The sequence below is a fragment of the Aptenodytes patagonicus genome, chromosome 1, assembly GCF_965638725.1.
Source record: "Aptenodytes patagonicus chromosome 1, bAptPat1.pri.cur, whole genome shotgun sequence".
NCBI lineage: Eukaryota > Metazoa > Chordata > Aves > Sphenisciformes > Spheniscidae > Aptenodytes > Aptenodytes patagonicus.
Window position 1 is genome coordinate 183796542 of NC_134949.1, and position 144179 is coordinate 183940720.

The 144179-nt window shown below is 39.3% G+C and overlaps 1 pseudogene; it reads right to left on the reverse strand.

Annotated features, from left to right (window-relative positions):
• Window positions 1-12216: 12216 nt before the first annotated feature.
• Window positions 12217-103202, reverse strand: LOC143160596 (uncharacterized; annotated as a pseudogene).
• Between the last annotated feature and the right edge of the window lie 40977 nt (window positions 103203-144179).

Sequence of the window (144179 nt, forward strand, 5' to 3'; positions counted from 1 at the left end):
CGAAGTCACTTCTGGGGCACATCTAGGGCATACCACCACCAACGTAGGTGCAAGGTCCTCCAGCGCTCAGCTCGCTTGGATATATCAGTCGTTCCTGGTAATGATACAACTGACACACACTACATCACTGGTAAACAGGGACATGAATGTATGGTCCTAGAACTATAATAGATGATGTCAGATGAAGTACTGGTCCTTTCCATTTGGCAATGTAGCAGTTAGTTATGTAAGTGTTGTAAAAGAGAAGCCAAGAGAGGTAAGGAGTAGAAAACCTCTTAATCCTGTTTGGTAACCAGAAGAATCACCAAAGTATTGGATATGAGGTGCAATATAAATAAAAACTAAAAGCATTTACAGGAAGCATATCTAAGGACATGTGAAGCAATGAGTTCCTTGCTTCTAATTATCCTGGCTGAAGGGTCATTAAGTCATTTTAGTCTTCTTACAGTGAGAAGTGTTTTTGTAATAATTGGTAGGAATTTGTTTATGAGCAATGTATATCCACAGATTCTGTACTTAAATAGATCTCCTTCCCTTGTATTTTCCACTCACATGAATCATGTTTTTCAACACTGTCCTGGTTTCGGCAGGGATAGAGTTAATTTCCTTCCTAGTAGCTGGTACAGTGCTGTGTTTTGGATTTAGGGTGAGAACAAAGTTGATAACACACCGATGTTTTAGTTGTTGCTAGTTAATGCTTACACCAGCCAAGGACTTTTCAGTTTCCCATGCTCTACTGACTGAGAAGGCTGGAGGTGCACAAGAAGCTGGGAGGGGGCACAGCCAAACTGGCCAAAGGGACATTCCATACCATGTGACGTCATGCTCAGTACATAAACTGGGGAAAGCTGGCCGGGGGGGCTGCTTCTCGGGGACTGGCTGGGCATCGGTCGGTAGGTGGTGAGCAATTGTACTGTGCATCACTTGCTTTGTGTATTATTATTATTATCATGTTATTATTATTATTATTATTTTATTTCAATTATTAAACTGTTTTTATCTCAACCCACGAGTTTTTCTAACTTGTGCTCTTCCAATTCTCTCCCCCATCCCACCGGGGGGTGGCGGGGAGTGAGTGAGCGGCTGCGTGGTGCTTAGTTGCCAACTGAGATTAAACCACGACAAACACTTATTTTGCTAGACTAAGCTAGCCATAGGTTTTTACTCTCATACTGTAGAATAGATTCTCCATTCATCTTTACTTCTTCCAGTTCAAACTTGTGTTTCCTGAGTGTAGGTGACCAGAACTGGATGCAACTACACATAGACTAACAATGCCTTCTGCAAAGATATTACTAAGACTTCCATGCTTTTTCTTCTTTTTTTTTTTTACCTGAAGTTCTAGAACTTCACTGAGAAATTTGTACTACATGGGCAGCTTGTTGTCATCACAGTTTCTTTTCTTCTGTCATGGCTTCTAGAAAATAAGCCCCTGGTTTACAGTGATCTTATGTACTTTAAATTACATCCCAATTTCTGTTATATCAATTTTCAGCTTAATTTGTTTCTTCCAGAGTCATGATCTGCTCTCCACAGTATTGGTCAAACTCTTCAACCTTGTGTTTTACATGGACTTCATGACCCGTGCCTGGCAAGACAGCCAATTATGAAAATATTAAATATTTATTGCAAGACTGAACCTAAGGAACACTGCAATCTCCCTTTCATTTCAGTAATCTGCATTTAATACCCACCAAAAAGTCTCTTTATCCATTTTATAATTATTTTATTAACCCATGGAAGATCTCCAACTTGAATAATTTTTTTTTTAACTAGTATCATAGTGTTTAGATCTCAAGTCTTTTGTATTAACCTTATCTCAGAAATTATCTTATTAGGAAAGATATTTAATAACTCTAATGTGATATATCTTTAATAAACCCATTTGTGTTTTATATCATTGTCCATTTCCTTCTGTCTCTGATAATACTGATGTCTGATACAAACTCTGTCAAAAAAAATTCATGATCCTTAGAATAATGTAACAGACTTATACTTGTCCTATTCTGCTTAATTTTTTTTTTTTTTCTGAGTAAATTTTTTTTCTTCTGTTCCACTATACTGCTGGGGTCTGTTAATGTGTTAGTTCTTTTAGTAGTCTGGAGGTAGATTTTTCAGACATCCAATATAGTCATTGCAAGCAGCCCAAAGTTTACTCACAGCTCACGTATGATATTCTTATACCCTTTTCTCATTGTCTTTAAAGTACTTTTCCATTGGTGTTACGTGCATCATCATCCTTATTGAAAACAGAAGCAAAGCATGTATTTAGTATGTTGGCAACACCTATATAATTCCTGCTCTGTATCTTTCCCTGCACCAACTCTGGTTTATTTGGCTTTTCATCTTCTTTCCATATATGTCTGTGGAGAACCTTTTTACCATTCATTTTATTTTCTTCAGTTCTTCCTTTAAATTTTTCTTTTTGAACTTCTGAGATACAGCTGTCTTGATTATAGCCTCATGGAATCACAGAATCACAGAATGATTGAGGTTGGAAGAGACCTCTGGAGGTCATCTTGTCCAACCATCCTACTCAAGCAGGGACACCTAAAGCAAGTTACCCAGGACTGTGTCCAGGTGGCTTTTGAATATCTCCAAGGATGGAGACTCCACAACCTTGCTGAGCAACCTGTGCCAGTGCTCGGTCACCCTCATGGTAAAATAGTGTTTACCCATGTTCAGAGGGAACCTCCTGTGTTTCAGTTTGTGTCCATTGCCTCTTGTCCTGTCACTGGAGACCACTGGAAAGAGCCTGGCCCCGTCTTCTTCACAACCTTCCCTTCAGGTATTTATATACATTGATAAGATCCTCCTAAGGTAAACTCCTTCTCTAGGATAAGCAGTCCCAACTCTCTCTGTCTTTCTTCGTAGGAGAGACGCTCCAGTCCCTGTGTCATCTTCATGGTCCTTTGCTGGACTCTCTCCAGTATGGCCAGTTCTGTCTCGTACTGGGGACCTCAGAACTGAAGAGAGTATGGATAATCTGGATAATCTCTGTCTTTTGTATTTTCATTGAAGATTATCTATTTTAATTCTTTTTTTGAGTTGTTTCTTCCTCCTAGTAATCCTATAAACAGTAAATTCTGTATAGATTTAGTGATCTCTATGAAGACTGTTACACATACTAATAAAATAAACCTAAGTTAAATGCATCTTGAAACCCTGAACAACATACTACAAGGAGGTCCCAGGTATTATTTTTTTTCACACTGGGTTGGCTGAGAATGGACCTAATTCCTGACTCTGAAAGAACCCTGCGAAAGCTTGGATGCAGACTGAGTTGTAAACCAGGTGAGAGAAGCCCATAATTTCTAAATGCAGTTATGTTTTCTAAACTATTGAGCACCCATGACTCTTAATAACTTTTTCTTAATGATTGGATATTAGCTTTTTCTTTCATTTAACTTAATAATGAGTTAAAAAATGAACCAAAACCCAGAAAGACCTGTTCCTGATGGCTAGCTTTTTCCTGTAATTTTAAATTGACAATTATTTAGTATAGTACATATCTGAGTGACTGACAAATTTTATGAGACTCAAGCTTTGATATTTCCACAATTTTCATTAGGAGAAAAATTCTCTAGACATATCCTAATTTGGAAAGTTTCCTGGGTTTCTCAGCTTCTGTTTCCCACTACTCAGTTTTATGCTATTATTCTCAGTCTAATGTCCTTGAACCAGCTTACTAAAAACTCTAGGATAAATATCATTAACCTGCTGTATACAAATATAACAATTCAGCATTTGTCTGGTGGCTCATGATTATTCTCTTGATCAGCACATTGGGGAATGAACTGGATACCTTTAGCATGAATTTTCTGATCTCAGTAGTGAAGACAAAAAAGACAACAGACCATATACTCTGTTGATCAAATATTGAGGGAAAATCAATATGCACTGAATACTGGATTAAACTGCAGCTTACTGTGAAAATGACTTTCAAGCAAGTGGTACAGAGACACAATCTGGAAGAAATCTCTGATCACTGTAATCTAGAATGTTCTATCACCTAAAATTTACTCCAGACTGATCTGTTAGTCATATTTCACTCTGGACAATTTTACTCCATCTTAGAATCTGTGTAAACACTGATACCTTCTGTGAGAACAGTATTAGGAGTATCATAATTTTTGCTGCAGTCCGCCATTCTGAGGAATCTGATCATGCATGTTATTGGTTAACGTTTTTTCTCTTCTTGTTCCATCCTCAAACAGTTCATTATATAAGTAGAGAGACTGGATGTCCTGGGTCTGTTAGATATTTTTCTCATCAACCTACCTCTTCTTGTGCAAGAGAATTGTACTTTTAAAATTTTCTGCTCTCGCACAGGAGATCTAAAAGTCTTTCACCCTATGGGCAGCCTTAAACCAAAGCACTCTTTTTTCTTTTTTCTTTTTTTTTTTTTTTTTTTTCCTCAAGCAATATGAACTGCATGAGACTAAACACTTTTTTTCTTTTTTCTTTTTTTTTTTGTTCCCCATTTTTGTTTTTACTTTGGCTTGCTTCTAAACAGCTTTCCTCACTCAGAGATGTTGTTAATATTATGCTTCAGGTAAAGTAACCAGTAAGTGGAAATCCAGTGAAAACTACACCAGTCTATTTTGCCATCTTCCTAAAATTCTGCCTAAGTTATAAAAGCATGCCTTTAATTCATGTCTATGTCTACAAACTCCTGGCTACACTGAGATGAAGCATATCTAATGTCTGTAACTGTAGGGGAGAAACAGAAGAGCATAAGCCTCTGGCTCAGAGCATTTTTGAAGCTGTACTACTATGCCAACCAAGATGTTCATTCCCTAGTACAAAGACTTTGTATATTAGATTTATACATCAATAGTCTTCATTTTATTGACTTTCAATATTTTGAGTATTTTAATAAGCATAAAAACCTTATTTTAACAGCTAGCTCTGCCTCCTGGACCTCCTGATGATTTTATATTTTATTTTATATTATATTTAATATTCCAAATCAATGGCATGAGGAGGTTTGAATGAGATATCTACTTAGTTGAAAAAATTCCCTGGAGCAACCCAAAATGTAGTATTTTCAAAGGTTAGAAATATTTTTTCCACACAATTAACACAAAGCCATATTTTCATAGATTTGCCTTAAGCTGGCACAAACTTTCTTAAAAGACCTCTTTGTAGGAGCTAAATGTAGAGCTAAACACATTTCTGCTATGGTAACTTCAACTTTCCCTAACATCTGACAAGAATAGAGGATCTCTTTTGCAGGGTGATGAAAGGCATATAATTTTTAGCCAGAATAAAGTGTTCCTGCTTACCAGCTGATATTTATTCCAGACTCTTCTAGCAATTATTTTTCACTTTTGGAAGATTCTGACTTTTATTAGATTCACTACTGCATGGCAAACACTTGACAGAGCTAAATCCATCCATAGTGGGTAGCATGCTGAGGATTCTGTTTGCTCTTCTGCTGTTGGAACCAAGAGGGTATTGACACTGAGTAGCATGAGGCTAAAACTCACTAATGTGCATAGATATGGCTTTTAGGTAGAGCCCTACTGAGACTGAGGACTTCCTCCCTACAGCCTTATCTTCTGCATCATCTTAGTGATGTACTTTTCCTGTAAACTTCTTGCAAGGCGCCTACAAGTCTTCCTCTTCAGTGCTGTACTTTCATCTTCTTTGGCATGTTTGCTCCTTCAGTAAAGTCCCAGGGATGTGCATTCATCTCTCTGCATCTTTGCTATGATTCTGCTAGTAGCTGTATGCTTTCCTGGGACCTAAAAGCCCTCTTACTTTCCTGTTATGTCTCAAGGGGTTCTTCTGGAGAGTGACATAATTTCTGAGCTGCTAAGACTGCTTCAGGATGTAGAACATTTTGTTGATATTTGAAATTTGGTCTACCCTTCTTCTCATTATAATGATTTTCTTCACAATACAATCCTCAAATCTGATGTTTTTGATGCTACAGAAATGTTCCGCATCTGGAAGCATTCTCTGAAGATGTATTTCATGATGAAAATGAATCCAAAGTACAAACACATCTATTTGAACATTCATAAATAAGACATTCAGCTTACACTTCACTTTTACCTCCAGTGTTAGCATTTGATACTGACCCTTTTTTGTCCTATATCCACAGCATCTCTACCTCTGTTTCATGTGCCTGCAGTCTCTACAGCTAGCATCCTTCTTTACACAGGTCATGCAATGTGTAACCAAAAAAATATCCCTCCTGTATGTTAAAAGTGTCTATGCAGATAACTCCAAATATTCATGATCACATACTCATGAGTCATTTACATGCACATTAAAAGCTTAGAGAGATTGGGGGAAAGAAACTGAGAAAGACATTGAACTTACCTCCCTGAAAAGGGAAATTGCAACACTATTACTCTGCAGTTACTTTCCCCGTAACTGCTCTTTTCTGTCATTGTGGCAATGGAAATATGTAACCTATGTTGTTTACTTTAGGTTTGGAGATTCCCCAAATTTTAAAAGTATCTATTATAAGGCAGATTCAATTTATGCTAGTTACTTGCTGTCTTACACTTTTAACCATGTTTAAAGGATAATACAGAAAGGGATGAGAGAGATAGAAGGATAAGGGATAAAGGATAAAAGGATAATATGGAAAAGGATTGTATTAAAGGGTTTGTATTTTCAAGAGGTCTTAAGTTTGAACATCTTACTTACACATTATAATTGCATTCATAGACTTTTAGTAGTATTTTTTCTTTCTTCTTTTTTTTTTTTTTATTTTAAGGTTTGCAATTTAGTCAGATCCCATTTGGTTAGATAGATGCTAAGTGCTCAAAGGAAATGATCTTCAGAAAAAGTTGTTTGGGATTTTTTCCTAATCTTGATCTGAATGGAATGATGATGATGATGATGACGATGATGATAGTAATAGTAATAATAATAATAACACCCTCTTTTCTCTAAATATATTGTCTATACTTCACTGTAAAACTTCTGTGTTTGATGTTCCTGAGACTCTTCTGCTTGGCTTCTTACAGAAGATTTAAAGAAACCCTACAGAAGAAAAAGAAACCCTGATGTAAGGTTAGAAGTGAAAGGTACTTAGTATTCGTCAATGGACTTGATGTCTGGTACAGTAAATCAAAGAATCACAGAATGGTTGAGGTTGGAAGGGACCTCTGGAGATCGTCTAGTCCAACCTCCCTGCTCAAAGAAGGATCAGCTACAGCAGATTGCCCAGGACAATGTCCTGTCAGGTTTTGAATATCTCCAAGGATGGAGACTCCACAACCTCACTGGACAACTTATTCTAAAGTTTGACAACCCTCACAATAAAAAGTTGGTTTTTTTTTAATTCTTATGTTTAACTGGAATTTCCTGTATTTTAATTTCTGTCCATTGCCTCTTGTCTTTTTACTGGATAACACAGAGAACAGTCTGGTTCCAAATTCCTTACTGCCCTCCTCCCTCCCCAGATCAGGTATTTATACACATGGATAAAATCCCCCTGAACCTTCTCTTCTCCAGACTGAACGGTCCCAGCTCTCTCAGTCCCTCCTCATGTGAGACATGCTCCAGTGACTTAAACATCTTAGAGGCCCTGTGCTGGACCCACTCCAGTAAGTCCATGTCTCTCTTGTACTGCGGTGCCCAGAGCTGAATACAACACTTTAGTTGTGGCCTCACCCTCAGTGAGGGAAGGTTTGCCTCCCTCGACCTGCTGGCAATACTTTTCCTAATGCAGCCCAGGATACCCTTAACCTTCTATGCCGCAAGGGCACACTGACATCTCCTGTTCAACTTGGTATCCGCCAGTGCCCCCAGGTCCTTTTCTACAAAGCTGCTTTCCAGATGGTCAGCAACAAACATTTATTGGTACATGAGGTTATTTCTCCACAGGAATTTCCCCGGGGAAATGTGCATTTCATTTTGCTGAACTTCATTAGATTCCTGTCTGCCCAAGTCTCCAGCCTGTCCCTCTGAATGGCAGGACACCCATTGGGTGTATCAGCCACTCCTGGTTTTATGTCACCTGCAAACTTGTTGAGAGTGCATGCCCTCCCATTCTCTGGCTCATTAATGAAGATGTTAAACAGTATTGGCCCCAATATCGATCCCTGGTGCACACTGCTGGTGACTGGCCTGCAACAGGACTTCATTCTGCTGATCACAGCCCAAGACCTTTAGCACCACACAATAGTCAGCGTATGGCTGCTTATATACATTTAGCTGAAGATTTATCTTCATTCCTAATGCCACAGTGGTGTTTAATTTTTCACAAGAAATAAGCAGCTAATTTAAAATACTTCGAAACACTGTTAATCATACTTGAAGTATCTAATTACACACAATAATTTTGTAATGTTTTAAACATAATGTATTTATGGAATAATTAATTTATTTGTGTATTAAATTTAATCATATTAATGATAAATTTAATCATATTAATGTTATAAAGACAAATTAAAGCACCATATTTCTTCATTATATAAATATCCAAACCCAGAATTGAAATAACCCCTAATGTAATTAGAAGTAAATGCAACATTTTCCAAAAGGAATATTACCATCACTAGCACATAATCTTGCCATGTTATTATCATAGTTCCTAATTCTGAGTAAACACATCATAAAATTCTGAGGGAACCAAGGGAAGAAAAAGATTAGAGAAAGCAGCTCTAGGAGAGCAGCCTCATATAACTCCACAGAAGTTGGAATATATCAGAATATCAGACTATCAGAACATATGAAGAACTCCTTTCTCTTCACAGATATGGGGAGCCATGAGTTTAGGCACAAGTTCTGTGTGAGTGTCTCATAGTGCACACAGCAAGGTGTAACAGGTTACCATGGGGGAAAGTGGTGGTTCTCCATCAGCTGGTCACCACACAAGTGATAAAGAACAAAGGTAGAGACTTTCTCCTGCATGACAGCAAACTGTCTTATGTCTGCGTGAGGGTTCTCTCCTTACATGTCCTGTCTGACAGCCAAAGCATAGGCTATCACATAAATTATATGTGAACCAGGGCTGCCTAACTTGGACGAGTCTGACGTTTGACTCAGAATGCATGTCTTAACTACCCTGACTTACTGCCCTGATTTCTTGTCCAGAAAACAATTTTTGGCTCGGCATGAAAATTTTAAAATTCTTTCCACTGCAGTCACAAACTCCTCTGTCTACTGTGGGAATCAGCCCTTAGGATTTCCTACTGCAGTGCAGACAAAACTGCAAGTTGTTGAGATTTGCAAATCAGGGTTAGAAGCATTGTTCAAGGAACCAGTTGCACTTCAACTCTGAGTGGGCAGAGTAGGAGAAAAAGGAAGGTGGAAAATGGTAGCTGGAAGTTGAATGGCACAGAAACACTAATTGTATATCCAGTATGGAAAAAACATAATTGAAATGTACCCATGTGTCTATTTTATACCTAGCTGCATGAGTTATCTGACACAAGGTCCAGGCTCAGGGACAGAACCATTCACTCATACTGGTGATGTAACAAAGCGGCTACAGGAACACTGTACTGGGTGTAACTGGTAGGCTGGCTGGGTAGCCGGTGACTGCAGGATGCCCTCTGTGGAGGAGGCTCTGAACTGCTTTGGGCCAGTCACAGCCAGCTTTGGTGGGCTCTGACACTGCTGTAAACACCCCATCTTGCACCAAAACTGCAGCAGGGCAGGGGAGCCCCCAGTGCTCTGATTCATACCTGTGTTGGAAAGAGCAGCAGTTACTGGAGGCATAAGAAAATGAAGAAGAAAACACCTCCAGAGAAATGGAAGGGACACATGGAAGGATACATCGCTGGGGACACAGCTGGAGCTGCACTACTGAAGAGAGGCACTCCATGCCAGAGGAGGTACCTCTGAGGGACTGCAGACTGCAGGCAACCCACATCAGGGCAGAGACACCGCCAAGGGACTACAGCCGTGAGTGATCCATGCATACAAATGGGGAATAAGCAAGGACTAGCAGAAAGAAAACATTGCTCACTGACCCCACCCTCCCGCATGGCCAGAAGGATTAGAGAGGGACAAGTGCAATGTGAGATGAGAACAATGGAGGTTGAGATGTGGAAGGTGGAGGACTCAAGTTGAGCACAAGGAGGAAAGTTATTTCCTTGTTAGTTTATGTTCTCTTTTTTTTTCTCAATATGCAAATCAATAATTAAAATTTTGTATTAATTAACAATAAAGTAAATTAAGTAAATTCCCTAAGTTGAGAGTATTTTGCCCACAACAGCTACCACGCCATACCTGAGGTGCCTGGCCTACGATGGACACTGCAGAAGAGGAGACAAATCTGGAAAGAGCTACAAGATTATTGTTGAAAGGACACCTAAACTGGTAGAAAGACAAACTGTTTTGTTCAGTAACGGGAAACTTTCCAGTTTCCTTTGTGTCCTGAATATTCTTTACCAGTGAGGCAAGACCAGTCATAGGTGGAACCAGAAATTAGCAATATGAACCATCAGGTGGCAGAATCATTCAAGAAGATGTGAAGGAACATGAGGCTGTAGAAAATAAGGCACAACAGACCTACATGGGTTCGTGATCTGGTAACATCTGACTTGTCCAACACTGGACGGATGAACCAAGCAGGGGAACCAGGCACATACAACACAGAGATGTTGTCTTTCCCCCATTCTAATGTAACCTTCCCTAATATTTCCTCTTATCTAAGGTAACTTGAAATCTGTCCTTGCTTTCAGTAAGTGACCAGTTGACCTCTAGAGGTCACATCCCACCTAAATCATTCTATGGTTATACAGTTTTTTTAATTTTTTTGGCTCACATCATATTGAACAATTATTATATGATATTTACCTGGGCAGTCACATCATTTAGCCTGCATCTAGAAAAAAGTTCACGTACTGAACTGTAGTCCACTGTTCATCTCTTCCTAGCTCTCTCTGAGTGACCATAAAACAAGATCTGTATGATAGACATCTGACAAGAATGCTTCCAACATGAGAAATATCTGAATCTAAAGGGTCTGAATCCAAACCTCTAAACTGAAGACAAGGTATATCAGGGTTCTCATCGGGAAATCATCTATATAAGAAAAAACTCTTAATGTTTCTCCAGGACAATATGCCTTCCAAATTGCATCAGTTTTCTCAGGCTAGATGTCCACTAGTACACCACTCTGCTCAACGTTCCAAAACCTCTCTGGCCTTTAAGGAAAGGAAATCTCTTCCAGAGACCTGGACCCAAGGTCACATGTCAAATATTCGCTTGTGTCAGTCTGCTTATGGCTAGATGGAGCTAGAGCAGACTGGCCACATCCACACAGTGAGTTCTTGTCCCTGGTTTCCTATGCACACCAGGTAGTCTTAATGTGCTGGTTTTATTCTGGTGTGGTTTTCCAGTTCCAAGCTATTGAAATAATATCTTTGCACACCACAAGGGTGGCGTTTTTATCATACAACAGTAAAATTTCGTTTTATGGGTACTGGAATGTGATACAAATGCATGTGCAGGTGTCCAAGGGTACAAAGCCTACAAGGCTGACATTGGAGGAATGTATAAGATTAAAGACAAACCCTGGCTCATCTGACCATTGTTTTTGGGAGTAATCGTGCATACCTATTCCCTTTGAAATTGTCTGTTGGAGCTGCACAAAGCAGAAATAGAGAAAAGTAGCACTGTGGATGGTCCAGGAAGACAGCATTCAAGCTTGCTTCCTGATCTTCTTTCTTTAGTAGCATAAACGTACTGAATTTTTTTCTCAAAACTCATGTTAAAACTGGATCTTTGAAGGAAAATCTCTGAGGCAAAGGATTCATTAACATATTCTGAAAGCGTTTCATACCAACTATTTTCAGAAACATTTTTTTTACATTTGTAGATGTAAAAAGTGGAAGTCTGATGCAGTATCACTTGTATATGACTTTAGTGTTTATTACATCAGAATCCATTTTCTATTAATATACTCCAATATTCTATAGTAAAAACATTGTTAATCTAAACTTTGAAATACTATAATAAGAAACTTGTTTTCTGTGGTATTGAATATCTCAATAAAGCAGACATCTGCAGATATTTGATATATTGCCAGCAGTAATTTATTGGGCTTCAGGGATCCAAGATATCAACACCCATGTTTCAGCACTTTCAAACTTCCTAGGCTTTTGCACTAGCCTAACAGACTATTTTATGCCTGGTTTTATCCATTAGTTGCTGCTGATGTTCTGTTATGAAGACTAGACCGTAATATCTGGTTAACAATAGTCTTTGTAAACTCTTTACTTCTTCTGTTAAATCTCCCTAAGCATCTGATTCTTTACCTATATTGCTTTATTCCTCCTCTTGAAGTATCTTATTCCATTCATGGAGGACTTTGTGCTTTTCTTGGAGAGCTTTCTCCTGACTTTGTAGGGCCTTTTTCTCATCTTGAAGGGCCCTGTTCTCCTCTTGGAGGGCAAATTTCTCCTCACTGAGGGCTTTTTTTTCCTCACAAAGAGCTTTCTCCTCTTCCTGAATGGCTTTGTTGTCCTTTTTAAGAGCCTTGAGCTGCATCTTGAAGGCCTTGTCTTCCTCCCATAAAGCTAAAATCTCTTGCTGAAGAGCTTTTTCCTCCATTGCAAGTGCTCTTTCTTGTCCTTTGAGAGCCTTAATCTCTTCTCTGAGGGCTTTATTTTGCTGTTGGAAGGCCTTTTGCTCTTTCTCAAGGTGCTTTGTTTCCTCTGAAGAGTCCCTATGCTTCTCTTGAGGGATTTTATTCTCTTCCCAAAGGACTTTGTTCTGTCTTTGGATACTTTGATTCTCCCGATAATAGGCTTTGTTCTCCATACAAAAAGCTCTGTTCTGTTGCTGAAGGTTTTGATTCTCTTCTCGAAGGGCCCGATTCTCCTTCCAGTGTTTGGTTAAATTGTGTCATGTGAGAGGAGATGGCAGATGGGGGCAACAGAGATAAATTGCTGATCTTCCTTAAAGAGTTTTCATCCTTTGAGTCAGACTTTTTGTCACTTAGCGGCACCACTAAGGGACTGTTCTATGGTCCAGATGGGTGATTCCATCTTTCGTATTCAGTAGTCATGGAACTGAGAATAGAGGTTAAGTGTCCATAAGACCCTACTCAGAATAACATATAAATAAGTAAATAAATAAATATAGCACTAAATGTGAAATAAAAATAATGGTAAAACAATACTGATATTTGACAAATATTGTATATTTTTGTATGTGCTGAAGTATACAACAAATTAAATTTCACAAGGCTGAGTTAATTATAATGAAGAAAAAAGAAGGGATATTTCCTTTCAGAGTCTTAAAACTTTGGCAATCTTTCTCATGGACATATAGCAAGGTGATATGCATTCATGGAGGAATCCAGATTGTTAATATATATCTTTAGTTGTAATTTTCTTTGCTTTTCTTTTTTACCTTTTTTCTTTCTTTTTTTTTTTTTTTTTTTTTACTGTGTGATTAAGTATTTAGTTTTCTAGAACTGTCACCTTACTTATACTTGAATTTACTGTTAATGCTGTTTCTATTATAACTATCTTGATCCAGACCAGGGACGGTCTTGAATTTGAGCTTACCTTATCTTTCAGAGAAACAAAGACCAATAATATGTGTATATAAAGTGACAAAAAATATCTATAACCCTTTCAAAGGTAGAGCTGATGAACTCCTCTCTTCAGATTCTATTATATAACTGAGATAAGGTGCAATTAAACACTTTTTATTGTTTATTCCTTATTCTACCCTGCTGGGAGAATGTTACATTGTTTAAATTGGAGTAAAAGTACAGGCTAAGTAGGATTTTTAGGAGCTTAATTTCTATACATAGGACAATATTGTAATATCAGACTTGTTTTGGATATATGCCTGGTGTTTGCTAGGAAGCATTAAACAATTAGCCACTATGCCATTTAATCATATAATTCATATATTCAGCTAAATACATATACATGTATATGTATATAACAAAGAAACTCCCCTGTGTTCAGAGAAACTGTATTATATCTGTGGAGTATCCAGCAGGAAAACTATGATAAATTAAGGAAATCACACAGTACTTACTGTTGTGTTATCCTTGAATCAGTCTGCCATCTGGCAGCTCATGGCAGAACTGTCAGGTGAGGCTATTCTCAATGATGTAATTTCAAAACGCATAGCATCAGTGACACAACAATGAATGGCACTGGTGATCATGAAAGTTGTGACCATCTGAGTGTAAGCATAAATATTTGTAGGGTTAGGATTGTCTAGAAAGACTGTCTTTGTATTTCTCAATATTTTTTCATGTTTCTTCATCCATTATATTCGTTCAAAACATTATTGTCCAGCTAGCTGAATAGTTCTTGCCGCTTGTATTGATGGCTGCCATGAAATATTTTCTTACAAAGACTCTGAAAGTGAGCTTTTATTCCTAGCTACCTTGGCACAAATTTGGGGTAACTGTATTTGGAGTTATTTCTAAATTACAGAAATTCCATAGATGAAACAATATATGGGGTTTATATTACAAAAATTAAACTAGGATTAGTATTTGGAATTACAAATGTTTGAGTAAATTTAGCAAATGTACATGGAAAGCGTGAATTAAATAATAAAAGAGCATGATGGTAGGCTGCTTGCAATCTTCATTGCCCCACAGACAACATTCCTGTTTTGCAACTCGAACAAAATCCATGCATTCTATGGCAACCATTTTGCTTTGTTGGAATAAGAGGATGAATTACTTAAGACACATGCACATCTTAGATTACACCAGTAACTTGTCCACTCTGTGAATTTTTGGGGGCAGAGGAATACTGTATTCCAACTAAAGTATAAACCTGCTTCCAATATTTGTTATCCGATCGAAGTAACCAATATGGTTTTTTTAGTTATACATTGTGTGCTCAGGATATTAAAAAAAAGAGGTGGGTGAGGCACCTTCAAGTCCAGTGAGCTTAAAATGAGATTTGATAATTTTGTTTAAATCACTGCACACATCACATCATCTCTTTGTGCTGTCTCTCAGCTCTGTTCTGTATGTTAATTAGGTAGGGAACTGAAATATGCCGTGTAAAATGCTCAGTAATCCCAGAAGATGAATATACACAACTCCCACTGAAAATTTTGCAGGATGATCAGCCCTCTGAATCCTTTTCTCCAGGATATTTGATTCTCTTGCCTGCTCACGCAAATTAAATAGGCAAAGCACATGAGTAATACTGAAACTTATAATATCAAACAAGATCAGTATCTTGGGTTCATGTATCTTTCCCAGTCCTTTTCCTCACTTTAGTTCCCCAGGTACAATTTAAATCTTATTTCTTCCACGCTTATCACCAATATAAGTCTGAACATTATAGCTCAGTTAATTTTCTCTTCTGCTCCCTTAAAAATGTCATTGTGATTAAGCAAAAATAGTTCAGGTAAGTCAGTACCTGTTGCAGGTGTTTTTGTGTTAAAATGTGAAGTTAAAGTAACACTGGTCACTTTGACATGGAGGCCACTTCCTTTTATAATTTAGGAATATAAGTAGTAGGAAAAAGCTGTCAATTTCAACAAGTGACAAAGAATAAGGCAATATTTCCTCCTCAAGATCTCCTGGGTTTTACACCCCTGATTTCTCAGAACCCTGCATAGGAAAAGAAAGGATAATCTGAGCTTAAAAAAGAGGGAATTTTATGAACCCAGTTCATAGTTGGAGTAAAACAATACAGCTATAATTACACCAATAACGATTTACTCCACTAGAAATTCTTAACATTATTTTCCCATTAATGAAACAAAATTACTAAAATATTAGGTATACCACGAATTAACAATATTTATTGGAAAATATAGAAATTAAGGCTAGCTTGAAACATTTTTTAAAACTTAAAAAAGGGGGTTTAAAACCTTTTTTAAAGGTTTTTCTTGAACATTCTTGTATGATACCTGTATGATCACACTGTTGTTTGTTAATCATAGGAGATATGAAATACAACAGAATTCTAAGATAACTCAAATAAAAATATTAAAACCAGTTTTTATAATCTTTCAGACACTATATTTTACTATCATAAATAATCCTTGTAGTGAGCACTGTGAGTGAAGGCAATGGGAGTATATCACTGCGATGTAAGGTGCAAATGCTGATTTCAAGGGGACAATGTATGTAAGACCTAATATAATAGTGAAAATAATGGCCTAAGCAAACTATGATTTCAATTTACCAGTTCTTAGTTCTGGTTGTTCTGACCAGAAAGTAAAAATTACTTTTTTCAAAATAAAGGTTTAGTCTAGAAATTTTACATTACAGTGAAATGCAACAATCCAGACTTTTTTATGAAACCCACTCTGAGTGGATGTATAGCACAACAGCATACATGGCATGCACGAAAGATGCAGAAAAAAGTTTTGAGTTCCTGCTGTAAGCCAGGCAAAAACGCAAATACAAACCAGTTTCACTTACATCCTTTTTGAATGCCCCCACCACCCACATTTAGCTGTACTGCTCAGTGGAAATGAGTAGCCCAGCAGGTGTATTCTTAACTTTTCAGGTGACACTAGCTAACAATTCTGATCAATCTCTGACCACTACCTCAGAATAGCTAGACCTACAAATAAATCAAGTATGTGCAAAGAAAGACAGCATAGTTCAAAAAAGTAAGCTTCTAAAATTGAAATCGCACACATTTCATAGCTTCTATTACATATGTCATTTGCTGTTGGATAAACCTAAAAACTCAGTCTGGAACCAAAAAACCTAACTAGCATATTTGGCCCATCTGGCACTTTTACTATTCTGACAATTTTATGCTGATGTGGCCTCTTTTTTAGGTCGTTCAAACTCATGATTTTCTCCCCCAAGTGGAAGCTGTTACTTCCAAGAGACTGAAAACCTGGACTAAGACAGATCTTTGCTCTACCTGCCAGAGATTAGCACAGTACCGCAGAGAGCAAAAGTTGATGGTGCTGTACATCTGTGCATTCAACATTCAGTGGCACTAAGCCACTAGTCTCTTTTCTGCATGACCAACTGACTAATTACTGTACTTGGCCTTTTTGAGTGCCTTCAATTAATGCAATATGCAGTCGCACACAGTGATGGAGTCACCCATACAGAACAGAATCTGGGCCAGAATTAGGCTCTAAGTCCCAGAAACACCTGTTACAAATACAAAGTGTCCAGATGGTCTGGTCTTTGTGGGAAAGTGTCAATAATTGACTTATCTGTCTCTCTTACTTTTGTTTTAAGGTCATAAACATGATTCTTTTGAAGCAGAAAGCCAATCACACTTGGGGGGGGGGGGGAAGAAAGAAAGAAAGGAACCCTAGGATAAATGCAAAATGCGCTCCATTTGTAAATCTTAATAACCCAATGGAGCTCGTTGTTATCATGTTCTGGGCAGGCAAATGGGATTAGCCTGTGATTACAATGCAGCCTTCAATATAATTAGATGGATTTATTTAAACACAGCTGTAAACCATAAAAACGTTAAATATTTAGTGACCGTAAATTCCACAGTTTGTAAATTCAAACGTAAATCTCCAGTCAGCTGTTTTGCTTTGGTTTTGTTTAGAAACACTAGAAAACACTGCTCTTCTTTCACTTTCTTTTTTATGGATATCCGTTATTTGAGTTTATAGCAGTGAGGAATGTTCCTGAATGCTGATTCACTTTCTAAGAGTGCATTGCTTCATTCATGAGTGTTTTTCCTCCTTTGAAACATGACATTTGAGATCAGTGATTCCATTGGCAATAACCATGCAAACCATGGAGTTTGCATCCCATGCCTTCTCAGCTGTATAAGACGGAGGAAGAAATACGGAGTTTAATGTCAGATCCTGAAAGCAGTTAGGATATCTCAGACAATAACCAGGAACCACGGCAGTCATGGCTTCCTAATAAGACTGTTTTAAAAGAACGAATCATGGACAATATTAACAGCAGTAAAAGTAGTATCTGTCTGTTTCATGCATTGCTGAAAGCCCTTCTTTTCCTACTTTGTCTCTCTCCTCCCTCCCTCCCTCTTTCTGCCTTTATATAGCCACTCAATATGAGAGAGAAAAGAGTGAGAGGGGTAAGAGAGAAAGAACGAGAAAGAATGAGTTGAGGAAGGGAGAGAGGAAGCTATTTCAGTAGAAGGAAAAAGTGAGAGGGTAATACAACGTATTTTCTGCCCACCAATCATTTGGCTTCTATCAAATATTTATTCTTCTATTTAGTGTCTGTAAACTTTAAAGGCCTTAAACCCAGACTGCTATATCCCTGCATGTCCACTTAACACAAAAAGAAACACATCATAGTTAGTTTTCTGAGTTCCTAACTTGAATTTGAACAACAGTAGTAATTGAATTAATGTCAGTTACATTGGAATCATGCCTATTTTTATTATTCATAAGTACTGAGATAATATTAGAATCATAGAATCATTGAGGTTGGAAAAGACCTCTAAGATCATCGAGTCCAACCGTCAACCCAACACCACCATGCCCACTAAACCATGTCCCTAAGTGCCGCATCTACACGTCTTTTAAATACCTCCAGGGATGGGGACTCCACCACTTCCCTGGGCAGCCTCTTCCAATGTTTAACCACTCTTTCAGTAAAGACATTTTTCCTCACGTCCAATCTAAACCTCCCCTGGCACAACTTGAGGCCATTTCTTGAGGCGCAACTTGAGGCCAACATGTGGAAACACAATACAGGGCAATGTTGTTAATATGTCAGAAAGGCTGAGTCATGCTTCATTATGCTTCATTCTCGCTTTATTTACCTAGAAAACTGAAGAAATGCTGCATACCCTAAGTTCTAAGAAAGAACAGTCGATCCACCAGTGAAGGGCTACAGCTGTGGATGTTTACCTGGGCATTTCTTCTAATAGCATTCCTGTGCTTTCACCTGGTTGTATCTGAGCAGTCAGATGTGGGGCAGAGCTGGACTTCAGAGCCACATATGTAGGCAAGTGTGTATTGTAAGGGAAAAATACTGGGCCAGATCCAATGACCTGACAGAGGTGAGGCTGCTGCAGCTCCATGCTCCCAGGTGCAACTTGTAGCGAGGCTAAGCATGTATGTAGAGGCATGCGAGGCACATGCATGTAGAGCACACATGTTCACCACATATATATATATATATATATGGCTGACTGCACAGATCAAGACAGACAGACACATTCAGCACTCATACAAACACAGACACCACCAGCAGCCTCATCTTGCTCCCTTCCTTGGCTGAGCAGGATGGTCTGCTAGTGAGAATATATCTATCTATACACATATGCACAAGGTGGTTGCCTCCAGCAGCTGGGCTGAAACACAGTCATCTCAGTAGCTGCCCCTGGATCCCAGTCTCACTGGTTGCTGGCATTTGGACATATGAACCCCTGAGGCCATAGTCCCACTCGAGTTGCTAGTACAGACACCCCCCCCCCCCCCCCCCCCCCCCGGTCAGGACTCTGCTGGTCCCCCACTAGTCAGTCTCACATGGTCTTGCTCTTGGAGATACACACACCCCCCGTCTCCCAGGCCACTTTACCTACTTGCTGGCTAGTACAGCATGATGTTGGCTAACGATCACACGCTCACTTGCACGCCCATGTTCTGTATAGGTGCTGGCATCATTAACACAGGGGCTTTATGACCCGAGGTCCTGCTCCAGTGGCTGACAGTTAAGTCTACTCAGTCCAGCCTCTCTAGTCACTGGTACTATGGATACATGGGCTCTCCAACCTCTAGTCTTACTCCATTTGCTACACTAAGACCCCCCATACCCCATTTCTGTTAGAAAGGAATTTAATAAATAAATAGGGCAGGCTGTGCTGACCAGGTGCAGGGTGTGGTCAGACATGTGTACTGACGAGCAAACTATTGACACATGATTTGGCCCTTTTTACCCCCTTATGCATTTATTTTCCCACCTTTGTTCCTCCCCAAGTCACCTAAATCCATTTTCCTTCCTTTGGTTCCTCCTCAAAACATCCCATAATAAGTCCTGTGCACTCCTGAAATGCTCTCCCCCTGCAGCCATAATGTGTCCCACACCCCCGGGCAGTAACCCACCTCAGTCCAAAAGGAGCTCCAACATTGTCTTATCTTAGTAGGTTTCACACATGAACATGGGGCCTGAGGCTCTCCTAGGACAGCCTTGGGACAGGGCCAGACAAGGTGTTCCTTCCTCTGAGTCCTTAAATTGGGTTCCTGCCTGCCACAGTGCCCCTGCAGTCTGTGGAGATGGGCCTTTGATGGGCTGATGGCTCCCGTGATGGGCCAGACAGTAGCCAGAGCAGAGTATTATTTGGCTCTCCCTCCCGCTATTGTCTTTCTGTGCTCTGTTGTGGGTGTGCAGACAAGCTCTTACCACATAACCTAACATGTATATCTGCTAGCACACCTGTACAGTCTGCTCAGTAGAGTCTGCTTCTAAAAGCCAGCTTTCTCCATTGAAAAACACAAACTGACTGAGCGTAACTGTGAGTAATCACAGCTGTGAAAAATATGTATTTTAAAGCCACTGGTTGTATTGGACAGGTGTTATTCTGTTGGAAATTCATATTCATGTCATCACCCATAGAGTTGTTTTAGAGCAAGGAATATTAAAAGAATTTAGCTGTACTATAACGTGATTAATTATGGAAAAGACATCTATTTATCTTCCTAAATAATAACAGATAATAAATTTATCTTCCTAGTTGCTAACTGCAAACTATATATGTCATATATACATGTCTATATGTTCTTATATATACTATTTTATATATATACACAATGTAATATATATAAATATGATTATAAATGACAAATTAGGTGGTTTCATGTCGATTTTTTTTATTTTCATCTCACACAGAGTGAAATTCATCCCACCTAAATTCTGATGTCTCCTGTACACATCATGCAACTGATGCTACATGGAGTAAGTGGGTCGCACTAATCACACAACGGGCTCAAATAGGAAACCCCAGTCGCCCAGGAATCCTGGAAGTGATCATGGATTGGCCAGAGGGCAAAGATTTTGGAATATCGCAAGAGGAGGAGGTAACGCGTGCTGAAGAGGCCCCAATGTACAATGAACTACCAGAAAATGAGAAGCAATATGCCCTGTTCACTGATGGGTCCTGTCGTCTTGTGGGAAAGCATCGGAGGTGGAAAGCTGCTGTATGGAGTCCTATGCGACAAGCTGTAGAAACGGCTGAAGGAGAAGGTGAATCGAGCCAATTTGCAGAAGTAAAGGCCATCCAGCTGGCTTTAGACATTGCTGATCGAGAAAAGTGGCCAGTGCTCTATCTCTATACTGACTCATGGATGGTGGCAAATGCCCTGTGGGGGTGGTTGCAGCAATGGAAGCAGAGCAACTGGCAGCGCAGAGGCAAACCCATCTGGGCTGCCGCATTGTGGCAAGATATTGCTGCCCGGGTGGAGAACCTGGTTGTAAAAGTCCGTCACGTTGATGCTCACGTACCCAAGAGTCGGGCCACTGAAGAACATCCAAACAACCAGCAGGTGGATCAGGCTGCTAAGATTGAAGTGGCTCAGGTGGATCTGGACTGGCAACATCAGGGTGAATTATTTCTAGCTCGGTGGGCCCATGACACCTCAGGTCACCAAGGAAGAGATGCAACATACAGATGGGCTCGTGATCGACGGGTGGACTTGACCATGGACACTATTGCGCAGGTTATCCATGAATGCGAAACATGCGCTGCAATCAAGCAAGCCAAGCGGTTAAAGCCTCTTTGGTATGGAGGATGATGGTTGAAATATAAATATGGGGGGGCCTGGCAGATCAATTATATCACACTCCCACAAACCCGCCAAGGCAAGCGCCACGTGCTTACAATGGTGGAGGCAACCACCGGATGGCTGGAAACATATCCCGTGTCCCATGCCACTGCCCGGAACACTATCCTGGGCCTTGAAAAGCAAGTCCTATGGCAACATGGCACCCCAGAAAGAATTGAGTCAGACAATGGGACTCATTTCCGAAACAACCTCATAGACACCTGGGCCAAAGAGCACGGCATTGAGTGGGTGTATCACATCCCCTATCATGCACCAGCCTCTGGGAAAATTGAACGATACAATGGACTGTTAAAGACTACGCTGAGAGCAATGGGTGGCGGGACATTCAAACATTGGGATACGCATTTAGCAAAGGCCACCTGGTTAGTCAACACTAGGGGATCTGCCAATCGAGCAGGCCCTGCCCAGTCAGAACTTTTACGTACTGTAGATGGGAATAAAGTCCCTGTAGTGCACATAAAAAATATGCTGGGGAAGACAGTCTGGGTTATTCCTGCCTCGGGCAGAGGCAGACCCATCTGTGGGATTGCTTTTGCTCAAGGACCTGGGTGCACTTGGTGGATAATGCGGAAGGATGGGGAGGTCCGATGTGTGCCTCAAGGGGATTTGATTTTGGGTGAGAATAGCCAATGATCTGAATTATGTGATGTTAAGTACTAATTATAGTTATAATAGTTATACTAATAATACACAGATATACTAATAATACTAATAATATTATATGCCATACTAATGTTATTACAATAAGAATCACCCAGACTAATGAAGAATAACTTCAGTGAAACCAAGCAAAGCACAGTGATGATGGTACCAGAACTGACTTCAACATGGAACAATCCAACACCACATACCATCTCCATTTTTCCTGCCCTGAAAGATTATTATGACAGATGGAGCCTGAAGTCATGGACTAAATGAACTCACCGAACATTTTAGAGGGATGGCCCACAGATGAAGGAAATGATATCTGTGTATGTGTGTATATATATATATAAAAGGGGGTGGTGATTAATGAAAATGTACTGGAAAATGTGAGACTTGAGCATGATGCAGATGGTATAGAATAAGGGGTGGATATTGTCCTGGTTTCGGCAGGGATAGAGTTAATTTCCTTCCTAGTAGCTGGTACAGTGTTTTGGATTTAGGATGAGAACAAAGTTGATAACGCACCGATGTTTTAGTTGTTGCTAGGTAATGCTTACACTAGCCAAGGACTTTTCAGCTTCCCATGCTCTACCGACTGAGAAGGCTGGAGGTGCACAAGAAGCTGGGAGGGGGCACAGCCAAACTGGCCAAAGGGAAATTCCACACCATGTGACGTCATGCTCAGTACATAAACTGGGTAAGCTGGCCGGGGGGGCCGCTGCTCGGGGACTGGCTGGGCATCGGTCAGCGGGTGGTGAGCAATTGTACTGTGCATCACTTGTTTTGTGTATTATTATTATTATTATTATCATATTATTATTATAATTTTATTTCAATTATTAAACTGTTTTTATCTCAACCCACGAGTCTTTCTAACTTGTGCTCTTCCAATTCTCTCCCCCATCCCACCGGGGGGGGGGGGGGAGTGAGCGAGCGGCTGCGTGGTGCTTAATTGCTGACTGAGATTAAACCACGACATAGATAAACATTTAAATCCAAATAAGTCACTTTAAACTTTCTTCATAGTGGCTTCAGAGAAATACATACCTCCAGGGGGAGATATATCTCCTATTAACATAGGCATCTAAGAGAAGTAAAATGAATCACTACTATCATCTAGATGTGCTTACTTTTGTTCATTAATCTAAGCTGACTAACTAAGACTTAGATATCTATATTTCAGGTAAATAAAGTAGTTTGAATCCAGCATCATGTAAGACAAAGGTAGAAAGCAGCTGTCAGAGAATATCTCCATATCCATCTCAAATGTGAACATTTCTTTTATTACATCTTTTCTATAAGACAAAATGTAATAAAAGATCAAGAAATTAAACGTTGATAGCATTTTTCATTTCCTTTGAAAATGACTTTGTGAAATTCATAGTCATGGGCACACAGGCCATTTAAGAGAAAAAGAAATAATTTACTGGAACATACCAAGTCAGTATCTGACAGAGAAAAGACATTTATACAGCCTCTTCCTAACTTGATATAATATAAATATGAAGGAAGAATTAACATCCTGAAGCATGTCATGTCTCCACTCCTACCTGTTCCATCAGTGACAGGCTGAAACTGTAGCTCTCCTCATCATTCTTAGTAATAGCATAAGATCCTTTGCTCAAATGCAAAATGCAATCCTTTGCTCAAAATGCACCTGAAATAAAAATCCTCATTTAATAATACTTCCTTAAAAAGACACATAACTTTTCTAGGAATCATTAACAGTTTGCTACACTCAAAGCAGATAGTAGCTCTTCATTTGCTTCTGCCTTTCCAAATAAACACCATGACAGAACTTGAAGTCAGATAAATACCCTACATTTGGATTAGTTGCATAGAACCCTTTCACAGTAAAATGGGTACTTACAAGATGTAATTCATCTCATCCTAAATTTGGCATCTAAAGTAGACTGTATCAATTGTTCCTTATTAATTGTTCACCTTTGAATACAGAAGCCTAAACTGACTTGCTCAGTTGTAAGTATATGCTTGGAATCTCACCCTAACTGTCCTGAATATTTTTCTCTACTTGGTATAAAAATCAGTATCAGACTTTCTGTTTGCTGAAATCAGTATTTCACTGAACATTTCTTCAGATGACACTCAGTCATGGGACCAAGAAAATACAGGCTTGGTTGTATACAGCAGACCAAATTTATATGCTGTATGCAGACAGTAAAAAAATATAACTAAACTTTATTAAGAAAGTTTGTGGATGAAGGTTTTCTACAAAAAATATTTGAAAGAAGTTTCAAATTTGATGAAACATAAGGGAAACTGCTGGCAGACAATTCAAGGTCACTTCTAAAAACCTTAACGAAGGATGAAACTTACTGGATTTGTAAAGGTGATTCCATGTTTTGAACTCTTCTGGTTTATACTGGATTGATATTATTAAAACAAACTCATATACCTAAACCCAGGGTAATTATGTTCAAATCCAATCTGTACTACTTATTGCATTGCTTTTATATCCATATTCCAGTTTTCCAGTGCTTTTTGTTGCTCACATCTAAGAGAAAACACAAAGGAGCATTATTTAGCTTTAGAAAAAACTATGAAATCTGTACACATGGAGTCATATATATAATTAATTTGCCTGCAACTGCTGCCTTAATTCATGTATATATTTTTCTCATACCAAGCTGTTTAAAGTAAGGAAAGTTTAGCTCTGAAACTGGCCCTTTCAATTCATCAATACTTCAATTAAAATTATGGGGAAAAGTAGTATTGAATTCCATAAAGTAAGCTGTTTTATACTAAAACCAGTAACAATTTATAAGCTGTCACTATTTTGCAAAATCTTTTAGTACCATTGACTTTCTACAACTTGTGCATTTTGAAAGGACTTTCAGACATTGAAATCATTGAAATGGACCTTCTCTATTCCTGTTTCCGTCCTCAATAAACAAACAAAACCAAACAAAAACAAGCAACCCCCCTTTCCTTTAGTTAAGGCTCTCTTCTTCCATAACTCTCTTTTGGGGGGGGGGGGGGGAATCTAGTTCCTATTTACTCTTTATTATAAAGGACTTACTTTTTACAGAATTTTTTTCTGTACTGAATTTTTTTTTTCAGGTCTGCAACTGTAAACTTAGAGAAATCAGAGCTGTACATCTAAATCATTTAATAGCTAACGTGTCACCTTTATTCTCCTGAGTCCTTTATATTTTTTTCTACAGTTTATTTTTATTGCTGCTGAAGAGAAGGCAACCCATAGCAAGTGTTGCATTCTAGAGCACCTCTTTAGTTGTCCTAATGTGTTAAGGGCTGTAGGCATTGAATAAGTCATCTACTCCTGCATAAACAACACACTTCCAACATAATAACAAACACTGAGAAAGACTTTAGGTCATTTCTGAAAAGTTTTTTTAAGTGGTTAATAACAACACAGATACATTCTTAAATTTGTAGTTTGTACCGGAAATTTTAGAAACATACAGATACTGTATACAAAAAACCTTCTGAAGTGTGAGGATATTATTAAAGCAACTTGGTTTCCAGAAGAATTGTTTAGATTGTTTTTTAAAGGTTCAGAACAAGTATCTATGTATGTGTTCAGAGGCCTGACATCAGTCATTTCTGTCTGGCTGGGGATGTGATTTGTCTCTAGGAGGAAGTACAATGAAATAAATACAAAGGTGTAAAGGAAAAGACTGTGAAAATTCTGCTTCTGTTCCTGCTGAGCCATCAGGCTCAGAACTTGCAGCAGACAGTTCCCTCTGTTTCTGGGGTGCTCAAGTATATTCAGTGGAATATTTCTGAGGATATTGACAGCCAGCCAGTGTGTCTCACAGGAGAGGAAGATGAAATAGATAACATGAAAACTTGGAATTTTTTTCTTACACAGCTTTTTTTTTAATTTTACCATACTGGAAACCACATCTACATTTAAAATGTTCCCACGTGTTTCCTCAGTCCACTCCTGCAGGCTTAATATGTTTGTGACCCTTTCCTGTGAAGGATCAGGTAGCATCTCATGTACCATCCTGAGTGCCACATCCACTAGCGCATCGCCGTGTGTACTGCAGCTGAGGGAACTGGTGTTTACAACTGCACTGGGTGCAGGTGCCCAGGCGCTGGCAGCGGGGTGCTGCAGGGGCGGCCTCTGTGAGGAGAGGCTGGGGCTGCCCCGTGCCGGACACAGCCGGTTCCAGACGGCTCCAACCGACCCACCGCAGGGAACGGCTGAGCCCCTCAGTCAAGGCAGTTTGGCTGGGGTAAAATGCTATATATATATGCTTATATATAAATGATATCTGTGATACTTCTGATGTCCTTTTCACTGGAGATGTAGTCGAGACTGTAATTTTGACTATGAAACAAGGTTTTCTGCACCAGGGTGGGGCTGTGGTGTGAGAGACAGTGCAGGACTCATCCTGGATCTCAGAAAGAGATCGGGAAAGGCCCAACAACAAGTGACTTAATAAATTAGTCACTTTAATAAGGTAGACTAAAAATAGGAACGCAGATAGTGAGTAAACCTTATGTAGAGAGCGAGTAAACGTTATGACCCTTCAGATGCTGGGAACCCTGCGTTCATGCAGCTTCAGACAGGCCCCAGGTGGATTTACCCACGGCATGCTGAGCAGATCCCATCCGTGGAGAGAAGCTCCTCCTTTTTGGTATTTTGAGCTGGTTTTAGATTTTCTTACAATAAAACAACTCCATTTATCATTCCTGCTGTCAAATAGGATGTTTACATGAGAACTTCTTGTTGGACTTTTAGACAAAGGCAAAGCCTCGCAGGTGGCATAATTGCTGGTACAGTGCAGCACAGCACAGCCCTGGACTTATTCAGGTTAACTGCTACGTGGTCACTACTCTTCGATACACAATGGTCTTGTGATCAGGATCACTACACCTGGTATCTATGCTCATACACGCTGAACACTAGGTAAAGTAAGATCAATCATTACAATGTGAGAAAGGACTGAAAGACTCATGATGTCTAATTCCAGAACAGGATTCATTGTTATAGGAGTTCAGACTATACTTACAATTACCTGGTATCGAAATTAAAAGCACTGAAATTTAGTATTTTAGTAGAATCATAGAATCATAGAATCATTGAGGTTGGAAAAGACCTCTAAGATCATCGAGTCCAACCATCGACCCAACACCACCATGCCCACTAAACCATGTCCCTAAGTGCCTCATCTACACGTCTTTTAAATACTTCCAGGGATGGGGACTCAACCACTTCCCTGGGCAGCCTCTTCCAATGTTTAACCACTCTTTCAGTAAAGACATTTTTCCTTACATCCAATCTAAACCTCCCCTGGAGCAACTTGAGGCCATTTCCTCTCATCCTGTCGCTTGTTACTTGGGAGAAGAGACCAACACCCACCTCGCTACAACCTCCTTTCAGGGAGTTGTAGAGAGCGATGAGGTCTCCCCTCAGCCTCCTTTTCTCCAGGCTAAACAGTCCCAGTTCCCTCAGCCGCTCTTCATAAGACTTCTTCTCCAGACCCCTCACCAGCCTCGTTGCCCTTCTCTGGACACGCTCTAACACCTCAACGTCCTTCTTGTAGTGAGGGGCACAAAACTGAACACAGAATTCGAGGTGCAGCCTCACCAGTGCCGAGTACGGGGGCACGATTACTTCCCTACTCCTGCTGGCCACACTCTTTCTGATCCAGGCCAGGATGCCATTGGCCTTCTTGGCCGCCTGGGCACACTGCCGGCTCATGTTCAGCTGGCTGTCAACCAGCACCCCCAGGTCCTTTTCCGCCAGGCAGCTTTCCAGCCACTCTTCCCCAAGCCTGTAGCGCTGCTAGTAACTAAGATACTTCTAAACTCATGAATTAAACAATGGCAGGGAATCTTCTCAGGCACTGAAATTTGATCATCTATCCTCCTGTGCTTTTATAAGGGTCTTTGACATGGGTTTTGATTATGGGCATAATTCAGAAGTAGGCATGGGCCATGGAGCAACTTCAGCATTAGTTCTTGTTTTGGAAATTCAGAGAGTTTAAGACTATCGGCATAGGCTGTTCTATGTTACTTTGCCTTGGTGCTAGCTTAGTTTGCTAGCACAGATGCAGCCCACACAGTTTCCCTGAATATTGGCTTATGTTCATTTGAGGATGAGTGTTTAAAACATTCTCTGTGTTTTATTTTGGTTTCAAATTCATCAAGGTAGACTTTGTGGATTACAATAATAGGTATCAAAATCTTTCCTTGTGTTTTACAGGGATCCAAAGTGAATGACCCAGGTTTGTAAATTCAACTCTGTGCCAAAGTCTCTTTGTGAATAGGAGTCATAGACAGCTAAGCAAAAGTTAAGTTATGACAAGGAATAGTATAAAATTCTAGTGAATAATTTTTTCCTTTACTCTTTCAGACTGAAGTCGTGCTGTTAAAGATGTTTTCCTTATGGTTTACTAAATGGGGACTGTATGTTAATTTTGAGATTGGTCCTGGCTTAGGTTAGCGCAAATAACACACCTCCAGAAAGATATTAATAACATTAGAATCATAGAAACATAGAATCATAGAATAGTTTGGGTTGGAAGGGAACTTTAAAGGTCACCTAGTCCAACCCCCGTGCCATGGGCAGGGACATCTTCAACTAGACCAGGTTGCTCAGAGCCCCATCCAACCTGACCTTGAATGTTTCCAGGGATGGGGCATCCACCACCTCTCTGGGCAACCTTTTCCACTGTTTCACCATCCTTATTGTAAAAAATGTCTTCCTTATATCTAGTCTAAATCTACCCCCCTTTAGTTTAAAGCCATTCCCCCCTGTCCTGTTGCAACAGGCCCTGATAAAAAGTTTGCCGCCCCTTTTTATAAGCCCCCTTTAAGTACTGATAGGCTCCAGTAAGGTCTCCCCAAAGCCTTCTCTTCTCCAGGCTGAACAACCCCAACTCTCTCAGCTTTTCTTCATAAGGAGAGGTGTTCCATCCCCCTGATCATTTTACTGGCCCTCCTCTGGACCCGCTCCAACAGGTCCATGTCTTTCTTCTGCTGAGGGCTCCAGAGCTGGACACAGTACTCCAGGTGGGGTCTCACCAGAGCAGAGGAGAGGGGCAGAATCACCTCCCTCCACCTGCTGGCCATGCTTCTTTGGATGCAGCCCAGGATACGGTTGGCCTTCTGGGCTGCGAGCGCACATTGCTGGCTCATGTCCAGCTTTTCATCCACCAGTACCCCCAAGTCCTTCTCGGCAGGGCTGCTCTCAATCCCTTCATCCCCCAGCCTGTAGTGATACCAGGGGTTGCTGTGAGCCAGGTGCAGGATCTTGCACTTGGCCTTGTTAAACCTCATGAGGTTCACACGGGCCCACTTCTCCAGCTTGTCTGGGTCCCTCTGGATGGCATCCCATCCCTCTGGAGTGTCGACCACACCACTCAGCTTGGTGTCATTTGCAAACTTGCTGAGGGTGCACTCGATCCCACTGTCTATGTCACTGATGAAGATATTAAACAGTACCGGTCCCAATAGAGACCCCTGCGGGACACCACTCGTCACCAATCTCCATCTGGACATTGAGCCAGTGACCACTACCGTCTGGATGCGACCATCTAACCAATTCCTCACCCTTTACCGGACAGTCCACCCATCAAATCCATACCTCTCCAGTTTAGAGAGAAGGATGTTGTGGGGGACCGTGTCAAAGGCCTTACAGAGGTCCAGATAGACAACATCTGTAGCCCTTCCTGTGTCCACTGATGTAGTCACTCCATCCTAGAAGGCCACTAGGTTAGTCAGGCAGGACTTGCCCTTGCTGAAGCCATGCTGGCTGTCTCAAATCACCTCCCTGTCCTCCATGTGCCTTAGCATAGCTTCCAGGAGGATCTGTTCCATGATCTTCCCAGGAACAGGTGTGAGGCTGACTGGCCTGTAGTTCCCCGGGTCTTCCTTTTTTCCCTTTTAAAAATGGGCGTTATGTTTCCCCTTTTCCAGTCAGTGGAACTTCACCAGACTGCCACGACTTCTCAAATACAATGGATAGTGGCTTAGCAACTTCATCTGCCAGTTCTTTCAGGACCTGTGGATGGATCTCATCGGGTCCCATGGACTTGTGCACCTTCAGGTGCCTTAGATGGTCTTGAACCTGATGTTCTCCCACAATGGGCATCTCTTCATTCTCCCAGTCCCTGCCTTTGCCTTCTGCGGCTTGGGCGGTGAGGCTCAAGCACTTGCCGGTGAAGATGGAAGAACATTAACTCATCTAGTGTAGATAGAAAGCCTCTTGGCAAACTTCTCTGATTTTCTTTCTGTTCTTCTTGTTATTCTAAACTTTTCAGTCAAATTCAATCTTCAAAGGCATTATTCTAACTCTCCTGGGAAAGCTAGTGTTTTAAAAAGGACATATCAAATTGATGACATTAGTAGCTGGGGCAGAATAGGCTGCATCTGATTATCAAGATTGAATGATAACATTATCTAGATGACATAAAATGCTTGGATCCAAAAATAGATCTATTGCCAGTTGAAAATGTTATACACTGTTGATATGTTATTACTTTCTTCTAGAAGAATATTCATCATCAGAGTGACACAATATATAACTAATTAGTTATTTTGGGGTCATATTTTTCCTTATTATACATAACCTGCTGAATATAGTTCTGAACATGGAAAATTGTTTAGTAATAAATTCATTCCCTCCTCTATTAAAGGGAGTACATGGGAATGCATGCAGAGTCTTGCTGAAATCTTGAACCATGTGCAATTTGTTGAGAAATATTTAACTCAGAAAACAGAGGAACAGCAATTGCAACAGAACTACTGCTTTTACACAACTCAGGCCTGTTTCTTTTTTCTTCTGCCAGTGGCTTGGATCTGTGTGACCTTAATAACTTCTGTGATATCACCCCTAAACTACAGTGCAATGCGGTAAGTCATGCCATCATCAGTACACTATGCCTGTCTGAAAGGTTGCCTTACAGGCTTTAGAGCTGAAGTCCAAACAGCTTTGTAAAGAGACATCTTCTTCCTATGAGGTCCTTGCAGACAGCAAACACCCTGTCTGAGCACAACTTATGGTCTTAGTACTATACTGCAGCATGCTTATCTTCTGGCCCTGCTTGTGCCCACAAAGTACAAACACAGAGCCATCCTAGCATAGCCACTATTTGCATGGATAGAAAATCTAATCCTGAGGGAGATTTTGGGAGTAACTGGGGCTAACATCTGTTATCTACGTGATTCTTACTAAAAGTGAAGTAAGATTCTTAATTCTAGTGCCTGAACATGGTGACATTTTAGATACCATAGTTTAACACACATGGCTGATACCTGCTGCTCACAGATGGCCTGATTCTCCTGCAGGTCCTGCGTCATATCTGCCAGCTCCATGGGTACGTTTAATACATTTTAGTAATTTCAATGGTGCTATATGACTACATGACATCACCCAAATTGTTCCCTTGATTTGCCATGTGAAATAATCTTGAGTTGCAGACACAGAATCAACATAAAAAAGTTTAAAAATATATGGGAAGAAGAGCATTCAAGCAGTGACAGGTAATATTCTAAAGTTTCACAGGCTCCTTTTGGTTTGGAAAAGCCTGCCAAAGTTTGAATAGGTTAACAAATGTTATCTCAGCTCTGTAAGGCAGAAAAGCAGGTTGGAAATCTCAGTGGCAGTCTCCTCTAAAATGGCTTAACATATCAAACTTAGCCTGACTGCTGCCAGCATGGTTGTATTATTTATTTATTTACTGAAACCACTGTACTGACAGTCTCACTTTCCTCTTTCTGCTGTTCTCAGAAACAGAAACAGTGAATGCCTTTATCTTCTTCCATTCCCCTTTAGTCTTCCCAAGTGGCCAGAAGCTGTCTTTTATCAACTGTTTCCTTTACAACATGTTGTCTTTCCTTTGGCTTCTGATTTTTTCTTCTTTCATATATATTTTTTTTTATTTTATTTTAAAATTGTTTGACCTATTGGAACTTTCAGTGGCAGTCCTTGTCAGCTATCACTCTTTTTAGCAGCTAAAATTTGTTTTGTAATGCTATCCTCATTGTGTCAGTTGTCTCCTCCTTGAACCTATAAAAATGTGTGATGTAAGCACAAGATTTTTCCTATTATCACACTGAACAAAGGAGTGCTGTTTAAATTGGTACTGCAATAGAAAAGGCACATACGTGCAAAATATTAGTGGATCTCGGTACTCTGAATCTATACAGTTGTAAATGAAGCAACATAGAATAATGTGAATCTGCTCTCCTCTTCAAACTATTATACTTATCTCCAGCAGCCTAGCATTTCATAGCTTCTTAAGAATGAAAATGTATTAAACAACAATGCATGTTCAGTAAAAATAAATGCATTTTTTTCTAGTTAGTGTTTTTAAGACTCTGTTATAGCACAAAAAATATAAGGATCAATTTGTCTCTGGGCAATGGTATTAAAGGAATTAGATATACAACAAATCCCATAAAATCTGCTAGGCCATCAGGATCTGGCTTGACTTCATTTGCAGTCTGTACTGGACATGGATTCTGGGCTGCTAGTGCCCTAACACCCAAACACCGCACATGTGGCTGCAATTATGACTGAAACACACACAGACATCTGGGTAACTTATGAACATCTGAATACTTGATGCAAGCCTAAAAGTTTAAGAGACTTTTATGAAGAGTTTGGTTTTTTTTTTTCATAATAACAATAGATGTGCTACATATATTGTAAAATGTAATTATGACACAGGTTAACTGGGTGTGACGGTGTGCTCCCCCGCCCAACCTGACCTTTATCTCCTGTAACCCTGCTCAAACGACAACTACTAGGGGTGGTCGTTAATGGATGCCGATAGTGATAGCTGTGTCCATTAAGAGTGGATTCGGGAGCCAGATAACAACACAATAGCCAAGGGCTATTGTGAGAAATACGCCCACCTAACCACAGTTATCGGTATGCAAATATGACTATAAGTCAATCATCTTACTCTATAAATAGTGGACAGGCCAGGGCCAATTGGGCTCTCCTGCATGGCAGCGTGCTGCACGGTGGGATCTCCCCTTGAGTAGGGACACCTCTCAAGGTTTCTCCTCGAGGCTGAGAGATTCCTTGCCGCAACAGATCCTCGGTAAGTGACTAATAGCATACTAAACTTTGAAATCTTAGCTAAGTGATATAAAGGATTGATTGCGCATATATAATCCTTTAGACATAAACCGTTTTCCAAGTCTGGGACTAGGATTGGATCCAGCCGCACCTAGACTCCTCTCTGAGAAGGAGTTTAGAAAGCAAGGGGGTCCTTTCTGAACCTCATGAGTCAACGGGAGGGTGTCCCTGACAGTTTTCTCTGACCCTGTCCTCTATGCAGTAAATAATCAAGTGTACCTTGCCATCAAATCTTGTTAAATCACTGTTGCATTTACCATTGAACTTTGTTAACCCACGCTTATAAAGTGTATTGTTGCTTCTCTCTTATGAGTGAAGTGCAGTCTCACTCCATCTGCGACACTGGGATAATTAAGAAGAGATTTTATTGTATTTTGGTATTGCATTAGGAAGTATTTAAATGTAGCAGAATGCCTCATATTATAAATATAATTTCAAGGTGTAAAAGATGTGGTTTCTGACACTTTCAAAGAAAAATAAAATAATATTTTGCAAAATCTTTCCTTCTTGCTCACAATTGCTGTATAGTAGCACAAAGGTGTAATATTGTATAGCTCTGTGAATGCAGTCAATTCATTGCTTATAAATAGCCCTGCACAACAAATTCTTTTGTTCAAGTGATAGATATTTATACAGCTGCATTTTTTTTTTTTCATTTTACAAAGGACAGGATTTGCAAATTACATAAATAACATACTTTTTAATAGGTTTTTAAAAAATATTTAGATTCCTCCAAACCATGTAATATAGTTTTGAATGGTAGTGTACTGAAACAGTGGTAGCAAAGCAGAGTCACTAATTGATGAGAAATCATTTGTATCCAGAATTTCAAAGTATCCAACTCTGATCTTTAAGGCAGACATAAAATCTTTTTGCAGAAGTATGAATACTCGGTAATATAACTTTCATGTAATGCAAGAAATGTAAAGTTCTATTATCTACAGATTGCAGAATGCATTTATTCTTGTTATTTCTGAGTGATCGAATAAGACATGACCTTCATTCAGGATTTTTAACAAGTATTATTTTCATGATGTTCTTATTTTAATTCCTCAACATACTATTTTGGAGGACTGAGAAAAATGAATAACTAAAATTTGCTAAAAGCTAGAATCTTTTTAAAAATATTTTAAAATATATTACTCTTTAATTCTATTGGCAAATACCAATAAGCAAAAGCTGTTAAACCAAATATTAAGTTCTTATTTTGTTTTCATAAATTGCAGCCCAGATATTCATCTACTTCTCTGTAAAATTAATGCAAAAAGTGAGTGGATCACAATGGTAGACTTTAATATATAACTATGTGTCGTGGTTTAACCTCAGTCGGCAACTGAGCACCACGCAGCCGCTCGCTCACTCCCCCCCACCCGGTGGGATGGGGGAGAGAATTGGAAGAGCACAAGTGAGAAAAAGTCGTGGGTTGAGATAAAAAGTTTAATAATTGAAATAAAATGGTAATAATAATAATATGATAATAATAATAATAATAATACACAAAACAAGTGATGCACAGTGCCATTGCTCACCACCCGCCGACCGATGCCCAGCCAGTCCCCGAGAAGCAGCCCCCCCGGCCAGCTTTCCCCAGTTTATGTACTGCGCATGACGTCACATGGTATGGAATGTCCCTTTGGCCAGTTTGGCTGTGCCCCCTCCCAGCTTCTTGTGCACCTCCAGCCTTCTCAGTCGGTAGAGCATGGGAAGCTGAAAAGTCCTTGGCTAGTGTAAGCATTACCTAGCAACAACTAAAATGTTGGTGTGTTATCAACTTTGTTCTCCTCCTAAATCCAAAACACAGCACTGTACCAGCTACTAGGAAGGAAATTAACTCTGTCCCTGCCGAAACCAGGACAATATCCACCCCTTATTCTATACCATCTGCGTCATGCTCAAGTCTCTCATTTTCCAGTACATTGTCATTAATCACCACCCCTTTTTTTTCTATATATACACACACACAGAGATATCATTCCCTTCGTCTGTGGGCCATCCCTCTAAAATGTTCGGTGAGTTCATTTAGTCCATGACTTTGGGCTCCATCTGTCATAATAATCTTCCAGGGCAGGAGAAATGGAGATGGTATGTGGTGTTGGATTGCTTCATGTTGAAGTCAGTTCTGGTACCACCATCACTGTGCTTTGCTTGGTTTCACTGAAGTTATTCTTCATTAGTCTGGGTGATTCTTATTGTAATAACATTAGTATGGCATATAATATGATTAGTAAGATTAGTATATCTGTGTATTATTAGTATAACTATTATAACTATAATTAGTACTTAACATCACATAATTCAGATCATTGGCTATTCTCACCCAAAATCAAATCCCCTTGAGGTACACATCGGACTTCTCCATCCTCCCGCATTATCCACCAAGTGCACCCAGGTCCTTGAGCAAAAGCAATCCCACAGATGGGTCTGCCTCTGCCCGAGGCAGGAAGAACCCAAACTGTTTTCCCCAGCATATTTTTTATGTGCACTACAGGGACTTTGTTCCCATCTACAGTACGTAAAAGTTCTGACTGGGCAGGGCCAGCTCGATTGGCAGATCCCCGAGTGTTGACTAACCAGGTGGCCTTTGCTAAATGCGTATCCCAATGTTTGAATGTCCTGCCACCCATTGCTCTCAGCGTAGTCTTTAACAGTCCATTGTATCGTTCAATTTTCCTGGTGCATGATAGGGGATGTGATACACCCACTCAATGCCGTGCTCTTTGGCCCAGGTGTCTATGAGGTGGTTTCGGAAATGAGTCCCGTTGTCTGACTCCATTCTTTCTGGGGTGCCATGTTGCCATAGGACTTGCTTTTCAAGGCCCAGGATAGTGTTCCGGGCAGTGGCATGGGGCACGGGATGTGTTTCCAGCCATCCGGTGGTTGCCTCCACCATTGTAAGCACGTGGCACTTGCCTTGGCGGGTTTGTGGGAGTGTGATATAATTGATCTGCCAGGCCCCCCCATATTTATATTTCAACCATCGTCCTCCATACCAAAAAGGCTTTAACCGCTTGGCTTGCTTGATTGCAGCGCATGTTTCGCATTCATGGATAACCTGCGCAATAGTGTCCATGGTCAAGTCCACCCGTCGATCACGAGCCCATCTGTATGTTGCATCTCTTCCTTGGTGACCTGAGGTGTCATGGGCCCACCGAGCTAGAAATAATTCACCCTGATGTTGCCAGTCCAGATCCACCTGAGCCACTTCAATCTTAGCAGCCTGATCTACCTGCTGGTTGTTTGGATGTTCTTCAGTGGCCTGACTCTTAGGTATGTGAGCATCTACGTGACAGACTTTTACTGCCAGGTTCTCCACCCGGGCAGCAATATCTTGCCACAATGCGGCAGCCCAGATGGGTTTGCCTCTGCGCTGCCAGTTGCTCTGCTTCCATTGCTGCAACCACCCCCACAGGGCATTTGCCACCATCCATGAGTCAGTATAGAGATAGAGCACTGGCCACTTTTCTCGATCAGCAATGTCTAAAGCCAGCTGGATGGCCTTTACTTCTGCAAATTGGCTCGATTCACCTTCTCCTTCAGCCGTTTCTACAACTTGTCGCATAGGACTCCATACAGCAGCTTTCCACCTCCGATGCTTTCCCACAAGACGACAGGACCCATCAGTGAACAGGGCATATTGCTTCTCATTTTCTGGTAGTTCATTATACATTGGGGCCTCTTCAGCACGTGTCACCTCCTCCTCTGGCGATATTCCAAAATCTTTGCCCTCTGGCCAATCCATGATCACTTCCAGGATTCCTGGGCGACTGGGGTTTCCTATTCGAGCCCGTTGTGTGATTAGTGCGACCCACTTACTCCATGTAGCATCAGTTGCATGATGTGTACAGGGGACCCTCCCTCTGAACATCCAGCCCAGCACCGGCAGTCGGGGTGCCAGGAGGAGCTGCGCTTCAGTACCGATCACTTCTGAAGCAACTCGAACCCCTTCATATGCTGCCAATATCTCTTTTTCAGTTGGAGTATAGTGGGCCTCGGATCCTCTGTATCTCCGACTCCAAAACCCTAGGGGTCAACCTCGAGTCTCCCCAGGTGCTTTCTGCCAGAGGCTCCAGGTAGGGCCATTTTTCCCGGCTGCGGTGTAGAGCACGTTTTTTACATCTTGTCCTGCCCGGACTGGCCCCAGGGCTACTGCGTGAACTATCTCCCGTTTAATTTGTTCAAAAGCTTGTCATTGCTCAGGGCCCCATTTGAAATCGTTCTTCTTCTGGGTCACTTGATAGAGAGGGTTTACAATCAGACTGTAATTTGGAATATGCATTCTCCAAAAACCCACGACGCCTAAGAAAGCTTGTGTTTCCTTTTTGCTAGTTGGTGGAGACATGGCTGTTATTTTGTTGATCACATCCATTGGGATCTGATGACGTCCATCTTGCCATTTTATTCCTTAAAACTGAATCTCCTGTGCAGGTTCCTTGACCTTACTTTGTTTTATGGCAAAACCGGCCTTCAGCAGGATTTGGACTATTTCCTTCCCTTTCTCAAAAACTTCTCCTGCTGTGTTGCCCCACACGATGATGTCATCAATGTATTGCAGGTGTTCTGGAGCTCCACCCTGCTCCAGTGCAGTCTAGATCAGTCCATGGCAAATGGTAGGGCTGTGTTTCCACCCCTGGGGCAGTCGGTTCCAGGTGTACTGAACGCCCCTCCAAGTGAAAGCAAACTGTGGCCTGCACTCCGCTGCCAAAGGGATTGAGAAAAACGCATTAGCAATATCAACTGTGGCATACCACTTGGCTGCCTTTGACTCCAGTTCGTATTGAAGTTCTAGCATGTCTGGCACAGCAGCACTCAGCGGTGGCGTGACTTCATTTAGGCCACGATAGTCTACTGTCAGTCTCCACTCTCCATTAGACTTCCGCACTGGCCATATGGGACTGTTAAAGGGTGAACGAGTCTTGCTGATCACTCCTTGGCTCTCCAGTCGACGAATCAGCTCATGGATGGGAATCAGGGAGTCTTGGTTGGTGCGATATTGCTGACGGTGCACCCTGGTGGTAGCGATTGGCACTTGTTGGTCTTCGACCTTCAGCAACCCCACAACAGAAGGGTCCTCTGAGAGACCAGGCAAGGTGGACAGCTGTTGAATTTTAATTTCCTCCATCTCCAAGGCAGCTATACCAAAAGCCCACCGGTACCCTTTTGGGTCCTTGAAATACCCTCTCCTGAGGTAGTCTATGCCAAGGATGCACGGAGCATCTGGGCCAGTCACAATGGGGTGCTTCTGCCACTCATTCCCAGTTAGACTCACTTCGGCTTCCAATACAGTTAGCTGTTGGGATCCCCCCGTCACCCCAGAAATACAGATGGGTTCTGCCCCTATATAGCTGGATGGCATTAGGGTACACTGTGCACCGGTGTCTACTAGAGCCTTATACTCCTTTGGGTCCAATGTGCCAGGCCACCAAATCCACACAGTCCAGTAAACCCAGTTGTCCCTTTCCTCCCCCTGGCTGGAGGCAGGGCCCCTCTAATCCTCATCACAGTACTCATTCATTTCCCATTTCTTGTACGTACGGGTCAGAAGTTTCTTCATTAAGATCAAGAGTAAGATCAGCCCTTCTACTCTCTCTGGGGAACTGCCCGCTGGAAACTGGAGCAGCAATTTTCCTGGAAGAACCTCTTTCTGTGACTGTTTTCCCTTGCAACTCACGTACCCGTGCCCCTAGGGCTGAGGTAGGTTTTCCATCCCACTTCCTTATGTCCTCTCTGGGATTACACAGGTAAAACCATAGGGCGCCCCGTGGTGTGTACCCCTTATACTCTCTCTCTTGAGCAAAAGAACGCTGACTCCTAATAGCCGAGATACTGGTCTGTACAGGTGAGGAGTAAGACCTATCCTTTCTGAGTTGCTGGATCTCCTGGGACAGTTTCTCCACAGCCGAGATGAGGGAGGAAGAAAGACTTTCCTCGTATTGCCGGAGTTGACTAGCCAATTCATCCACTGTTTGTTCCTCTCCATCTTTCCAGGTTATCACTGCCAATGAATTGGCGTATGACGATGGTGAGCTCCTTATAAACTTCCGCCACATGGGTCGTGTGCACTTGACTTCGTCTGGATCTTTGGATAGCTGTTCTTTGTTCAGGTCACTACAAATCACCTCCAGCACAGCTAATTCCCTCAGGAACTGGATACCCTTCTCCATGGTGGCCCATTTGCCTGGGCGACATATGACATCTTCCTTAAAGGGATACCTTTCCTTCACGCTTGACAAGAGTCGTCTCCAAAGGCTGAGGACTCGTGTCCCTTTTCCAATTACTTTGTCAATGCCCCCTTCCCTAGAAAGGGATCCCAGCTGCTTGGCTTCCCTACCCTCTAATTCTAGGCTACTGGCTCCATTATCCCAGCATCGGAGCAGCCAGGTGACAATATGCTCACCTGGACGGCGGCTGAAATCTTTTCGTATATCTCGCAGCTCACTCAGGGATAGAGATCGGGTGGTCACTGCCTCATTTATGAGTTCTTCTTCTTCTTCCTCCCCAATCAGCGGCCGTCTCTCCTCCCCCTGTTCTCGTGATGGCCCTTCTCCAGGGTCGTCTGTCTCGTACACTTCTTCCTCCAGCCCCCTTTCAGAAGAAGCTTCTTCCTCCCTTACTAAACGAGCTGACTTCCGCTTCCAAGATTTCTTCTTGTGTACAGGGGCGACTGATACAGGCACAGGCTGGTTCTTTGGTTCAGCCACAGGGCGTGTTGCCCGGGTCTGAGTGACCACAGGCGTGTTGTTTTACTGTCAGAGCCAGAGACCTTCTCTTCCCTTTGAGGGTACTGAATGGTGTTGAACAGGGCTCGGTAGGCATGGGCCAGGCCCCAGCACATTGCAATGATCTGCATCTCTCTGGAGTTGCCAGGGTGACAGCATACTTTTTCCAAATATTCTACTAACTTTTCAGGATTCTGCACTTGCTCAGGGGTGAAGTTCCAAAACACTGGGGGTGCCCACTGGCCTAGGTACTTGCCCATCTTGTCCCACACACCCTGCCACTCATAACTATTCGGCTTTGGGGCAGATCTCTGGATGATATTCTTAAATTGCTTATCAACTTTAGACAAAACTGAAACAATATTCCAAAGAAGTACCAATAGAAGTATCTTAACTACCCAAGGATGTTCAAAATACTGAAAAGTTACTGTAATGAAGGAGGAAACATCATAGGAGAAGATAGTGTCACTGCCATTCTGTATTTCCTCTGTAAAAAAACTCTCAGAAAAGTTACTGCAATTGCTAGTTATCTCCATGAAATGGTATCTGTGGTACAGTAACGGCTTCATTGCGAAACCTACATAACACGCTAACGTCAAGGTCAATGTTCTAAAAATAAACCTCACAAGCGAAACATCACTATTCACTGCAGACCACAGCAAACTGCAAAACCCAACACCAGTCTTTAACATGTACAGCAGGAAAAAGAGCACGATGCAGATTATACAAATCAATATTGAGAACAGAGCAACCAACATTGTGACCCACAACTATTAACAGATATAAGTTCCTTAATACACTCTGGTTAATCTGTTATTATCTCAAACCCTTTGTGCCCCACGTTGGGCGCCAAAAAGGACTGTTGTGGTTTAACCTCAGTTGGCAACTTGAGTACCATGCAGCCGCTCGCTCACTCCCCGCCACCCAGTGGGATGGGGGAGAGAATTGGAAGAGCACAAGTGAGAAAAACTCGTGGGTTGAGATAAAAACAGTTTAATAATTGAAATAAAATGGTAATAATAATAATATGATAATAATAATAATAATACACAAAGCAAGTGATGCACAGTGCCATTGCTCACCACCCGCTGACCGATGCCCAGCCAGTCCCCGAGCAGCGGCCCCCCTGGCCAGCTTTCCCCAGTTTATGTACTGAGCATGACGTCACATGGTATGGAATGTCCCTTTGGCCAGTTTGGCTGTGCCCCCTCCCAGCTTCTTGTGCACCTCCAGCCTTCTCAGTCGGTAGAGCATGGGAAGCTGAAAAGTCCTTGGCTAGTGTAAGCATTACCTAGCAACAACTAAAACATCGGTGCGTTATCAACTTTGTTCTCCTCCTAAATCCAAAACACAGCACTGTACCAGCTACTAGGAAGGAAATTAACTCTATCCCTGCCGAAACCAGGACACTATGCAATCTCTGAAATGCTAACCTGTCATATCCTAAGGAGTCTGAATAGATTTTCATCATTTGGGATTGCCATGGAGATCTCCTTGTCTCTGGATATCAGAACAGCTTGTACATGAACAATTAATGCAACACTTATTTACCATGTAGGGTAAACATTAGCAAATAGTAGACTTAAGTCAAGAAAAGTTTATATGTGAAATGCAAAATGCAAAGATCAGATAGTGATTTCATGTACTCTACCATTTCTTTTCTAGCTACCAACTGTTGTTGGAAATCTGTACATCTGGCTTCTTGCATAATAGGGCTGTAATTATGTACAAAACATCAGTAAGCTAGAAGAGAATGATATAATCTTAGCCAACAGGAAAAAACAATCCAGAACATAAGTAGATTTAAAATCCGCATTTTTCTGGGACTTATTATACACAAGAAAGTGACCAAAAATGTAGCCAATACAGCACCAGATGTATGGAAGACTAAGACCTACTAGAGTGGGAGTTGACAGCCAGGTGGGATACCAGGATACCTCAGAATATCTTACATGGCACTAAATACCTACAAATAGGCAACCAAATTGTGTTCACCTTCTCAATACATGTTAGGGGTTCTCTGATGATACTAAATAGAATCACCTTCAAGAGATCAAGTGGAGAAATACCTAGATGGGCTACAGAAGAAGAGAAATGCCAATTATTTGTGACTATATCATTTAGAGCACAATATTTAGATTGTGGTCTAAACAAACATAAGCAGAGGTTTCCTACATAACTAAAGAACTTTTGAGTTAAGTGGGAAGAGGTTGTCACCAAATAGTGGTGGCTACTCAGAAATTACTGGTATTTCAAACCTTGAACTAGATACTTTGCCTGTACACAAGCCTTTCTTTAGTCACTTACAGCTCTTCAGATTGCCTAAACATTGATGTCCAGTGCCATTCGAAGTGCTCTAGAGCTAACCAGACACATTGGCATGGAAGTGGCAGAGAGAACGCAGGGCTCTGGAGAGACCCTTGCCTTACTGGTGTAACTGCTGAAGGTCACGGGAGGTCTACAGGGCAACCTCAAATAAGACTAGACACTGGTGTGTGGGCAGTTGAATTGAGATTCTACTGGCTGTTCAGCTGAAAAGCTAGCTAGGTTCCTCTGGGGACGTTAGCAATAGTGTCACATTGAGATTCAACTGAAGGAGGACAGATGTCTAGTGGTATCTGAAAAGACACAGCAGTATCCTACATGGCCTCCAGAAGCCTTTCCACCCTAATATGTGGTGAAAAATAATCCAAATAAAATGTTACATTTATACCAAAGATAAATCGAAACATCTGTATGTAAGTTTGAAACCTGTATTTTTAATAAAAATTGAATCAATCACATGAAAATAGAAGCCTTTAAAGTGCATTTATTAAATCTCATATAATGCCTTGCTAATATTTAATCAATATCACAGAGTTACAATATTTTAAACAGTATTAATTGTTATATAGCATTGGGGGGGGGGTGTGATTTGAGGCGGTCCAGTCACCCTACATGTTAATAACCTCACCACTTAATAACTTAATTCAACCTACATGGGAAGTAGATATAAACCACCAAAATACCAGAATTACTGTGTTTATTCAGAGCATGTATCTGTGACTTCAAAAAGGTGTAAGGAAATGGAAAACTGGATTTTGAAGGTCAAATTATTCCACGGAATAACTCCATTGATGCCAGTGGAATTATTATGAGCATGCATTTGCTTTCCTGTCATATGTGGTATGAGGAAAAGAGAGAAACAGTTTTACAGAGCTTCTAAATTAGCTCTATCTCATCTGTCCCATCTATTCTGTCCCAAATTAATTCATGCTGTCTTCCTTTGCTGCAAATAGCAAGAAATGAAAAACAACCCAAACTACCACCGCGCTTCCTGAAACGCATTTGTCAGTGGCAATTCTGAATGGAACATTTCCTACTTAAAGAGGTAGTTGATTAATTTGTTCATGTTTAAACAAAAACTCAAGAGGCAGAACCAAAATACATCTTTGTTTTTCAGATTGCACAACCTGGAATAGACACAGTCCTGATCTAACTGGGAAGGCTGAATAGGCGTGCGACCTCACCTGTATCATACGACATTGGCATGCATGCCATAAGAACCACGGGGGAGAGAAAGAGGTGTGAAGAACTCTCAATCATTGTTTTTCCTTGCATCATCTTAATGCAGATTAAGTGAGCTACATCTGTATCTATCCAAGGTATCTCTGTTAAAATTAAATTAAAAGATTAAAGTAGTGTGATTTGAAGCACTCACTGGTATTGGTAAAAGGCAAGCTTGGGCAACGGAGAATTTCTGTTTAAGGCCACCTCTGAAGAGCTAAGTCTAGTCTACCAGCTCTGTAGGTGCTCACACATTGTGATTAGGCATTGGACATGGCAAAATAAAAAGTTTGGTACAGGTTAGGGCATTCCTCTTGCTAAGCTGTTTTGTTTGTTTGTGTCAGTACCTGGCACAAAAAGACACTTGTTGAAACTGCTTTCCCCAGCTCACTCAGTGCTTTTGGACTAAAACTACTTGTTGACAAGAGCCCACACTGCTCCAATGATGATACCTATATTTTTTCCAAATGATCTGATCTGAAATGATTTCTAGTTTCTCTCACTCCTATGGCTTTGCTGATAGATAAAAACAAAATATATATTCTGACAAAAAATACAGATTTTTTTTTTTTTTTTCTGTATTTATCTAATGACCAGTTGTGAAAGTCTACCTATATATAGTGATTTTGGAAGACTGTGAGAATGTTACCAATGAAAATAAACACACATAAAAGGTATTCGGTAAACACTTCCCCAGTAGTATTTTTTTTCCTTAACTGGGAAGAAAATTGCTGTCATATTAGAACTGAAAAGAAATATAAATCATAAATCCAAATATACAGAAACAAATAAAACCTGAAGGAATAATAATTTTCTCAGAGAAAAGCAATGCCATAAGAAGTGAGCCATTATTTAAAATTAAATCTGTGAAGCACAATGCAAGACAAAGCCAAATTGTATACGCAATTATTTTTTATGTGCAATAGAACTAGTTTTAAAGGTTCATTGGCAGTTGTCTGTTCAATTAGGCTTGTAGTACTGCACACCCAAATACCCTGTGTCTAATCCTCACTTGGACTAATAGCTGAAATTGCTCCTGAGGTAGTATTTCCGTGTGTTTGCATTTATGCAATTGCACATTACTGTGGCTTAAAATCCACGCTTTAAATGGAGTATAGCATATCTGTAAGATAGTACTCAGTCAAGAGGACAAAGCAGTCAGCTTGCTTTCTGTTAGGGAAGAGTGAAGATAATCCAGAAGAAAATATAGGAACTAATGTGAAGAAATGTATAACGATATAGAAATTGAGACACTATAATAGCCAGCACAGTCTGGCACAGTCACTGAGTTGGTTTTTTTTTTGATTTTCATTGGAAAATTTTAGAATTTTAGAAAACATTTTTTTATTGAAGAGTTTTGATTGAAAAGTCAATAGATTTTTCCTGGAATAAATGAAGTCAAGATGTCTTACAGATTGTTCATTCAAATATTTTATGTTCACATTCTCCACTAATCTTGACACATGGTTAGAATATGTCCTATACCTTTTTCATGGCAAAAAAAGTAGTGGTAAGGAATCATAGAAACAGTGAGTTAGCAGATGTGGCACATGGAGGAAAGTATAGAAAAAGACAAGAAATTACAACATGCATTACATTCTTTTTAGCAGAATTCACCAAAAAAAAATTTAGAAGTTACTGATGAAAAATATGGATTTTCAATGGACAGCAATATTTGCAGTTTTTAAAAAAGATCTCAATAACAGAAATGTCTCCTGAAAAAGTTATTTGAAAGAAGATATATATAATTTGTCTGTTTTCTCACACTTAAGAAATTCATCTTCTGAAACAAAACGTATTTTAAACAGACTTGAGGTTTCATTTTGGTTTAAGGGCTTTCAGCTGAAGAAAAATAAAGCAAAAATTCAAGTGAAGATAAATTTTATACTGTGAAAATATCACTTCCAATAAACTTTATGGCAAATGAAGAAATGACTTAAAGTGAACACACAAGCACCACAGGTGTTACATTACCCTGATTATTTTCTGCACATTCACGATTAAACTCACCTGAAGTTTAGCTGTTAAATATATAGTTGACCTATACTAACTACTGAGAAAGAGACAGTGAGAAAAAGAAGGAACTAATTCTGAAGAGTGGCTGACTTTGTGCAGTTGAATGCTTCCTTAGATATTAACTGATTACAGTAGGGGAGTGCCTGCCTTTCTCCAACATAGACACCTGCACTTGAGAATTAAATTTATGTGTTTATGATTTGGAGCTGAAACCCACTTAAAATTCCTAGTGTTCAAATTTTAGAATTTAGTTTAGTTGGCTTCTGATTAATACATACTTCTTACCTGACGGTACTAAAAATGTTAAAGTAAAAGCAAACTCTCCATCTGTGGAGGCAGCCTGTATGAAAAAGAGTTCTTGTTTGATTATAGTTTATACTGGTTCTTTGATTTTCTGCATTTAGAAGACTTAAATTTAATGACTGCTGTTAACCATAAATGCCGCAGTAGTTAATCCTATACTCAAGCAGTAAATATATCTAACAGTTGTGGGTACTGAATGAGTAATAGTCTACTCCTTAGGCTCCCAGACTGTATCTATAAAAGAATTTTTGTTAGAAGCCAGATGTGTACATCTGTATTTTATCAGTTAAATACATATACAATATTTTATCAGGGATATAAACACTGTCTATACACAAACACATAAACACACACACACAGACACTCACACACATATTTACACTGTAAATATCTAAATAGTTACTTCCCACTAGGTGATACAGAGCTCAATAAAGTCAAAGTGTTACCTTAAATTTTACAAATACCCTTTTGACGGGCTCAATTTTTAATTTATAAGCTAAAGGATAATCAAGACTAATTTAAGTTGTAATTATTCAGTATAATGTCTGGAATAGATATTAACTTCCCCAAAAGTTATATTTTTAGTAATATAAAGGCTATCTCCTTTCACCCTGTTTAACAAAAACAGCAGGCACACTTTGTACTATGCTATCCAGTAGAAGGTGATACCAAAAATATTATCAAATATCATGGAGATTTATTAAGAGCAATATAGTAAACAGAGAGACTCTGGGTAAAAGGACACTGATCTGATGTCTAGTGGCTTTTCTGCTTTATGTTTATTTTTCTGGGTGCAAAGAGATATAAAAAAAACCTTTAAGATTTCGAATGAGAAAAAATTACCTATCTATGAAAACTAAGAAAATTGTAGGTGTTTGGGTACTGTGTGTGCTGTGAAGATGGGGTATTCATTTTTCCCTCAGGTGTGTTTCAGCTGTAATTTCAGCAGAAGTTTCTTAGGGATTCTTGCTTTCAGTATTTCTTGCAAGTTTTTCTTATACGGGGATAATTATAATAGTAAATCCTGTTTCAGATATCAAAATGTAAACTTATTTAACTGTGTATCAGCCTACTTAAAGCAGGTGGTTCTCATTGTAAATACTAAACACACCAATTACAACTATTTTTAGATTTGGTACAAGTTAATTTCCATAAAACCTATCCGATGCAATACTATTCTTGTGCTGGGAAAGAGATTTTTTTTTTCCCAATTCCCTTTTAAAAGTAAATAAAATATTGAGGGTTGTCTTTTTTTAGCTTAAGGGAAATGTAGCTACATGCATTTTCTTTTACTCAGTTTAAGATGCATCCTGATGGAAATTCTTTCTGCTGAGGAATATGTCATTTTTGTCTGAATTTCAGAAATCATAATGAGATTGGTGTTCAATGAAAAAACATTCTATAAAACCTCTCACCCACAGTAATATTTGTACTCTCCTTAGTAGTGTCTCAGCTGAATAAATCATATTTCTAAGCTGATTTTACTGGTTTCTAATGCTTATAAAATGAAAGTACTGATGGACAGCAGTGTTATTCAGTCTTTCCATGCTCAGTTCAGGAAATGTTGTGGCTAGACAAAAATGATACAACAGAGGAAATAGACACCACATGCCTTTGAAAGGCCTGATGATGGCAATATGTTGTTCGTGAGCTGATGGCAATAGTAATGTATTAAGCATTATTATTATACTTGAGCCAATTTCATTACTATTTTAGTTTTTATTTTACCTTTTTCTTTGGTATAAATTTAAGAAAAGAGGTGAGATTATTATCCTCTGAACCCTTTGCTAAAAGTCAATTATACCACACTTCTAGATCTATTTCCTTTACAATAGTGCCTGCAACTAGGTGATACCCAAACAAATTAGAAAAAAACCTTTCATTTTAAAGATTTTTGTTCCTGGCCACTTTCAGTCATACAGTTAATTGGTTATAGAATATGGTAGAGTAGAAAACTTAATATGTATAAGAATGCGAAGAAATATCTTTGTGGAATAGGACCCCTAATTTTACTGAACAGTTTGTTTAGCTCTGGTATTGTACTATAAACATCAAGTAGAGGCCTGTAAAGCTTTGACTTTCCAATTTATTAAGAATTTTCTCTATATATCAAAACTAAATGAAAATATATAAAAGAAAGGAAAACAGTGTAGTATTGCCTTTCTTTTAATATCTCAGATGTAGCTGTCACTGACTTATGTCCTATGTATTTCCATTCTCATCCCTTGAAACCTGATGGCCTAATTCCATCTTAGAGATGAATTTCACGTTCTTCTAGTTCATGGAGTTTATGGCCTCAACAAAGCCCAAACAATTTGCAGCATTTGATGTTCTTCCACATATTATCAACTAATTGTAAATTTTAACTCTGAAACTTAATTTTGTAGTAGAAGTAGATTTAGACATGTACCCTGTAGAGAGGTCATTCTTATTCTTTGAACTTCAGTGTTTACTCCTACATTAGCTTTGTTTATGCCATTTGAGAAAGCAAAAGAAACAACATATTAAATGCTTGGCAGTAGTCATTGCAACATAGTCTGGAAGAAGGTAGCTAATACTTGCTTGTAAATTGAATAGTGTCACCATCATAACACATTTATCAAGGAATTTGAAAAGAAAATCCATATAATTAATACTGATTATTTTCACAGAGTTCGTAGAATAGTAGCAGTATAATTTGCAATGAATATCAAAAACCTATCTTCATGGGAGCATGAAGTTTTAATAAACTACCTGAAATTAGTAATGAAACATTTCAGGTAAAGTATTCCTGTAACTTACAACTGTTGAATTCACAGGTAAGATAGACACAGTTTAAGGAAATCTCTTAAGACATAGTGCCCTCTAAAGTTGGGCTAAGTGAACACTTAATTTCACTTATATAGTAGCCACAGTTATGCGTTCAATTACTGTTTCCTGTGTGTATATTAGAGAAACAAACAAACAAACAAAAGTTGGTTTTATATAGATTGGTACATATTGGTTATAACACCCTTCAGATACCAAAGATGGGGTTCATTTGACAAGACAACTACTGTTCCAGGAGGACACGAATCTCCTTTAATTGAGGTACCATGTCTACCAGTAGTCTCATGCCAATGCCCAAGACGCTCCAGGAACTCTTACAGGGCACCATATGCAATGCCTGGGTAGCTGAGTCATGCCCATAAGACTGCAGGAGATAGCTGTTGCTCTATTTGAACTTCTGTTTCCACATGATCCAGAATATTTTCCTGGAAAACTCTGCCTGAAGTTGCTTGGAAACTGGGTCTGTAAGAAAGAGGATAGCTTAGGCTTGAGAAGGATCTGTTGGGTACCTTTAACAGGCACACAATGAAGAGTATTTGTTACAGACTGCTTGAAGTTATGTCATAAATTTAGGGCAATGCTGTGACCTGTGGACCAGCTGCATCTGACGTATGGAATAAAAGAGTGGTTGTGTCACTTTGGTGTAACCAGGGATCGCACTACTTGGTGAGACAGTCCATCCTGAAAACAGAATCTACCCGAATGAGCACAGAAGTATTATTCGTCCTTCATCATAACATCCCAAATTCAAACACAGGTTAGACATGTTATCTTGTGTTTTGAGAGAAATAAATTTAAAAAGCCGTTGACAGTTGCCTAATGGTGACAGAATCACACCCTTCCATTGTGATTTTATTTGTTTAAATTTGGGGACTGCTAGCAGTGTAATTTTTTGGGGAGGCCATTATATTTAAATGGTTTATTTGTTGGTTTGCTTGTTTTGGAATTTTTTTTTTTTAAATCAATCCTACAATATTTTTCTTCTCCCTGTCCCATACACTCTCCTATCTATTTTGTTCTTTTTCTACTCATGGTGACATACACTGCATCATCTGCTGGTATGAAAATTGGAACAAATAACCTCTGATGACAGAGTCATAGCATAAGTGAAAGTTTTTTGTAATCTTTTAGACTATTTTTCACATTTTACGTTTCTGTCATGACAGCTTCATTTAAAACTTACGCAATCTTAGGGGAAAAGGGAAATAAGTTATCTTTATTTTTTAAATGATGTGACAGGACTAAAATCAAGGAAATACGTTCCCTGACTGCAAAATCATATTTTCAAGAAAACTTTTCTTATTACAGAAATATCAGCTATACGTAAAAAGTTTGAGATGTCATTTCAATTAGATAAATGAAAAATTAAATATAAGACATTCCCTAGCTGTCAGTATTTACTTGAAATTCAAGCTTTCTGTGCAACTTGTCTGTACATTCAACTTCCTATTATAAAATGGACAGAATGATTACAATATTTTTAATACCATGAATGAACAAAGATATATAAATAATAGTATTATACCAATGGGAATGGTAGAAAATATAAGAAAATAAATTAATCCTCACACACTCTCCATACTAATGAATTTCATGGTGTATGTTGGAATATATAACCTGCCATGCTTGGGGTCATATACAAAGAACATAATTTCCTACTAGCATGTTTCCAAGGGGAAAAAAATGGTGTAGGTTAGTTTAATTTAAGTTTCATAGTGCTCTTGGAAATTAGTGTAAATTCAATGTGGAATAGTGCTGACAAATTAAAATTTGGAATTTAAATAAGTTTGAGACTATTCAGTATGAGATATTGCACTGTGGTATTTCATTAGTAAGTGGAAATGTGGTAATATCTGGTAAGGGAGGACAGTGAATGTCTTCTGCATTATGAATCAGATGTCTGCCTACGTGTTAGAATTTCAGCTTGATTAATAGATAAGGCTTGTTTTAATTTGTTTACATGCAGTAACATTTATGGGGAAATACATTTATAGAAAAACTGCAAACTCATCAGAAAATAGCATGATTTGTACTATACTAACTGGAAATACTTTTTTTTCCCTCTTTAATGTTAAAGAGAAATTTCCACCCCAGCCCCATACTGCTTGGACAATATATTTAATGACAGCTTAGTCTCTGAAATTATGAGTGAGAAGAAAGAAATAAAATTATATATTTTAAAGGAAAATTCCTACTGTAATACAAATAATAATAAATGTTGATTAGTTGCTATTACAGGAAAGAAAAAAAAAAATCATATTTTTTCAACTGCTAGTAAACCTTTCGGTCCTCCCTCCAGACCTACATTCTCCAAAGCTGTTAATGAAATTCTATTTTAAATCTGGGTGTCTCCAATGAAGGCAATTGCTTTATTACAGATTTACTCTGTTGCAAGAAGAAAGGACATATTACAGTCTTCTCAGACAAGACTCTAATTTGGCCCTGAAATGATACAATGTCAAAGCAGAAACATGCGATTGTAAAATAAAACAACTGCATTCCAAATCACGTTTTGCCTGTCTCTACCTTGTCAAAGTGGGACAAGAAGGTGTGCTATCAGCAGGTGTAAGCCTACAATTTATACTAACAGCAAACTGTTTCAAATACGATAATATATAGATTCTGGTTGCAAACTGTGATGGGATTTGTCACAGCCCTCTTGGATATGCTTGACTAGAAACTCATTAGATTGCTGTATTCATTGTTCTGGGATAGAAAAGAATAATTTGCTGAATTCAAGCAGGCTTTTTAGGTCTGCACTCAGATCGGAGGTCAGTCTCCCATAATTTTATGGAAGTGGTTCCAATGGGCATGTTTATACTGCTAAATAAAAAAATAAAAAAAAAAAAACCAAAACAACCAAGCAGGAATTGAGCTTAACGACTTGGTTTACTCTTTGGCTCCAATTTGGACGGCACTAACCACTTTCTTTCTGTACAAATTTTGCCCAGGAGCAGATAGTCCTAAGCAGTGTGGATGTGAGTGTCATGGATGAGATAGAGTAAATGACAACCTATAGTGGATCTGGATACTGAGGTTTATTTAAAAACCAACGAGAGTAGAGCTTTTACCCTACCTGATTATCACATGCAATTTCTCAGTCGCTCCCCCCCTCAAAGTCTCATTCACTTGGTCTCAACCTCCCTTCTGTCAGGGAGATCATTGCTGGTCTAGGAAAGTCAGACAGAAAGTCATGCTGGTTTGTGCTGCACAGCTGTTTGAAATTAAGAGTCTGGGACATCACCCACGATGTCCCAGGGTGCTCCACAACGTTCGTCTCCATGGATCTGCCGCCATTTCCAGGGTATTTTCTTTTAGGCCTTTTCTTCTCCATCTAAATAGCCTATATTCAGAGGCACGACGTGTCATCAGCCTCTTAATGGTGGTCTCTTTATTAATTGGAGGTCTCAGTATGTGCCATTTCTGCATAGTTTAGGTGTTATCAAAATTTGCAGCCAGGCCTTCCTGGTTGCAGGTAGCAAGTGGCAGGCTCATGCTTGAGTTCAAAACTTCAGTTTCCAACATTCACCCACACCCACAATTATCTGCTGTCTGTCAGTGTTCACGATCTAAGCTATTTCTCGTCTACCAAAGTGAGTCAGTCAGAGGCTGGTCCATGATTCTCCCTTTTTTGACTATGGAGACATGGCCTTGTCTTTATCTCTATATTGACTCTGACTTTTTCTAGTACTACAAACTTCCAGGTGCTCTGTTCTTACAGACCAACTGTTCTGTTAAGTGAATCATTGACCTCTTTGCCATTGGAGAAGTTTCTTTCACTATTACAGCAGTATGAAAAAGAAGCATAGTCAGACACAAGCCATCTAACTTCTATATTTCTCCCTGCCTCAGTTTCCTCATCTCTTTAAACACTCTCTGGAATTTCTTCAGTCCTCTAATATCCAATATTTTCCTGGGTATAGCCTCTCCTCCGAATAATAAAAGATCTCTCTTCATTGCTATCTTCTAGTCTGCTTCTTTCTCTTTTATGTTTGGAGGAAGACATTGCGTCCTCTTGCTATTAACTCCTTTGTGAGCAGAGCTACTGGTTGGCTTTAGTACTTGATTGAGTCTCCACTGCTTACTCCTTTGCTCTCCGATGATTCATTATTTTGTTATTCCTCTACCCATCTTTTGTATTTCCATGTCACTGGTGGATCATCACAGTTTTACCATCTTTCCTTGTCAGCAAGACATAAGGTTCACATTCCCTAAGTAAGCATCTACAACTTACACACCTAAAGCCAGTTAACTTCTCTCCTGTTTATACATGGAAGAGAGAAAAATCCACCTCCAGAAGGGGATTCATATTAATTTAAGGTGGGCATCTAGATATCTAAATAACAGATTCTGGTGGTGACTCTTTTCCTCCATTGACTGTATATGAAAGTATATTTGGTGAATACTTCAGGCTTAAAACACCAAACTTAAACTGTTTACCAGCTAGGGGCAAGGGGTTCTCTTATGTAAAAACAAAAAGCTGTCCTGGCTTATCGTGACATTTTAAAGCACTAACAGATGGACACTTCATGTCTCATATCCTGTTTGTGACATTATTATCAACAAGTAAATAAATAAGGCTACAGTTAAGCAACGTTTGATTATGTCATACATTTCTAAAATAGTTTCCAGGTTCTTCTCTTATTTTGCCGCTCATTCTGGTGTTCCTTGCTGTTTGATGCTGATCAATGCTGTTAGGTCAGGACCTTTTATTTTTTTCCTCTATTTCCCTATCCCTGTTAGTCAGCCTTTTTTTAGTCTACTAGGGGCTACTTAGAGTTATTTTCTACTGTCCAACCAGATTTCAGATCTGCCATAGACATAGTCAGTCCTCAATTTGCATTTCTATCAACTTATTGCAGTTTTCAAACAGCCCTGATCCAGTTTCTGTCATCATTGAGTACGGGTTCATGAGAGGCAGGTCCTGCTTGACCAACCCGATCTCCTTCTATGACCAAGTGACCCGCAAAGTGGATGAGGGAAAGGCTGTGGATGTGGTCTACCTGGACTTCAGTAAGGCCTTTGACACCATCTCCCACAGCATTCTCCTCGATAAGCTGGCGGCTCACGGCTTAGACAGGTGGACTCTGCGCTGGGTCAAAACCTGGCTGGACGGCCGGGCCCAGAGAGTTGTGGTGAATGGAGTTCAATCCAGTTGGCGGCCGGTCACGAGCGGTGTTCCCCAGGGCTCAGTACTGGGGCCGGTCTTGTTCAAGATCTTTATCAATGATCTGGATGAGGGGATGGAGTGCACCCTCAGTAAGTTTGCAGACAACACCAAGTTGGGTGGGAGTGTTGATCTGCTTGAGGGTAGGAAGGCTCTGCAGAGGGACCTGGACAAGCTGGATCGATGGGCCAAGGCCAACTGTATGAGATTCAACAAGGCCAAGTGCCGGGTCCTGCACTTTGGCCACAACAACCCCATGCAGCGCTCCAGGCTTGGGGAAGAGTGGTTGGAAAGCTGCCTGTCGGAAAAGGACCTGGGGGTGTTGGTCGACAGCTGGCTGAACATGAGCCGGCAGTGTGCCTAGGCGGCCAAGAAGGCCAATGGCATCCTGGCCTGGATCAGAAAGAGTGTGGCCAGCAGGAGTAAGGAAGTGATGGTGCCCCTGTACTCGGCACTGGTGAGGCCGCACCTCGACTACTGTGTTCAGTTTTGGGCCCCTCACTACAAGAAGGACGTTGAGGTGCTGGAGCGTGTCCAAGGAAGGGCAACGAGGCTGGTGAGGGGTCTGGAGAAGAAGTCTTATGAGGAGCGGCTGAGGGAAGTGGGGTTGTTTAGCCTGGAGAAGAGGAGGCTGAGGGGAGACCTTATTGCTCTCTACAACTACCTGAAAGGAGGCTGTAGCGAGGTGGGTGTCGGTCTCTTCTCCCAAGTAACAAGTGATAGGACGAGAGGAAATGGCCTCAAGTTGCGCCAGGGGAGGTTTAGATTGGACATGAGGAAAAATGTCTTTACTGAAAGAGTGGTTAAACATTGGGACAGGCTGCCCAGGGAAGTGGTTGAGTCCCCATCCCTGGAGGTATTTAAAAGACGTGTAGATGTGGTGCTTAGGGACATGGTTTAGTGGGCATGGTGGTGTTGGGTTGACGGTTGGACTCGATGATCTTAGAGGTCTTTTCCAACCTTAATGATTCTATGATTCTATGATTCTATGAAATGTCTTTGTTACAAGGTCAGCTTTTCCTCAGTTCCCTGTGTGGGAACTAGCTGGCTGGTTGTTTTGGGGCATATAGTACTGTCTGAATAACAACAACTTACTGTGATTATGTTAATAGCATTCAGCTTGTAAAACACTGCAAAAGACTTATGAATCTCTGACTACAGGCTAATCAATAGCCATTACCTTCTGGAATTTCAATACAAACCTCCAAAAATCATAGCAAAACCAGATGAATTCAGAAAGCAAATGGATTTTATATTCTAAAGATTGGCATACATACCTGTGCATTATAATAAATACATTATATAAATACTATGCAGAACTCAGATCATCACAAGTGCAATGCTTCACGTAGCTTATAGTACATATAGGCAAATCATCTAAAGTTGGTACAAAATAGACTCTGAATCCAGCCACACCAGAACTATTTTCTGTTATGTTTTTTGTTAATCTTATTCTTTTATTTTAACACAACATACAATGAAATACAGACAAGGTCATTTCATATTAAAAACCCACATGTTTAAGAAGGATACTTAACTGAAGATCAGCTTCAGACACCAGTTGGTGAAATATTGTTCAACTGCAAAGAAATACACAGGGTATATTCAAAATGCAGCTGATGTCTGGAAGGCAAAGGCAACTTTTGTGGATTCCTTTGCATGACTATTTTTTCCTTCTTCCTGTCCTAATGGTTCTAACATGCCTCAGATGGGGCTGTTCCTGGGTTAGCTTTATGTGTCAAGAGTAAGAACCATGAAAACAGAAGTTCTGTCCAGTTCATGGACATAGAGGGGAATTGGTCCCTTTTTCCAAAATGAAGGGTGTGATAAGGGCAAAGAATCAGTCTTATAAATTAGTCTACAAATTACTACAGTTTACTTGACAAACAACAGCTAATTTGCAGTCTTCTTGCATTTCACAACCATAATGTCACCTCTGGAAGAGGCAAGGAGTAGATATTTGAGAAGTGAATGCAATCCACAGCTGTTACAGTTGGACCATTCTACTCTGTTATTAACCATATGTCTCTATGCCAGTTAAGCTTAAATCCTAGTTCAGTGAGTTTCTTTTGGCACATGGGGTCTCAAAATCCCATGGTATTCATTCAACATGAACAGTTAAATAAATGTTCTAAAGTAATGATTCTTAACCTTGTTGCTTATCACATTATTTTCCAGTTTTAAAAAATGAAACAAAAGCAAAATGAACTTGTATGAGAGGGGAAAAAAAATCCATTGTTCTGGAAAAAATCTATTACTAGCAGGGCTTGGAGAGTAAGAATCACAGCAAGATGTTCACTCCTTAAGATCACAGAAACCAGTGGTAGTAATAGGAAATTATTTTCAATGTGAGGTAGCTTTTAGGTAAAAGTAACACCTTTTCACTTATTTATAAAAAAGAATTTGCTTGCTTTTCTTTTTTTTTCATCCATCATTGAATTCAGCTGTTTTTTTGATTCTGAGGGAAATAATCAGTACTTACAGCTGTCATAATTACACATACTTTTGATCTTGTGCTGCCAGCTAGCCTTTTCCATTACCTTTTTCTTAACACTAAACTCTGCCTATGGTAAATTAAACTCCAAAACATTTTGTCTTCCTCACTGCCTGCACTGTCTTCTCCTTTTTTCTCTATTCCTTGCTTACTACCCCCCTTACATTTCATTCAGGATTTTTCATCTTTAAGGTAACTGGCATGATCAGAATGGTAGATGGAGGTATAGGAGAGAAATCCTCACCTGCTTTTCTGTGTCTGGTGTTATTCTCAAAGCAGATATTGTTTGGAAGGAAAATCCTTCTTAGTTCTTTTTGGTCATTAGGCTTGTCTGCTTTTAGTATCCCACACACCCTTTAAACAGCAAATAGGAATTGTGAAGAGTTAACGTATGAGTACTGCAGATACAATCTTTAGGATGTTTATCTGCCAAATCCTGAAGTAAATCACTGAAAACTCAAAAGCTTATCCCAATGTTTTTAATTTGGCCAAAATTACATACGTTAATAGGTAGACTACAGAAAGCATGTCACTGGTAATTGAGTGCACCCTCCTTCCCTGTCACATCAAGCATCAAGATCTTCAGTGAAAATTACTGAAATTCTGCTTACAAATGTTGATAATTTATCCCCCCCTTTTTTTTTTCTTCCTAATAAATTCAGCTGGAGACTTTCATGCAAATTGGAAATTTTCATTCTAAATGGCTTATGCTTAACAAAGTTACATATGAACCTAGCTTTTGTAACAGGAAGAGATCAATAATTTCAATTATAGGTCCAATAACAACTCCACATACAGAATTAGCTTATTTGGGGAAGTTAAAGTCTTTTATTTTCTTTAATTGCTTTAGATGAAAACAGTAACCAAATAACTTATATTGAAAACATTTATTATTCTTCATTGCATTCATTAAAGATAATTTACTAAGGAAAATAAAAAAAAAAAACCTGCAAAAGACTTCCTATTTTATAAAATGCACAAAATATTAGTAAAATTTATGATTGTTACTAGCATCTTTGCTAATTTGTCCACATATATTTTTCTCCATTGCAACCTTGATAAATTTTATGGTTCTGGCCATAAAAGTAAGCTAGCCAATGTTTATATTACTTCTGTGTCTTATTAAGGTGTTCAGTACCCTAAAATATATTATTTTTGTGCAGTTCAGTTTTCCCATTTGTACTACTTTTTTGATCTATCTGGCTTATAGGAAATTGTATGCATATCAGAGGATATACACTTCACAGTCAAGTTCTTGAAGTTTTCTAACATAGTTCTTGAATTAGCAAGGCCAGCGGCAATTACTCCAGTAGACTATTACTAAATTGAACACAGAGGCTGGTAAGAATGTTCTTAGGTTTTGGTTGTTGGGTTTTAGGTTTCAAATTATTTATTACAAAACTGTTGATTACAAAGTTTTTAGCTGAGTGGTGGGAATCATATCTTCGAATAGCAACAGTTTAATATCTTTTTAGAGATCTGTATTTTATTGAACACTTCAGTCTACTTTATTAAGACTGAATACATTAACAAGTACAACATGAGCGCAGAATGGCTTTTGACCTATGCATGCATGCCAGTTTAGTCCTGTTAGCTGGCAAGCCACCTATGGGAAAAAAATATGACACACAGTCTTGCTCCTAAGATATTGCTAACAGTTACTGAAGAAGATGCTTTACTTATGAGCAAATGTAAATGTTGAAACAGGTGGTAACGATCTTGTATCCATAGTGAAATATCTCACAACTATATTGAGCACCTGCTAGATTGCAAGTTTAGCTTTTTGTTTGTTTGTTTCAACTAAAAAACTTTAAGACTAGTAAACATATGAAAAGTTAAACCTAAAGCCAATTAAATCTTTTGTGGCTACTATCTAAGGTTTGGAATCTGAGAAGCAATCTTTCAAAGTTTAGCACATCCTCTCTCTCTTTGTTATTAGTAGATATGTTTTTTCTTGTAAATATTTATACATCATGCAATTCAGAACACTAAGGAATTGCAAAGGGAATAAGGCATCTGAATGTGATTAATACTTAGATTTATATATCTAGCAATTCTGTCCTTGTGTTAAGAACTGGGTACAAACCTTGATCTAACATTGTGAGTTATAGCACATAGTCCCCACATAACTTTGCTGAAGACTAGAAGAAAGGTGGGGAAGAAATATAGGTACATTTGGGAGTTGGTGGATAGACTAGCATATTGAATTGCGTCTTTAATTAAAATACTGTCATGTATCTAACAGTAGCTATCTGATACTCTTCAGATATTTCCTTCAGCTATTGTTTTACTTGGAGCTGAAACAGAGGGTACAATGCATGGGGAAATCCATGACAAATCATAACAAAATGAAAAGACCAACTTCCAGAGTGGAAGACATTTTCCTTCTGTTTCCTTGGCATTTTTTTGCTATTTCCACCAATTTTCTCCTCTTGAAAACAAATTTCATAGAATCATAGAATGGTTTGGATTGGAAGGGGCATTTAAAGATCATCTAGTCCAATTCCCCTGCAATGGTTAGGGATATCTTCCAATAGCTCAGGTTGCTCAAAGCCCTGTCCAACCTTGAACGCTTCCAGGGATGGGGCATAGACAGCTTCACTGGGCAACCTCTTCCAGTAAAGAGTAAAACCACCCTCAACGTAAAGAATTTCTTCCTTATGTCAAATCTAAATCTACCCTCTTTCAGTCTAAAACCATTGCCCCTTGTCCTGTCAATCAAATTTATGTTCCTACTGTGTTTTTAAAATGCCATGCATGTCTTAGTATTTTGTCAGTAAGCAACAAGCAAAAGAGGGCCACTGAAGGATCAGTAATAGCACAATAATCACAATAGTATAATCTGGACTTTGTAAGGTTTTGGAAATTAGGCACATGGCTCCTGTCTGCAATGTGATCATATGTGTTGGTCAGATATAATCAGTATAACTGATACGTGTTGGTCATATACAATTAAAGTAAAAAATAGTACAAAGAAAGTTTATCCTGAGTGGAAACATGACAATTTCTGCTTATGTAAGTTATGAAAACTTCTAAATCAACTTCAGTTAATGTGATCTGTCCCCTTTTATGTCAAATTAAGAATAAGCATAAAGTTCTGGTTCTGTGGTCTGAGACTGAAGTGCTTGCCTTTGTTGTGCTTTAAATTGTTCACCCAAATTGTGCTTGGTTTGAGTTTGCTTAGTCTCAAGAAAAAAGAAAGCAAAGATGTAACTATTGAATTTAGTGTCTTTCTTTGTGCTGAACAGGAAACTTTAAGCAACGCCCCCCCGCTGCCCCATCCTGCAAATGGCCACCTGAACAACTCAATCCCCAAACCACAATATATCCTGGAAAATTCAGTTACCACAATATAATAAATTAGTACTAGTTTTCAGTTTGGTGGGTGACTTTGAGTTTTAATTCAGTGCTGGAGGATCAAAATTCATTCAATACATTCTCTTATTATACTTGGGTTTAAACAAGCTTCCCATAGCTTATAAATGTTGCAAATACTTAAAGGTTCAGTAGTCAACATGGAGAAGGTACATGTGACTCTGGTTGTTTTTAGTGTTTGCTTGCTTTCTAATTTCATTCATATCACTGGATTAGAAAAGACAAATTTATTATAGTTTTTGACACCACGTGTCTTTTTCCTGTCATTTTTTCCATAGTGAATAACCTTCTGTTTAGATGAGATGTATGTGTTGTGTCTTGAAAGCAAAAGAGAAACCAACAGAAAAATTGAATGTTAAAACTTGACTTTGTTTCAGTCTTTAAAACAAACAAAAATCTATTTTGAAAGAAGAAGACCTCCCTGAAGAGCTAATGCATAAGTACTGAAGTATTCCCAACAGTATTTTGTAGCTTGTTGTCAAATGCATAAGAAGTTTATACTCTCCGAACATAGGTAACAGATTCTTATAATTTAAAATTTCCCATGTGACGTGATCATCTGAAAAAAGATCAATTCTCCTAGAAGCTACTTGCTCAATAATCCTGAAGAAGGTTTTCATAACTCACCCTATGGTTACCTGGCTCATAAAATGATTACCTATTTTTAACAACTTTAGACGTGGTGACTAACATTGCTCAGAGATTAGTGCAATTTTGCTAGCACTTTTTTCATTTGACAAGCTTTATTCTACGCTGTATTTTATTCTGTTGTAACTGACAAAAGGGTTTAAGTCTCATTAATGGGTCTTAGATTACTTACGTTAAACATCATAGCTATAAATCTATGGGATGTCATCCCGGGATGTGTATATGGTAAAACCTAGTGGCTATATTCCTTTTCCTTCCTGATTCATACTTTGTTATGCTGTTGGTTGGATAACAGATGGATAGCTGTTTAGGAAAGGGACTTGCTGCTTGAAGTTGCCTACTCCATTGTTGGATTTCTAATTGATTTTACCCTTTTCCATGTTTGTTTTTTTTTTTTTTTTTCACTCGAGGTTATTCCCTTCACAAGCATACAAGCACTATTTTCCCTGAGGTGAGGAGACTGTCAAAATTCATGAATCAATGAGGCAATCTGCCTAATCTCTTGCAGTGCTCTGAAGACCTTTTGGTTTTCTCAAAACACTGCAACTTCCAGATCTATACAGGACAGTATTTTCATAGTGTTGCTGATTGCATGGTTCTGTACAGTAGTATTCTTATGTTTATTACTTTGGTTTACATTTAGGACTTCCAGAACACTTCTTCCAAATACAGAACTTCAGAATTAAAAAACAAAACAAAAAACCAAAAAAACCTGATGATATTTTGAGGCTTTTCACTTTGAAATGAAAAGCAATTCATATAAAATTGCAGTCTGTTTTTTCATTTTCTTGGACTTTACCTTATTCTTTTTTTTTTTTTTTCAGACAGCTCAAATTTAGAAGCTTCTTAAATATTTATCTTTGCCCCATAATATACATCAGTTATATCTGGAGAAAAATGCAAGAATTGGGAATTAAATATTGGAACACAGATATCCTTATTATGGTATACAAGACAATCACTGAACAAATTCTACTGATCTAAGAAAGAAAATAAGACGACAACAAACAATAAACCCAATCTGGGGCCCAATTTGCAATGACGGAGTAGTCTGAAGTAGAAACAAAGATTCATAATAAATCACATAACTGTAATATTTGACCTTGTAAAAATTAATCCTTAATCCTATTGTTACCTATTCACATTACCTTTGAAGGAGATATTTTTAAATGTAAATTTCTCCTGTTCATGTCTTCAGAGCATTTGGAATCTAATCGCTGTATATATTAATTTTTCTCTCACAGTATGCACTGTGAAGGGGGATTCAATTTGGTCTGGGTTTAAATTAGTGAGTTAGAAAATTCATTTAAAAAAAAAAAAAAGGAAGACTGCTGTATATGTTGGAATAATAAAAAAGAAGAGTATTATTCTTGAGTAGGACTGCATGTGAGTTACAATGATATTCAGTAACCAGAATTATTTAGCACCTGAATGAATAAACTAGGCAAACCATACAGTGTAAGAATACCTGGCTCATATCTAGCACTTTTATTATATCCTAAAACACATTAAAACAGGCCAGTGAAACTCCCTGGATTTTATGGAAAGTAAAAGACAGAAAAAGAGACACAAAGCAGTGAATGGATTTTCCCAGGGGCATTGCTGAGAAAACACCTATTGCCTGAGCACTAATGCAGAGTTCTCTGTGAAGAAAATCAGCAAGAAGCTTTTTGCATTATTACTTTGTTAAATAGAAAATGATGGGTTCATTTCATTTTAGATTAACCAGCTGAAAGTTAAATGTCTGTTCTGTTCTTAGATCCTTCTGTAGTTAATAGAGGAGTGGCATCTTCGGTCATATCACCTATATTAGATACATCTCAGGATAGTTGATTTTCAGTCCATTGGCTAAATGAATAACAAACCTTAGATTAAGTGCTTTAATGTCAGGTTATTAAATTTAGTTGTATCCAATATTTGTGTGTGTGTCTCTGCATTGCAGTGTGCCATCAATTGCAGAAATTTTCTATATTCAAAATATATCTAAGTTTTTTTCTAGAATGATCTTCATCAGTGTCAGTGATAACTGGGAAGAGAATAATACATTTTAAATACTTTTATCAGTCAGTTCTTTACTCAGTTTTCATCAGAGATTTATTATCAGACATTCTTATCAGAGATATACTGACTTATAAAGATTAAGTTCAAATAATACAGAAAAGTCAACATAATATTTAGTCCTGAGTCAGCTTCCTTTTTGCCAATGATAACCTCAAATTAACATGTATTAACATATATTTTGTAACTTGAATCTTTCTATATGGAAGAAATTCAGACCTTCCTGGAGTATCCTTTAGGTGATAGCTTCCTATTCCTTCATCTTCAAAACCTAGGACCAAAGCATCTTTGTTCTTTGTGTATGAGTACTTTACCCCTATGGTCATAGCATAAACTAGTACATGTTCCTTAGTATTTAGAAATAGAACAGCAGGGGTCTGTAGATCAATATAATCACTTCTTTTTTTTCTGGAAAATGATCAGAGACATTAAGAAAAAGTGAATGAGTGTCATGGTTTAACCCCAGCCAGCAACTAAGCACTACGCAGCCTCTCGCTCATTCCCCCCCAGTGGGATGGGGAGAGAATCGGAAGATTAAAAGTGAGAAAACTTGTGGGTTGAGATAAAGACAGTTTAATAGGTATTTAAAGCTATGCATGCAAACAAAGCAAAAAAAAAAGAATTCATTCACTACTCCCCATCGGCAGCCATCTCCAGGAAAGCAGGGCTCCATCATGCATGATGGTTACTTGGGAAAACAAACGCCATCACTCTGAACGCCCCCCCTTCCTCTTCTTCCCCCAGCTTTTTATGCTGAGCATGACGTCATATGGTACGGAATATCCCTTTGGTCAGTTGGGGTCAGCTGTCCCAGCTGTGTCCCCTCCCAACTTCTTGTGCACCCCCAGCCTACTTGCTGGTGGGGTGGTGTGAGAAGCAGAAAAGGCCTTGACTCTGTGTCAGCACTGCTCAGCAATAACCAAAACATCCCTGTATTATCAACACTATTTTCAGCACAAATCCAAAACATAGCCCCATGCTAGCTACTATGAAGAAAATTAATTCTACCCCAGCCAAAACCAGCACAATGAGGAAGGAAAGTAACATTGTCAGAATCCTTATTGAAACAAACATATGAAATAAAAATAATAGCAGATAGCAGCAAAGTCTACTAATTTGCTTTAACTGGTTGAAAAATTGGAAGCTAGCTAGGAAAAGATGGTACTCTCCCATTTGGGAGGATTAGAGGAGGTGCCTCACTGAACGCCAGCACCATGCTCAGTGCTCCTTGATAGCCAGTCAAGGAGGGGAAAACACTGGCCATTGCCTGCAGTCTTCACAGCCAATATAAAGGCCTGGGATTCAGCCTTTCTGGAGGTCTTGAGACTGAGCAATGTACTGAGATAGTCATGTATGAAGCAAGTTTACCATTATTTTTCCTTGTGGTGCTGTAGCCCAGCTCTTTGCAGTCAGCTTTGAGACACTGAAGTCTGCTCATATACAATGCACATGTCAGAGTGGCCCTGAGCATTAAGGGCCTAGAGCTAGTTGCCATGGATTCCACTTTTTATTGTGTTTTGCCCATTTAATTCTCCTTTTCGTAACCATGTGGTCTGTGGAGGTTCAGTTAATGTCCTGCATAGGTCAAGGCACAAGCCAGCGATGCAATGGGTCTCCCTAGTCTATCCCTTGTTAGCCAGATTGTATCTTTGAACTGAATCACAGACTTTATGTTCCCTAACTAAACCTCTATGTTACTGTTTGTGGGATTAGCTGGAGGCTGTTTTTTTAACACCTCTAAAATAGCAAAGCATCATTTGGATTTCACAGGCTGTACAGGGACATAGCTGAAACTGGCATTTGGTCTTATCATGATCGTTCCCATTTATAAATATATCAGAATATATAGTATATCTAAATTCTCTCTTTTTATTTTCAAATCAGAAAAAAAAAGTAGGATCTGTAAATAGTTCTAATTAGTGGACTCAGAGCAATATTTTAATTTGCAGTCTATAACTTATTGCAAACATTTTCCAAACACTTTTTTTTCAGGTATGCTATTTTGAAGTTCCACAAATATCAGCACGGACTTCAGTTTCTTTAATCATATGTGCTCTCAGTGGTCTGTGATAACTATGGATATGCAATTGTAACTGAGATGTGTTCTCTAGTTATAAAAAAAAGGGCATTTTCTTTTTAGATGAAGATCAAGTTAAATGTTACAAAACAAACATGAGTTTGTCCAAGCATAACATAGCATGGAAGCATTTTGGTATCAAATGTTTTCACAGATTGCTACTTAATCTCTGTACCCCATTCTGCTGTTCTGAAAATAGAAATAGTCCACTTTCTGGACTCATAGAAATATTAAAGATGTCAAATCTTAATGAAACTCAACCTCAACTGGTTCATATGTTGGCATCTTAGGAATGGAACAGGCAGTTCTTCCTCAACTGTTAGAGAGAAAGCTGACTAACTGCTCTTCTGGACTCTGGGACTTTGAGACTGAACAGTGAAATAGGTGTAGGGAAGATATTAATAGAGGATGTGAAACTGATGTTATCAGTTTGTAGAATAACTTAAGGGGCTGCTACCAAAGATACCATTGCGTATCTTCATTTTAATTATTTTAAAATACATGGTTACTGCTGTTTACTGTTGGTAAAATCAAAGTAATGATGTGTGCCCTATGTTGAACTGGTGCTTCTGAGGCGTGTCCTAGGGGAGACACTGAGTTCATCCCAGATTCCTGCCAGATTTCTGCATTTGTGAAGTGTTAAAAGACATTTCATAATTTTAAGAGAAATGCAACAATCATTCAAACTTAGATTTTGTTATTGTCAATAATGTGCACTTGTGAAATTGTATGTGAAATAGAGAGCTTTGGGTGCAGCTGAAAATAAGAAATTTACCCAATAGTGATCTGCCTGAATACAATGAAAGAGCATGCTACTGTATTGAAACAATATGACGCCAAATGCAAATAATTTATAGTTGACTCAAAGAAAGAAAAAAAAACAAAATAAAAGAATAAATTAAAATAATGAGACTTAAAATTGAATAGGTGTTGGAGTTGTTTTTTTTTATTTGTTATCCAATTCAATTTTAACCAGTTTCCTGAATTTTGTTCAAATAATTTTTGCTTTTTTGTGTCTTTTTAAAGTAATAATGAATATTAGGATGTATTTTTTGAAAACAATTTTCCTTTAGAATCCAAAATTTATAATTCAAGTTGTGTGACTGGACTCCTTCAAAACATGAAGTTTCAGTTTATGCCATAAAGATTAAATTACCCTCATCATCATTTTCTTTTCTTCTTACTGTTAGATTGAGGAGGTTAAAGTATTAAAAATAATAAAAAACCCCAATTTTTTTTTAACTGAATTTACTCAAGATCAATTTTCCTTGTGTATAGTATACAATACCATGTAAAACTACTTTTTTTATAGAAGAAACCTAAATAGACAAATAAAAGGACAAATATTGCACTCCTCCCTCAGACTCCCAATTACCCTTCTAAATAAACCTAGCACATTTCATACTGCATGCACTGCACTATATACATTCACATCCTGCACTATATAGAGAAATATAAAATCAGGGCCTATCTTTAAAATGCCATATATGATCCATAGAACTGAAAACCTGAATATGCAAAGCTGTTACACACAGGTTCATTACAAGATGAGTAACACGTGAGCTTTCAGCACAGGACTGTCATTACTCCATGAATTTTGTTCAGGAGAGCCGTATGCTTGGGCTATGCGTGCTCCAGAGGTCAGGAAGGTGAAGCACCTCCCTGTTGTCATCCCTGCCTCTCTTGATGCTTCAGGCACCCAAAGCTAGGCCTGATTCTGTGGTTACCCACATGACAGAAAATTGGCTCAGCTGCACATTGGTTATCTTCCATTACTCAGCTAAGCTCCCAACAATTTCCTGAGGAATTCAATGGTCAGAAAAGGAAGATGTGAGAGTGAGAGCGTGTGTGTGTGTGCGTGTGTGCACGTGCATGCTTTATTCTGCATACAAGCGTAAAAGCTTGCATCTCAGCCAAACCTGAGTGAACTTTTCTGACACAAATGGCTGCATTTCTTTTAATTTGAAATCTCTTCCTCAAATATCACAAGATCTGTGAAAAGAGCAAAGTGACTCATTATAGAAAATTTCACAGTCTTTTACAAAAGGGATTGATAAGCATTATAAATGTGGGAGTTGCAACTAGCCCACACTAAAATGTGTATTATTGAAAGTGCTGTTGGATAACAAAACACACGTTCATTTCATAACTGAACTAACATAAAATGCCACTGTTCCTGTCCTTTCCAGTGAAAGCTTCAGTAACTGTTGTACTGTTTGTTGTGGTTAGTACATGTTTGACCTCATTAAATATTTTCTTATGTGTCTGTTCCTCAGCCCCAGTTGTCAGCGCTGCCTCCATCTAGACTCTCATGCTCTTGAGAAATCCCTGCAGACCTATGGCCATGCCAAGGAAAGAGACTACAGATGTTGGCTGCCTTTCAGTCTTGAATCACTGTGAGATGTTAACAGTGTAAGGTTGTGGTGTCTCAAGCACTTGTAGTTTCGTATGGCAGAGCATCCTATCTTTTATTAAAAAGGGAGAAGAACATCAGCTGTTCTTCATTCATCATCTTGATTTTCAGCATTGCAATATCTTTTTGTTTATAGATCCATCTTGGAAGGAATGGGTAGCACATCAGACAAAATTTATAACACCAGAAAAGGTGATGGTGAGCCTTGAGCCTTAATACTTTTACAGTGATACTGCAGTACTGACTGAAATAGAGTTATACATCAAGAAGAATTTAGAGAAAATTAGACTTCAGAACTATAAAACTTGATGACAAATATTCTTTCCTGATGAAAATTTTCTCACTTTCCACAGATTTATTCTTGTTCTAATTTAAAATAAGAAAACATTATGCAAATCAGAGCTAATGAGAATTTTTTCCATAAAGGGTTAAATGCAGAGTGTGTTTAACAGAAGTAATATCAAATCTGAAATATTTCATGTTATTTTATGAGCTTCATGAAATAAAGCATGTTTCAAACAAAACAGGAAGCTGTGTGTACAAACACAAAATCTAAAGAATATATTTTACTGACAAAATAATAACTGTCATATGATTGCTATGCTCTGGTTGTTACTCCTCCCTACAAAGTCCATCCTAAATGAATATTAGTGAATAAATACCTTGTCACAGTTTCTCCCTCTTAGTGAATTTAACATTTACATCACAGATTAGTTTAGTCAATCAGAGAAAAAATAATTTATAAATACCTTTAAAATAAAAGAACAATCAAGCATTACCAGCTATTCAGTTTAATTTAATTTCTACATAATGTGTAATTTTAATACATAAGTCAAAACAATAAATTTTGATAAGGAGTTTTTTATCAACCGTGTTGGGCCCCAAGTAAATGATCCTTTGGCATCTTGCTGTAAAGTAACACACCAAAGGATCAGGCACATTATGAATTCAGTAACAAAACTCACTTCATTATAATTTATTGCCTAGCAGATACTATAACCTACTTTGGAAGAAATTTGGAAGGGCAACCAATTATGGAAGACACCATCTGACAGTCTGCATATTATAAACAACATCAGTCAAAATATTATGATTTCAGGGCCTGAAGTCAATTCTTTTTCAGAAACCACAAGTTTGGATCAAAAGATTCCAAAGCTCTATAGAATCCTGTGATATACCAAAAAGTGAATGTTTATATATATATACACACACACATATATTTTGTTTTCCATTAATTATTAATATTATAAGTCACGGAAAATAAAATCTTTTGATTTACATATTGTGAAAAGTACATTCTAATGTAAAAAAGGTGGCTACTTACATATTGTAAGTAATACTTACTATTGTCATTTTCATGATCTGTGATGACCAAAGGATGTAGGGAAACAAAGTTTGTAAGTATGAGTAATAACTTTTATTTGTTCAAGTACTATAGCTGGAGCAAAAACCTTGCGTTCTTGAAATCTTGTCTACTCTTCCAAAATAATAAGGCCGATACTGAAATATTAATTCTTCAGAAGAGAAATTAAAAAGAAATGTGTATGACTTGTTGTGTGCCAGGAGGTAATGAAACTCCAGTCTGTTGTTCTCTTTGTTGAATAATAATGGATTCTTCCCTGAAAACAGTTTCCTTTCTGCCATAACACAGAACAAGCTGATAGATATACTCCAGCAACAGGATTGTTCTGGCTGAACTCAGAGAGCATATAGGGGGCATAATCAAATAGCAGTCATGATTAGTATCATGATCACGATCATTCGTGACAGTGATATTCTATTATTTTTGTAGATTTTTCTCATTCGTGTATATTTCATGATTTGGGAATAATGTAAACCTAGAACACTAGAAAAACTGAAAACAAAGTGAAAATTTCTAAAACAAATCAATATTCTTCTCTGTCAAATTTTAAAGTTTACAGTTTGTCATTACAGTTGCTTATACTGATTTTGAAGAAAATATATTTTTATTATGAACCAAGGATATTTCCAAGGTGATGGTAGTAGTGGTGGTGGTGAGCAACTTATCACTAAAGAAGAGAGAGTAGTATTAATAGCTATGGCCTGTAGGTCTATATTCTCATGATATTTAGAATAGATATATACATACATATGTATATTTATATAAATATTTATATAACATACATATGCATAAACATAAACACATATATAAATATGTCTTCCTTAATTCCTAGCTTCTAGAACGATTTAGTTATAGAAGCATCTCTGCTGTCATGAAAAAACAGTGTGGTTTCTAGTGCTTAGGCTAGAAGAAGTAAACCTTTGAAAATGTAAACCCTGGAGGCTCAAAACCGTTACACAAACACAGAGAATTGAAAATGTATTTTTAAAATGCATGTTGTTGAAAATTCCGATTCCTGTAGTCATATGACCCACATGTCCAGCAGGGCTTTTTCACAGAATCCCATTAAATAGATTCCCCTCTTGGGAGAAAAAAGAACTTTTAAGGCCTTAGGACAGCACTAACTCTAATTTGCAATATAATCTTAGGGCATATTCCACTTCTATCTTTACTGTATAAAATATATTGCTAACACTCAAGAAGTAATAAACCTACCTAAATCACACAGTAAAAGCAACAGGTGTATTATTTAGACTGAATCAAATTTATGCTGAAAAGTGTGGCCATGCAGCTTTTTATAATTAAAAGTTAGATTGTTTAGCTTCTTGGACCAATGGTTTTGGTAAGTAATATATTCTGTGATGTGTCACTGGGTTATATGCTGTGTAAACTGCATACTCTGTGAACATCTACAGTGTAAAAACATGGTTAACCTCTGAGGAAATTATTTCTTAAAATAAATAAATAAATAAATAAATGTGTGTATATATACACACAGAATTAGAGTATGAAGATATATACATAAGAATATATGTTATTCCGTATTTTTTTCTTTAGCACTGATTTTTCTAATAGAATCTGCAGGGTAAGCATTTGTAAAACAATATTTGCACAAGCAAATCTTTTTCAGACAATTGTTTATTCTTCCCTCTCATGTTGTCATATGTAACTTGGACAATCATTAACTGAGCATCTGACTTATTAAAAAAAAATGATTTGGTGTTGCGTAAGGTCCAGGAAAACATCATTTTTTCTACTGAATATAGAAGCTGGTGAGAAAGTACATTGCTGCAATGTGTACCAAGCTGTAGCTTTGTCAGTTCAACATTTTAACTGTTCAGAGGAGTGAGCTGTCTGTTGGTGAACAGTGCAGTTACTTTGAAGATGGATAGCTGCTTGATCTCTCAGCCTCTGAAAACTTTTCTGGTTTTGATAAGCAGAAAAGGAAACAGTAGTTTTGGGATTCTTCAACGCAAAATTGTAACTAGGAACTTATTGCAAGCAGCAGTTTTATGATTAATGCACATGCCAGAAGAGTGTTCAGCCAATTCTTTTTCAGCTACATTAGCCTAGCAGTGCTAAATTGTAGTGAAAATCCAAACACACTGTTATTTCTATTCAGGTCAGGAGATAGTGCAGTGCATATTCAATATTAAGAACCAAAGGTAGAGAAGACTTATAGAAAGATATATAAGAATTAATCCAACATGATGAACAAAGGTACCTCACTCTTTAAACGGACTCCTTGTACAGGTATGTTCAGAAGTTTTCTGGGTCTTTTTGAGACAAAAGAACTGATGCTGCAGGAAATTCAGGCCACTGAATAGAAACTAGGCAGAAGCAGCAGTGGTAGAGTACCACAGTCAGGGCTAACCCAGCAGCCGGACAGGGTCACAGCATGTCCTGTGTTGGCAGGAACAGTAACTTGAGCCAGCACCTGATAGCCCAGCAGGTCACTGAGGGGAATCAGTACAGCAGCAGATGTGTGTTAGGCGAGACCTGGCAGGCTATGTGAGATTCAAAAACTGGCAGGAGAGTTCACCGAGCAGAGCCAGGACTTTGCCTGGGAAACCAGTGAACAGATAAAAAGGAAAGAGGTTATATTCAGACTGTATAGTCAGTTTTGAACTGTTTAGTTTTGTTTTACTCTCTGTGGCCATAATAATTGAACATAATGACTGCTGATAAATTACTAGTGAAAGAGAATTATCCAGCACATACCAGAGAGTCTCTGGCCCTCTTTATTTTGGAAATAAAAGAGGTATGCTGTAGATACAGATGCATACATTTTTAATGCATGGTAGAATTTCTTTACTTGCTGAAGGGATTTCTCACTGTTATGGGGGAAGTGTTTGCTTCCTAGACATTTAGTGTTTGTCACGCTAGAAATAAAACCCGCTTTTGTGAAGAGGAAACACCACTGAACAAACTACTGCACTTCTTCCCCCTTCTTGGCTTACCTAACTACCTGTCCTACAACATCGTTCTCTCTCTTTTATGATTGCTTTTCCTCCTGGGATCTGTGCATATCAGGTATTTACTGTCATACTGACTCAACTTTTATTTCCCAGAAATTTACAAAGCTATCATATTCATAATATTTGCTAAAGAGATCAGAATATGCAAGCCATGCAGAAAGAATGTAGTTAAAAACTGTTTCAGGAAGGTTTTATTGGCACTCCCCCCCCCCCAAAAAAAAAAAAAAAAAAAAAACAAACCACAAACCAAGATTATTTTTTTTTTTACCACAAAGCCTCAACTGATCTTCCTCTAGTTTATATTGTCCTAAAGGAGCACAGAAGTTGAAAGCATCTGTCGAACAAATTTTGATTTGAACATAAATAAAAAAATTGGTCTCCAGGCAGATAATTACATTAATCTTACTCTAAAGGTTGCATACGCCTTATCTCAAGATCAGGATTTAGCCTTTCAATAAGAGAGGATGATTTTTTGCTACTATCCAGTCACACTATAAAATATAAATATCAGTCTATAAAATATAAATCATACACTGTAAATAGAAAGTACTGACTCAGTACCCTATAGAGTTGTGTGGTTTTTTTTTTTTTTCTTCTGTCTATCAGAAATCATTTCAGTTTTGCCTGGAGTCAGCTACTCTTCATTCAGAAACTGACTGTTTGCATCTTGGTAATGAAATTGGTTAACTCATTAGGAAGATATCCTAATTTACAGTTTTTGAAAGTAATCATAGAAAAATCTTGGACACCCTCAGGTATCCAGTTTTCCTCTAACTACTGCTAGAGAGACAGTGTGAATCTTTTGTAGCCCCCATGTCATACCTACCAACAGCATGGAAATGTCTTGAATAGCCTCAGGTGTCTCTAGTAGCATTAGCTTTAAGCAGATAAATCAGTTCCTGTGTGTCTGCCAGAGGATAACTTGATTACTGCATAAGGTCATGTGGCTCAGGGGGGGGAAAAAAAGAAAAAAGAAAAAAAAAATCATCTTTCTTTTCTGCTGAAGTTTATGAAATGGTCCCTCTGCAAACTGAGATCATTTTGGGAAGACTAACTGTAGTTTAAGCGATTATTTTTTTCAGCCCTCATGATGATAATTAATTTCTCAATGTGTTACTCAATAAAATAGGTTTTTTATTATTATTATTATTTATTTTCACTTGACATTTTATGAAACATGTGGGTTTACCTATTTGTTCTTCTCTGCTGAACTCTGGTTAGAGAAAAAACAGGAAACCTACATGTTTTTTCCCTGCTTTATAGATATTTTCTTCAGGAGCATTTATGAAGAGTTTGAGGAAGTTGAATCTTAGAAACATGGATAGTTTAGAGTTGAAACTCTCACTCGCATATGCCTCTTACCCTTGTGGCCATGTGTCAATGATTTATTCCTTTGTTAAGCCTATTTGATATAGCCATTTTTTTTTTTTCTCTTTCCTAAATAGAACCAAACAATTTCACCTTCCTTCTCATGTTAAACAGGTTACTATAAAATCAGCTGTTGTTGTACAACTAATTTGTAAAGATATAGCATGTTCAAATATGGCATTTTTACATATCTGTGTGTTATAGCTTAGTACAGTAATTTCCTCTATGAATTGATCTTGTGTCCTTGAATGTTTTACACAGCTGTTTGCATTTCATGAGAAGAAAGAATTTTATTCCCTCTTTTAGCCAGTTTACTGTACTATCAGATGATAAAACATTGAGAAGTCTTATCAGAGTATAAAAAGGAGACATTAAAAAGGCAAATGTTTCATTTTAAATAATTTAAAAACATTGACAGAAAAGCAAAAATTTAAATAAGAACTGTGTCCGCCTTGATGTACTTAGTGCTAGAATGCTTTTCATGGAAACAATGAGTTGTGATACTGAATTATTCCATAAAGATGGTTATTTGAATCATACTTGTATTTTCAAAGTTAGGCTTGTGCCAGGATCTGCAAAGTCAAATTTGCTTTAAACTCACTAAGTGTTTTTACAGTTATATGTTCTGAACTAGACAGCAATATTGCTTGGGTTTTTCTATTTTTCAAAATCAATCATAAAGATGTACATTCACTTAGAGATATCATCACCATCTCATCTAAATATTTTTAATGTCATAATAATAAAGAGAAAATCATAAACCAATGAGTTGTGTTTGAAAAGAACTTGGACTTACATTGAAGATATGTTCTGGTTTTGTTCTGTAATTTAACTGTATTTTTAAGGTTTTGCTATCGGAATGAAATGCAAAAGTTTACTTACACTAAACTATGTAATATATGTGATGTTCAGACTCATTCAGAACTGTATCTTTAAAGATAAATAGATAGATATGGAATATGTCTATTTCAGTCAGAATAAATTCCAGACTACATTACTTTAAATGATATTTAAAAATTACTGAATAATTTTCTTTTGCTTTTTAAAAGTTTGTATTCTTAAAATCATTGAATCAGTTTAGTTTTGTTGCATTGCAAATCTATTTTATTGCACGTTAAATATCCAATATGCTGAAGGCAGTGTTTCATTAGCTTAGTATTTGAAAATTAATACTAACTATGGAATAAAGCTTTCTTTTTCTCTTAAAATTACAGTGTTTGCCATTCTGTACCTAAAGTCATTATTTCAGATTAAATGTGAGTACTATGTTCTGTAAGTTACTTTGACAATTTTCCAAAGATACAGTTTACAGTTCACAACAGGCAATGTTGTGAACAACAACATTTTACTTGCTTCTGTGACAGAAAGCTCTCTTCTCATTCATGTGTGGTCTACAGGTTACTATGGTCCTGACTTTACAATGATCACTTAAATTGAAAATGGCTTAGGGAACTCAGGAAAAAAATCTGAAGAATATATGTGGACCATATTTCCCATTGACTGCAAAGTGTGCAAACACAAGAGATATTTAGCCAGAATTCTACCATTTACTCTCACCTATTCATACTATAAAACTGCATCCAGGGTTCTATATTGCTGCAAAATTAAGCCCTGTGAAACTAATTGCATGTATAAAATTGTGTCACTAAATGGTCTTTCTCTATACCTGTTTGTCAAACATTGAAAATTGATACCATTACATTTCAAACTGGAAAAATGGTTGTGGCAAAGTAGCCACCTATGAGACATAGAAACATGGAGAACAGCTGGGTCCAGCTATATGATGCTGTCAGGAGTATTTGGACAGAGTAATAATCAGGCTGCAGAATCCCCTGTGGGCTCTTTTAAAAACAATTTATGTGACTCACACAGTAATACTGCAGCATTTCTTTCTTTCTTTCTTTCTTTCTTTCTTTCTTTCTTTCTTTCTTTCTTTCTTTCTTTCTTTCTTTCTTTCTTTCTTTCTTTCTTTCTTTCTTTCTTTCTTTCTTTCTTTCTTTCTTTCTTTCTTTCTTTCTTTCTTTCTTTCTTTCTTTCTTCCATTCATTCAAAAAGTGAAGGGAAAACAGCAAAGAGGAAATATAAATTTGAATTAATATATCATAGAATCATAGAATAGTTTGGGTTGGAAGGGACCTCTAAAGGTCATCTAGTCCAACCCCCTGCTGTGGGCAGGGACATCTTCAACTAGATCAGGTTGCTCAGAGCCCCATCCAACCTGACCTTGAATGTTTCCGGGGATGGGGCATCCACCACCTCTCTGGGCAACCTGTGCCAGTGCTTCACCACCCTCAGAGTAAAAAATTTCTTCTTTATATCTAGTTTAAATCTACCCCTCTTTAATTTAAAGCCATTCCCCCTTGTCCTGTCACAACAGGCCCTGATAAAGTTTGCCTCCATCTTTTTTATAAGCTCCCTTTAAGTACTGATAGGCTGCAGTAAGGTCTCCCCAAAGCCTTCTCTTCTCAAGGCTGAACAACCCCAACTCTCTCAGCCTTTCTTCAGAGGAGAGGTGTTCCATCCCCCTGATCATTTTCGTGGCCCTCTTCTGGACCCGCTCCAACAGGTCCATGTCTTTCTTATGCTGAGGGCTCCAGAGCTGGATGTAGTACTCCAGGTGGGGTCTCACCAGAGCAGAGGAGAGGGGCAGAATCACCTCCCTCCACCTGCTGGCCATGCTTCTTTGGATGCAGCCCAGGAGACGATTGGCCTTCTGGGCTGCGAGCGCACATTGCTGGCTCATGTCCAGCTTTTCATCCACCAGTACCCCCAAGTCCTTCTCGGCAGGGCTGCTCTCAATCCCTTCATCTCCCAGCCTGTATTGATGCCGGGGGTTAAATGTTATGTACATAACATATAATATATATACAGAACAGGTCAAGGAATGACAGAGGAAAGAGATTCTGTGAGAGAGATATTTCTTAAACATAATCAGTCATTTAGTTGAAAAAGTATACTTATTTATTTATTTCCAACAGGATGATCAGTTGGTAACCAGTGGACCAGATCTATCCTCTGAGATATTCTGAATGCCAAAAACTACAAAAGTCCTCCATTATTCAGTTGTTTTATCTGATTCAAGTTGTCAGTATTCAGGTGCTAAGCTATCTGAACTGGTTCTTGTTTTGAGTCAGCCTGGTTTTTATGGTTTTTAATAGTTCAAATATCATAGGAGGGGAAAAAAAAAAACACAAACAAAAAAACCCCGAAGCTATACAGTCTTTTGGCCAAGCTCAGGTTCAGAAGCAGTACAAATGCCATGGCAAAGAACCTGTATCAACAAAGTCTGTCGGAGCGAAGTTAGCCATGTGCAACTTCTTACCTGTACTCTAAACCACACTTCTTCATGTTCCACATCCCAGAGGATTTATCGAGTTGTCACACTGATCCAGAAACACAGAGACATCAGCTATAGTGATGTTCCAGTGTCAATAAGCACTCTTAAAATCCTGAGAGTTGAGAAAGCTATAGAACCCAACTATGGTACACTTAAGCTAGCTATGACAACAATAGCTCACCCAGCTGCTACTAAGCTGATATTTTGGACATTTTGTGTCTTTCTTCCATGCCTCTCAGAACATTTCACAGTAGCCACATTATTCCTGGTTGTGGGGTTTCTTAGGGGAGAAGTTTTATGTGTATTTGGATAATGAAAAGTTGCTCTGTAATCGTCCTCCAAACTGATGGTGGAGAGGAGGTTTCTCCCCAGCACACAGAGTTCATCTGTTTGTGATTTAGTTGTGCACTTCTTGATTTGGCTCATGCATCATCACATGGCTGAAGAAGTTGGAATTTAGGAGGAAAAGATTTTAAATGGAAGATCTGAAGACGAGGCTGTGCACTCAGTGATGACCAGTGTGGAACTGAGACCATTTATATGTGAGGTTCTACCCAGTTCCTGTACTTTTTGATATAGAGTGCAGCTTCTGTTGCATCCTAGAAGAAAAAAGAAAAACAACTATTAATTCAGAGGCTATATTTGCTACTGGTTTTGAAACTCCACTGTTGCTTTATTGAGGATACTGTGAAGCAGTTAGAGGGAAAGCAAGAGGTTGCCATAACAGTATGTATACACAGAAGTATAACAGAAACTAAGAGACTCACATATGTAAAAAATTTGGAAGGAAAGCATAAACAGAATATAAAGATTCTGAAATAAAAAGGAAGAATATGCTGTTCAGATGTTGAATTAATTCTATATAGGGTAATGTGTATGTAACTATATAATACATAGTAATGTAAAATAACATGGACATAATCTTGACTCAATGTACACATAGTATTCTACAATAATGCATATATATTTTTGGCTTAATATATACACAAATAGGTCTGTGAAACTATGAATTTCGAGTATTGTCTCAAAGGTCACTTATCAAGAAATATCAAGATATTCACTGGCAAGGTCTAGCTGAGGGCACCTGGAACTAGTTTTTAATTCCTGCTGTTGGCTGTGTCCTTCAGACATTTCCAGCTTCATAGTAAGGAGACACCCAGGTAGCACTAGCCACACTCACAGTCTCATTTGCATAAAAAGCCCAAGTGCATGGTCAGATAGGCTCAAGTTATGTCCTATCTGAACAATTTTGAGGGTAGGATCATGGGACAAAACACTGTGTGACAGCCTGCTCAATTAACGGAATATTTTCAAAGGTGCTTAAATTCAACTTTTTTGATATGCAGCAGCCCATACCTTAACTGTGAGGTTAAAATGTATTTACTTCTTTTTGTTTCCATGTGAAATGTCCTGAAGACCTACGCCTGTTTTATGCTTCCCCAGGTAAATGAGCTAAGGTGTGGAAAAAAAGGCAAACTTTGAAAAACAACAGCATGTATCAAATATTTTTCAATGGAACTACAGATTCTTTTTTTAGGATCATGGTGCGGGGTGCACCAGTGGCCGCCAGATGTGTTTCCTTTTTTAGTGCTTTTACCTAGCAAGGCTACTTATAGCCAGATGCTGAAAACTGAGGTGGTGTTTCTCCTTGATACTGACTAGAAAGGGAGATGCCTTTGAGTTTCAGTCAGTGCCGGAGGTGAGCTAACTCTCCAAAGAAGTCCACATATGTGGAAATCTTGCCTTTTCTCTGGTAATCTAAATAGAGTTGTACGGAAGTAAGAAATTAACTTTTCTTGAAACCTGCGATTTCTCAGAGGTCTATTCTATTTTCATGAACTATTTGTTTACATACATTACTGAAACCAGAGATCTTGGTTAGATTTATGATACCTAAAACCTTACTTGACCGCTAAGAATAAGTTACCTAAAAGTATACAGCTAGTGCACTCTGAAACATCCCAGGGGGCAGAAAGTCATTCACGTGGAATAATGGATACGGCACAGGACCCATAGCTAATATCCTCTTGAAGCAGCAGATAGAGGCCAGGGGGAATACCTTGTGCCATCCCAGATATTACTAGAAAGCTCTGTGTGGGCATCTGAATAGAGAAATAGGTGTTTTAAGAGTGAGCTGAAGCTCTAAGCTATACTAACTACAATGGATGTATGAAAATCAACATGTAGAAGTAACTGAATCCCTTTTTTTGGGACAGCCTGTTTTACCATTATACAATAATGTTAAGATCAGAAGGGAACCCAAGTCTCTGTATGTTTACTGTTAAAGATAACAAAAGAGTGTTTGCATTAATGATACAGTACTGTGTTACGGGTACTGTTAATCACTTAATACGTACATCTTTTTTTGCCTACAGCTACTCATATTCACCCAGTATGGTGCCTGTAACACTTGTATAGATATTGCAGTGAATAGAAGAAGCCATTCTTCCTTTTTAAAGGACAGTTATGAGAAATCCACAAGAAAAAAGCAACACAGGAGAAAAGATATAAATCAGAAAATCAACCCACAAAACCTGCAAACAAAACAAGGTAATCTGTTGAAACGGGTATTGAAGAGAAAGAAAGATTTTTTTACTTCTGATTTAGTTGAGAATGTGTTTAAACTTAGAATTAGTATGTGTTTCTGTGATCCAGAAATGAGTTTGAGTTAATTTTCCAAAGCATAGAAATCAGAATGTCTGCTGCATTTGTATAAATGTTTATTTTAATGCTTTCTGTTTCGGTTTCATTGCTGAGATTGAGAAACAAAGATGTCCTGTTCATTTTTGTAGGCTTAATTTAGACACATTAAAAATAATTTGACTTGTAATTAACATGTTGTGGTATTTATACACATAGAAATTGTTTTTGCTTTTGCTTTGATTTGCATACCACTGACTCAGAAATGTCTGCATTCTTGTTGCAATTACTAAAAAATATTGTTTTCTTACTCAGAGATAGATTTCCATACCAAACAGACTGAAAACCAGCAGTCTTTCATTTTTCTGATTCCAAACCAGATACATATTAAATATAGTTAAGGTTGGATTTTGGTATTTTTTCTTTCTAAGCAGTATACGGGGTTTATAGTGCATATTAGTAACCCATTATGATTGATTACTATATTAGTTTTCAAAGAGGACCCAAAAATGTGTTGTAGGCATTGATGTGTGGTCGTCAGTTTGCAAGTGTTATATGAACTGTAGTTTTTATTCTGAGAAAAAACTTAATGTTGAACTTCAGCATAGTTATGCCAGGTAGACAAAAATATTTCATGTCCAGCTGGAATGATAATGTTATTACTTTGTTCGAGTGGCTGGGTCATACCCCATTCTGAAATAGTATGTCTTTGGGAACTAACTGCATTCATTAGTTTTGTACTGTAATATACTACACTAATATACAACAGCAACTGGTTATTACAAAACTCTAAACATATTCTAGTTGTACCTTAAAACTGGTTGATGGGTCAAAACTGTATCTTAGGGTTGAATTTTGTTTATTTGTTTACTGAGCAGTAATTTCTATTTGTGGTTTCTTTTATTTATTTAGTTAGTTATTTAGTTAGTTAGTTATTTTTATGTCCTTGGGGCCCCTGGTATCATACTGTGCCTGTGCTCTGCTAAAACCATGTTCTTAAACTATTGGGGTTCCTGCTATAACCCCATTTTTCTTTAAAACGCTTCAGGATATGGCTTGCCAAATATAAGTAATATTTTATAACCATGACCTAGTCATGCATATATCATTGTTCTGGTGTTATTGAGTATTTCACTATACAAAAATAACAGTATATTAGGAGTTATATATCTAGGTATAATATCATGGTAACTACTTATTATTAATGTCTGACAACAATACAACCGACCATATCAACATACCTTACAACAGAGAGGATGAGGCATAAAAACAAGCACACGTAGTTTAAAAGAAATTCTATTCCATAAAAAACACCTAAGGATGTTAGGTTTTTAAGGTTTGTACAACGATAGGCTCATGACTAGCTGAGCGTTAAAGCAGATTATCAGCTAGATAATGAAGGAATCTTGTATCTGATGTAAAATGTAAATTTTTTTGTTTGTTTTACTTAAGTTTTTCTTTTCATCTGCTTTAAAAAAAATGTGTATCTTTTCTTGTTTGTATTTGGATTTTGCATACTTTTCTTTGTTTTTCCCTTAATCTGATACGTGTTGAGGATGATTTCAAAGCATTCTATCTACCTGGATGTGGAGACCCCTAAAACTGGAACTGCTTTACAACACTCAACTGTGCTGTAGATTGCTTCCAGTATTTAAAAAAATATGATGGTCCAACTTGGGTCATACTAGAGTTTTTCTAAAGGTTTTTCCAAAAGTTTTTCAATGTACTGAACAGTACAATATAAAAAGGTTTTAAATATTTAAATAAATAACAAATATTTTGAACAAACTTGCTTATCTCTTTTGCGAAGTCTGGGTCACAGAGGCCTCATGTCAATAGCTGTTCTGTAAATACATGTGTGAAAGCAAAATATTCTCCCTATCACTGATTACATTATGACTTTGGAGTATGAAGTCATATCTTCACAACTACAAACTGATAATGTGAGGTATTTTTTGTTCCAAAAGCTGCACACAATTATTCTAAAACCTATGCATTAACTTTTCATAAAAAAACCGGGGTTTGGCATATATCTCTTGTAAAACCACACAGGGTCACTTGTATTTCTTTCCTCCCTTTGATGAAGTAATCTATTTTTTTCTACCAGATATATTGTTGGGAAAATACTTGGGAAAAAAAGAGCACTTGGAAAAAAAGGCTGTGGATGTGGTCTACCTGGACTTCAGTAAGGCCTTTGACACCGTCTCCCACAGCATTCTCCTCGAGAAGCTGGCGGCTCACGGCTTAGACAGGTGTACTCTGCGCTGGGTCAAAACCTGGCTGGACGGCCGGGCCCAGAGAGTTGTGGTGAATGGAGTTACATCCAGTTGGCGGCCGGTCACGAGTGGTGTTCCCCAGGGCTCAGTTTTGGGGCCAGTCTTGTTCAAGATCCTTATCGATGATCTGGATGAGGGGATGGAGTGCACCCTCAGTAAGTTTGCAGACGACACCAAGTTGGGCGGGAGTGTTGATCTGCTCGAGAGTAGGAAGGCTCTGCAGAGGGACCTGGACAAGCTGGATCGATGGGCCGAGGCCAACTGTGTGAGGTTCAACAAGGCCAAGTGCCGGGTCCTGCACTTTGGCCACAACAACCCCGTGCAGTGCTACAGGCTTGGGGAAGAGTGGCTGGAAAGCTGCCTGTCGGAAAAGGACCTGGGGGTGCTGGTTGACAGCTGGCTGAACATGAGCCGGCAGTGTTCCCAGGCGGCCAAGAAGGCCAATGGCATCCTGGCCTGTATCAGAACTAGTGTGGCCAGCAGGAGTAGGGATGTGATCGTGCCCCTGTACTCGGCCCTGGTGAGGCCGCACCTTGACTACTGTGTTCAGTTTTGAGCCCCTCACTACAAGAAGGACGTTGAGGTGCTGGAGTGTGTGCAGAGAAGGGCAACGAGGCTGGTGAGGGGTCTGGAGAAGAAGTCTTATGAGCAGCGTCTGAGGGAACTGGGGTTGTTTAGCCTGGAGAAAAGGAGGCTGAGGGGAGACCTCATCGTGCTCTACAACTACCTGAAAGGAGGTTGTAGCGAGGTGGGTGTTGGTCTCTTCTCCCAAGTAACTAGCGATAAGACGAGAGGAAACGGCCTCAAGTTGCGGCAGGGGAGGTTTAGATTGGACGTGAGGAAAAATTTCTTTACTGAAAGAGTGGTTAAACATTGGAACAGGCTGCCCATGGAAGTGGTGGAGTCCCCATCCCTGGAGGTATTTAAAAGACGTGTAGATGAGGCACTTAGGGACGTGGTTTAGTGGGTGGTGGTGTTGGGTCGACAGTTGGACTCGATGATCTTAGAGGTCCAACCTCAATGATTCTATGATTCTATGAAAACAGCTTTGATTCAGATATTTTTTAAATATTTCCTTTATTACAGTCATTGCACTGAATTTTCTGCCTGCTCCAAGTATCCATTAGGTGTCTACATTATATTCAACAGCTTTTGATCACCAGCACCAAGATTCTTTTATTCTCCTGCTCCTAATAATAACTTTGATACCAAGAAGATCAAGTGTGGCTTTTCCTCTGGCTAAATTCTTTACCACCTTGTCTACTAAGTAATACAGCACTCTCTTTCATAATTCCTGTTGGCTGCATTTGTTACTGAGTAGGTCATAATTTAAAACATACATGCAGCTAAAATTCAAAAAAGTGCCCTGAGAATTTTTCAGAAATGCATAGGAACATATGTCTGAATATCATACATTTTTTGGGGTATAAATAATTTAAACAACTTTAGCATTCATTCTTTCCTTCTTTTTTTAAGTTTTACCATATGAGGAATGCAATTTCTTCTCCATTTTCTCAAGTTCCAATTCCACTGGCATTTTAAAACTTTAGACAGAAGTGTTTGCCCTAATCTCTAGCTTTCCCCTGTTTTTATCAATTATGTATGCATCTTGCTCTCTGATGATCAAGTGATGCGAAACATCAAACTAAGTTTTTATTGTGCTAATGAGATAGAACTATCTGACATCTAATGACTTCTACGTCTCCTTGAATTATTCTATATCTCACTTCGTGTACAGATAATTTAGCTGATTGATAATAATTCTTCATTATTTTTGCATTACAAAATCCCTTCTCTTCTTTTGTCTTTAAGTATAAGTTGATCATTGAATTTAGTGAAGGTCTCTCCTTTCTTCCTTTTTTTACCTATATTAAGGGATGTATTAACAAACTCAACTTACTTTGATTTCATGTATAGCCTGAGTACCATTCAAATTCTACTTCAGGTATGCTAGCATTGTACAACTGATACCAATGCTCACTATTAAATATATTTAATCACAAATAGAAATATTTGAAAGAATTTAAAATTGAGGGCTAGTTTTCCAAGTTATTTTTCAGGCATATGAATGTCCCTTACACATTGCAATTAATCTCAAATGAGCCAAGAACACAACCTGAGGTGTTTAATCTTGAGTAGTGTGCTTTATTTTGTCCTGGTGATGTGGTAAAATATAAGGTAAATATCATGCTGGAAAAGGGTGGCAGCTGCTGAAAGGTAAAGATGAAAAGATGACAGATTTGAACTAGAGAGAAGAGGAAAGATCAGTTGAGATGCCAAGATTGTTCTAGTCAGAAATAACATCATAACAATAATTGGCAAATGGATCTTGAAGTTTGGGTTCATCTCACCCAACTTTATCTATCTCACAGCTGAAGTTTAAGTTAATTGGTTAGGTCCCTTTTAATACAGAGAAATGACTACTTCCAGAGGCTCTTTACAAAAATATGTTAAGAAGGAAAGAATAGCCCTTTGGAAGTACTTGTCTCCCTTCATTGACTGAAACAAGAGCCCAGACAAATGGATGTCTTTAGGTGACTAATGGTAACCTTAGGATAGATAAGAGAAAATTGAAAAAAGAAGTCTGAGAAGCACAGGCAAAAGAAGAGGGAAGGTTTGCAGTTTTGATTCACTTTTTATATATACATACATATATATATATATATATAAAAAAAAGGTTTCCCAAGCTAATGGCAAGAAACATGAAATTCATGAATGTAAGAAAGTGGAAGTTGTTAAAATGAGAAGATTCTGAGAAATGGGAAAAGAGGTAGCAATGATAGTGTCAGTATTTCATTCTCTGACATCTTCATTCTCGTTAAACAAAGCTATTTTGCATAACAGCACAACTTCTCTCAAATGGAATAGGAATATAAATATGGGCCATGCTCTTTTCAAACAACTACTGCAGAAGTAAGAAATTCCGCCAAGCGCCATCCACTTTACCACTATTTGCATTAACATGACAATGATGATACTTCAATGCAATCTTTTGTTCTTCTTATCAAACCATTCTGTGAATTGCTTGTTAGGAAGGTTTACAGCTGTTAATGGAGGGGAACGAGTTTGTTTAAGAGTTAAGTGTAGGATTTCCTGAATGCCTATCATCCTCTTTAGGCAGTCACAACAGACAATGATTTTTTGGGGTTTTTTTGTTGGTCTTTCACTATTAATTTATGAATATCAACTTAACTTTATAAACTATGGGGAAGAAATCTTTCATTTAACACATTCACAATTAAAACTGGGTTTGATTTTTCTCATTGTAAAATGTTTTCTAAGTAAACTTACATTGTCTTTTTTTGAGGTTAAAATTATTTATTTAAAACACCTCATGACTCAAACCTTTTATTCAGTCCAGGGTAAGTGTCTTCAAGAACTCTGGATTCTTTGAGTGCTTAGACCAGGAAGCAAGGGAAGGTCCTCCAGTATACAATTAAACTACTATTCAATAACATTTCTCCACTTGCACTGGAATCTTTATATATCTTTATATATCTTTATTCCAAGATTTTTCAAGAAACATTGATTTAGGTTAAATTAAAAGAAAAAAATCAGAAAAAAGGGAAAGAATTCTTAAAAACAAAAACCTTGGTTTTTCAAGGACTCAGTGTTGTTCAGGAAGGATTTTTTTTCCTAAATACAGATGGATCCCCGGCCATTATTATTCAGGTTTTCTGTAGGTTTGTGTTTGCTTTTTTCGTTTGTTTTACTGAAGCATCAGGGATTGGCAATAGCTGGGAGTGGAGCAGTGAGTTCAGGACATGATGCTCAGATGGCAGATGGAATTGTATTCCCATTCCATTTCTCTTCACATACCATAGTGATTGCAAGGTTTGTGGAGAAATTCCCTCTCCCCAAAACAACATTATATTGGCAACGACTTCAATAATTTTTTCTTCACTAGGGCCCGTGAGAACTTTGAAGACTGTCTGGTCATATCTCATCTAAGTAATTCCTTGCCACTGCAGACTCTGTAAGTGTCTGTGGTAGGTTGATTTCGCGGTTCCAAAGGCACATTGCAGTTTAGCCTCTTGAGAACTACAGTACTTTGATCTCTTCACTGGCTTAGCATAAGGAATCAGAAACAAATTAGTGTCTTCCTTGTGGGTTTAACTCTAAAACTGAGATTGACAGTGTCCAAGGAAGGAAGAGGCATGGTCAGGCAACTGTAGAAAGACATTCAGTGATCATAAGGTTCCCATCTCCACAGGAAACTGTTTCCCAGTGGGTGCTCCAGAATGTCTACTGAAGGACAACCCTTCTTTAACCATTACTGTAGATGAAATTCTATTATATAGCATTCATTTCACATTATAACAGTATAATGCAGGAATCATAACAACATTCAGTGACTAATTCTTCTTGAGATAAATCATATTTCCCTATAAAATACAATACCACGTATTTTTATATCATGAAGTAACAAAGCTCCACGCATGTCTTTACCTTCTAGACACCAGATTTTACTACCTAGAGCTGGAATCTTAGCTTTAGAATTTGTTTCCTACATTTCTGAAATATACCCAAAATTTGCTGTTCTACAGAATACGAAGTCTTTTTGCAGAGATACTGGGTGTGAAGGAATGACTGTGCAAAGTTTGTTTCCCTGTATTTTAAAAGGAGTACTACAGGTTGGTGCGTCACTTCTTTGCCTGGTTCAGATTTTAAATACTTTGGACAGTGATTATTCATAATTCTTCCCCACTTTTTTGTTTTGCCATATTGCTGGTCTTGCTGTGGCTATTTTTGAAATCCAGCTCATGTAAGGAAAATGCAGCTTGTTATACAAAATGCTTAAGTTTCTAATTAGGAAAAATAAATTGAAGTTATACTACATCCCCAGATTGTATTAATATTTCATTTCTTAACTTCCTACATCAAGGATTAATCAGAGGAAAACTTGTTCTGAATACTAATGAGTCAAAATAGGAAATACTTCAAAGGTATTTTTAAATTACTTGTGTTGTGGTTTAACCCGGTAGGCAGCTAAACACCACACAGCCGTTCGCTCACTCACCCCTGCAGTGGGATAGGGAAGAGAATCGGGGAAAAGAAAAGTAAAATTCATGGGATGAGATAAAGGCAGTTTAATAGGACAGAAAAGGAAGGGAAAAATAATAATAATAATAATGATAAAAGAATATACACAATAAGTGATGCACAATGCAACTGCTCACTACCCACTGACCGATGCCCAGCCAGTCCCTGAGCAGCGGTCGTGCCCCCCCCCCCCCCCCCCCCCCCGGCTAAATCCCCCCATGCTCAGTTTATATACTGAGCATGACGTCACATGGTATGGAATATCCCTTTGGCCAGTTTGGGTCAGCTGTCCTGGCTGTGCCCCCTCCCAGCTTCTTGTGCACCTCCAGCCTTCTCAGTCGGTGGAGCGTGGGAAGCTGGAAAGTCCTTGACTAGTGTAAGCACTGCTTAGCAACGACTAAAACTTTGGTGTGTCAACATTGTTCTCCTCCTAAATCCAAAACACAGCACTGTACCAGCTACTAGGAAGAAAATTAACTCTATCCCTGCTGAAACCAGGACAACTTGTAAAGGTCATATTGCCATGCAAAACCCCTGAAAACTCATGTATCACATCTGTCTGCAAAAGAAATATTTATAATTTTCATCTCTCTGAACTTCACTGATAAAAAACCTCTTTGCACTGCAGCATTCTAGGTTGTAGTTACAAACAAATACAAACTTTCTGATGAATTCTTTGTCCTTTAGTTGATATTGCCAACTACAACAGGAATGTCTTCACTTTTATTTCTCTATAATCTATGCTGGCAACAATCCTGAGGTAGCAAAATTTCCCTTATTATGGCTTCAATAGGCTAGACATTGTCATAGGAATTTTCCAATTTACACAATTTAAGTATCCCATTAAGAATGTTTGATTTCAATCAGTGGGCAATGTCATCCATGAAAATGTCTCTCAGAAAGCTTCTTTCTGCCACCTCACCTCTCTCTCTTAGCAGTTGTCCTGGAAGACTGGTTAGGCTGGGATGAGCTTCTAGCTGTAATAAGTTTATGATGCTGCTTTTGTGTTTCAGAGTAGCTGAGGCAGTATATCTCTTTGTTGCTCAGGAAATATAAAAAGCTAGATTCTATTTGTAATTAACTAGCTGAGAATTCATTCATGTAAAATTCATGTCAAGCTGACATTCTCTAATGATTCTTCATTCAATATGAGGATGTGGGAGAGAAGTGTAGCCAGGTGATGTAATTTATAGGTGCTTTAATTTAACCCAGTGGCAGCAGATCTGTCATCTCCCCATGATATCTTTCAGCCTAAGACCTGAACTTTAGAAGAAGTTTAAAGATTTTGTTTTCTTTTCTTTCAGGTTAAATTATTTGTATCCTCTCCTTCATTTTTCATTGCTATAAGGACATCATTTAAGCTTTTGTAGTGTGTTCCTTACATAGAGAGAATATTTGAAGAAGAGACAATACAAAAAAGATTTGGCACTGCAGAAATAGAGAAATATTTTTTTTTTTAACCTCATCTGTTTGAAATGTACTAAGCAACTGCTGCCCAACTGTTGGACATCCATTACTACGTGTCTGTCGTGGTTTAACCTCAGTCAGCAACTAAACACCACGCAGCCGCTCGCTCACTCCCCCCCACCCGGTGGGATGGGGGAGAGAATTGGAAGAGCACAAGTGAGAAAAACTCGTGGGTTGAGATAAAAACAGTTTAATAATTGAAATAAAATGATAATAATAATAATATGATAATAATAATAATAATAATACACAAAACAAGTGATGCACAGTACAATTGCTCACCACCCGCTGACCGATGCCCAGCCAGTCCCCAAGCAGCGGCCCCCCCGGCCAGCTTTCCCCAGTTTATGTACTGAGCATGACGTCACATGGTATGGAATGTCCCTTTGGCCAGTTTGGGTCAGCTGTCCTGGCTGTGCCCCCTCCCAGCTTCTTGTGCACCTCCAGCCTTCTCAGTCGGTAGAGCATGGGAAGCTGAAAAGTCCTTGGCTAGTGTAAGCATTACCTAGCAACAACTAAAACATCGGTGCGTTATCAACTTTGTTCTCATCCTAAATCCAAAACACAGCACTGTACCAGCTACTAGGAAGGAAATTAACTCTGTCCCTGCCGAAACCAGGACAATATCCACCCCTTATTCTATACCATCTGCGTCATGCTCAAGTCTCATTTTTTCCAGTACATTTCCATTAATCAACACCCCCTTTTTTAAAAAAAATATATATATACACACACACAGAGAGATATAATTCCCTTCGTCTGTGGGCCATCCCTCTAAAATGTTCGGTGAGTTCATTTAGTCCATGACTTTGGGCTCCATCTGTCATAATAATCTTCCAGGGCAGGAAAAATGGAGATGGTATGTGGTGTTGGATTGTTTCATGTTGAAGTCAGTTCTGGTACCATCATCACTGTGCTTTGCTTGGTTTCACTGAAGTTATTCTTCATTAGTCTGGGTGATTCTTATTGTAATAACATTAGTATGGCATATAATATTATTAGTATTATTAGTATATCTGTGTATTAGTATAACTATTATAACTATAATTAGTACTTAACATCACATAATTCAGGTCATTGGCTATTCTCACCCAAAATCAAATCCCCTTGAGGTACACATCGGACTTCCCCATCCTCCCGCATTATCCACCAAGTGCACCCAGGTCCTTGAGCAAAAGCAATCCCACGGATGGGTTTGCCTTTGCCCGAGGCAGGAAGAACCCAAACTGTTTTCCCCAGCATATTTTTTATGTGCACTACAGGGACTTTATTCCCATCTACAGTACGTAAAAGTTCTGACTGGGCAGGGCCTGCTCGATTGGCAGATCCCCAAGTGTTGACTAACCAGGTGGCCTTTGCTAAATGCGTATCCCAATGTTTGAACGTCCCACCACCCATTGCTCTCAGCGTAGTCTTTAACAGTCCCTTGTATTGTTCAATTTTCCTGGTGCATGATAGGGGATGTGATACACCCACTCAATGCCGTGCTCTTTAGCCCAGGTGTCTATGAGGTGGTTTCGGAAATGAGTCCCGTTGTCTGACTCCATTCTTTCTGGGGTGCCATGTCGCCATAGGACTTGCTTTTCAAGGCCCAGGATAGTGTTCCGGGCAGTGGCATGGGGCACGGGATATGTTTCCAGCCATCCGGTGGTTGCCTCCACCATTGTAAGCACATGGCGCTTGCCTTGGCGGCTTTGTGGGAGTGTGATATAATCGATCTGCCAGGCCTCCCCATATTTCTATTTCAGCCATTGTCCTCCATGCCAGAGAGGCTTTAACCGCTTGGTTTGCTTGATCGCAGCGCATGGTTCACATTGATGGATAACCTGCGCAATAGTGTCCATGGTCAAGTCCACCCCTCGATCACGAGCCCATCTGTATGTTGCATCTCTTCCTTGGTGACCTGAGGTGTCATGGGCCCACTGAGCTATAAATAAATCACCCTGATGTTGCCAGTCCAGATCCACCTGAGCCACTTCAATCTTAGTAGCCTGATCCACCTGCTGGTTATTTTGATGTTCTTCAGTGGCCCGACTCTTAGGTATGTGAGCATCAACGTGATGGACTTTTACAGCCAGGTTCTCCACCCGGGCAGCAATATCTTGCCACAATGCGGCAGCCCAGATGGGTTTGCCTCTGCGCTGCCAGTTGCTCTGCTTCCATTGCTGCAACCACCCCCACAGGGCATTTGCCACCATCCATGAGTCAGTGTAGAGATAGAGCACTGGCCACTTTTCTCAGTCAGCAATGTCTAAAGCCAGCTGGATGGCCTTTACTTCTGCAAATTGGCTCGATTCACCTTCTCCTTCAGCCGTTTCTATAACTTGTCGCATAGGACTCGATACAGCAGCTTTCCACCTCCGATGCTTTCCCACAAGACGGCAGGACCCATCAGTGAACAGGGCATATTGCTTCTCATTTTCTTATAGTGAACCAATGTTCAGCCCTGTGGCTGAACCAAAGAACCAGCCTGTGCCGGTATCAGTTGCCCCTGTACACAAAAAGAAATTTTGTGGGGCAACACAGCATACTTTTTCCAAATATTCTACTAGCTTTTCAGGATTCTGCACTTGCTCAGGGGTGAAGTTCCAAAACACTGGGGGTGCCCATTGGCCTAGGTACTTGCCCATCTTGTCCCACACACCCTGCCACTCATAACTATTCAGCCTTGGGGCAGATCTCTGGATGATATTCTTAAATTGCTTACCAACTTTAGACAAAAACGAAAAAATATTCCAATGAAATACCAATAGAAGTATCTTAACTACCCAAGGATGTTCAAAATACTGAAAAGTTACTGTAATGAAGGAGGAAACATCATAGAAGAAGGCAGTGACACTACCATTCTGTATTTCCTCCATAAAAAAACTCTCAGAAAAGTTACTGCAATTGCTAGTTATCTCTATGAAATGGTATCCGTGGTACAGTAACGGCTTCATTGCGAAACCTACATAACACGCTAACGTCAAGGTCAATGTTCTAAAAACAAACCTCACAAGTGAAACATCACTATTCACTGCAGACCACAGCAAACTGCAAAACCCAACACCAGTCTTTAACATGTACAGCAGGAAAAAGAGCGCAATGCAGATTATACAAATCAATATCAAGAACAGAGAAACCAACATTGTGACCCACAACTATTAACAGATATAAGTTCCTTAATACACTCCAGTTAATCTGTTATTATCTCAAACCCTTTGTGCCCCACGTTGGGCGCCAAAAAGGACTGTCGTGGTTTAAACTCAGTCGGCAACTAAGCACCACGCAGCCGCTTGCTCACTCCCCCCCACCCGGTGGGATGGCGGAGAGAGTTGGAAGAGCACAAGTGAGAAAAACTCGTGGGTTGAGATAAAAACAGTTTAATAATTGAAATAAAATAATAATAATAACATGATAATAATAATAATACACAAAGCAAGTGATGCACAGTGCAATTGCTCACCACCCGCCAACCGATGCCCAGCCAGTCCCCGAGCAGCGGCCCCCCCGGCCAGCTTTCCCCAGTTTGTGTACTGAGCATGACGTCACATGGTATGGAATGTCCCTTTGGCCAGTTTGGCTGTGCCCCCTCCCAGCTTCTTGTGCACCTCCAGCCTTCTCAGTCGGTAGAGCATGGGAAGCTGAAAAGTCCTTGGCTAGTGTAAGCATTACCTAGCAACAACTAAAACATCGGTGCGTTATCAACTTTGTTCTCCTCCTAAATCCAAAACACAGCACTGTACCAGCTACTAGGAAGGAAATTAACTCTATCCCTGCCGAAACCAGGACAATGTCCTAAATTTTAAAGCTCATTTTATTTGTCTGCTGCAATTTAAACAAGTGTTATGTCCACACATGAGTTAGAAAAGGCTAGGCAAATATATCAGAACAGAGGAACTGAGGAGAAACAAATTTTACCAGATCACTTTGATGAAATAGCAATAGTGAAAATTGGTTCAGCCTATGGATTATTCACTCTCCAGATAAGAAAAAAAAAAAAATATGGAAGTGTAGATTTTGTATAAAACACGAAAAGTCAAATAATAGACCTAACAGTACTGATTTTATTAGCAAAAGAAAGGTAGACACAATCAACACATGAAGAGATTTTTTTATTGTATTCTTCCTATTACAAACTTAAGTGCTGTGAATTCTTTTTTTATCTTTCACAGTTAGTATTTTGGTTCAGAAAACAGGAAAGAGGAATGGAAAAGTCAGATCTAACATTGTAGAACCGAGGATTCTGCAAAGCAAAGGACTACTATGATGTGTATGATGAGTGACAAAAGCATTTTCTACAATGTTTTAAACAAGTAATCATAACGTAATTAAATTACTTTTAACACATAGGAACATCACAATCTGAGAAGTAATGGAATTGTATTACTAACTTCTAAGATACTGTCTGTAAAGGGGAAGGTGAGTGACTTGTCCTCAAACCCACGGTAAGGATCTGTATTTTTATGGTGGTGTGTTGAAAAATGACTGTTTTCAATGTTTTGTGCCCAAACAACCTGCTGTAAAATAACAGGTGACACATCTGAAAGATCGTTAGTTCATAAATCCCTTATGCAAGATCAAGATCTCTTTATAAGTCACATATGTGTTTTGAGATGAGTTCATACATATTTTACAGAAATAACTCTGATCAGCTTGACCATAAGTTATGCACAGCACACCACAGGACTTTCCTGAATTAGTTTTGATTCAAATCAGGGAAGAGGATATTTGATTAAAAAAGTAACACAATCTTATTTGGATTGCTGTTATAAAAATGACAATTTTGGAGAGAGAAAGTTACCTTTAACTCATTAGTTCCAATACTGTCAGTATGTTAACTGTATTTCTTTTTTGTTTTACAGAAATAAGTTTTATCTCAATAAATTTCAGCAGAGTTGAGAAGTTGATAAACGTAGTTACCTTTGAATTTTTAGCAACAGGTTTTGGACATGTGTCTATTAGCCTTCTTTTTGGTCTTTCATGAACAGAGCTACAAAGACTCCGAATTTTTCCATGTATCAAGGCACAATTATCTAACTATACAGAATTTAGCCTTTAAAAGTAGATATAAATGTGCAAAAGACAGGGAAAGATGAGGCCCGGGAGTGTGTTCTTTCTGTTCTTGGAGGATTTATTGCATATAAATGGCTGAGTTGGACAGAAAAAATTATCACCATATGGTTTATTGGTTAACCCTTCACAGTTTCATATATTTTAAGGCCAGAAGTTCCATTAGATCATCTAATTTGACCTCCTATATCACAAGAATTCTACCTACTTATTCCCACATTGAGCTCAATAACTTATTTAATTAAACCTATGTTTCAGAAAGGCATTTATCTTGATTTAAAGACATGAACAGTTCAGTAATTTCTATATTAATCATAGAATCATGGAATTGTTTAGGTTGGAAAAGACCCTTAAGATCATCGAGTCCAACTGTTAACCTAACACTGCCAAGTCCACCACTAAACCGTGTCCCTAAGCACCACATCTACACATCTTTTAAATACCTCCAGGGATGGGGACCCAACCACTTCCATGGGCAGCCTGTTCCAATGTTTAACCACTCTTTCAGTAAAGAAATTTTTCCTCATGTCCAATCTAAACCTCCCCTGCCGCAACTTGAGGTTGTTTCCACTTGTCCTATCGCTTGTTACTTGGGAGAAGAGACCAACACTCACCTTGCTACAACCTCCTTTCAGATAGTTGTAGAGCACGATGAGGTCTCCCCTCAGCCTCCTTTTCTCCAGGCTAAACAACCCCAGTTCCCTCAGCCACTCCTCAAAAAACTTGTTCTCCAGACCCCTCACCAGCCTCATTGCCCTTCTTTGGACACACTCCAGCACCTCAATGTCTTTCTTGTAGTGAGGAGCCCAAACCTGAACCCGGATTCGAGGTGTGGCCTCACCAGTGCCGAGTACAGGGGCACCATCACATCCCTGCTCCTGCTGGCCACACTCTTTCTGATACAGGCCAGGATGCCATTGGCCTTCTGTCGTGGTTTAACTTCAGTCGGCAACTAAGCACCACGCAGCCGCTCGCTCACTCCCCCCCACCCGGTGGGATGGGGGAGAGAATTGGAAGAGCACAAGTGAGAAAAACTCGTGGGTTGAGATAAAAACAGTTTAATAATTGAAATAAAATGATAATAATAATAATATGATAATAATAATAATAATACACAAAGCAAGTGATGCACAGTACAATTGCTCACCACCCGCCGACCGATGCCCAGCCAGTCCCCGAGCAGCGGCCCCCCCCGGCCAGCTTTCCCCAGTTTATGTACTGCGCATGACGTCACATGGTATGGAATGTCCCTTTGGCCAGTTTGGCTGTGCCCCCTCCCAGCTTCTTGTGCACCTCCAGCCTCCTCAGTCGGTAGAACATGGGAAACTAAAAAGTCCTTGACTAGTGTAAGCATTACCTAGCAACAACTAAAACATCGGTGCGTTATCAACTTTGTTCTCATCCTAAATCCAAAACACTGTACCAGCTACTAGGAAGGAAATTAACTCTATCCCTGCCAAAACCAGGACAATATCCACCCCTTATTCTATACCATCTGCGTCATGCTCAAGTCTCTCATTCTCCAGTACATTGTCATTAATCACCACCCCTTTATATATATATATATATATATATATATATATATATATATACACACACACAGAGAAATCATTCCCTTCGTCTGTGGGCCATCCCTCTAAAATGTTCGGTGAGTTCATTTAGTCCATGGCTTTGGGCTCCATCTGTCATAATAATCTTTCAGGGCAGGAAAAATGGAGATGGTATGTGGTGTTGGATTGTTTCATGTTGAAGTAAGTTCTGGTACCACCATCACTGTGCTTTGCTTGGTTTCACTGAAGTTATTCTTCATTAGTCTGGGTGATTCTTATTGTAATAACATTAGTATGGCATATAATATTATTAGTATTATTAGTATATCTGTGTATTAGTATAACTGTTATAACTATAATTAGTACTTAACATCACATAATTCAGGTCATTGGCTATTCTCACCCAAAATCAAATCCCCTTGAGGTACACATCGGACTTCCCCATCCTCCCGCATTATCCACCAAGTGCACCCAGGTCCTTGAGCAAAAGCAATCCCATGGATGGGTCTGCCTCTGCCTGAGGCAGGAATAACCCAGACTGTCTTCCCCAGCATATTTTTTATGTGCACTACAGGGACTTTATTCCCATCTACAGTACGTAAAAGTTCTGACTGGGCAGGGCCTGCTCGATTGGCAGATCCCCTAGTGTTGACTAACCAGGTGGCCTTTGCTAAATGCGTATCCCAATGTTTGAACGTCCCACCACCCATTGCTCTCAGCGTAGTCTTTAACAGTCCCTTGTATTGTTCAATTTTCCTGGTGCATGATAGGGGATGTGATACACCCACTCAATGCCGTGCTCTTTGGCCCAGGTGTCTATGAGGTGGTTTCGGAAATGAGTCCCGTTGTCTGACTCCATTCTTTCTGGGGTGCCATGTCGCCATAGGACTTGCTTTTCAAGGCCCAGGATAGTGTTCCGGGCGGTGGCATGGGGCACGGGATATGTTTCCAGCCATCCGGTGGTTGCCTCCACCATTGTAAGCACGTGGCGCTTGCCTTGGCGGGTTTGTGGGAGTGTGATATAATCGATCTGCCAGGCCCCCCCATATTTGTATTTCAACCATCATCCTCCATACCAAAGAGGCTTTAACCGCTTGGCTTGCTTGATTGCAGCGCATGTTTCGCATTCATGGATAACCTGGGCTATAGTGTCCATGGTCAAGTCCACCCCTCGATCACGAGCCCATCTATATGTTGCATCTCTTCCTTGGTGGCCTGAGGTGTCATGGGCCCACCGAGCTAGAAATAATTCACCCTGATGTTGCCAGTCCAGATCCACCTGAGCCACTTCAATCTTAGCAGCCTGATCCACCTGCTGGTTGTTTTGATGTTCTTCAGTGGCCCGACTCTTGGGTACGTGAGCATCTACGTGACGGACTTTTACAACCAGGTTCTCCACCCGGGCAGCAATATCTTGCCACAATGCGGCAGCCCAGATGGGTTTGCCTCTGCGCTGCCAGTTGCTCTGCTTCCATTGCTGCAACCACCCCCACAGGGCATTTGCCACCATCCATGAGTCAGTGTAGAGATAGAGCACTGGCCACTTTTCTCAGTCAGCAATGTCTAAAGCCAGCTGGATGGCCTTTACTTCTGCAAATTGGCTCGATTCACCTTCTCCTTCAGCCGTTTCTATAACTTGTCGCATAGGACTCCATACAGCAGCTTTCCACCTCCGATGCTTTCCCACAAGACGACAGGACCCATCAGTGAACAGGGCATATTGCTTCTCATTTTCTGGTAGTTTATTGTACATTGGAGCCTCCTCAGCACGCGTCACCTCCTCCTCTGGCGATACTCCAAAATCTTTGCCCTCTGGCCAATCCATGATCACTTCCAGGATTCCTGGGTGACTGGGGTTTCCTATTCGAGCCTGTTGTGTGATCAGTGCGACCCACTTACTCCATGTAGCATCAGTTGCATGATGTGTACAGGGGACCCTCCCTCTGAACATCCAGCCTAGCACCGGCAGTCTGGGTGCCAGGAGGAGCTGTGCTTCAGTGCCGATCACTTCTGAAGCAGCTCGAACCCCTTCATATGCTGCTAATATCTCTTTTTCAGTTGGAGTATAGCGGGCCTCGGATCCTCTGTATCCCCGACTCCAAAACCCTAGGGGTCGACCTCGAGTCTCCCCAGGTGCTTTCTGCCAGAGGCTCCAGGTGGGGCCATTCTCCCCGGCTGCGGTATAGAGCACATTTTTTACCTCTTGCCCTGCCCGGACTGGCCCCAGGGCTACTGCATGAACTATCTCCGTTTAATTTGTTCAAAAGCTTGTCGTTGCTCAGGGCCCCATTTGAAATCGTTCTTCTTCCGGGTCACTTGATAGAGAGGGTTTACAATCAGACTGTAATTTGGAATGTGCATTCTCCAAAAACCCACGACGCCTAAGAAAGCTTGTGTTTCCTTTTTGCTAGTTGGTGGAGACATGGCTGTTATTTTGTTGATCACATCCATTGGGATCTGACGACGTCCATCTTGCCATTTTATTCCTAAAAACTGGATCTCCTGTGCAGGTCCCTTGACCTTACTTTGTTTTATGGCAAAACCGGCCTTCAGCAGGATTTGGACTATTTCCTTCCCTTTCTCAAAAACTTCTCCTGCTGTGTTGCCCCACACGATGATATCATCAATGTATTGCAGGTGTTCTGGAGCTCCACCCTGTTCTAGTGCAGTCTGGATCAGTCCATGGCAAATGGTAGGGTTGTGTTTTTACCCCGGGGCAGTCGGTTCCAGGTGTACTGAACACCCCTCCAAGTGAAAGCAAACTGTGGCCTGCACTCCGCTGCCAAAGGGATTGAGAAAAACGCATTAGCAATATCAACTGTGGCATACCACTTGGCTGCCTTTGACTCCAGTTCGTATTGAAGTTCTAGCATGTCTGGCACAGCAGCACTCAGCGGTGGCGTGACTTCATTTAGGCCACGATAGTCTACTGTTAGTCTCCACTCTCCATTAGACTTCCGCACTGGCCATATGGGACTGTTAAAGGGTGAGCGGGTCTTGCTGATCACTCCTTGGCTCTCCAGTCGACGAATCAGCTTATGGATGGGAATCAGGGAGTCTCGGTTGGTGCGATATTGCCGCCGGTGCACTGTGGTGGTAGCAATTGGCACTTGTTGGTCTTCGACCTTCAGCAACCCCACAACAGAGGGGTCCTCCGAGGGACCAGGCAAGGTGGACAGCTGTTTAATTTCCTCCATCTCCAAGGCAGCTATACCAAAAGCCCACCGGTACCCTTTTGGGTCCTTGAAATACCCTCTCCTGAGGTAGTCTATGCCAAGGATGCACGGAGCATCTGGGCCAGTCACAATGGGGTGCTTCTGCCACCCGTTCCCAGTTAAACTCACTTCGGCTTCCAATACAGTTAGCTGTTGGGATCCCCCCGTCACCCCAGAAATACAGATGGGTTCTGCCCCTATATAGCTGGATGGCATTAGGGTACACTGTGCACCGGTGTCTACCAGAGCCTTATACTCCTTTGGGTCCAATGTGCCAGGCCACCAAATCCACACAGTCCAGTAAACCCGGTTGTCCCTTTCCTCCCCCTGGCTGGAGGCAGGGCCCCTCTAATCCTCATCACAGTACTCATTTCTCATTTCTTGTACGTACGGGTCAGAAGTTTCTTCATTAAGATCAAGAGTAAGATCAGCCCTTCTACTCTCTCTGGGGAACTGCCCGCTGGAAACTGGAGCAGCAATTTTCCTGGAAGAACCTCTTTCTGTGATTGTTTTCCCTTGCAATTCGCGTACCCGTGCCCCTAGGGCTGCGGTAGGTTTCCCATCCCACTTCCTCATGTCCTCTCCGTGGTCACGCAGATAAAACCATAGGGTGCCCCGTGGTGTGTACCCTTTATATTCTCTCTCTTGAGCAAAAGAACGCTTACTTCTAATAGCCGAGATACTGGTCCGTACAGGTGAGGAGTAGGACCTATCCTCTCTGAGTTGCTGTATCTCCCGGGACAGTTTTTCGGACAGTTTCTCCACAGCCGAGACGATGGAGGAAGAAAGACTTTCCTCGTATTGCCGGAGTTGACTAGCCAATTCATCCACTGTTTGTTCCTCTCCATCTTTCCAGGTTATCACTGCCAATGAATTGGCGTATGACGATGGTGAGCTCCTTATAAACTTCCGCCACATGGGTCGTGTGCACTTGACTTCGTCTGGATCTTTGGATAGTTGTTTATTGCTCAGGTCATCATAAATCACCTCCAGCACAGCTAATTCTCTCAGAAACTGGATACCCTTCTCCATGGTGGCCCACTTGCTTGGGCGACATATGACATCTTCCTTAAAGGGATACCTTTCCTTCACGCTTGACAAGAGTCGCCTCCAAAGGCTGAGGACTCGTGTCCCTTTTCCAATTGCTTTATCAATGCCCCCTTCCCTAGAAAGGGATCCCAGCTGCTTGGCTTCCCTATCCTCTAATTCCAGGCTACTGGCCCCATTATCCCAGCATCGGAGCAGCCAGGTGACAATATGCTCACCTGGACGACGGCTGAAATCTTTTCGTATATCTCGCAGCTCACTCAGGGATAGAGATCGGGTGGTCACTGCCTCGTTTATGAGTTCTTCCTCTTCCTCCTCCCCGATCAGCGGCCGGGTCTCCTCCTCCCATTCTCGTGATGGCCCTTCTCCAGGGTACTCGTACAGTTCTTCCTCTGGTTCCCTTTTAGAAGAAGCTTCTTCCTCCCTTACTAAACGAGCCGACTTCCGCTTCCAAAATTTCTTCTTGTGTACAGGGGCAACTGATACCGGCACAGGCTGGTTCTTTGGTTCAGCCACAGGGCCTGTTGCCGGGGTTGGAGTGGTGGCAGTGCATGTCGCCGGGGTTGGAGTGGCCGCAGTGCAAGTGCATGCCACCGGAGTCCAAGTAGCCGCAGGGCCTGTTGCCGGGGTCTGAGTGACTGCAGTGCAAGTGCATGTCACCGGAGTCTGAGTGGCCGCAGGGCCTGTCGCCGGGGTCTGAGTGGCCGCAGGGCCTGTTGCCGGGGTCTGAGTGACCGCAGTGCATGTCGCCGGGGTCTGAGTGGCCGCAGGGCCTGTCGCCGGGGTTGGAGTGGCCACAGTGCAAGTGCATGTCACCGGAGTCTGAGTGGCCGCAGGGCCTGTTGCCGGGGTCTGAGTGACCGCAGTGCATGTCGCCGGGGTCTGAGTGGCCTCAGTGCATGTCGCCGGGATTGGAGTGGCCGCAGTGCATGTCGCTGGGGTCTGAGTGGCCGCAGTGCATGTCGCCGGGGTCTGAGTGGCCTCAGTGCATGTCGCCGGGATTGGAGTGGCCGCAGTGCATGTCGCTGGGGTCTGAGTGGCCGCAGTGCATGTCGCCGGGGTCTGAGTGGCTGCAGTGCATGTCGCCGGGATTGGAGTGGCCGCAGTGCATGTCGCTGGGGTCTGAGTGGCCGCAGTGCATGTCGCCAGGGTCTGAGTGGCCGCAGTGCATGTCGCCGGGGTCTGAGTGGCCACAATGCATGTCGCCGGGGTCTGAGTGGCCGTAGTGCGTGTTGCCGGGGTCTGAGTGGCCGCAGGGCCTGTTGCCGGGGTCTGAGTGGCTGCACGGCCTGTCGCTGGGGTCGGAGTAGCCGCAGGGCACGTTGCCCGGGTCTGAGTGGCCGCAGTGCGTGTCGTTTTACTGTCAGAGCCAGAGACCTTCCCTTCCCTTTGAGGGCACTGAATGGTGTTGAACAGGGCTCGGTAGGCATGGGCCAGGCCCCAGCACGTTGCAATGAGCTGCATCTCTCTGGAGTTGCCAGGGTGACAGCATACTTTTTCCAAATATTCTACTAACTTTTCAGGATTCTGCACTTGCTCAGGGGTGAAGTTCCAAAACACTGGGGGTGCCCATTGGCCTAGGTACTTGCCCATCTTGTCCCACACACCCTGCCACTCATAACTATTCAGCCTTGAGGCAGATCTCTGGATGATATTCTTAAATTGCTTACCAACTTTAGACAAAACCAAAACAGTATTCCCAAGAAGTATTAATAGAAGTATCTTAACTGCCCAAGGATGTTCAAAATACTGAAAAGTTACTGTAATGAAGGAGGAAACATCATAGGAGAAGATAGTGTCACTGCCATTCTGTATTTCCTCCGTAAAAAAACTCTCAGAAAAGTTACTGCAATTGCTAGTTGTCTCCACAAAATGATCTCCGTGGTACAGTAACAGCTTCATTACGAAGTTTACACACCACACTAACGTCAAGGTCAATGTTCTAAAAACAAACCTCACAAGCGAGACATTACTATTCACTGCAGACCACAGCAAACTGCAAAACCCAACACCAATCTTTAACATGTACAGCAGGAAAAAGAGCGCGATGCAGATTATACAAATCAATATCGAGAACAGAGAAACCAACATTGTGACCCACAACTACTAACAGATATAAGTTCTTTAATACACTCCGGTTAACCTGTTATTATCTCAAACCCTTTGTGCCTCATGTTGGGCGCCAAAAAGGACTGTCGTGGTTTAACTTCAGTCGGCAACTAAGCACCACGCAGCCGCTCGCTCACTCCCCCCCACCCGGTGGGATGGGGGAGAGAATTGGAAGAGCACAAGTGAGAAAAACTCGTGGGTTGAGATAAAAACAGTTTAATAATTGAAATAAAATGGTAATAATAATAATATGATAATAATAATAATAATAATACACAAAGCAAGTGATGCACAGTACAATTGCTCACCACCCGCCGACCGATGCCCAGCCAGTCCCCGAGCAGCGGCCCCCCCCGGCCAGCTTTCCCCAGTTTATGTACTGAGCATGACGTCACATGGTATGGAATGTCCCTTTGGCCAGTTTGGCTGTGCCCCCTCCCAGCTTCTTGTGCACCTTCAGCCTTCTCAGTCGGTAGAACATGGGAAACTGAAAAGTCCTTGGCTAGTGTAAGCCATTACCTAGCAACAACTAAAACATCGGTGCGTTATCAACTTTGTTCTCATCCTAAATCCAAAACACTGTACCAGCTACTAGAAAAGAAATTAACTCTATCCCTGCCGAAACCAGGACACCTTCTTGGCCACCTGGGCACACTGCCGGCTCATGTTCAGCCAGCTGTCGACCAACACCCCCAGGTCCTTTTCCGACAGGCAGCTTTCCAACCACTCTTCCCCAAGCCTGGAGCGCTGCATGGGGTTGTTGTGGCCAAAGTGCAGGACCCGGCACTTGGCCTTGTTGAACCTCATCCAGTTGGCCTCGGCCCATCGATCCAGCCTGTCCAGGTCCCTCTGCAGAGCCTTCCTACCCTCCAGCAGATCAACACTCCCATCCAACTTGGTGTCGTCTGTAAACTTACTGAGGGTGCACTCAGTCCCCTCATCTAGATCATTGGTAAAGATATTAAACAGAACTGGCCCCAAAACTGAGCCCTGGGGAACACCGCTCGTGACCAGCCACCAACTGGAGTTAACTCCATTCACCACCACCACTCTTTGGGCTCAGCCATCCAGACGGTTTTTTGCCCAGCGCAGAGTACACCTGTCCAAGCCATGAGCAGCCAGTTTCTCGAGGAGAATGCTGTGGGAAATGGTGTCAAAGGTTTTACTAGAGTCCAGGAAGACAACATCCACAGCCTTTCCCTCATCCACTGAGCAGGTCACCTTGTCATAGAAGGAGGTCTGGTTAGTCAAGCAGGACCTGACTTTCATAAATCCATGCTGACTGGGCCTGATCACCTGGTTGTCCTGTATGTGCCACATGATGACACTCAAGATGATCTGCTCCCTAATCTTCCCCGGCGCCGAGGTCAGACTGACGAGCCTGTAGTTCCCTGGATCCTCCTTCCAGCCCTTCTTGTAGATGGGCGTCACATTTGCTAACCTCCAGTCAACTGGGACCTCCCCGGTTAGCCAGGACTGTTGATAAATGATGGAAAGTGGCTTGGTGAGCACTTCTGCCAGCTCCCTCAGCACTCTCGGGTGGATCCCATCTGGCCCCATAGACTTGTGCGTGTCTAAGTGGTGTAGCAGGTCAATAACCATTTCCCCTTGGATTATGGGGGCTTCATTCGGCTCCCCATCCCTGTCTTCCAGCTCAGGAGGCTGGGTACCTGGGCAACAACTGGTCTTACTATTAAAGACTGAGGCAAAGAAGGCATTAAGTACCTCAGCCTTTTCCTCATCCTTTGTCACTATGTTTCCCCCGCATCCAGTAAAGGATGGAGATTCTCCTTAGCCCTCCTTTTGTTGCTAAGGTATTTATAGAAACATTTTTTATTGTCTTTTACAGCAGTAGTCAGGTTAAGTTCTAGCTGGGCTTTGGCCCTTCTAATTTTCTCCCTGCATAACCTCCATGACATCCTTGTAGTCCTCCTGAGTTGCCTGCCCCTTATGCCAAAGGTCATAAACTCTCCTTTTTTTCCTGAGTTCTAGCCAAAGCTCTCTGTTCAGCCAGGCCAGTCTTCTTCCCCACTGGCTCGTCTTTTGGCACATGGGGACGGCCTGCTCCTGCGCCTTTAAGATTTCATTCCTGAAAAATGTCCAGTCTTCCTGGACTCTTGCCCTTCAGGACTGCCTCCCAAGGGACTCTGTCAGCCAGTCTCCTAAACAGGCCAAAGTCTGCCCTCCAGAAGTCCAAGGCAGCAGTTCTGCTGATGTCCTTACTTCTCCAAGAATCAAAAACTTGACCGTTTTGTGATCGCTATGCCCAAGACAGCCTCCAACCATCACATCACCCACAAGTCCTTCTCTGTTCACGAACAACAGGTCCAGCAGGGTGCCTTCCCTAGTTGGCTGACTCACCAGCTGTGTCAGGAAGTTGTCTTCCACACACTCCAGGAACCTCCTAGACTGTTTCCTCTCTGCTGTATTGTATTTCCACCAGACATCTGGTAAGTTGAAGTCCCCCACGAGAACAAGGGCTAGCCATTGTGAGACTTCTGCCAGCTGCTTATAGAATAATTTTTCTGCCTCTTCATCCTGGTTGGGTGGTCTATAACAGGCTCCCACCATGATATCTGCCTTGTTGGCCTTCCCCTTGATTCTTACCCATAAACACTCAACCCGATCGTCACCATTATTAAGGTCTAGACCGGGCAGGAACTTGTCGCCATTGCCCCCTATCCCTGTGTTCAGCCAAGCGGAGAGAGGATGGGGAATCCTCTGTATCATGCGTCCTGTCTGCCTGTCGGGCCTGTCCCAGGGAAGGAAGGGTGCGATTCCAGTACCCTATGTCTCTCTTGCTCTCCCTGATACTCCTCAACCTACTCACCTCCTCCCGGAGCTCTGTCACTAAGCGGAGGAGTTCCTCTACCCGGGCGCAGCTCCCACAGGTGTGCTCACTGCTGCCCTCCGGTACTGGGGTAAGAGCAGGGCACAGCCTGCAGCCTGACACCTGGCTGGCAGCGTGTTCCCACCGCAGCTCTGTCTGGAAAGCTGTGTCAGTCACGGTGGGTGCAGAGCTTAGAGAGGCCATGACTTTCTGCCCGGTGAATATCATTGCTCCCTGGTTGAACTGGCAGAGCTTCAGGGCCCTTCCTGCATGCCCTTCCATGCGAACTGTCACGCCAACTGCCACGCCATGCCCTTGCTGACATGCCACACCCTTGCTGACGTGCCATACGCTTGCTGATGCGCCACGCCCTGTTTGCCCACCCTGTTCGCAGCACTCCTGGTCGCTAGCGCTCCCTAAGGGCTTTTATATGTGGGTGGGGGCTCGGCTGCCGTTGCTTCTGGCCCTGCCCAGGTCTCATCAGCCACTGTCACGCGAGCTGCGGGCTCCTGGCAGCTCTCTTGGCTCCCCCTGAGGTTCCCTGGTTTGGGAGACCCCCTTGTGCACCACCCTAGAGCACTCTGTTGCTGATCGTGCCAGCACCAGAGCTGCTCACCTCAGCAAATTTTTCACAATTTTTACTATTAATGACTACTAGTATCTCAACACTTACCAATATCCTTTTTTTTTTTGTTGTTGAAATTAATCTTTTTTCAATTGTCAATCCACTGCTTTCTGTTATGTCCTTCCTCACTGAAACAAAGACTTATTTAATGTTTTATATTTTCTCTCCTTTAAGGTATTTACAAATTGTTATCAATTTACTTCTAAACCTTCTTTTTGTGCTTTGTCAGAATTTGACTGTGAGACATTTTTTCTAATGTTCATCTAATTCTATTAACCTTTTCCCACCCCGTCTCCTACATTCTAGTAGGTGTTTCTTACAGATATATTAAAGTAGAGAAGCATAGCACATTAGAAACATATAAATTGTCAAAAGTGAAAAAGTATTACTCTGTAAAAAAGTATTATCACTTGGAAAATGAATGCTTGAAGATCTTGGTAACAGAGGAACAAACTGAAAGAAAAAAACCCAAAACACTGCTTGTGGGATTTCAAATGTTTATTATCCTAGCTAAAAATAAGTAAATTCTGCTGAGGTAATAGTAGTGTGCCAAGGAATTTTCTGGTATGTCAAGGGGATTTTTGAGCAATTGCTCTAAGAAATGAAGAAATATATATTACATTGGTCTGGCAAGATGTCACAAAGCATGGAAGAATTTTTGGCAGTTAAAGGAAGAGAAGCTTGCGAAGCAAGCCCATGTATTTCTTCTTTCTTTTCACTAGTGTAACTGAGGTTTTATAGACTTTCAAATAGGTAAAATAATAAATCTAGTTCACATATGTATATCAAACACTGAACTCTGCAAGGTGTGATTCCTTTAGACAAATTAACTGTTCAGAGTCCAAATAACACCATATTAATTTTACTTATCCTGTTACAAAATGACATTAGAAGGTTCAGAAACTGAGCTTATTTAATTGAATAACCTACCATCAGTGGTTAAAAGAATGTCCTTGTGTATAGGAATGACCTCTAATATCTTCTTTTTATAAGCTCTCAGCCAAGGTCAAAACACTGAATAAGATATTAAGAATATTTCTGCCTGTAACTCATTGCCTACTATAGTATCATTGCTTTCTGATTTCTTACAGAGGACGTCAGTGATTTACTTTATTTATGTATGTATGTATGTATTTATTTATTTGACTTTCTTGAATTGATTATCTGACAACAAGCTAACAAGGAGGAATCATGCTTTGACACGTCTTCATTTAGAATGTATATACCCAGAAATGACTAATTTTATATTTAGAATATTACTGGTTTTGTAGTTTTGACAAAGCAGAGGTATGTGCATTTTTCTGGCTGTATTCTTGAGCTACGGACCAGAAAAGCAATCTTTTATAGAAACTTTCAGTTTTCTTTATTAGGTTCTGGTTTCAAAGATATACCTTGAACTAAAGATGACTCACTATCTGATATATGTGAAAATATTTCAGCATGAGTGAATTTAGATTTCTCTCCTGTTTTCATCCTTGAAGCATAAAATGAGTTGCGGATTTTTAAACTTCTTACAGCTACTGATTTAAACTACTCCTGTGACAATATATATCTATGGTGAGATTTTTTTAGTTAGTCATTGGTTAGATAGAAAAAGGTGCTGTTTTGGGTAAAAAAAAATTAAAAGTACAAGATAATGAAAGGGAGAGCACTTCCTGTGACAATCTTAAAATCCCTATAGCTATCTGATTCTGTGCATGTGTAAAGATTTAAAGTTCATCTTAATGTCAACTCTGCCTATTTTTACCTGTGGGATGATAAAGAAAAAAATCTTTTTGGATTGTAACTACCTAATTAGCCATGTATTTTAAAAAAGACAGAAGACCCAGTCACTATTAATTAGGAATATTTCCTTTCTTTGGTTTAATTTAGTTTGACATCCAGGTAAGTCAGTGTCAAACTATGAAAGTCAAGTTTAAAAAAAAAAAAAAAGCAACCTGACATGTGGACAGTAGGTTAGTTCTGGCTAAAGGGTCTTGTTTGTCCATTACCATTTTGTAGCTTGAATTTTAAATATACGATGTTGTCTTATGAAATTTGTTTCTCATGCTTGTGTCACAGTGAAAGTTTAGAGGTGATATTTTGACAGAATTCTATAATTGGAAATAACTTTAAAACGTCATGCTATTATTATTTTTTTTTTAATCTTGGACCTATAAAAATGTAGAGCCAACTAAAATTAATATCTTAAGGACAGGATTTTCAAAATCTTAACAGTAGTCTAGCAGCTTTCAGTGAAATCACTGGCAAAGCTGGTGATTGCTTTCAGTTGAAGATGTTATTAACACTCACAATTTTAACACAAGGTTCATGATACTGTTTATTTTAATGTTGCAGCACTAACACTTACAACATTGACCTCTAGTAAAAGTAGGCTCTGCCAGATTATCTGATTTTTTTTCATTGTCAGCTGATTGTTTTGTCTAGAAAATCTCCCTAAACTTCATTAAAAGTGTCTGAGGAGTGTCACAAAAGAAATTGGTGGATAAACTGGAAGAAAAAAAATATTTTAGATAAAGGCTATGCAAAAACATGAATAATTAGTGTGCTGGGAATTTACTAGTGAAACTGCATGTATGGGTGCTGAGGCTATACTTAATATTTCAGGTAAGGGACTAGATAGACAACATTGATATCTTGACATTTTCAGAGAACACGGAGTTTGATATGGTATTGTTTGAGACAGAAGAGGATTCTGCTATACAGAAAATGGAAATTACTTTAAAATTGGAGAAATTATATGCTAGGTCACAATATGGACTTCAAGATTGTGTTCTGAGGGCTTGATGAAATTCAGTTGCTCAATAAACTCTAAGAAAGACCTTGTTTAGTTGGAAACAACAAATTCTGGCTGGTTTAGTTATCAAAAGGTGACTGAATAAAAACACATAAAATTGAAGAGGCTTATAAAAAAGACATATGAAACCAAGCAAGGCTCTGGAATAGGCTTTAGGAGAAGAAACAGGGTGGGGGTGGGGGGGAAGGATTAAACACTCTGTGAGGAAGAGTGATTCCCAAGGTAGTAGTGGTGAGATTGCAGAAAAGGGCACCAAGGTGACATCCAGCAGACCCCATAGCCCGACCCCGGGATGGTGCACCTCACCCTGTGACTGCTGCACTGGCTCGGTCAACCTTCCTCCTGGACAGCACAGTCTTACCCATGGGACAGTGAAGTCATGTAATTTGTAAAACTGCATATATCTGCATATATCTTGTATATCTGTGATTAAAGTGTTTTGGTATCTAAGTCCGTTTAGTCTCAGCACTGTCATTTTGGTTTTAAACTGTGATCATGGTTTCTTACAATAAAATAGTACTTCCTGAATAAGTCTCTTCCAGTTCTGTTTTCCAGCACTGTTCAACTCTTTGCTTTCAGTTTGTTAATAGTCTAAGCGGTTGCGGAGAGCAGCTTAAAAATCTTTTCCTTAGAATACCAAAACACAATAAATATGCATTTTTTGCTTGTTTTAACTTGTACCTTTACTTGTGTCTTATAATACTCTCTTATACTATTTTAATTCATTCAATTCCTCCTAATTAATATTAGACTGTAAGAAGTTTTGGGCAAAGAACTCGTCTTTTAGTTTCTTAGATGTTCCCATTGCACTCTTTAGTATTGCAAAATATATCTGGAGGTTGCGTCATCTTATTTTTTGTTTTGAAATATGATTTTGAAAATGCTAGAGCAAGAAAGACATTTTATATATCTACAAAACACTTTCTAGTACTGTAATGTGTTTATGTCCATATCTTGAGTCTTAACTTGCTTACCGTTTTTGGATCCTCTCCAAATTCTCTGTATGGGTCTTTTCATTTGCATCCATCATCCACAGAGGGACAGTGACAAGACAGAGAAGACATCTATGTTTAAGAATGCTGGTTTTCTAGACTTCGGTTTTGAGAATGCTTATAACAGTGTAATTTCAAACTGTTGGTATACAAGAATATAGTAGTGAGAATTGAAATTTCCCAAATCAGTATTAACAGTTCACAGGAGATGACACAAGATGGAATACGGAATTGAAAAATAGCAACCAAAGCAACACAAGCATTCTGTTATAACCAACTCAAACAAATTTGAGGGCTTATCATTTGGGAAGAGGTGAAGAACACATACTGATAATATGACAACCTTGAACAAGTGTTATACATACTTGAATTTTAATCCTATCAAAACATTTTTAGAAAGTTTTAATTTTTTTTTAATGTTGATTCTGAGCTGAGAAGGCAGAAATATCTTCAAAAGTTACAAGAGCATATTTTAAAGTTCCTTGAAGGAAGATATGGAGCATGCTCTTGATTAGCTGAACGGAAAATAGGGTCTGGTCAAAGAGAAAATCCCTCTGGGACAGAAGGTCTAAAAGGGTAGACTGATTGTTGACAACAGAAAGTGGAGAGCTTGGAAGGATGACAAATAGGTATATTTAATCTGGGAAGGTAAGAGCAGAGAAGAAGGGGAATTTCATTTTGGAGGCTTTTAAGTGCACAAAGAATGAGTGAGATACAGGACAAATGATTATTGGTTTTGGTAGCAGTAGTATGAAAAATGACATGAAAAATGAAGGCTAGGGACCAAAAAAAATATATATAAAATAAACACAGACAGAAAAATCCCATCTGAAGTACAGTAGATGAGATTTGATTTTATTGGGTTCCACGGCAAGAAGGGAGGACAGTGTTTTACACATCACTTCCCCAAGGCCTCACTCCCAGACAACGCAAAGCCTTAACATGTGTTTTAAACATGCAATTTATGGTTACAAGGTCTTCTGTAAGGCAAGGATAATTGTGCTGCTACTGGTCCCTGATTTGTCTATGTTTATAGAGCATAGGGGTTTCTTTATTATAAGTGGGATTAAACTTATCTGTATTCCATCATTTTTATTAAAAATAGAGGTACCTTGACCAGAATATTTTTATCAGAGTTAGTAGAAATTGCATGTGTATTTGGAAAAGTGAATAGTTAGTCCAAATTATTTTTCTTGAAAAATACTCCTAAGGTTCTGGAAACTTTGTGTGTGGAGTGTGAGTGTGGGTGTGTGTCTGCCTCAGAGGAACATAAAGTATCATATTCTAATAATCAGTCATTTGCTCCTCATGCAGAGCAGGCTGAATAGAGCAGAGGATTCAGTTTAAAGTTTCAGACAACGATGAGAAGTAACAGTCTCATTTTATTTTATATTTTGTCAAAGCTTATCAAGATAAAGGATTAAAACTTTTTAAAACCAGACAAAATTGTTTTTTTTCTGTTGAGAGAAGGTTACTGTTCAGATTGTTTTAACCCTTAGGGATTGTACAGGTCCCTATAAACCCAAAAGTCTAAACTCTGGCTGATTATTAAATTCACACTCTCTAGGTCCTTGTATAGAAAACAGTTTGTACAGAGACTACTAACTTTAAAACTAGCATAGACAAATGAAAAGGGAAATACAGGGCAAACAGGCAAGTAAACATCATTAAACTTTAACTAATATTTCTTGTGAACTATTCTTTCCAGAAGATGGCACTCTTACACTGTGTATTTTTGAGCATGAGTTTAGTGACTATTCATGACTATGTACTTCCCTATTTGTCTAAACTATTTAATTATTTATCTGTACACAAAAGGTAGGGTAAAATGTAAAATATAGTCATCTTCATGCAGCCTTTACTCCAAGAAACATTATTTATTTTGCCAGCAAGAAGCATCACTAATCGAAATGAATCATTGTCTTTAACTAAAATTATACCTGGACCTAAACATGGTTTTTTTGTTTTTGTGGGTTTTTTTTGTTTGTTTTTGTTTTTAAAAAAGAAGCTCTTACTCCCACTCCTAAACTGATAGGTATATTATTTCTCTCTTGGAGGTGACGCATGAAAGTGGAGAAAAATATTGACTATTGGAATGATACAGCAGCAGTTGTAGTCTTTGAACAGTTAAAAATGAAGTAGCATAGAGGCAAGATGGTTATAACTATGCAATAAATGGCAGTCCTGAGTGTGATGAACCATGAACAGAAGTTTCATTCCTTCTTCACTAATACGAATTTGGTCTCTCAGTTCAGACTTACATCCTTAAACAACTATATTTACTTTCAGCTATCACAAATTTTCTATTGTATTTTCCAATGTGATATGTATTTTCAGAATTAAAAGAATTGGATAACTCTATTATTTTTATCTGAAAGATCTACAGACATTTTTCTAAAATCTATGTCAGGCAAACTTCTTCTGGTGTTTACTATAACGCTAATTTTTTTCTTTATGTATTAGATTCTGTGGTGTTACAACCAAGGTGCTTAAAAGAACATAAAATAAAGATCTTAGTGCTATGCATAAGGAGTCAGACATTGAGCACAGCAATTAATATAAAGCCAGCAAAAAGACACAATTTTTCAGCTATGTATTATTTAAGCAGAATAGGCAATAGATTTAAAGACACATATTTGCCTAGTTAGTTAATGTATTTCTATGTAAATTAGGAATATTTTTTCAAAAAATATTTAACAAAAATCTGCAACAAAGCAGACCTGTATGGACTGAATTGGAAGCTGTCTAGCTGAATAACATCTATCCCTGCAGCATACTTCAAATCTGTTAGATAGTTTGTGGTGTAATTTTGGAAAAGAACCAATTAATGTTATGTGAATGTAGCTCATTGATAGTTTTCTCCATTTTTGGACATTGCAAGCTATTTAACTGTACAAATGTTTTTTGAGGCATTTACACAGTAATTATTTGTGCAGAATCCCTGCTGCTTTGCTTTTGTTGTTGCTGTTGAGCTCATGTTCATAGGAACACTTATCTTTGTTCAGTTAAAACTTTCTGATCTGGAAATAAGGCTGTGGAACACAGATCTCATCAGTATTTGTGAGACCATGTTTTTTGGGGGTAGAACTGTAATAGATCAGGCTCCTATGGTACTACTTCATTATTTTTATTTCCAAAAGAGTCTAGGAGATGAAACCTTAAAAAAATTAAGCAAAAATGTAAGCATAAAGTTCTACAAATTATACTATTGTTGGAAGTAACGGGGTCCAATGAAGAGTGTAGTACTTTGAGACCTGGGAAACCCTTGGAGTTTTGTTCTGTTGGATACGTGAATACATCTTGCCATGTTCTGCATGGCAACGAACAATGAAAGCACATTGCAGCCCCCCCCCCCCAAGAGGTGGATGTGTGCTGATTCAGGCTTGAAAACTATGTAGCCGTGTCATTTTTGTTGTGTTAGTACAAATGTAATTATAAATGCTGTTGGAACCACATAGATAATTGCACAGGAGACTGTACTATTTTACATGACTCACTGGTTTAGACAGCACTTATTCTGGGATGTCTGCATATTTCTGCTTGTTCAGTAAAAACAGTTTTATGAGGCTGCACAATTCACGTCACTCCTCTGAATCTCTTTTAAATCTCCCTCTACAAAGATCATAAATGCAATAAGTTCAAGGTTAACAACATCACAGAGAATTTTAAGGCCTACAGGGAAAAAGAAAGAAGGGTCCAGTATCTTCTGTCTGAAGTAAGAAGAATAATCTTAATTTCTCTTTTGCTGGTTTAGATCTAATTTAAGTTTATTGATACAATTTGAATCTCATACTAAGTTTCATTCTGTTTTATGCTGATTTAAGCTTTGAAATATTTCAAAATATTTCCAAATTTTTATTATAACAGCAGTAGATATTACTACTTTTTATAAAAATATATAGTTTTTCTTGACCCATGATTTTTTTTTTTACTTTGATAATTTCCATTGCCAATGAATTGTACAATGAAATTCTATGCTTCATTTTTTAAATTGCCATGGCTGAACTTTAGTTTACACCAATTACATCTGAAGTCTTTGATCCTGGATAACCTGTGCTATGGATTTTTACTGTACTTTCTGTGTTTAAAATAGTGAATAAAACTTTTTTATATAATTCAAAATGCAAGCTTATGACATTTTTGTATGTACAGAACCCTTAATTTTTTATAAATATTTTTCACATATATTACAGATATATAGCTGTATAAAGACTACATATATAAACTTAAAATATCCTAGATAATGTATATAGGTTTATAATATAAATCTACCACATATTTTTATATAAAATGCAGACTTCTACATACATAATATGCACATTTCCATATATATTACTGTAATAAAAGTATGACTTTCTATGCATGTTTTAAAAAATGAAAAAATTTCATTTAAAAATAATGTAAATGTTCAGCTGAAAATATCTCAGCTACAAATTGTAGATGAAACTAGACTAAAAATCTTGGGAATTTTCCCTAATCTTATCATTGATGACATGCATGGCCATTTAGAGTAAAATGGATTTGCTTGTATCACTTTAAACACTTCCAGGACCCAAGGATTCTCCTTTTCTGATGGACTACTGTAAGCACTGGGGTTGCTCTGTTTTCTTTCTAGTGAGTTTCACAATCTTCAATTGTTCTATGCAGGGTAGAGAAACTCCAGGGGAAAAAAAAAAAAATTAATAACTCCTTTTGCTCACTTTTTTCTTTTTTATAAATACATTATAGTCAGGAGCCTGGTATTTAAGGCTTTCTCCGAGATTGTGATTGTTACAGATTGAAACTCCTTTAAGTAGAATGTGGTATGGCATAGAATCATAGAATCATAGAATCATTGAGGTTGGAAAAGACCTCTAAGATCATCGAGTCCAACCATCAACCCAACACCACCATGTCCACTAAACCATGTCCCTAAGTGCCTCATCTACTCGTCTTTTAAATACTTCCAGGGATGGGGACTCCACCACTTCCCTGGGCAGCCTGTTCCAATGTTTCACCACTCTTTCAGTAAAGTATCCTGTGTGAATCCTCTCTTTACTGATCCATGTAGTCTTAGGAAGCAGAAATATATCCTAAATCAGCTTTGCTTTAAATTAAAGGGGTGGTCATGTGCCTCCTTTTGTAGCAGTTCATTTAGTTCCTATCTTAATGAAAGGCATCCATCTGTGAATCCCACACAGGTCACAGTCACTTAAGTAACACAGGTGCTAAAGAAGCAGAGGGAAACAGAATATAACTCTATTGTTTAACATTAAAGAGTTCCCTGTTGATTATACAGGCTATTGTAGATCATAATATGACTAGCTTTCTTTTTGCATTGTAAGTCAGGCAATGCAGCAGCAAGCATCCTGAAATCTAATGCTTCTGTCAGAGAATGGGAATTTCACTGTGAAATATTAATTTCACTTTTAATTAAAAACAAAACAAAACCTAACACTTGTTCATTACGTATCATTCATTTTCCCCCTAAAGACTAAATGCCAGCTTTAGTTTCATGTTGTTGTTACTGCAGATCAGTTACTGTACCCACATTAAAAACAGGATTATTAATTTATTCTTTCAATCTTTCTTTTGCAAACCTATATTGTCCATCACATCTTGTGATTCAAATATCCTTCTGTTCTTCAATTACTTGGTGGAATGTTTGGGGCAATTCCAGAAGAATTTTGCTTGGTGTAACTCTAAATTCTTCATACTCAGAAACTTCAAACATTTAGAATAAATCAGACAACAGATTATGTCAGTTCTACCAGCAGTGTAAGGTAACACTTTCTAAAACATTAAAACAACATCAAAATGGAAGTTGGAATAATTCTGGAGTACCTTAAGGCTAAGAAATAAAGCAGTCATTTTTGAAAATTCATCTTAGGTTCCCATTGCCAATTAGAAAATCGAAAAGTGTCCAGAGTCAAAATATTAAGACTCCACACTTAATTTTTACACATTTGGCAATGAAAGGAAGGAGCCTAAATTAAATATCTGTGATCCACATAGGTTTCATGCAGGTGAATATCTTACATCAGAGCCTGAACTCTGAAGAAGGACCTGCCTAGAATGTTATACTTTGAAATGTTAAGTATATAATTTGGCCCAAAACTGTTATTTTGGCATTACAGGTAGGTGCCTTTGGAAATGTTAGTTTCCAGAGCTTGAATACTCTCCTAAAAGGTGCTTCTGAACACCTTCTAAAAAAAAAAAAAGGATTTTCTTCTTAAAAAAAGGGGGGGGGGGGGAAGAAAAAAGGAAGATACAACAAACTACAAAATGTTGGGCAAGAGGGATAATGAAAAAGCATCTAATAAAATATTCTACTGATTAGAGAACTCATCAATGAAAGGAGAAGAACCATATGTTATATCTTCCTCTATCAGTATTCATATCTGGATTCCTCTGCTGCTCCCAGGGGAACATCTAAATAACACTGTGCAAGATACTCCAGGTGAAAATATCTGACACCCTCCTTGGGTGGTGTGTGACTATGCAGAAATCAATTCAGGAAACTGCGAGCTAAGACGTCTGTTCATTATTACCTTACTCTCTTTAGTCCATTTGCTGCTTCATCTCCCTGGTACATTTTTACTGGTGTCTAGATTGGGAACTATTTAGAGCAGAAGCTTGCTTTTTGATTACTTGTTTTTACAGCGCCCAGCACAACAGAGCTCTGATCTTTGGTTGAGGTACACATAAAAGAAAAATCAGAACTAGATAATGGTCCTGTAAAATAAGCCTCCTGGACTGGCTTTCTCTAAAATTACCAAACTCCACTGAAATCAGTGGGTGTAATTGTAGTTAATGTCCTAAGCATAAGTAGGGGTGCCAAGATCTTTCCTTAACTTGGGAGGAGTGGGGTAATTTTCAGGAAATTGTAATTAATATCTTAGCCCAACAACAGCTGTAGTCAAGGATTTAGAACTTATTTCCCTATCAAGCATCGGAACTAGTGTCTTATAGCAGTCTTTCACATTTTGAATGAAATAATGACTTTGACAATATGCTTTTTGGCATATAATCTTTGTTCAGCATTCTGTCATGAGTAACTGCTTATCAGTTTATCAACTTTAATTGTAATGTTTGTAAACAAGTACACTGAAAAATACTTTGAAGAAAAGTCTTTTTTAGTAGCTAGCCCTGAAATGGCTTTATGTGATTTCTTTCAATAAAACAATTTAATACTAATATTGTTACTCTGATATGATGCTCTGAAAATACAATGTAAATGTTTATTCAGTAATTCTCAGAACACCTCTTTGAAGCACTGAATTGTTAGGATAACCGATTTACAGATGAATAAACAGAACACAAGTGAAAGGACTGATCTAAATTCACATACTGAGTGAGGGGCAAAACTAAGAATAAAGCAATGGATCTCTGAGAAAAGATTGGAGTACTTCCTGAGACCCATTGCCATGGGACAGTACTCATTCCATTCAAATCATGTGGGGACACTGAGAGTTGAGATACATATTCTTTTTTTTTCTCCATACAATACTGTCTTGGCCAAAAAGAGAAAAAAAAATGTTTTGGCTATTTTTACTGACCCTTAAGCTTACATCACATCAATTTAGTTTAGTAAGGAGAACAAATGTGGGTGTATCTCAAGTATGATCAAGTGTACAAGTAATGGCAGCTGAAGTATTTCAATTATACTTCAATTATCAAGGACCGGCAATAATATTTTTGTGTCAAAGATTCTTTGCCACTTGCTTCCTTGCTTCTTACTGCCATCACAAATTTTCCTAGAAGATGTCAATGCAATTCTACCACAGACCACACTACAATGTCAAATCTTCTGTTAATCAGCATGTGAAGATGCCAAGGGTATGGTATGGTATCAAGACAAAATGAGGTGATGTCAGTAAGACTTGACATTATCATGTCAAAACAAATAGAAATTATATATGAGTTACTTCTTTGCTAATGAAAAAGAACATTTAAGATATTAACAGTTATGGTATGTTTTGGGGGGGTATTTCTAAAATGCGTTATTAAAAGAACTAGTAAGTGAAGTAGTCTGGTCAGAAAACCTCAAGGACATAAATGTGTTGGAAGTTTGGAATATGTTAAGTCAGATAAAGTAAAAGACTATTTGCAATTTGCCTCCCATGAAAAGGGACAAATCACCTTTTAGAAAACTGTTCCAGATGTAAGCAGATGGATAATTACTTTAAAAAGGTATCAAGAGTAAACAGTAACCCTACCAAGAATGGAAAGAGTACTGATCAGGTAAGACAGCTGTGTCCAGTCAGGGATAAAGGAAGAATTACAAAAAATCATGATGAGTTGGACATTGTGAGGAAGCTAATAACAATAATCAGAGTTCTTCAGTCATGTAAACTCATTTAAAAAAAAAAAAAAGTGAGATGGCTAGGGAGGAAATATGGTATTTAGATTAAAGGTTATCTTGGTGATTATTTTAGGCAAAATTAAATGAATACTTATCCTCAGCTTTCAAAATGATGATGTTGCTAAACACAGGGTCAGGGAAAAGAAGAGAAAAGAAAATGTAGGTATGCAAATATGAATCACTGGAACTGATACAGACGGCTCCTTGTGTTCAAATTCTGGGACCGTAATGTTGACTGAACTAGCACATGCATTTGCAAGTTTGATAACAAAGATTTTTGATGTATCTTTTAAAATTGGTGGTGATTTTTGATTAGATAACAAGTGTCCTCTGTTGCTTTGTAAATTTGTGTCATTGAACCCTTTTTATAAGGACAATTCTACTTTTTGACAAGGTCATTTAGTCCAAATTCTGCTGAAAACAGTGCTAACTTTAGATTGCTCAGGGCCTTTAATTCAGTTAAGTGATCCTGTGCTTAACCACTCTTATTGTGAAGATTTTTTTCCATATATTGAGTTGTAATTTCCCTTTGTGCAATTTGTGATATCTGCTTCTTGTCCTGTTGTTGTGCACATCTGAGAAAAGTCCAACCTCATCTTCTCAGTACTCTGAAGACTGAAATTAGATTCCTCTCTTCTCCTTAGCTTTTTTCCCACTCATGTGGGCTAAAAAAATCCAAGCTCCCCAGCCTTGTCTCATATGCCAGGGGCTAAAGGCCCCAAATATTTAGTAGCCCTCCTTTGATCTTGTTGCAATTTGTCAATATCTCTGGTGTACTGAGAGAGACCCTAAACCAGTCACATTATTCTCAATGCAGTTTCACAGGTGCCTAGTAGAGGGGAATAATCACTTCCTTCCACCTGATTATGTTTTTACTAATGTATCCAATATGTGATTAGTTTTCATTGCTGCAAGGATGTACTGATGACTTACATTCAGTTTGTTGTCCACCAGGACCTCTATATCCCTTTTTGTAAAGTTGGTCCTTAACTAGTTAGTCCCCAGCCTGTCCCACTGCATGGGGTTTTTGGGGATTACACAGGGGACTTTGCATTTGTGTTTGCTGAGTTTTGTGAGATTCTCTAGTATGTTGAGATACCTCTAAATGGCAGCTGTGGCCTCTGGCATATTAACTGTCCCCCCAAGTCTGAAAATCATTCATGAATTTGATGAAAGTGTATTCTATCCTGTTGTGTAGATTACTGACTATATTAAACAATATAAGTATTAAGCCCAGAGGAATGCCCCTCATAACTAGCCGCCTGCTAGACTTCAAAGTGTTGAACACTACCTTAGTCTAGCAGTCCAGCCAGCTCTTCCCCTTGTTTGCAGTGCATCCATCCAGCGCATATCTCCCCAGTTTAGCTACAAGGACAATGTAGGAAACCAAGCCAAAAACCTTCCTAAAATTTAGGTAAACTACATCCATTGTTATCCTCTTTTTACAACCAGTCATTTCATCTTAAATAACAAGCAGGGTAGTCAGCCATGATTTCGCCTTGGTAAATATCCATGCTGGCTGTTCCAAATTACCTTCTTGTCCATAGGATGTGTAGAAGTAACTTCCATGAGGATTTTCTTCATAATCTTCCAAAGGACTGAGGTGGGGCTGACTGCACATTAGTTCCCTTGTACTCCTTCCTCCCTTTTTTGAAGATGGGTATAAACATCTGTCCCAGTCAATAGAACTTGAAGTCAATGAACTTCTCCCAATTTCCATGACCTTTCAAAGATGGTAGAGAATGTTTTGATGATGACACCAACCAGGTTCTTCAGCACCTTTAAGTACACTGTGTCCCGTTTCATGGACATTTTTATTTGCAGTTCATTAGGTATGATGTAGTAGGTAGTCCATAACTCATTCCTTCTCTGCTTTCGAGTAGTATCTTTTTCTCCCTAACAAGGCATAAACATGTGGGAGGCCTAGGGACAAACTTTGTCAACAAAGACTGGGGGAAAGGGTGCATTTAGCACCACAGCCTTTTCTGTGTCCCTTGTCCTTCGCTTACCCTCTCCATTCAGCAAAGGGCTCACATTTTCCTTGGTCTTTCTTTTGTTGCTGCAGTGCGGAGTCAATAGAAGTTATTTTGTTGTCATTCATATTCCTCACTAGTTTAAACTTCAGTCAGACTCTGGACCTCCTAATTCCATCCTTGCATGTCTGGGAAATGCTTCTGTATTCCTCTCAGATGGCCTGTCCCTGCTACCACCTTGTCGTGGTTTAACCCCAGCTGCCAACTAAACACCACACAACCGCTCGCTCGCTCACTCCCCCCCAGTGGGACGGGGAAGAGAATTGGAAGAGTAAAAGTGAGAACACTTATGGGTTGAGATAAGAACAGTTTAATAATTGAAATAATATAAAGTAATAATAATAATAACAACAACAACAAAAAGAAGAATAATAATAGTAACAAAAAGGAAAATAACAAAAAGAGAGAGACATAAAACCCAAGAAAGACAAGTAATGCAAATGAAAAACAATTGCTCACCACCAACTGACCAATGCCCAGCCAGTCCCTGAGCAGTGGCCCCCCGGGTCAGCTTTCCCTAGTTTATATATTGATCATGACATCATATAGCATGGAATACCCCTTTGGCCAGTTGGGGTCAGCTGTCCTGGCTGTGCCCCCTCCCAGCTTCTTGTGCACCTCCAGCCTTCTCAGCCGGTGGAGCATGGGAAGCTGAAAAGTCCTTGACTAGTGTAAGCATTACTTAGCACAACTAAAACATCGGTGCGTTATCAACATTGTTCTCCTCCTAAATCCAAAACACAGCACTGTACCAGCTACTAGGAAGAAAACTAACTCTATCCCAGCCAAAACCAGGACACACCTTCCTTACACTTCTCTTTTGCCTTTGAGCTCCATCGGGTCACTCGGCCAACTCCACTGCCTGCTCCATTTCCTGCACATCAGTGTGTACCATTCTTGTGCTTTGAGGAGCTTCAACCCCTTTAAAAATCCTTTAAAATGTGTAGCCAGAGCTGCTTGTGTTTATGGGATTATGTGCCCTAATCACACATTATGGTTAGACCAGTAACCCAGAAAGCAGGAAACTCTTTTTGCACCTTGCCACAGGAAAGAAGCAAGTGTGTTTGAGGGAATACATTTTTAGCCTAATTCATCTGTACATCTCTTAAACATGAGAAACAAAATATTTCAGTTATGGAGCCTAGAAAACTTCTCTTTCGATCTATTTCCCCATCATTTAACTCCTAAATCTTAGTAATCTAATTGATACGTTTCATGGCCATTCACATTTTCATGCTAACCTTCTGTTCAAAAGAAATAATTTTCTGTATGTTAGCACAGATTAAGAAAATTATTGGTTTCCTGCTACTCTAAATTATCTGTAGATGAAAAATATTTTGTTGAAAATATAAGTTTGAATCTGCTTTGGCAAAAACAATATTTTTTTTTTTTGTTTGCTTGATTTTGCTTAGTGTAGGTATACTACCAATCAGATTCTATGAAATTCAAGGGAATATAAGTAGAGACCAGTTTTTATCCTTCCTGTTGGAGATAACCGAGTTACAGGATAAAGGGAAAAGCGAACAATTTTTTATGGCCTAATAGTTCAGGCACTTCTTTCAGATGTTCAGCTGTGTACTTATTTTGTGGATTGAGTTGTTCCTTGTTTGTGTTGACTTTTGTTGTTGTTGTTGAACTGGCATAAAGCCATTCACAGTAAGAAAAAAATATATTAAAAAAAAAGAAAAAAGTATAATGATCAAATTAAACTTAGTCCATTTTAAAATAGAAAGTAAGTAAAATGCAGTTCCCTTACTTTTTTTCCATGTCTTTATGTATAGTTCACATATTGTATTAGGAACTGATAGTCTCAGATGTACAAAAGCTTGGTAACAAACTTTTGCTACAGCACATCAGAACAGGAGAATGGGTGATTCTTTACATAAATAAGAAGGTTTACAGTTTTATATCACTTTTTGCTGAATAGTCATCTCATGGTAGTGCTTATCAGTCCTAACATGTCTTCTTTACTTTGACCAGTTCTCCAGGACAGACACCTAGCTTTGTATTTGTATTTGTAGTCCTCAGTGAGGTTAACGTCTTTAGGCCCTGGCAGAATACTAATGTTAGTATTGCCAGACTTCCAGATGCACTCTTACTAAAATTCTCTATGAGCGAAAGTAGCGTAGAAGTGCAGCAGGAGACTGAGATAATGGCATAACTACCATTTCACAGCGTAACTGTGCACACAATGTGCTTGCTTCATGCCTTTCAAATATGCTAGTGTTCAATGTATCTAACATACCACAGCCAATATTGTATAAAGAAAGAGCAACTTTTCTTCACCAAGCAGATCAGTTGTACATTGTGTTATGTCAAGTGTAGCCTCATGCCTCAATTTTAAGTTACAGCTGCTTTATAAACCCAACCTGGTTGTGAATAAGAATGTTGGAACCTTTTGGTCCTCTTCTCATTAATTCCTTAACATCAGAAAAAATTCAGTGTAGTAGCATGCAGAAAACATTTATTTCCCCAACATGGGATGAATATGACAGCATATGCAACTATTTTACTCATTCTGCTGCATTAAAATATAATATTTTGATCACATTTCAGTTCCTGTCTGGGACCAAAATGGTTAAGATGTAACTATTTTTCACAGGTTTTCTCACACACTTGTAAACTCAGCATAGATCTTATGTATGGACGTTTGATTATTTACCAGAGCCACTAAGTGTGGGAAATAGCTCTGTATCTTGACTGAGTTGCTGAGTAGAGCAACTTATTAATAACAAAGATAAGACAGAAGATGTTCATTTCATATGGCTTCAAGGCAGCCCAGACAAGTTCATGAAACAGAAATAAATGCAGCTACATGAACACCTAGAAACTGCCTTCTAGATGAGGAAGTCCTCGAACTCAAAATTGTTCGAAGTTGTGAGTATACTTGGAAGAAGCATTTCTATGTTTGTCCTCATCTTATACCCTTTTTCCTTGGCATCTGCTTTTGAATTCTGTTAAAGACAGGACACAGTGGGCTGGATAGACCTTTGATCCAAATTGGTAAGCCTCTTATGTTATGTTCCTAGCTGGAAGCCAGAAAATAGAAATGGACTTCTAGCTTTGACTTCCATTATGGAAATAACTACATTTTAAAAAAAAAGAAACCTTGAAGAGTGGATTGAACGTCCTGGATGTTCTCTGATGTGTACTTCCTTATCATTTTCAACAGTAAATTTCTCATGTGGGCAAAATAAACAGTTTCTGTGTTGTAAGTGTAGAAGCCTCTTGTTGAGAAGTGTAGCAGTGTCCTGGTTTCGGCAGGGATAGAGTTAATTTCCTTCCTAGTAGCTGGTACAGTGCTGTGTTTTGGATTTAGGAGGAGAACAAAGTTGATAACACACCGATGTTTTAGTTGTTGCTAGGTAATGCTTACACCAGCCAAGGACTTTTCAGTTTTCCATGCTCTACCGACTGAGAAGGCTGGAGGTGCACAAGAAGCTGGGAGGGGGCACAGCCAACTGGCCAAAGGAACATTCCATACCATGTGACGTCATGCTCAGTACATAAACTGGGGAAAGCTGGCCGGGGGGGCTGCTTCTCGGGGACTGGCTGGGCATCGGTCGGCGGGTGGTGAGCAATTGTACTGTGCATCACTTGCTTTGTGTATTATTATTATTATTATTATTATTATTATTATTATTATTATTACATTATTATTATTGTTGTTGTTATTATTTTATTTCAATTTATAAGCTGTTTTTTTCTCAACTCACAAGTTTTTCTCACTTCTACTCTTCCAATTCTCTCCCCCATCCCACCGGGGGCGGGGAGGAGTGAGCGAGCGGCTGTGTGGTACTGTTGCCGACTGAGGTTAAACCACAACAGTCCTTTTTGGCACCCAACGTGGGCCTCAAAGGGTTTGAGATAATAACAGATTAACCAGAGTGTATTAAGGAATTTATATCTGTTAACAGTTGTGGGTCACAATGTTGGTTCCTCTATTCTCGATATTGATTTGTCTAATCTACATTGTGCTCGGTTTTTTGCTGTACATGTTAAAGATTGGTGTTGGTTTTTGCAGTTTGTCGTGGTCTGCAGTGATTGGTGATATTCCGCTTGGGAGGTTTATTTTTAAAACATTGACCTTGGTCTTAGTTTGGTATCTGAATTTTGCAGTGAAGCCATTACTGTACTATGGATACCACTTCATGGAGACAACTAGCAATTACAGTAACTTTTCTGAGATTTTTTTTACAGAGGAAATACAGAATGGCAGTGTCACTGCCTTCTTCTATGATGTTTTCTCCTTCATTACAGTAACTTTTCAGTATTTTGAACATCCTTGGGTAGTTAAGATACTTTTATTGGTATTTCTTTGGAATATTGTTTCGGTTTTGTCTAAAGTTGGTAAGCAATTTAAGAATATCATCCAGAGATCTGCCCCAAGGCAGAACTGTACGACTACCCTGGAGAAGGGCCATCACGAGAACGGGAGGAGGAGAGATGGCCACTGATCAGGGAGGAAGAAGAAGAAGAACTCATAAATGAGGTAGTGACCATCTCTATCCCTGAGTGAGCTGCGAGATATACGAAAAGATTTCAGACGTCGTCCAGGTGAGCATTTTGTCACCTGGCTGCTCCGATGCTGGGATAATGGGGCCAGTAGCCTGGAATTAGAGGATAGGGAAGCCAAGCAGCTGGGATCCCTTTCTAGGGAAGGGGGCATTGATAAAGCAATTGGAAAAGGGACACGAGTCCTCAGCCTTTGGAGGCGACTCTTGTCAAGCGTGAAGGAAAGGTATCCCTTTAAGGAAGATGTCATATGTCACCCAGGCAAATGGGCCACCATGGAGAAGGGTATCCAGTTCCTGAGGGAATTAGCTGTGCTGGAGGTGATTTGTAGTGACCTGAACAAAGAACAGCTATCCAAAGATCCAGACGAAGTCAAGTGCACACGACCCATGTGGCGGAAGTTTATAAGGAGCTCACCATCGTCATACGCCAATTCATTGGCAGTGATAACCTGGAAAGATGGAGAGGAACAAACAGTGGATGAATTGGCTAGTCAACTCCGGCAATACGAGGAAAGTCTCTCTTCCTCCCTCATCTCGGCTGTGGAGAAGCTGTCCCAGGAGATCCAGCAACTCAGAGAGGATAGGTCTTACTCCTCACCTGTACAGACCAGTATCTCGGCTATTAGGAGTCAGCGTTCTTTTGCTCAAGAGAGAGAGTATAAGGGGTACACACCACGGGGCACCCTATGGTTTTACCTGTGTAACCCCAGAGAGGACATAAGGAAGTGGGATGGAAAACCTACCACAGCCCTAGGGGCACGGGTACGTGAGTTGCAAGGGAAAACAGTCACAGAAAGAGGTTCTTCCAGGAAAACTGCTGCTCCAGTTTCCAGCGGGCAGTTCCCCAGACAGAGTAGAAGGGCTGATCTTACTCCTGATGTTAATGAAGAAACTTCTGACTCATATGTACAAGAAATGGGAAATGAATGAGTACTGTGATGAGGATTAGAGGGGCCCTGCCTCCAGCCAGGGGGAGGAAAGGGACAACCGGGTTTACTGGACTGTGTGGATTTGGTGGCCTGGCACATTGGACCCAAAGGAGTATAAGGCTCTAGTAGACACCGGTGCACAGTGTACCCTAATGCCATCAAGCTATAGAGGGGCAGAACCCATCTATATTTCTGGGGTGACGGGGGGATCCCAACAGCTAACTGTATTGGAAGCCGAAGTGAGTCTAACTGGGAATGAGTGGCAGAAGCACCCCATTGTGACTGGCCCAGAGGCTCCGTACAACCTTGGCATAGACTACCTCAGGAGAGGGTATTTCAAGGACCCAAAAGGGTACCGGTGGGCTTTTGGTATAGCTGCCTTGGAGATGGAGGAAATTAAACAGCTGTCCACCTTGCCTGGTCCCTCGGAGGACCCCTCTGTTGTGGGGTTGCTGAAGGTCGAAGACCAACAGGTGCCAATTGCTACCACCATGGTGCACCATCGGCAATATCGCACCAACCGAGACTCCCTGATTCCCATCCATGAGCTGATTCGTCGACTGGAGAGCCAAGGAGTGATCAGCAAGACTCACTCACCCTTTAACAGTCCCATATGGCCAGTGCGGAAGTCTAATGGAGAGTGGAGACTAACAGTAGACTATCGTGGCCTAAATGAAGTCACGCCACCACTGAGTGCTGCTGTGCCAGACATGCTAGAACTTCAGTACAAACTGGAGTCAAAGGCAGCCAAGTGGTATGCCACAGTTGATATTGCTAATGCGTTTTTCTCAATCCCTTTGGCAGCGGAGTGCAGGCCACAGTTTGCTTTCACTTGGAGGGGCGTCCAGTGCACCTGGAACTGACTGCTCCGGGGTAAAAACACAGCCCTACCATTTGCCATGGACTGATCCAGACTGCACTGGAACAGGGTGAGGCTCCGGAACACCTGCAATACATTGATGATATCATCATGTGGGGCAACACAGCAGGAGAAGTTTTTGAGAAAGGGAAGGAAATAGTTCAAATCCTGCTGAAGGCCGGGTTTACTACAAAACAAAGTAAGGTCAAGGGACCTGCGCAGGAGATCCAGTTTTAAGGAATAAAATGGCAAGATGGACGTCATTAGATCCCAATGGATGTGATCAACAAAATAACAGCCATGTCTCCACCAACTAGCAAAAAGGAAACACAAGCTTTCTTAGGCGTCGTGGGTTTTTGGAGAATGCATATTCCAAATTACAGTCCGATTGTAAACTCTCTATATCAAGTGACCCGAAAGAAGAACGATTTCAAATGGGGCCCTGAGCAACGACAAGCTTTTGAACAAATTAAACGGGAGATAGTACACGCAGTAGCCCTGGGGCCAGTCCGGGCAGGGCAAGAGGTAAAAAATGTGCTCTATACCGCAGCCGGGGAGAATGGCCCTACCTGGAGCCTCTGGCAGAAAGCACCTGGGGAGACTTGAGGTTGACCCCTAGGGTTTTGGAGTCGGGGATACAGAGGATCCGAGGCCCGCTATACTCCAATTGAAAAAGAGATATTGGCAGCATATGAAGGGGTTCGAGCTGCTTCAGAAGTGATCGGCACTGAAGCACAGCTCCTCCTGGCACCCAGACTGCCGGTGCTAGGCTGGATGTTCAGAGGGAGGGTCCCCTGTACACATCATGCAACTGATGCTACATGGAGAAGTGGGTCGCACTGATCACACAACAGGCTCGAATAGGAAACCCCAGTCACCCAGGAATCCTGGAAGTGATCATGGATTGGCCAGAGCGCAAAGATTTTGGAATATCGCCAGAGGAGGAGGTGACGCGTGCTGAGGAGGCTCCAATGTACAATAAACTACCAGAAAATGAGAAGCAATATGCCCTGTTCACTGATGGGTCCTGTCGTCTTGTGGAAAAGCATCGGAGGTGGAAAGCTGCTGTATGGAGTCCTATGCGACAAGTTGCAGAAACGGCTGAAGGAGAAGGTGAATCGAGCCAATTTGCAGAAGTAAAGGCCATCCAGCTGGCTTTAGACATTGCTGACCGAGAAAAGTGGCCAGTTCTCTATCTCTACACTGACTCATGGATGGTGGCAAATGCCCTGTGGGGGTGGTTGCAGCAATGGAAGCAGAGCAACTGGCAGCGCAGAGGCAAACCCATCTGGGCTGCCACATTGTGGCAAGATATTGCTGCCCGGGTGGAGAACCTGGCAGTAAAAGTCTGTCACGTTGATGCTCACATACCTAAGAGTCAGGCCACTGAAGAACATCCAAACAACCAGCAGGTAGATCAGGCTGCTAAGATTGAAGTGGCCTAGGTGGATCTGGACTGGCAACATCAGGGTGAATTATTTCTAGCTCGGTGGGCCCATGACACCTCAGGTCACCAAGGAAGAGATGCAACATACAGATGGGCTCGTGATCGAGGGGTGGACTTGACCATGGACACTATTGCGCAGGTTATCCATCAATGTGAACCATGTGCTGCGATCAAGCAAGCCAAGCAGTTAAAGCCTCTCTGGCATGGAGGACAATGGCTGAAATAGAAATATGGGGAGGCCTGGCAGATGGATTATATCACACTCCCACAAACCCGCCAAGGCAAGCGCCATGTGCTTACAATGGTGGAGGCAACCACCGGATGGCTGGAAACATATCCCGTGCCCCATGCCACCGCCCGGAACACTATCCTGGGCCTTGAAAAGCAAGTCCTATGGCAACATGGCACCCCAGAAAGAATGGAGTCAGACAACGGGACTCATTTCCAAAACAACCTCACAGACACCTGGGCCAAAGAGCATGGCATTGAGTGGGGATATCACATCCCCTATCATGCACCAGCCTCTGGGAAAATTGAACGATACAATGGACTGTTAAAGACTATGCTGAGAGCAATGGGCGCTGGGACATTCAAACATTGGGATACGCATTTAGCAAAAGCCACCTGGTTAGTCAACACTCGGGGATCTGCCAATCGAGCTGGCCCTGCCCAGTCTAAACTTTTATGTACTGTAGATGGGAATAAAGTCCCTGCAGTGCACATAAAAGATACATTGGGGAAAACAGTTTGGGTTCTTCCTGCCTCGGGCAAAGGCAAACCCATCCGTGGGATTGCTTTTGCTCAAGGACCTGGGTGCACTTGGTGGATAATGCGGGAGGATGGGGAAGTCCGATGTGTACCTCAAGGGGATTTGATTTTGGGTGAGAATAGCCAATGATCTGAATTATGTGATGTTAAGTGCTACATAATATCACATGCCATACTAATGATATTACAATAAGAATCACCCAGACTAATGAAGAATAACTTCAGTGAAACCAAGCAAAGCACAGTGATGGTGGTACCAGAACTGACTTCAACATGAAACAATCCAACACCACATACCATCTCCATCTTTCCTGCCCTGGAAGATTATTATGACAGATGGAGCCCAAAGCCATGGACTAAATGAACTCACCGAACGTTTTAGAGGGACGGCCCACAGACAAAGGGAATGATATCTCTGTGTGTGTATATATATATACTAAAAGAAACCCAGGGAAAGGGGTGTTGATTAATGGAAATGTACTGGAAAAAATGAGACTTGAGCATGACGCAGATGGTATAGAATAAGGGGTGGATATTGTCCTGGTTTCGGCAGGGATAGAGTTAATTTCCTTCCTAGTAGCTGGTACAGTGCTGTGTTTTGGATTTAGGATGAGAACAAAGTTGATAACGCACCGATGTTTTAGTTGTTGCTAGGTAATGCTTACACTAGTCAAGGACTTTTTAGTTTCCCATGTTCTACCGACTGAGGAGGCTGGAGGTGCACAAGAAGCTGGGAGGGGGCACAGCCAAACTGGCCAAAGGGACATTCCATACCATGTGACGTCATGCGCAGTACATAAACTGGGGAAAGCTGGCCGGGGGGGCCGCTGCTCGGGGACTGGCTGGGCATCGGTCAGCGGGTGGTGAGCAATTGTATTGTGCGTCACTTGCTTTGTTTATTACTATTATTATTATTATTATTACATTATTATTGTTGTTGTTGTTGTTGTTGTTATTATTATTATTATTATTATTATTATTATTATTATTATTATTTTATTTCAATTATTAAACTGTTTTTATCTCAACCCACGAGTTTTTCTCACTTCTTCTCTTCCAATTCTCTCCCCCATCCCACCAGGGGTGGGGGGGGAGGAGTGAGCGAGCAGCTGTGTGGTACTCAGTTGCCGACTGAGGTTAAACCACAACAAGCAGTTAGCATGACTTAGGCCTAGTTAGCACAGCTCTTGGCATAAGCCCATGAACTTTACTTTTTTTGTAGTAGAAGTAGATGAAATATGATCAACCACTTGTCCGAAATGACAGGATAGTTCTAGTGTGCTCAAGGAAATAGATAGCCAAGCTATGCAAACACCCTGTTAATACTCAAGAAGTGCAAAAGTGTCAGAAGGGTCTGGAACAAGCAGGTTCTGAGTGCCAACAACAAGGACAGCAAATCTGGAAGTGATGACACCATCTGAACAGGCTATCCTATAAATAAGAACACTTAAGAATACTGGGATAGCCAAGCGTTTCTGGAAGAGACTCTGTGGAGGGAAACCCCACAATCCTGCACCAGGATCCAGGATAATCTCTGCAACCTCCAGGGAATACAGGGAACCAAAAAGAGCCCAGTGGATCCCATGCTCCTGCCCCATAACTATGCACAGTATGGCTGGTACTGCTACACCGACCTGTCCAACCTCTCTTCAGGACTGTGCCATCTCCCCTTCAGGACAGGAAGAACATGTAAGAAAACATTGCACTAAACCACCTGACTTGTTTCGCTTACTGCACCATCTCCCCCACAGCACAGGAAAGTAATGTTATTTGTAAAATTGCACGTATTGGTGATTAAAGTGCTTTGGTCTAAAGTCCATTTAGCTTCCACAATCTCATTTGGTTTTAAACCATGACAAGGAGAAATAAACAGCTCCCACAGATCCTCTATATGCAAAAAAAAAAAAAAAAAAAAAGATCAAGGGAGCAGACTATAGACTATAGTTATCAAGGAGCCATGTGGAATAGACAGGAGGAGAAATCTAACAGTACCAGCTACAGCAGGGCTGGTTTTTTACATAATACCAGACTAAAAACTGTCCGTGTGTTTTCCCTGTATCCTATTTCCGTAACAGTTTTATGTATGTCCATTGCATTACTGGTCAAACCAAAAAATTCTTCACCAGGGTACAAATGGTTGGCACAAGCTTTATGAAAATTGTCTGTCCCCAAAGTATCACCAAAGTATAACCACTTCCTAGTTCTAAAATGGATACCACTAACAATTAAGACAAATCAAGCTGCTTTTGCCTTACTACACCAAATGTTTATGTTTGGGTTTAGCTGTGCTATATGCAAACTAAACAGTAGTAGACAGTCTAATGTACCATACAGAAAATTGCAGCTGAACATGTGGGAGGGAAGTAAAACTGTGTGAAACTAAGATGCTTTCTGTGCATGTTTCACAATATTCACCAACCCCCTTCCCCCAAAAACCAACCAAACAAAAACACATGGTCTTGGCTGACATTTTGCTTCGCAAATTGCAGCTAATTCCTTTTTCTATGCAAAGCAACAAATCTAATCCCATAGTTCTCATTTAGATAAAATCCTTTTTAAACACTTGATCTTTTTGTGTATTGATTATTTGTGAACACTTTAACATCTATCATAGTCAAATGAAATAGAAGGTTGCAAGACTGGGTATTTGCATCTTATTCAACCTTCCGGATCTACTGGTTAATGTATGGTTATTTCAAGAACTTCCTGATTATCTTACTCCTCATGGATATATTAGAAATACGAACTGTGCGTATAGCTTTTTGGGGCACTGAACTTAGTTTGCAGGCAATAAACAATGAAGAACTGTGGAAGGGGTATTCTGTGGTGTGCAAAATTGCCATATTAGTTTGGTATTGCGCTACCTGTGCTTTTACTAACTGCATGCACATTCAGTGCCTTGGTAACATAAAGCCATTTGTCAATACCTAGTTCTTGGGAGGGAAGGGATGAAGCTAAATTGTAGATGGCAACAGTTTGGGCAGGGCCAGTCTTTTTCTGCCATCCTTAAGAGAAAAGAGAATAAAGGGATGCAGTCTGTATTCTAAAGAGAAAATAATTTCACAGATTCATATTTCTAATTCATCTCTGTTGTGCTTATTGTTATTTTTATTACAATTTCCAGTGGTGTTTGGATATTTTACTTCATTTTATTGATTTTGAAGATGTCTGGGGGAAAGCAGAAAGGGTAAGAAAGAGGAGTTGGAGTGTAGGATTTCTGTAGGCTGCATCTTGTACACTGGTAACAGCATCATTCTGAAACAAAGTAATTCCTTCACAATGATGAAATGGTTTCTGTCCTCTAGAAAGTCCACAAAATAAAGTCACAGCAGCTACCAGACACTCACTATAGCATAACCATCTTCCATTTTTCTTATGCCAGTCCGATTCTCTGTATAAGCATGTCCTTATTTTCTAGATCATGTTTTCATTTCAGTTTTTAGTTTTCCTGGTTACTTCAAGAGCATTGAAAACATGAAGACACTGCAGCTAAGACATTTGCAGAATATGAAATAACTTTGGAGAAATGTTATTGTCCCATCCACTTCAATGAACTCTTCTCTGATACCTAGTGGGAAAAACAAACAAACAAAAACCAAACAATCAATCAAACAAAAAAACCCACACTGTAACTTACATTAAAGAACCTGAAAAAGAAGGATAAAGAGGATATTACAAATATCTGTGCTTGTGGTAAGTGTACTAGCTCACTTTAGCATTGCATTTGGAAACAGTTACATGTCTTAACTTCAACTGAGAAGGACCCAGAGCTATGGGATCCATCAGGCTGGTCCATCCAGGGAAACTAAAGTGAAGAAATCTACTTGTGGTATACCAACTTCTTTACCAAACATGAGCCTGCTCAGCTCATAAGCCATCCAGCAAAGCCCACCGAGGACAAACAAAGCTCCTACAAAATCATAACCTGATGTGTAGTACCTTAGGGGTGGAACATATTTTACAGTTGAAGATTATTGCTTTCCTGAGTCTCCTGATGCCCAAATAACATGAATAAGTGAGATACAATATCAGAAGAGGTTGTGTAAGTATTGAATTTCCTTTGCTATGCTTACCCTGACACTGTAGTAGTTTTCTTTTTAAAGTTTGCTTTACATTTGCTTGGTGTGAGAGGTTTCAGTGCTTCTTTGCTTTCAGAAAAGTATGGAAAGATATGAGAGAAGGGAGTTAGGTACTGAAAATTAGTTCTGTATATACAGAAAAAAATTGTATATGTTTAACAGCCTCTTCAGCTAACGCAAAGCAACAGATCTTTAAATTTTACATAGTTCCCAGGAGAGGGACAAAGACATTCAAAAAGGAGTTAATTTAACCAACCCGTTTGTGTTTCAGCCTTTCCTAGGACTGACATTAAAATTGCTTATTCAATATTCTTAATATGGAAGAAAAAAATCTCATATAAATAAAGTTAATAGTTCAATATACAACAAGCTGGTAACATTTAATATGTAAACTTTAGGGTTTGGGGGTTTTTTGGCATGAGTAAAATGTAGTGTTTTCAGAATTTTTTTTCATAGGTTCTTGGCAGGAAATACAGATTCTAGCAGAGAATCTGTTCAATTTACTTAGTCATTTTACCCATAAGAAGATAACACTTTAAAATAACGTTACTCATCTCCTTTATTAAGGTTTCAGTTCTGGTGGAGGGTTCTAAAACTTTACGACATTTGTAATCACATAGCTTCATAGATGTTATTGCTGAATTCTTATATTGTGTATAACATACAGACCCTCAAAAAGATAGCAATAACAGGCTGCCTTTAAGCTGTTTATTTGAAATTATGCTGGGAAAGAAAAAAAGCTTCTTGATTTAACCTTCAAAATCCGTTTAAAGAACTGTCAAAACACCAGAACTTTTAAAGGGTTTCTAATCTATTTTTAACATCACAGAATTTCACTACTTAAATGCTTGGTGAGCACACCAAGCCACACTCCTTGTATCACCTTGTAGCCCCCTTGTTAACTTTCCTTTTTTCAGGGAAATTCTTTAATGGAATTTTTTTGGGTCTTTTAGAAAAAAAAAAACCCTCAGTAAAACCACTTCTATACACTGAATGTATAACAAATATGTTTAAGTGCACCTTGAGTTAGCTTTGTACATGATATATAAATGAAATCACAGCCTATCCTTCACAATTACTTTTTCTCTAGGTGGCTCAGCATATGCAAGTGTCTTGCTGGGGATGCTGTGGGGATGTAGGTTGTAATAGAGACAACTAAACTTTAAATCCTGATCACGTGGACTATTTTAAGACGTTCATACCTTGCCAGCACATTCATACACATTTCATTGCAGTGTTCTGCTTTTACACACACTTTAGTATCATAATATTAATCCCATTTCATCTGGGGTATTTAATGGGTTAAAAGATAAAAGAAGAAGCAAAGTATTACAGCTAGATAAAAACACTAGTGCATTTTGCAGATGGGGTTATAAAATGTTCTCAGAGGATCTTGACTCAAAGCCACCATCTGTTTTTAATGAAGCTTAATACGAACATATTATACAGTCACTTCACAAATAAAACACAAGACATCTTGCAAGTTTTCAATGTTCAAAACAAAGTCACACAGCACGGTTCATCTGTACTTACAATTCACCAAGAAAACCCAGAGTAGTCAACATCTCTAAACTTGCAATTCATGTAAAAGGCAACATTTTAAGGCAAATTTTTGAAATTATGTGGGAAACATAGCCAGATCACTCCAGTTATAAATAATGTGAGTTGTTATGATGGACGATAAATCCCAAGGTTTGATTGGGTTGAATAAAACACAGAAAGTAGGAACACTCTAAGTTTTAATAATGTTGTTATTCTCTCTCTGCAGTCAGCCTACCATAGCTCAGTTCTACTGCCTGCTGTATTACATCGTTCATTAGGCAAGAGTTGCTAGCATTCAGTGGCGTTGCCTAGAGAAAAGGAATTTTTTTCAAAAAAAATCTACAACACTCCCTTTTCTCAGCAGAACACTAGCATTGAATGATCATTCTCAGATGCTTATTTTTCTCTTCTGGCTTATCTACTGGGAATGCCTTCTTTCTCCTATATCTTTCCCCTTTCTAGAAAGTAACACATAGCTTATGGGTAATCCCACTAGTTACGGTGAGACTGCACACAAATTTTTACACTGCATTAATAGAAAATGGTAGAAAATAACAAGACATTCTTAAATAGCAAGGGGAAGGCATATATAAAGCATATTAACTGTTCTTGAAAAAAATACTTTGTGACCCGACCACTGGGCACTGTGATCAAGTGAAAGTGTTAGAGCCATGTCAGGCATGGCACTAAACACCGGATTTACAAGCTCAGTCACAGTAAAGGTGAATTAACCAGGGCATAGTCTCATACTTCTTTCAGAACTCAGGCAAAAACTTAACTGGTGTCGCACTGGTGCTGCAAATATGAGTTGTTAATAGGTTGGAAAACAGTTACAATATGAAGCTCTTCAAGTCAGAAAAGGGGAAAAGTAAAAACCAGAAAGGGCTATGACATGCAAGCAAAAGACGGAGGAGAGTGAAACAAGAATACAGCATATTGAATATTACTTGAGCTTCTCATAACTGGAGATTACTTCTTGTTACGTGTTGGTAGAAGGGAAGAGGGAAATCTCTTAGTTATGAGATAAATGAAGGGTGCAGAACAAATGAAGCAAGGGAATTAATTATGTCACTTGTACCAGAAGAGTAGAAAACCAGGTTAGAAGGAAAACGAGGCTGGAAGCAACCTTGAAAGGTCATATATTTTCTCTCTTTGCCTGAAATTATATTCCTGCATCAGCTATCTATATTCCCTACAAATATTTGTAAAACTTTTTAAAAATACCTTCACTGCTGGAGATTTCATAACCTAGCTAGACAACCTGCTCTTTGCCTTACTACATTTAAAATTGGAAAATGTGTTCATTAATGCTAGTCTTGTGTACCTTTTGCTGTATTTTGAGATCATTACTTTTTGTTCTATTCAAAATATACATTAAATATGATCTATTCCCTTTCTCTCTGTAGCTCCCCTTAACTCATTAAAATATCATTGGTAAGTCATTAGCATCATCCAAATCATTAAGGAAAATACTAAGTAATCTAGACAATTAGCAATAGTAGGAAGATTATTCTTAATCTTAAAAGCATTAAGATTTTTAAAAGTCTTGAAAATGACAAGAAGTCTGAATGAATAACCAGTGGAAAGAAAGGATTCATAAAGAAAGAAAAAGAAAGAAATTATCTGGGTCAGATGAGACTGGCAAGATGTATTTTATTGGTCTGAGGCAGAATTGCAGTGCTGAGGCTGACAACAAGCTTGGAGAAAAGGAAGTGGCATGGAGGAGAACAAGTCCATAAAGAAAAGATGATTGAAACAGGAGCTGCAGGAAAGAAAGGGAACAAGAAATTAGTATTCGACCAGTTCTGAACAACTTAAATTTAAGCTGATAGCATGAACCTAGAAGAGATGACAGAGAGAGGCTAAAAGAGAGAGGCCGAGAGCAGAAAAATCTGTATGTGAGATATTACCATAACAGCTGAGAGTCAGGGAAGAATTAATCACTCTCAGAAAGCATTCAAAACAAGTGAAGGTGCCTAAGAACAGAACCTTTAATGTTGCTTCATTATCTGGTTACTATTTTTGAATGCACATTTTTGCGGTACAAATGGAGGAGCTGAAATTGTATCCTCCCCTGTAGTGTAATTAGTTTTATAATTTAGTACCTTTCCTTCTCAGTAACTCTGCTGAAACAACAGGTAGCTGTTTTATGAAAATAAACAGATGTTTATTCATGTAGTACCTACAATACATAAAATTAAAAATTTTAAGGTTGTAGACTCCCAACATTTGCACTCTTTGCTTCAACATGATTTTCTGCCTAATTACCAAAACAAATGATTATTTGCCTACACTGATCTTCGATCCAGCAAACTTACTGTTTGCCCTTAGACCCAGTTGCCAGCATTAAAAAGATGATTTTAAAAGAGAATATTTAACTTTTGTTAATAAAAAACATATCACTTTCTTGAGCAGCCTTTCAAACAGGCAATATAATAATGAGTCTTAATTATTTTTAAGCCCCTGCTGATTTTTTACACAGCCTACCAATGCCTTTAAAACAAGGTAGATTTGTTCCTTACCTTATAAACGTTCGATCTATCATTTAAAAATACATCTGGTTTATTCTTATAATATTTTGACAGCAAGGACTGTATAGATTCTTGCTGCTTTTGATGGCAGCCTAACTTTCTACTGCTACGAGAAATGCAAAATACTATTTCGGATTTACTGTTGGTGATTGCTTACTTTGTGCAGTCTGATCATGGCTGGGGGAATGGAGACAGAAAAGACAGCAGGATTTTCCATTAGCAAAGAAGTGAAAATTAACTTTTAATTGCAAGAACAGGACCTGTCAGAAAAGATATTTTGCTTTCCTCATATCAGCTTACTGCTAGCATGATAAATGATACAAACGTTGAGAGTTTTTTATTTGTCTAACTGAATACACCTCCTCAGCTAATTTTTGGAATAGAAGCTACTTTTGGAGTATGGTGTCAGCTCTTCCCCATGCCCACTGTGCTCCAGCTAACTGCACTGAACTCCCACAGTTCTGCAGTCATGAGAGAAAAAAGCAGTCCTGGAAGTTAGCTGGCCAAGAAACTATAAAACAATACTTATAACACAGTCATGAAGTCTGTTCTTTGAAAGTATAGGAACTTACTTAATAGATAAATATCTTATAAAACTTGTCAGTCTGTATTAGGCTGATGTAATATATGTATTTGCTTATGTTCTTATCTCAAATGTATTGTTAAATTGTTCTATGTTCATCTTAGGAAACTGACACCCAAAAGATCGTTTCATCATCAAAATAAAGTTCCATTACGATGGCTCAAAGGAAGAAAAAAAAATCAAAATCCTTCCCCTGAACTTAGCAAATACCTATATATGTACATGTATATATATAAAATAATATCCATACCCACACACGAGTGGATATCCTCTATAAGAACAAATCAACATGAAGTAGAAATAAAACACAGTGTGTTGAGTAAGCAGTCTCATTGTTTTAATAATCAACCTCAGAAATGTACTTTTTCACCTTGTTTTTCATCAGTTCATTTGAAGTAGTTTTATCTATTACATCTTCTCTTCAGACTAATATTTACCTCAGTTGTACTCCAGAAGGGAATTATTTACTGTTGAAGCTAGTGTGCTAGGAGACAGCTCCCCAAGTTTATTTCATCCTTGTCCATATAGACAACAACTCCTATATTTCATGTTAATTCCCTGTCTTTGTACTATGTGGCCATGCAACAGCCCCAGGGGGAGGGAGGGCGGGAGGCAGAGGAACAACCAGAACATTTCTTGTAATGCAGGTTTTACCCATGTTGTGCCCTATTGAGATAAGAAAGATGCATAGTAAAGCTGTGGCTATGTATTCCTTCCAGAAGTCAGCACTTCTTTTTCTTATTGCTTCTCATTTTTCAGAATATCCTGGTAGTAAACAAGGTAAGTGTAGAATAAATTATTTCCTCAAGTAGTAAAGAAATAAACACAGAAAAGATACTATATGCACAATTTTTACTTTTTCTTGGAATTTGAAGTCTCCAAGGAGCACCTCATATTCTAACATCATTCCTGAGACATTATATTTACTCTATCATCCTTATATTAGTCACATATCACACTGGAAAAAAATACACTCTTAAAATACATCTATGTAGGTATATATTTTCTTTCTTACCCCTGCTGCTTATATATATGAGATGGATGTCGCATGTTAACTATTGTCTTTAATGACTGCAATAACTTAATAATTTATATTGTTTTTTTCCTGACAAGGCATATTTAGTAGAGCTTTTTCACCAATTATTATGGGAATGTGTTAACCTTAACTGTAGAAAAGGAACAATTCCATCTTTAACTGCAGTGGTGTTTGAATGTTCTCCTAATACAGTGCATTTCCCTGACGTATGCTGAATCTACCAGAACATTTCAGTTAGGTTGGCTATCTGAGAGCCACACTGAGGAATACATAATACCTGATCTAGTTGAAGATGCCCCTGCCCACGTCAGGGGGGTTGGGCTAGATGACCTTTAAAGGTCCCTTCCAACACAAACTATTCTATGATTCTATTCTATGATAATTTGCGTTTACCACATCAGAGTACAGTAATTCAGTAAAGCATAAAAGCACAGATAACTAGTATATTCACAAGAAAACCACAGGTCCTCTGGTACAAACTGCTTACAGACTTTGAAAGTGCCTATTACTGTCCAGGACAATCCACATACAAGAGGCAGAATCGCAGCCATTTTGTTCTGTTCCACAAGTTAACAAACCAATCACTTCCATAATCTTGTATCTGTGGAGAGGAACAGAACTGGATGTTTTGAGTTGATCTTTTACCTATTTCTTTTCACAACTAAGTAGAAATATAAATACATAAATAAACAACCTTTCTTTTAAATTATGAGAAACTTTGGTCCCATAGCTGGAAGAGGAAACCACACTTTCACGAAACAAAGTGTGTCCTTCCTACTCAGCTTTTAATGCCACATTTCATTCCTTCATTTAGTAGGAAGGAAAAAAGAAAAAAAACAAAAACCAAAAAACAAAACACCCATGCACCCCTTAATACACAGCGATGTCTAACTTTACTTTAGAACTTAAGTCACTGTAACTTAAGTGAATGTCATTATATAGATAGTTATTCAAGCTGAAACTGTCTTTGGCAGCACTGTACAGGGCAATCTTTCTATAAGAATAAACAATTCTCGAAAAAATTCTCCAATCTATTAGGCACAAACATATTTTTTTGTCAGCATGAGGCATGCATTTTTCTCTTCCCATTATTTTTATTCCTTACACAAATGTTTGTAAATGTTTACCAAGGACAAATCTGAAGAAATCTCATTCTGTGTCTGTATGAGTGCTCTCCTCTCTCTTTTACACTATTTCAGCACAGTTGTTACCAGTTCCTTTAATAACCTGAATTCAAATCAAGTTTCTCCCCGAGCCTCTAATGCCACACAAAAACTATTAGTGTTTATGGACTTTCAATATCAGCACTTTACTGCTCTCAATGCCAAAATTTGATAAGTCTCTGTCCTATGCAGTATTAGAACAATTTCTTTCCCAAATGGCGAAACTGGGTAACAGCAACTCTGAGGATAATCAGTATGTTTTCCTCTGGCATAAACACGGATGAAATGTGTTCAGCAAGCTTGCCCCACTGCGATGTGGTTTTCATTCCATGCACCTTGCATGAGCCCAGTTGTTGCTAAATGCTGTATAAAGCATGTCTTAAGCACTCAGACCAGACACTGAGATATACATATAAAGTTTCCACTAAGCAGACAGTGTGATTTCTTCTGATTACATTTAGCTTGATCTTTCGTTGTGTGGTGTGACCCGGTTCCTACCCCTATTGCTAGAGTGCACCTCAGCTCCTGTCTGGACCGGGAATCTGCATTTCCTGTAAACGGCAACCAGGATGTATAGGGCTGCTGTCCATCTCAGTGCTCACCCTAGAATAGGCAAGACACAGGAAATAAGTTGAACATGTAGGTAATCTAGATGCGCTTTAAATATACGTAAGCAGAAAAAACTAAAAATGAAATATTGTGGATTAATTTGAATGAACCCGACAAAGGACGTGAGATTAAATCAGAAAGCTTTCTAACAATTTGCTTTCCATTACTATCAAATAATCTTTAAAGGCCAAATAACCGTAAGATGCTTTTGGAATACATGCATCAAATACCATCTTGGAAAAATATGTGGCATACCATTATTTTCTGTATATTTCTTTCTAATATAGAATGGCCAGTTGCAGTTCAAAAGTGAACTATGTGTCAAATAGTCCTAAAATCCAAATATGAAAAGTTTTCTGTTCAAAAATGCATTTTTTAAGGATCTTTATACTTCTTTAAAGTGTTTGGATTTTCACACCATAACTAACTGAGCCCAGGTTAAGACAGGTCACAAATACTAGTGTAATCCAAATAAAAATAAGAAATCAAGGGAATACTGATATATCACTTTCTTACCTCATAATAAAGCAATGTTATAAGAAGCAATTCAGATATTCTAATAATGATAGGGATAAGAAAAAGAAAAATTAAAATGACATAGTTAATTGTTGCCTGAATTGATGGTGAGTCTAAGACCATATAGACAGACATAACAATAAAGGAAGAAAAAATGAAAGAGCCTTGTTTCTAAGTCTTTTTGTTTACCCAGAGACAAAGGCAACTATTTTAAATAAAGTATCAGGGAGAGTAAATAAAGGACATTTCAGTAAAAAATCAGCAGATTTTGGGTTCTTTCTTCAGATTTCTTTAATGAGACCCAGGTTAACTCCTTATCCAACTTAAGCTTTAATGAGGTGAATCATCTTCATGTGGTTAAAGAACCAAATCAAAATTACTGTTTGCTGTCTTTAGCCTTTGCTCCCCTCACTATGTAATCTGCAATACATTTCCACTTTGTGAACAGCTGTTTTGGAAAATAAAAATTGCTTTTTACACATGGCAAAGTCTGTGACACTACACTGAGCAAAAAAGGTTTAAGTCTTGCCCTTTCATGCATCTGTCAGAATGGCAAATTTTAAGAAGTATTCATTTTTAATATGTATTTTATTTGCACATGCATACACACACATGCACACACTGCAATAAAGAAAAAATGCTCATAGAACGAATATTGCAAACGTAAGCACTGATATTTATAAAATACCATTATGGAAGTTGCCTATGTAGTTTTCGTTTAATCTCCTTGTGCAAACATGTTATATTTTGTCTATATTTGTGCAGTCTATATTGTCAGATTTAGTCACATTCAGCAGAAAGGAAATAGACAGTGCTCAGTTACTGAAAAAATGCTCAGTATATTTACTCTATTTTCTCTTTTTTTTCCCCGTCTTATATGTATTTCATCATTTTACTCATTAGAAACTATGAAAGTAGTTCTGAATGCAAAATAAAAAGGTCAGGACCAAAAAAAGGCATATTATAAACATAAATTCCTAATTGTAGTATTTCTGTGAAGTTCAAATTTCACAGCAAAGAACTGAGATATAGAGAGTTTAATATAAAACTTTTCCACTGATTTTGAGTGCCCAGTCTGAGACATCTAGGACATTGTTTTTCAGAACTGTTTAGCATTTTGTATCAGTAAATAGTGGTAGAATTTAATTGATATTATTTGTAAAAGGGAGTTTTCATCTGCTTAGAAAATCTGATCTTTATATCTCAAATCTGTCACCCAGAAAATGATGAAGACATTTAAAAACCACTTGTCATAAGTAATGATGGTGATGTCTCAGCATCAAACAAGAACTCTGTAGAAGAAAGAACAGAATTTGACTAACTAGAAAAATAAATAAATTCCTTAATAAGATATCTTTCCTTGTTTTTCTGTCTCCTGCCTGATTTACTATACTCTTATCTACTATACTCATATCCACTATATGCAAGTTCTGAAGAAACAAAGTAGGGGCTATATAAACAAAATGACGTTAAACATTTAACCTTGATTCACATCAGAATGAATCCTAATCTAAGTAAGGCAAAGATCCTGTGAAAAATTAATGATCGTACATAAAAGCTTAGGCACAATGACAACATTGCTGTGTCAGTATTTCTGTCTCTTAAGTTTTTTTAAATATACAAACTGAAAAAAAAAAGAATCTGAATTTCATGGAGTCAGACAGAAACTCATATTCTTTTTAAGCAAGATTTGCATTCCTTTTCCACAAATTTATCTAATTGCTTTATCATTCGTGTAAGCTGCTTTTACAAGTTCCTATGGCAATGTACTCCACAGTTCTTACACTGCATGAGGAACAACCTCTCTTAGATTGTTTTGGAACAGACTATACTTTCCCCTTCCTAATCTCACTTCATGAACAACAGTTCTCATATTTTTGAGAATAGATGACTATTTCCTAGTTCACTTTTTTGATGCTACACATATTTTTATAAACCTTTACCATTCCCCTCCTGTATTTTCTAGATTTAAATGTCCCCATCTATCAGTTGCTCCTTACACAATACTGTTTTTTTCCATATTTTGGGGTATTTTTGTTACTTTTCTGAGGAGCTTATATAGTCCTACTAAATGTTCCTTGAGATGTGAGGACCAGAAATGCACAATTATTTAATATCTAGCCATAGTAGGAATTTGTAAAATGGTACAATGATATTTTCTGCAATGTTCAATACTATAATTCAATATTATGTTTAATTCTTCAATCACTTTCATCGTTACTGCTTTGAATATCATTGTATCTTTAGAAAGTTTTTATCTTGCCTTGAGGAGAGAGCTGGGAGGAACCCATGGAACTTTAAAATATCTACTCTTGCCAGGCTACTGTCATCTCAATGTTACATTGCCCTCTATCCTCATAATGAATTTTCCCGTTTCCCTTCATGTAATACCCAGTATTCACAGAATGATAAAAACACAGAGTGAGCATAAATAGCATAGGGAATGGTGTTATTTTCCTGAAAACATCTGTGCTTGTGCTTGTCTTTAATACCATGAGTTTTTCCACTAATTCCAATGGATATGTGCAAACGCTTGTAAGGACTGGTCTCATGGGGGTCCCTGTACATTCTGAAATAACAGCCATAAAGTACAATGTCTAATCCCATACCTTGTTTGTTTGTTTCTTTGTTTGTTTGTTTTTCTGTAAGATCTATCAAATACTATTACATGCAGTTTAAGAATAACTTCAATGAGTACTGGAGAATGGGAAGAATAAGTCAGGGGCTCCTCATAGGTTTTCTTTACTGAAAAGCTTTGTTCCCTTCTGTGTCGCACAGCCAAGGGCCTAAGTTTTTCAAGTATGATTGTACTGAAGTTCTCTGAAGTATACTTACTTGTTACACATAAACTTCACAATTTAAAACAAAATGCATTTAAGCAAGCTGTGTTCTTTTCTGATTATAAGGTTTTTAAGCTAAAACACCATAAGACTACTAAATCTTATATGTAAAGCAGGATTTCCCCTACCTGCCAGTAAAGATGCTAGACCACTATATGATTTGATGAAAGAAGATAGACATATTTATATAGTATGGAAGAATAAAACCATTCAGGGGAGCAATATTGAAAAGAAAACATTTCTAGAGCAGACAGCCTGTACGATTAAAGCAGTTAAATCTAATGGAAACACAGAAACATTTAACAGTATGTTAGGGGGATACGATCTGTTTCTATTGTAGTTTAATTTGAATCCGTAATAATTACACCACTGGTTTTTAACATACAGAACTCCAGCAGAACAGAAAAGATTAAATTAAAACCTGTGATGAACATTGTAAAACAACAGTCAAGAAAAAAAAAAATCATCCCCCCCAAAACAGTGGAAGACTTTTCAGCAGACGATAACTCTTTGGCTTCAGTTTTGCTCTTAATTTTAAAGTTTTATCCCTTGTATTTTCCAAAGCTCATAATTTTCTTGTTGAACTGGAGATTATTTTTTCCTTTCTTTTCTTTCTTTCTTTCTTTCTTTCTTTCTTTCTTTCTTTCTTTCTTTCTTTCTTTCTTTCTTTCTTTCTTTCTTTCTTTCTTTCTTTCTTTCTTTCTTTCTTTCTTTCTTTCTTTCTTTCTTTCTTTCTTTCTTTCTTTCTTTCTTTCTTTTTTTTTAATGGAGATATATAGTTAAAGATTTTCATGTACTCTGAAATCCACAAACTAAAAATTGTCTTTAAACCTCAGGAACAGATTGAAGAGCCTGTAGAATTTTCAGCACAATTCCCAATGTTGCACTGTCGAAGGTGACAGATTTCTAAGGACTAATAAATCAACTTAAAGAAAACTTCCAAGTCATTTTAGTTACCAGGGCCCTGGTCCTTCTTGTAAGGTCAATGGGAAATTAATACAGACACTTTCATTGTATTCAAATCTGGAAGTTCTAGAGCAAAATCCTTCAACATTTTTTAATTTCTTGAGGGATGGAAGATGAGTAAAATTAGCCATATTTGGCAATATTTGCCATATTGCAAAAGACAGAAGGGTAACTGAAAGAACTGTGGAAAGATGACCACTACTCAGAGACTAAATAAAGCTTATATGACCATCATTATGACAGCTGAGTCTCTGGACTGGGCAGGATTTCCCCAAGGACTATCAATAGATATGTATAAGCTCTACTCAAGCTTTGAAAGTTATGCTACTTGATATCAGCCTGCAAGGATGGTTTAGTATCTCAGGGAGGTGTAAGTCATGAGATAGAAATGGATTTTCCTTTCAGAAATGGAGATTAAGATATATCAGCGATAGAGATAAAGGTCTACTGCCAAAATATTGTGGAAATTACTTTTTTTTATACCTATACACAGAGATTTTTTGTGTGTTTGTTTCCCAAGCTGATGTTATATCTACTTTAAAACACCTTCTATACCCTCTTTTATTAATAGTCTTTATTACTTTATACACTTAATTCAGTAAGATTCACTGATTGGATAAAATATTTTTAAGAATCCAAGAAAAAATATTTAAGGTAGGCCTGAACCTCAGAGATTCAGATAGCTAAATTTATATAACCACTATATAAGTATCTATATAACAGCTAAGTGTCTAAACTCACTCTAATCAAAAAAAAGGTCCATTCAGTACAGTTAATGAATTCTAGACATATTAATCACATCCTAGAGCAGACATCTGCGTTTGGTGAACTGAATTGCTCTGTAGAGTGAGTGTATCAACTAGGAGGGGGCTTCAGTTGCCTAAATATTAGACATTTACTTCTACTTCTTGCCTACTTCTATAACTAGCTAGATTTATGTAGCAGAAGGTCAAAAAACAAAGAAACAATAAACTAATTTTGTTTTGTTCTGTTATGTAGCTGTTGCTAATCTTATACTTCTGTAAGACATTTGAATCAATAGCCCTTGGGGACTGGGGAGGGACACACATACAGGGTTGTGTAGAAGGCTGATCTCTAGGTAGAGACGCTACACACCCAAGCAAGGCTGAGAGCCGCAACCTTGCACGGTCAGAGTAAACGTCCTCTTCCCTTAGGTCAATGGTGCTGGTCTAAACTGGAGTGGAGAGGCTGAGGCCTTGATTGCTGTTAGTACATTTTCTGTGTGTTGTAGAATAGAAATTGCTATGCACCTGCTATCTATATCTGCTTAGTAAGTAAGTTTTAAATTATATGCCATTGAGTGGCATGATTGAGTTCTTGTGACAACTCCACCTAAATTTCCCATGACACGCCTGTATAACATGTTTCAGCCTCATAAGGCTGAACATCCTAAACATCCTTGAACATCCTGGAGCATTTCAAATGGTGTTAAACACTTATATGTGGGCAACTAAACTGAGTCCCTAAATACCCTCAATATTGCTGACAGGATATGCACCTCATAGTGCATGTTAACTTTCAGTGAAACTTACCTTGAAATGGATTGCACACTTTTGCCTGTCAATAATAGCACTTTGCAAATATAAAAGAGAACAGTATACCTACATGCTCAAATATTTTTCTAATGGTAAGGAACATACACTACATTTGGGATGCTTCCTGGCACCATATGAAGTAAGA